A 143,005-nucleotide genomic window follows, 5' to 3' on the forward strand; every position below is an offset into this window, starting at 1 on the left:
CTTAAAAAGAAATTTAAAAAATGGATGTCTTTGAAAAAGTTTGACTAGATGTTTGCCAATGAAATTTGCATGAAGAAGACACTTGTTGCTGAATAAAATACTGTGAAGACAAGACATTTGTCAGCTTTATTCACCCTGGAGAATTCTGAAGAAAAGTTTGTGACAGAAGCAACAAGACTTTTAAGTTTGAAAAGGTTGTTACTGTAAAAAGAAAGGAGAGAAGAGGAGAAGAGGGAGGAAATGGCTGGGCTGCCATTTACAACTCAACAGGCACATGGAAACCTCTCAGATCTGGGATGTTCAGGCACATTATGACAAGGAGAAAACACAGGCAATGGAGGATGTTTTTATCACTGTAGCCAGGAGTGCCAGCATTGATGTCTTCTCATGAAACAGCAGCTCAGCTTCTGCAATGGTTAGTTAAAGCCAAGGATGTACCAGGTTTCTGGGAAGCAGGCTTGGGAAAACAGATTATGCTGGCACCTGGAGCAGTAGCAAAAGATGACTGGAACAGCCTTTTCAAATGTCATTCCAGCCTTTCTCTTGCCAGGCTTTTATTCTGGACTTCAGGAATGAATGCACTGAAAGAGCAAAGTTACTGCAGAACCATGCCCACCTCCTTTGGTTGCCTGGACCAAGACCACAACCAACATAAAGTTGTCTGCAAAGCCTGTGGAAGGATGAAAAGCTTTTCTGGTGATGAACCAGCCATCATCTTAAGGAGTTGCTGGGTCATGATAACCATGAACCTTCTTAGCCATCCCAGGTATCACTGCAGGGTTCATCTGTTGGTGCATTAATGAGTGTGAAAAAATTATTTGTGGGGCATATTTCCATATTCCTACATCCCTATCCATGGAAAAACATTTGTTACCTTTACACATGATGAAATATGTTCTGCTCTGTCCATAGGCCCTTTGTCACACCATTGTTGCTATTTAGTCATGTCAGACCAGGGCCTCATTTTGTCATGTCAAATTATCATCAGGCTTCACCTTTGGCCACAATCTGGGCACAACACTATGATGGTTTAAAAAGCATCAGGTGAGATACCCTCACTAGGCACTTGTGATGTGTGGAATGGTATAAAAGGTGCATTTGTTGAAAACCTACAGCTTGTCTGAAGAGGGGCTGGCATAGAGAAAATGCTATTAAAGAGGATATTTGTTTCTCACTCACCTGGTGCAGAAGTCACCTTCAGAGCCCATGATGAATGGCACCGATCACCCCTGGCATTCTCCTTTTGCCAGGAGACCACAAGTGATGTTGGAAGGTGTTGGAAGGTGTTTTCTCTCAGGACACCCTTGGTTCAGAAGCTGGTGGTGGGTTTGAGGAATTACCCTGGGGTCAATGTTCTTTCATAACGTGAATCCCCAAAAAACTTAGGTAACTGGCAGTGTGACACAGAAGTGACACTTTTGCCACCCATGTTCAATACGCTTCTCAAAGGGACTCACCTTGGAGGGGCAGATCTGTGACTGTGGGAGCAAAGCTCCTATGACAACCTGGAGCAGAAGCAGGCAGTCACTGGTGAACCTCTTTCTCCAAGAGAAATGACCTTTTGAATGCAAAAGCTCAACTGTATAATGGGAAAGGTATCTGCCATTTCCCAACCCTACAGAGGCACCTCACATGAGCCTCTCTTGGTGCACTGCTCAGCCAGGACTGTGCCTCCCTTGGACCATGCAGGGATGGACCTTTTTAACATCCTCACCAGCAGCCAGGCCAGCTCTTAGGAGAGCTTGTTTTTGGGACAGCCACCTGCAGCGTCAGCAGTAATTACAGTAACACCCCCTCCCCTTGCACATGCCCTTTTCCAGGCTGTTGGTGGAAGACAAGCCCTGCTAATCCCCTCCTGTGCAAATGGCATTTGTGTGCAACTGGTGCAGGTAAACAAGCACAAGCTCAGGCTCCTCCTTGCTGCGGGAACACGCTGGCCCTGGGAGACGCCCTGCCTTTGCCCTCTTTCCTGTGGGGAATTCACTAGCCACAATGCCCTGCTTGAAGTGGGGATCACAGCAGCAGGAATACACCGCATCAGGGCTTTGCCAGCCACTATTAATGCATACCATATTTACAGCAATAAGCCAAAGCAGATACCTTATTCATGTAGAGTTTAAATGTACCATGCCCACAGCCCTCTATCAAGAGGTGTGGAGGAAAACGAGATGCTCCTGGACATGTTGCACTATGGTTTTCTTCCTCATGGCCCACAGTTGCAGGGACCTCTGAGCACAGGGATGGAAATACCTGCTGCCACAACACGCCCGGCGTATGCGAGCTGTCAGCATTCAGTCAAGGGAAGTTTTTGCCTCCCAAGGCCATACTTCTCCCCTCCACATACACACCAAACAAAATTTGTTTTCCTAGAAGCACTACAAAGTGTTTCTAGGCAGGATTCTTGGAGGGCTGTGTGTGGGACTAGGGACAAGCCATGGCCAGGCACCACAGTGTGGGCTTTCGCTATAAACTGTGGCAAAGGGTCATCTCTGAGCACGTTTTCAAAGTGCAAGGCAGCCAGATGGGGTTGCAAGTTGTGAAAGACCAACATAAAGTTTCAGACATTCCTGGACCATTTCAAAACGTGTTTTGACGAGCCCAGTTGCATGGGGTTTTCTGCAAGGCCTTTTATGATTATATCTCTCAGTAGAAGACTCAGGACTGCTTTAAAGAAAGAAAAACAAACAAAAAGATGCAATTTAACTCCAAATACCTGAAGAGACCAAGTAGGGAACCCAACTTTGGAAAACACACTGCAGTGTTTATTTGAAGATAAAAACCACTGCAAACCACTCGGGTCTGATTTAGCTTATAAAGGGTGTTTGGTTATATAAATGCAAGGGATGTTTTAAAAAGTCTTCCAGCAAGCCCCTTTCAGCAGTGCTACTCACAACAGAAACAAAGTGCTGGGTTCAGCCACTGCTTTCACCAGGCCCCCTGTGCCTGTGGGGAGGTTTTATGAGCAGGGGTTGAGTTCAGGGCCCTGTGAGGGAGAGCAGGGCAATACACACGGAAACAAAGCACTGTCCCAAGTAGCCCAGGGGAATCCTCTGCCAAGGAAGTACAAGAAGTTAATCTGATGCAAAAGATGTCCCCAAAAGGACACGTTTACCCCAGCCTTCAAAAAACACCCCCATGTTTGGACATGCACGTCTGCATGTTTGAAGCAGAGGGTTATTGTTAAGGGAAATGAAAGGTCCCTTATTTCTAGCATCTGGGTCCCCATCCATACTCCTCCCCATTCCCATGAAATGCCAGTTTGGTCAAGGTTTGTTCAGTGTTACCCTGCTCGCAAGGAGAATCCGTCAGGTCACCTACACCCACCACGTGGCTGTTCCTGAGGCACCACAGGCTGCCCTCCCAAGTCAACAAACAGCGTTTGCAAAGCAAGGCTTTAGAGCAGCCACGTAACACTAGCTGGCACAAAGGACATGGCTTGCTCAATATTGCACATTTGTTACACACTAACTTTTACTAGGGATGCCAGGAACACCAGGAATTACTGAAAAGTATTTTTCCACAATGGCATTCTCCTATCCATTTTCAAAGCCCTAAGGCTGAAATTTACTCTTTCAGGGACAACCCTCAGAACCAAAAAAAATGCTGTGCCTTTTATACATGTCCTTTCACCAGCAGTAAATGTCTGTGTCCTTGCAGATGTAAAGGGTGATGTGCTGACCTGCTGGGCTCACTCTGTGACCCCCTGTCCCCAGCTAAGCTATCACCCCGATGAAGGGTTCGTTTGCCCTCCCAACTCACCTGTTCATCAGTGCCCAAGTCAAGCTCAGGCAAGGATCCTGTAACACTTTGGTATGTCACGTTCCCTTGCACGAGGAACGACAGAGCTTGATGAAATCATTTATTTGCCAACACAACGATCTTCAGAGATGTGTAAATGGCAGCCAGCCTTGTGACACTCTGATGAAAGGGTAATATTTAGGATAAATATACAACTCACTTATCAGTACTGACTTTGGGTCCTGCTTTTTCCATGGAGTCAAGGAGGGGTTACAGACAGGGCACTTGGACAACACTCTGAAGATACATTAATCCTTTACCACTCTGCGAGTAGCTCTGAGCTGCTACCAGTAGGTCCTAAGCCAGGACACAGAGATGGTCCTGCCTTTCTTTGATGCAGCACTTGGACTTCCTCCTAAAATTTCTTTTTTAAAAGGTTGGCAACTGCAACTCACAGCCTTAGTGCAGAGAAAAAGGTGCATACATTCAGCTCTAGCTGTCTTGATCACCTAAGGCAGCACATCTGAGTAGGAGAAGTACAGCTCTACTTTATGATGACACACTTCCAGTGAATGCATCAACGTAACGCTTCCCTTTGGATCTGTGCAATTGCGTGAGCCTCAAATGTCAATCTGACATTCTGAGCATCTGGTTCAGCCCTCTACGTCACTCACGTTTCCTCTGCACCCTTTCCACTGCTTTTGCACTGAAGTCAGAGGAGAGTCTGAGAGCCAAGATTTGCTCCCAGAGACTAAAACATAGGCAACTCATGTCAGGAATCAGCACTTCTGGATTTTGTTTCCAAATATAAGGTAGGCATTAAGAAGGCACAGAAAAGGGTATCCTTAAATTAGTTAACAAAAAGAAGTAAGAATGTTCTCAGCCTGGCTATTACTGCAAGGTCACTGCACTCCTCTGTACTTTATGTTACTCGAAATGGAGCTGCTGCATAATTTGAGAGGTTTTTCATTACATATGCAGTTGAACTATCTCTGAAATAGTTCCTGCTGAAGTTACTGTCAAGTCAGTATCAAGTCATTCTTGCTTCCCACTGTCCCATTTTCCGATACACCACATTTCTTCACTGACAACTGGTAATTGCACAGCAGGATCTGAAACATTTTGGCAATAGATCACAAAACTCTTCAGGATGTAGGAGGAAATATGGGGTTACTCAAGAAATGGGAACACATTAGCCAGTTAACATGATCAGAAAATTAGCATTCAAAAAGTCATTTAGAGGTTTCAAGGTTAGCATATTAAGAGGGAAACAATTCACAAAGTTTAGAACTGTTGTTTCATATTGCTGGAAAACTCCACCATGACACCACCTTCTCTTGTTTGGGTATTTATCCAGTCTGTGAGTTACTTCTGTCTTTAAACTGTGCAGCAAACCTCTGCAACACTATACCAGAAGTAAAACAGGGTCTAGTTCTGTAACACACACTGGTCTGTCACAAGTGGGCCCCAAGAGCCAGGAGTTTCAGCAATCCCTTTGGAAGTCTCACCCACTCTTGGTTTTACACAGCACAGGTCAAATCCCATCCACTCCCTGACCACATACAGCCCCATTTTAATGCTTCCAATCCTACAAAAGTTCTGTCTGCAGAAACACCAGAACTGAGATGTCGGAAAATAATGGACAGACAACAGTAGAGTAACATTTTTGTAGGTTTAGTGTTTGCAATTTGTTTTACAGCTTATAATGAAATACTGTTAGAGATAGTTTACATTCATATGTTTCAGGCAAAATACAATTTTAAAATCGTAAGGCACTTTAAGATGTCCTAAAACAAATGCTTATTTAAAAATTCAACAAGAGGGCTGGATGAGAACCCTTTCTACCCTTAGTGTTCTGGTCAGTAAATTATCAATTCTCTAGTCAGGCAGGCAAGTGAAATAATCAATAGAAAGGTTTCCAAGACAGAGTTACTGCTGTATTAGTGTGCACTCTGGAGCAGTCTATTTCAAAGTGTCTTCAGCTGGGGAGGGAGAGCATGGTGTGAATAAGATGCATTAAAATAGTTCTTTGAACTGGGCAACAAAGATGCATTGCAAGGATTAAGTTTCATTACTTTCATTGGATTAAATTCCTTCCATTCATTATTGCCAACAAGAGTAAGGAACAAAAAGGAGCTGGTTCTCCCCTACCCTCCCCCCCAGTCCCATTATAATTCAACACAAGATTTCAAAGACTTAAAATGACCAGGAGAAGCCCATGAAAAACTGCATCTGGCCACTTCAGAGTATGTTTAAATATTCATTACTGACTTCCTCAGGTCTCACCTCTTATTAAAGAAAGAGAAACATAAAAGAATTGGCAACTGTCTAAGTTGCTTCCCATCAAATTGATATTTTGCTTCTTTTTAACATGACCCCACTGTTCCCATCAAGTACCTACATTCAGAAACACACCAGCAGCTTCCTTGGCAGAGGCATGGTGGGGCAGGGGATGAATGCAGGCAGGGCCCCAGGCCCAACGGGGAAGAAGCAATGAGCAACTTTGCTTAACACACTTGTGTCTCAGCTTAAAAACAGCTCAAAAGCTGGCCATGCTGGGCTGCTGTAGCTACAAGGGGACTGATACCAAAACACTGACTAAGACTTCACTTGAAGATGCATCTGTAGGAGTTGAAATGTGCTAAAAACTGACAGAAAACAAACAGACAGACAGTGGCAAAAACACTGCCTACTTCTCAGGGCCCCTGAGAAGGGAATGATAGAAACTAGTGCCTATCATTAATCTGAATATTTTCAAGTTGTGTCTTACCTATTTTATTGCCCAGTACATTTTCAAGTCTTTGGGGGCTAACAATTGCTGAAAAACAACTCATGGGGACTCAATGTGTTAGGCACTACAATATACACCTGCATCCCTAGTCCTCTCAAAACTACGTTGGAGGGAAAAAACCTCAAACCCAACCAACCAGTAATTTGTTTTTCCTACAAGTTCTTGATTGTTTTAAATTCTGACTTGAATTGCACTTTAAAGCCCAGCAGCAAAAAGAAAACTTGGTAGCTATATTCAGGAATATATATATATAAATTTTTAAGAGTCAAGACATTTTATCAAGTCTAAAAATGCATAGATAGCAACTGCATAAGACGTCAAGTTTTGACCTGGCTACAGAGAAGAATCTGTGAAAAAAAAGATTACCCTAATAGACCATGTAATATTTGGGCAGAAGTGGGATGCCTATTCAGTTAGGAAAGAAACTGCAGTTAAGGATCAAGCTAAATTAGAAACAGCCACCACTGGTCTCATCACACACAGAGGTGCTACTGTGCAAGCAGGAACTCTGATGAAATCTAGCTTTGTGAAGTGAAAAAATGCATGACTTCAAGGCAGCTGCTGCTAAAGACAAGAAAGGAAGGTGGTACCTCATGGCCCTGAGCTCAAAAGATCGTGAGATCTCAACTTGTGTGGCTCACTTTTGCTGGCAGGAGAGTCAAGCTCTAGATCACTCAGTTGACTGCTATGGTTATACCAGCAGGCAAGTTAAAATTGTGGCTCTGGAATCATCTTACTGTCATTCAGCATTGGCGTGACTATGTTCACTTGGGACAGCAAGAGGCATCTGAAAGATGAGGCAAACGAAACAGGCCACTGGCTGGTTATAATTTCACTAACAGCATACAGTTGGTTTCTCACAAAATCTGTAGGTTCTTCTTCCAAAGCAAACCTCACAGAATTTGTTAAATGACATCCAGTTGCTTGGCACATACACCTTATTGTGTCTTAAAAATACACTTAAAAGTAATTACTTGGAAAGGCATAGAGCACATGCAAGTAATTCCCTGCAGATCTATGCACACAGGGAATCACATGTGCATGTAGGAACTAAGTTGCAATGATTAACAATGGACAGAGTACTATTTTACAACCAGGTAATGTCTTTCAAATTCCAGTTCTTTCCAAGGGAACCTGGGGAAATAGTGCTGTCAAGGAAATGCAAGGCAAGAAATTTAACCTGCACACCGAGACAGACCTTGTTCTTCAGGTCACATAAAAGGAAAAACTGTAGTCTCATTAAAAAAAAAAATCACTAAAGCTAGTTATAAAGAGCAGAATTATCAAAGTGCTTTAATACATAAAGTGTCACACATAATTAAACAGGACCATTAATGCAGAGCTGCCATAAGATGTTCAAATGGGTACATGTGTTTTCTGAATGCAGGAGAGAAGCACACGTTTTTAAATTACCCTGTAGGGCTGGAGTGGGTTAAGAAAGTTTTTCTTGTTCATTTCAGCTTCTTAACATGATGGTTTTGCTCTGCTCATGCATTCAAAGGCACAGTTGGATTTACTCTATCAGGAACTGCATCAAAAGGACTGTCTACCATGAAATATTAATAAAGGGGCAGCTCTCACTGAGTGAAACACACAATAGCCTCATAAAGTTGATTTATAGATACCTGTCAATTTGTAGTATTGATTTTATAAGGTATTTCTTGATGCTTAAAAATTCTGAGCTACCTTCTGCAGCTTGCCTTTAAACATAGTTTTAAGATAACTCAGTGTATTATTTGAACCATCAACAGAGTGCCAAAGCTATTGCAACAAGAGCAAATGCAAACAAATAAATAAGGAAGACGTTTCAAAAGCACCTCGTGCAAGAAGCTCAGAAAACATGCCTTTGCCTCCCTACCAGCTTTTCCTCTCCTGTTAGGAATCAGGAAAAAAGACATTCGATCTCCACAGGACTTCTCTGCATACTTTCAATTCACTGAGCTGCTGTGTACCTTAGGCAGGTGACCTTAAAGATGGAAAGTTTAAAGATGGAAAGTAACTCTACCAAGCACAGCAGAGCAAACTGCAGTGGGGAAATGTGGCTGTTTATAAACAAAAAATGTCAATCAAGACCTTTCCCGCAATTCACAGCTGTAAAAGCAGATTTGCTCCAAATCTGTGAGCTGAGACTCAAAAGCATAACACAGAGCATCACATCTGGTCCCTTGCATAGGCCACAAGTCTGAAGTAATACCGAGTATAACAGAACAACTTGTCTGTTTTCTGAAGGCACCACAAAGGCAGCAACACTTCAGGAGTAATGGGAAGAAGGAGGAGGCGGAAAAATAACAAATACTGTTAGGAGACACTAAGAGCAGCTTAGTATAACAAGGGAGAAAAAAAGGTGGCTCAGTTCTGTGATGGCTATAACATCTGTAACAGTACAGAGACCCTACACATTTAGGCAAAGGAAGAGTAACCAGAGTCTGGAAAAACCTAGTCCTGAAAAAAAAAAAAATTCAACTTTCATTTTCAGGGGATGGGTGTAAAATCTGTAACTGAGATCAAAGGAGACAGAAAGGAATCAAACTGCTATATAAAACACTGGGGTCCATACATACTCACATGGCATCATTAGCCTGTTTCTAATTTACCACAGTGTTAAAGGATCTGGACAGTCTCCTTTGCTCTGCAGGATGACTGAAGTCCAATCAAGTTTCATATATTAAAATCCTTCTGAATCCGCCAGTGAGAACAAATCCCTCTCCCAGCCCGTCTGAGGGAGGGGGGTGTCTCCCAGCCAGGAGACATTTCTAACAACCCCAGGCAACCTACAGGCCGCACGCTACCGAGTTAGATCTCTTAAGCAGCACTGCACCAAGCAAGTCTAGGCTTGCTAAGATGTTCTGTCCCTGCATGGACTTGAGGACAATTTCTCATGAGCCTTTCAGGCCAGTGGCTCATGCTTCACCATTCCATTATTGCTTTTCAAATCCACTTTCCTTCCCGTCTTCCCCTCTGGCTCCCCGTTATCCCAGAAGGACTTTCTGCATCCTGTGCGCAGCAACGCTGGCCTCATCCTCAGAGTCAGACTCGCTCTGGGAAGTGGAGCTCTGGGAGGCAGAGCTGAAGGGAGAGGAGCACTCTGGGGAGCACAGGTAGTGCATCAGCGGGAGCCGATACTTCCCACAGAAGTCAACGAACTTGATCTGTCTGACGCAGCTGTCAAAGTACACACCTGTGAGGGAGAGGGAACAGGAAAAACATGAGACCCTGTGCCCAGAGACCTGCAAACTCTGCAGAGCTCTTATGGCTGGAGCACATGCCTTGAATTAGGATTTAACTGGCACTGCACTGGATGCAGGAGCAAAGGGGTACTGGTGGAAGGGACCAGGATACCTATGAAAATGTGTAATTTCTTTTCTTAGTAAAGAACTCCTGTAAAACTGTATTTTTCTTTTTTTAGCAGTTATTTGGTAGGTGATTCAGAACAGCACACTTTTCACGTAAAGACACAGGGCAGTTACTTCCAAATAATGTGGAAATTTCTTCTAACCATTAGGGAGAAAACTTGCTGGGAATTTGCAAACTTCTTAAATGTCAAATGAATTAATGCACTGTATTTTCAAACTGGTAGAACCTCTTCTACCAGCTAGTAAAAATGCATTCACAAATAGACCTTCACAGCTCTACTTTTCTTCTGCTTGAGTGAAGTCACCATGCTGAGCTTGGATGCTACTTTCCATGGCAACAGTCTTGCTGTAACACACAATTATGTTCTCTTCCTGTCACAGCAAGTGATTTTAGACGCTGACATTTTCAGAAGTTTCCAGCAGTGTTTTAAGTCCTAGCTGGTCAGGACTAAGCTTTTCTCCTGCAGTGCTAGAGCAATGCTGCTGTACTGTGCAAGTTCATAAGGCAGAGTAAAAAAGCACAGAACCAATCCACTGTTATCCAAGCTGTGCAGAACTCTTAAAAAAAGAAACTTTTCTTTTCCTCCCAACGTAAGTCCCAGCCCTTCCATCTTTGCTTATGGAGCGTGCTTTGATACTGTCCTGTAAGAAGATAACATTATGACTGCAGGGTAGATACTAATTAATGATTTTTTTCCCCTTAATCTTCTAAAGGCTAAATGTGCAGATCATTTACTCTGGATAAAGATTAAGCATTGAGCCAAATTAAACCCAAGCATTCCAGGCTGTTTTATGAAGTCCTCTCCTTCCAAGAACTACATGCTAGTGGTCCCAAGCTAGAACTAAACAAGTTTCTGTTGGTAACTGCTAAGCAATAGAGCCACTCTCCTCTCTTCCATCCAGAAATGATGCTCACCATTCAGCAAGAGTGTCTGCAAAAGTTCTCCTGTCCATTACTTGCTCTGAGCTATTTCAGTGCAAATGGATCGGAAACTTCAGACCATAAAACCATACTGGAGTGCTGGGATGAGCCACAAAGACTCTGACAGGAGTGCTGTCTTACATTCCCATGCAAATACAGTAAACCAGCACTACAACTCTGAATACTGTTCCTAAGGGAACACGGCTCCTTAAAGACAAGTTTGCAGGAGACCTGGAGCCAGGGAAATACAGCCAGAATGTGGATGCAGTAAGTAACACGTTGAACCTGAGTGAGCTTATAAAGTCATGGCAAGTCAGAGGGAAAGGAAACCATCAGGCAAGAGCAGGAAGCAGAGGTGCAGAGGTGAACTTACCCCCGCATTTAGGATTGGGACAGTTGCTGGCCAGGCTCAGGTAGCGGACAAGACTCTCTGGGAGATCGCTGGGAGTGTAGGGAACGTTGCGAGTTTTAACTGTGCGTCCAGCCAGTTCCTGCAGGCTCGGGGGATTGTAGGTCAGGTCACGCACAAACCGCACCACCAGAGGGTTCCCACGCAAGCTCAGCTCTTCGAGGTGGACCAGGTTAAGAATCTCTCGAGGAAGGTAAGTCAGCAGGTTATTGTGCAGGCTAAGGGAACGCAGGGAATGCAGCCTAAGGATGGAGATGGATACCTTGTCAAGATGTGCAAGCAAAATTGCCACACAACTGCATTATGCAGACCTAATTACTCTCCCCTCCTCCCACCATCTTCTTTTTCTTTGGCTTTTCTCCCTTTTAAAACATAAATTCATGCTAAAAGAGCTGCTCTTACTCTAGCACACACAGTGCATTAGAAAACTTGGCTCAGCACCGGAATACCTGCTAAAGAAACACAGTCTTAAACATGCTGCTGTCCCTCTCAGTATTCTCCACACACACCCCCAAAAAAGGTAGAACAAAAGTGTACAAACTGAGTGCTTTCAGGGGACATAACGTTTCCTTGTACCCAGTGCATGCATCAAGAGCAGTCCCATGCAGTGCTCTGAATAAGTCACCTGCTCTGTCTCATGCATTAAAGATGATTGCTGGGAGGCAGCCAGCCCTGGAAAGCCCCATGTTTTCACTGCTTGCGGCTGCACCACCTCGCACTGTGACACCACCAGATCTGAGCAAGGTCAGGCCAGCTACGGCACAGGGGACAAGCAATTTTTTTGCTTTTGGACGAGGCTCTCCTCTCTCAGGAAGCACAAAGCAATGCTCCAGCATGGCATCCAGGGCTGCTCCCAAACTTGTAAAAGTTACAAGACATTGTATATCAAGAATAATCCCACTACATCACCAAATTCCAACTCAGAGAACTCCATGCTGCCATTCAGTTGTTTTTAGTTTACAGCTACACCTCCCATCTTCATTTCCCATCTTAGGCTACACATACAGAGCTGCCGTGTCCTCTTCCCCCCTTATGACCAGATAAAGCAGTAATCTAGCCCCTAGAACTATGCCATAGGATTAAATGAAGATTCAGAGATCCTAAAGTAAGGAATGCCAAGGGAGCACAGGGGATGGTACAACATAAAAGTACAGAAGGGTTTTGGGTGAAGAGCAAAACAGATCAAGCATTCATTACTAATAAAACAGTACCATTCTTACTTCTTAAGGTAGCAATTTATCTTTTCTGAGTTGCCCAGGTTCTTTTCAGGACCCTCTATACAAATCTATTAATTCACTGTAAGTTGCAATTAAACCCTCTGAAAGAGTTTTTCGACCCCTTGATAGAGTTTACCAGATCATATATTCATGGTTTGCCTGCAGTGCACCATGCCAGGGATGTTCTTTTTCAAGTCTAGTCACATTAACAAACTGAAGGACAAATAGGTCCTCCCAGGTGCTTTCATCCACGCACAGAGAAGGAAAAGTTCAAAGAGTTAATTACAGCTGGTGGCCAATGACAGCAAATACTCACTGTGCCAGCTGAGGTGGAATGCTCTGGATCTTGTTGTCACACAGAACTAGATACCTCAGAGAAGGCAGTTTTGCTAATTCAGGTGGAATTGCTGTAATGAAATTCCCTCCAAGGTATAGAAACTCTAAACTGAAAAACAGAAGAGAAAACAGTGCATTATTTCATTAATTTCAAGTTTCCTTTAACACCTAGGTTTTCACATCTCCTGCACTTCTTAAAGGAAGCTGACAGATGACTACCTATGAGATAATTTGCTGAGAGAAAGAAAAAAAAAGCTGAGTTGCACATCAAAATTACAACAGAGCTGCTGTTTCACAACAGATAATGTTGAGATTTTACCTCCAGACTCCTGCAGTCACCCTTACACCTGCAGGTAGGGACCAGACAACTGTGTATTCCTACACCAACCCCTTATGCAAAGCTTGTGCTCCTACTTCCAAGGAAGAGCAGCCTGCACACACAGGGTCTGCAGCCCCGACACAGACCCTGCTGCAGCCAGTGGGAGCTCTCTGTTTCGGTAGGAGCAAAGCACGAGTGCAGTGTCTCTCCCTGGAAATCCTGGCCCTGCCCCAGCACTAGTTGCTCTTTGTGGAATCATTTGACTCCTCGGTGACTAACTGGAACCTTTCAGCATTACTCAGAGGCAGCCAGTCCCACTTTGATACAATTCACATACCAATACCACAGCGTCAATAGCACAGAGTCAGACAAGAACATGCATGCAATTTCTCAGAGATTGATTTCACTACACTGAAGTCATGAAGCTCAAAGCTACCAGAAACCATAGCTGGGCTTCACTGCAGTTTGGGCCTGTGATGCAGATGTCCTGTGAAAACGCAGTGGATGGGAGACATGAATGGAGAGAGGCACTAGACCCCTTCTGCCAGGTGGAGTAGCCAGTACTTGCTGTGCATCTCTGCCCTTCTAGGAAGAAAAATTGGCAAGCATTTCTCTTTGACATAATAGCCTCAAATCCCCATTCCATGGACTCAAGTAGCTTTCTTTCCCTGTTCTCAGATGTTGTCTGAAAGAGGAGCAAAGGCAGGCTCAGTTTGGGTACTTCTTGCTAATCACAGTCCAGCCAAGATTTCTTCCGTGTTTGAAAAAGGTGGATCCCATAGTCCTGGTTCAGTATCTCCAGTACACACTCAGGTTGCCTAACTACAGTGCACCTTGGCCTTCTCTGATCCAAGCATTGCCCATGGGCCAGGGAAAGTGAACACATCCAGGCTCCATCTTTAAGTAGAGGTTATAACTTCCCTGGAGTAGGAGACACCTTCACCTCACCCCAGCAAGTGAGAAATGCTATGGATACAACTGGCACAGAAACACAGGAACAGAGCACCCAAGGGACACTGTGGTCGACCCAGACAAGGTCTGAGCTCTGAAACTCTGTGCCACAGCATATGTGGAGCGCAGAGGAGCTCCTCCCTGAGACTTCCCCTGGGATGGAGCAGGAGAACAGGAGAGAGAGTCTGTTTCGCTCAGTTCTTGCAAGAAACTTGAACCCCAGAGATCCAATGACAGCATCTGCTTGGGCTACAGAGGCCACTACTGCAGCACAAAGGTGCACGTGCCCAACAGTGAAGGACAGAATGACAGACCTTTGCAACACACGAGGAGATGCTTGCAGGGCTCAGCTTCCCCTGGATTCCCTTATATTTCTGGAGTATGTCAAAGGCAAGCTAAATAACTGACATTTGATAAAGTGGATACAAAATTAAGCCTTAAACTGAATTTCATTCTATGGAAGGCAGTAACTACAGACCAAGTGGGACAGCACAGTTGGAGATTACTCTGAATGTGAAAGAAAGTACACAGGGAAAAACCATCACCAATCGCCCCTGCTCCAAAGTAACCTCTCTTCTACTCAGACAACCTGTAGGTGAGGAGTAGGGGTAGGAGGAAGAATGCTGTGCAGAGACCATGTCAAGGAGAGATTATTTTTAATTAACTTTTGATCCCCTAACAAAGCCCTGAGTTTTAACCAAAATTCCTCCTTCAAACCTCCATTGTTTCCCAATGTGGATTTAGGCTGCTTGGCTCTCACTAGGGACTTAACTGCTGAGTATACAATTCCTAGGCATATTTTAACTCCATACCATTGCTGGAGCCCACACCAAAAACTGTTGGGCAAGAGAATTCTAGCAATGTGGGTTTCAATATTTAAACAAGGTTTACATGCATACAAGTTTGCACTTCCTAGGAAAAGTGAATAATTAACTCCTCATCCTTTGTGTTTGAGGACACTAATGCCTGTAAAGTGACACAGCATAAAACCACATCCTACCAGGGAAAGAGAGGAGGGCACAAATTATATAGTAAAAATGTTTAGGAAATTCATTTCAAGGCATAAAACGCATATGTTTCAAGAGTAGCCTACTGTACAAACTAAGTGTGCAAAACCACTGCCTACAAACTTCTTACAGCTTCAAATCCGTTCTTTGTAAAGTCTGTAATGAGAACACTCAGTCATACCACACAGGATACAAAGATCTAACATCAGAATACAAACTGTCTCTAACTAAAAACCCACTAAATAAAGTAACTTCTTCATTGGCAACAAAATACTTCTTAAAAATGTTTTCTTTTCACTCATCTTCTGAATCACTGTTTTGGGGTCAGTAGACTAAAAACTCATGGGGCCCAGTCTGCTACAGCAAATTCAGAATTTCCACATCAACTTATGGTATTAATTAGATGATTAATTTATTAAAAAACCACAGGGAGGAGGTTTTGAAATGACAGAGAAACTTATTTAAAACATAGAAAAGATACAGTTTCCATTGAAACACTGCTCAGCAGGAAAACAAAATCCATAACTCCCATCCCTCAAAGTAGAATTTGCTAGGAAGAAGGATCTAGCCTAGTCTTGGCTAAGCAAGGTGAAGGAATCAACAACAGCCATTTCTGCATCAAATTAAAATGTCAAGAATTGTCTGAGCAAAGCTAGTAATGACACAGGAAAGGATTTTCAAGAGACACAACCCTTTTATCAAGAGCACTGACCAGAGAACTGGGAATGCAGTTTGCTCCCAGCTCACCTGCTCCGGGCCTGATTTTCATGTCACACTAAGCCTGTACTAGAGGCCAAGGTGACGCTGGCTCTTGAGTTGCACTACTCAGGGCAGGGCAGTTTGCTGCTTGGTAAGACAAGCAAAAGCACTGCTCAGCTCTGCCCTCTTCACACAAGAGCCTGCACTAAGTTAATCCACAACATTCACCACAAGTTTTTGCAGGAAGACCACAGCAGAGATGGCACTGAGCTTAGTGAATGCTTCTAACTAACCTTTCACACTTAGACTTAGTTCTTCTGACAATCATTAATCTGTACAGTCATTTTGATAGATCAGCTAAGGTCTTGTGAGCTGCTGTGTACACAGACGTAGAACTGGATTTTTTTCTGCACTTTCAGAAGTCCAGAATCTTCAAAAAGCCAGAGATCAACTACCATCAAGCAAACATAAGATGAGTTCCAATTTTTGAAGCTAGAATGAATGATGTACTTCCAACCTGCCACACAGACTCTGGGCTGAATGAGTTTCAAGAAGGGACAAACACTAACAAAATCAACCTCAACAGAATCTGAAAAAAGACCCAACAACCATGTGACAGAGTAACTAATGAGGGTTGACACTTTCTCTCCTGCCTTTAAGCAATGTTGACAAATACGCTAATAAAAGGCCAGAGTCCCTTTCAGCCTCACACCCAGCAGCCCCCTGCTCAGCACAGCCAGTCCTAATTGCTGCCAAGCACAAGCCAGCACGCTGAGCCCATCATGCGGTGCTCCTCTCTAGCAGCGTATTTCACACCACTGGGCTGTAGGGTGGCAATGAAAATACTTTTACCTACTAGGAAAGGAGTGGAGAAATGCTAAAAAACTATGATCAATTCGGGGAGTGGCAGCAAAGTTTAACATGCAAAGAGACTGTACCTTCTTGCTTATGTCCTTGATGTTTTCAGGTCATCATATACCACAAATCAAATCCAAAAGCCCCCAAACACTCAGTAAATAAGAAGAGCCACTCTGAGCACTAGAGGTATTTTTTATACCCTATCAATTACTACAGCACTCTCACAGTCATGTTTCAAGGGGATAATGTCTTCGGGCATAGGAGATACTCAAATTTTCAATCCACCCTGTTTCCCCACAGATGCTTCTTCAGATAAAATTTAACAGCTGACATCAAACAGATGCATCTAAATAGGTAATCTAAAAAAACCCCAGCCAACAATGGTGCCTGAAATAGCTCCGGGTCTTTTTAAGATAAACTTTTTAGCAAGAAATTTCCAGGGCAGTTTTGAGGCTCATGCAAGGGAGGAATTTCATAGCAGCCCACAATACACTCCTGTTAACCCTGTTCTACGATTTGCTAATTCCTGAGAGAACTGCATAGCCTTTGCTGACACGCAAATTTAAGATCAAACGGTCGTCTGAACACTATTTGCAAAACGTTTGAAGAGGGGAAGAAGAAGGGAGACAGCAAGCAGATTTCCTAATGCTGTATCTTTATCAAAGCTCTGCTTGCCCTTTTTCCCACACTAACAGCCGTTCTGTAAGCGTATGCTTGTCTAACATGCTTAATACTACCCACGAATGAAAGCAAACGCTCTGGGTTTCAATGCATCTAAGCCTTTACACAAACCTTGGATGAATCCAGTTAGGCGTCTGAGGTCTTTGATCCCAGCCCTCGCACAACCGGGCTTTATGAGAGGAACAGCAGCAAGAAGGAAAGGAGCATGCACGGGTCTTTTCCAAGCTCTGCCTGCTCCCCAGTGCTTGACGGAGCATCTGAGTATTCACTAGGAGAGTATGACTAAACCCAAAATTCCCATGGGAGATTCAAAGTATCGGCTGTGTTTCATTAAGCCCTTGAGAATTATTCATTTTACAGGACACTTGCAGGACATTTCCCCAGGCCTGCACACTGATCAGGGCAATCCTTGCACTCTTAAGCCAAAAGCCACGGCTGCACCATGAAGATCAGAGCTATGTTTTACCAGATTTGCCACACAAATTTTGTGCCAGGATGGGCACAAGTAGATGGCCACGTTTCTAGCTCACCAGCTGTAACACACATTGCCCCACAGTGCATCCCCAGTTGGATCAGCAGCGGAAGGACATGCAGAACCGAGGCAGCAGTGGGATCTCTATGCAGATCACAGTTCAGGAGCTGCTGAGGGCTGTGAATTGAGCCTGAGAGAGAGTGACTGACCGTAACATCTCCCACTGAAAACACAGCAAGGTCAGCAGGGAGAACAACAGAGAAGATAACACTTGGGTGGGCCTATGCTGAGTTCGTATTTTATCTGGCAACAAACAGGAAAGCAATGCAAGGAAGGCTGCTCTCACACGTCTGGTGCATTCACCACTCTAAATTCACAGCAAGAGCCACTGCTCAGGTCTTGCACTGTACTGACACACCAACTGTCAGGAACTGGGGATACTGGGCATACAGAAGGACCTGGCACAGCTTCAACATGATCAAGAAAAAGCCCTCAGCAGGGGCAACACCTACATTTCTCAGAAACACATGAGGCTATTGCTGGGGACCCTCGATGCCTACACTGAAACATGGAGGAAAGAGCACTGAATTTTCCTAATGGAAAACATGAAGCATGAAAGGCTATTCATCCCTGGTGCCAGCTTGCTATGATCAGCATCATCCTACTGCCATCACCAGAGCAATTATGATCATACATTTACGAAGCCACGCAAAGGAAGCTTCAAGCATCTAGGCAGGCCTTCCACAACAGCCTAGGAGATAACCAACAATCAGGAACACGGCACTCACTGTCCACGCAGGATCTTGCACTGCACATGAAACATTTGTGTGGGCAAGGATGGCGCAGATGGCTGAAGCCGGAATGAGTAAGACACGACAGCAGCAGGACTGGCTGTGGCTCTTATCACCGGGTTCATTAACTTGCCGAGTCACCATGAACATGCCAGGGAAAAGTTTCTGCACAATACGCCTAACCCAAATACAGCTGCAAAGGGGTGCATTTATTATCTTCCTGTGAGTAACAACACATGGCACACACCTTCCATTCCAGGACCTTTGCATTCATAGTCACCAGCACATTCCCTCTCCTTTGGTAGGTCAGACCCATCAGCTTTTTATACTTTCAACTTTATCACATACACAGACTCCTTATCTGCCGTATTCCTGGCCTTCAGTAAAACTGACACGCTGCCCCTTCAAAAACTAAGAGTGCAGAGGAAAGACACAAAGCTTAGTTATCAAGAGTATTTTAAAAAAACATCTCATCACAGCTCAGCCATTCCTTGGAAATCTAAGAAGCATTTCTAGATTTCTGCAGCTCCAGTCTGCTCTATCATCAGTGACTGGAGCAAATGGGAAGCCACCAGGGTCACGGGAAGAAAAGAACTGCTGGCCTCAGGAACTCTAATAGCAGCAGGAGGAACTTGATCAGTAAGAGTGCTGCCTGCATTCCCCCTGTGGTCTCATAGCCCCTAAGATAAAAGAAAAAACTATTTTTATGAGAAGTTGCACATGGAAAAAGGCTCAAGGTCTTGGCTTGTCAGCAAGACTGGCATTTGCAGATTGAGCTGGGAGGTTAACAGAAGCCACAGCACCAGGTGCCACCTCCAACTTCCAGAGCTCAGAAACAAACAGAGGTCTCCATGCTGCTGTGCTGTAACAGCTGGCTCTGCTCTGTCCTTGCTCAGGCTCATTTGACCCCTTCCACAACAAGCACGCTCACACTGAGGACACTCTTGTCAGCAGGTAGGAGCAGAGTTTGGCAGCAGTTTCTCTCCAGAATGTACTTTCTATGTTTTTGGCAAGGGTCATTGGTTATCTGGGTCCCAATGAAAAGATTCAGGATTCCCTCTGGAGGAACAACACATTATAAAGTGTTGTTTTCTCCAAGTGCTGGCAAAGCCGTGTGCGGCTCCCTTTTGTTACCCAAGCAGTCCCAGATACAGAAGTCACTGATGGCAGAGTGGTAAAGAAGCTGACAATCCTGGTGGGGCACAGATTTGCTATCTTGAGCTAAAGTTCAATTATATTATGTTGACATGTTAGCAGAAGTTCAACGAGGTAGCAGTGGTGACGTGGGCAGCAGACAGAAACCATGTCCAAGTGTAACTCTTCCATCTGACATGTCACTTTGCAATGATAAATGGACAGTTCAATAGCTTTGTCTGCATTTGCTCTCTCTGAATTCTCGTTCTGGGGGGTTGAGCATGACCAGCCCAAGAAGAGCTGCAGGACAGGACAACAAGGAGCCCTGCTTCAGGGCAGGTCAGAGGAACAAAGAGTGGCAGAGGTGCAGCGTGGAGCACAGGTCACAGCCTGCTGGGGCAGCACGCGTGGTGCTACACAGCCCAGTACCTTCCTGGGGACATCAGGGCTGAGCTTTGCTTTCTTGGGGGAAAAAAAAGAAAAGAGAGAGAAAAAATCACAGCCACAGACTGAGACTATGTAAACAGCAGCAGGGAGCCTCTGACTCAGAGGTGGGAGCAACAATCAGATCCCAACTACATCCTGGATGCTACCAGACATGCTACGGAGACAATGTGGATCATCTTCCTCACACAGCTGCCCTCCTCCATTGGCCTCCTCTCCCATGCCTCATTTCCTTTTTCATGCCTGAAGCATCTGTTTCCGGACAGAGAAAAAGCTGAGCTTTCTCTTCCTCACGACAGCCCCAACCCAGGATGTATCACAACTCTGTCAAGAAGAATATGGGCATTGTCCATCACTCAAAATGTCTCATAGCATCTCTCAGTCCAGAGAGCGTAACCTAGAATTGCTCCAAATCCTTAACAGGTGCATGCTATGCTACCTGGACAAAAGCCACAAACCCAATTGTATTATACTGCAGCAGACAAAAGCATTTCCCAAAGCACCCAAGCAGTTCTGGCACCTCCCACCAACGCCCATGGGAGACGTCACTCCACACAGAACATCCTATGCTTCCACTGGATGCAGCTCTGCTGAGCGATCAGAGTGAGTCCAGGTATTTAGGGTCAAGGGTGCTGGAATTTGCATAAGAGAAGCTGCCTCTGGCAAGTCACTTGGCAAAGAGCCGGAGCAAACAAAGTTCAGATCCAAAGTCTTAGCAGAGAGCTGCACAGAGGCCAGTCTGAGGCTTGGGGATCCAGCAGAACACACTGAGCTGCCTGTGTCACTTAAGTCACGACAAGCATCCAGCTTGCCCAGGAGGACAGCAGGCTTCAGGAGTACCCAGCCCAGGCCAGTGCAGGCAGCCAATACCCAGTGCTGTCTAAAGCCTGTTCCCACCCCACCACTGTTCCTAATTGCTGTGATTCAGCCATAAGTTTCTGTATGGCCGGCCTGCAGTGGTTGATACAGCCCCAGAGCCAGATGTACCACTGCACCCAAGCACAGCATGGGGCTCCGTGCTCCAGGTCTGTCAGTATCTGTCAGATCTACAGAGTCCATGGGCTGAGAGAAACACCACAAAACCCCATCCATGACAGCAAGACCCCAGCGAGACTGCAGCTGTATCGGGAGAAAGGCCCTGTTGTTTGTGCAAGCCACAAACACATCTTTATTCTCCTGAGCAACCCATCGTGCAGCCACGAACTGCATGACACATGGGGTTTATCTCGCTGTCACCCAGAGAGGTGCATGAAAGCCACGGAGAGCCTTCCACATGCCAACACTCACACCAACCACTCCATCACCAGGAGAGTTCCCTGCAGCGCAGGGACTGGGCAGTCCCAAGAGTCACCCAGTTTGTGAGCACAGAAGGCCCATCATCGCCTGAAGAATACACAGGATCGGTTGGGTTGGAAAGGACCACAGCAGGTCTTCTGTTCCAACCTCCCTGCTCACACAGGGTCATCCTAAAGCACATGGCACAGGATTGTGTCCACTGGAATATCACCAGTGAGGGAGAATCCACAATCTCTCTGTTCCGGTGCTTGGTCACCCCCACAGTAAAGAACTTATTCCTCACGTTCAGGAGGAACTTCCTGTGCATCATTTTCTGCATCTTGTCCTATTGCTTGGCACCACCAAGAAGAGCCTGCCTCCATCCTCAACACCTACCCTTTAGATACTTATACATATATATATGTTGATGAGGTAAAGAACGTCCTGGAGTTTTGGTAACTCAGCGTGATGAAGAGGAAGAGCCACGTTAGCGGCAGCAGTGCTTGGAGACACCTGACGCTGGAGAGAACTGACCCCCCGGAGGGGGAGCGTGGCAGAAAACGCGGCCGGGCTTGCCGAGGCTGTCCCTGTTCCCGCGGGGCCCGTCCCTCACCTTTGGAGCTCCTGGATGTCGGGCGGGATGCCGTGGAGCCGGTTGCCGCCGAGGCTGAGGCTGCGCAGCCCGCGGAGCTGCAGCAGCGCGGGCGGCACCTCGGCGAAGCGGTTCCCGCTGAGGTTGAGGACGCGGAGGGAGCGGGCGAGCGGCGCCTGCCCCAGCCCCTTGGGCAGCGAGCCGGGCCCGCCAAGCCGGTTGTTCTTGGCCAGCAACGTGTGGAGGCACGGCAAGGACAGCAGCTCCGTGCCCATCTCCGCCAGCCCCGTCCCGCTCACGTCCAGCACCTCCAGCGCCGGGAACCACTGCGACAGCCCGGTAGGCAGCGGGCCCAACAGCCGCCGCGGCGACAGCACCAGCCGCCGCGCCTCCGCGCTGCGCCGCGCCGACAGCTCCGCCGCCAGCGCCTGCTCGGGCTCCGGCTCGGGCTCTGGCTCGGGCTCGGGCTCCGACTCCGGCTCCATCTCCAGAGCTAGCTCCGGTCCCGGCTCCAGCTCAGGGCCCTCCCCGCCCGCCGCCGCCATCCCGCCCGCACCGACCGACGGCCCCGCGCGTCACCCCGGGGCTTCCGCGCCTCACCCCGCCCCGGCCCGCCCCGGAACCTGCATATCCCCACCGCCCCCCGCGGCCCCCCCGCGTCATGCTCGATCCCGGGCGCGCCGCAGCGGCCCCAGCGGGGCGAGCGCTCCTCATGCAGGTTGCGGGGCGCCCGGGGGTGGGCGGCGGAGGGAGAGGGAGCGTTCGGCGGCCCCGGAACGAGCACGGGAGGGCGATGCGCAGGAGGTGCGGGACGCGGCCCCGTGGCGGGGGCTGCCCTGAGGCGCGGCTGCCCCGGCCCCGCTACTCGCCCCCGGGTACCGCCACAGCCCGCAGCGGCCTGCCGGGCTGATGCGGAACCGCCGGCTGGAAATGCCACCTGCTCCCTGCCAAGTGTTTTACACCGAGCTCGGGACACCGGAACTGCTAACTGGAAACTTAAACCATACCCTTCCCTCTGCCCCTTTTGGTCATCCTCGGAGCCCGAAGGAGAGGTGCTGCCTGAACCCGTGTGCCCCATGGCCTCTCCGCTGTGGCTGCTGGCGGCGGAGCCTGGCCCAGTATCCCTGGGCAGCGGGTGTTTTGTCCAAGGGTTGATCTGCTTTGGTCCCTGCAGAACAGGGAGGTTGGAACTGAGTGATCTTTGAGGTCCCTTCCAACCCAAAACGTTCTATGGTTCTGTGAGCTGCCGTGGAGCAGCAAAACGGAGATACTCCCAGAAGTACCTCAGTGTGTGAAAAGATGTGAAAAGACAGCTTTGGTCTTGAGCCGGGGCATTGGCAGGAGTTAATCCATAACACACATCTGTCAGGCGAAACTGTCTGATGCTGGTCACAGATCGATGTGGAGCTGAGCCCTGTTGTACCATACGTATACAAACAGGCAAGGCAGGATCCGTGATTTCAATTCACTGCTCTTTAAACACAAGTTAACATCAGTGTAGTCAGTAATCATGGGAAGAAGCAGCAGCTATGTGTGATGACAACGAGAAGATTCACAACCCAAGGGGATATTGCCTGAACTAAGTCCAGGCTTAAGAAGCAGACTTGCTTCCTTGTGATGCATAGATGAGCCAAAAAGAAGGGAGTAACAACCTCCCACCTCCTCAAAACACTTCATGTACACAAAAGTCTGTCATCTTAGACTGGAAGAAACAGAAACAAATCACAGTTTGCTTGTACAAACCTTGGTTTAAAGCAACGCATGAAATAGCAACAGTGCTGAGTTCAAAGGTGTCCAGAATACTGTGGATGAAGTCCACGGTCCACTTGTCCTTCCTTTGGTGCTCTTATGAACTCTGGACTTCACCACGCCAAATATTTTGATGTGACAGCTCCCATTGCTGAGAGGAGGAACTTGTCAGGGCTATGCTCAGCCTTCAAGAAAGAATGTGCCATAGTGGGTAGGAATGAACAGGTCACTTTCCATTGAACTTGTTTCATTTGTTTTCCAAGACTGTGGATTCAGAAATGTAAGCCGTGCTGCGAACCCAGAGATAGCTGCAGAACAGACACTTCACCAATATTGTTAACTTATCAACATACATAATTTTTCCCACTCTACAAAGATTGTGCTGTTCCAGGAGAGTTTTAGGAGAGTTTATGTAAGCACAAGAGCAAGGTCATCTGGATTTTGCTATTGTCTTCTGTAGTGCTTTAAGCCTGGTTCTTCTCAAGGTGTGTCCTGTGGCCTGGTTCAGGAATTGAGTCTTATTATAGATCAGTTTGCTCCTGTCTTCAGAACTCAAGTTAATAAATACCTCACAAATGCAGTTCAGAGTCTTGATCAACCACTTAAATAGCCTATTTCTCAACTTGAAACTTAACAGCACTGGAGAATTGGGATTAAGGGTATGTAGCTATAGTGCAGCAATTTAATACTCAGATGTGCTTAACTCTGTGAACAGGTCAGGGCTTTTCCCAGGCTTCTACAAGCAGCAGGCAACAGAATTTTTGCTTTTCCTCTTTCCCACCTCAAAATCACTTTGCTTCAGTAAGTATGCATGGTGCACATGGCAAAGTATTTATAGTGCCACCTAGCTAAATTTGTGGCTGCCACTTCCATTCATTCCTTCTTAAAATCCTGGGAAATTCTTGCAGTAGAAATTGCAGTAATGAAGCAGCCTCACTTTGCAGTTGGGCAGTGAATGGGCAGGGAAAGCCACAGAAAAGACTGCATGTGCAGCAGCTGGTACCTGCCAAAGAGGCCATTTGGTGTGAACAATACATGGAAGAGGCAATGTTTGTGAGCTGTTTGGGGGTATTTTTGAACAGCTTTGGAAGCAGCCCACCAAGTGGAACAAAGCAAGGGAGCTTTCTCTTCTCTCAGACCATTATCTGCACAGAAGCACTCACAGCAGTGGCATTACAGTTACAGGGGAGATAAATGACAGGACACTTCCTCCTGCCATACAACACCATTAAAGACTATTTCACCCTTCAGTCATATTTTCAAGGCCTTTAGTTATTGTTTTTTCCTTCCCTATGGGTTCTTTCCACCTGATGCTCCAGCTATGAAACAGAGCCAGTCACGTCTCACATTTGTCCAACACACTGAGATCTGTGTATGAACGTGCAAAGACAGATGATTTTTTCTGAAAACAAGTTGTGTGGCTTGTGAAAAATAAACCAAACAAGTGTTATTTTTAAAATTTTGTTTCATTTATTTGGCAGTAATATCCAAACCCCCCTGCTTCAAAAAAATTACAAAATCAAGTAAAATAAGTGCACTAAGGAAACCTACAGAATACTGATAAATTTCACACACGTACAGGAGGGAATATAGAAGGAGGAGTGGGATTTCTTTGTTTGTTGTTTAAATTTGGTTTTTTGGAAAAAAACAAAACAAAACAAAACAAAACAAAACAAAACACCTTCCCTGCCCCTTGTAGTCTGTACAGCAATCGTCCTAGAGGGCAATGGCTGAAATTCAGCACTTCCTTCCCCAGCAGCCAGGTTACCCTGCAGGAGTTAAGTGACTGACCAGCCTGCAGCAGCCTGAGCATTGCTCAGTCTGGGCTGCCCTTCCCCTCTGTGCAGGGAGCGGAGATGTTTGAGAACTGCTGCCCTTAGAACGGCCCCACTCTCCACCGCATCCCTTTGGGGGGGGCACAAGGAGGAAGAGGCTCCACAGGCCGCAGCCCCTTCCAGAGGCACTGTTGCTGCACTCCCAGCCTGCTGCCCCAGGTTACCCTGGGATCTGTTGTATGGCTTCTCAGAGAGCTCAGCTTGCCGGAGACCGCAGCCCATCCCTCAGCCTTCAGTGCAAGAGCAAGCTCTGTAAACCTCAGCTGCCAGCACACGTCTCTGGCTGCCCCAGCAGCCACCCCCATCCACATGGCTGCACAGCCCCAGCAGACAGGAGGGCACAGAGAACATGTCACACAGTGCAGCCTACAGAACCCCTGAAGCTGTGTATTCACCTCCCCTTCCTGCATGTGCTCTGGTTTTCACAGTTGGAGATACTCCTGACTGAACAAGATGTTATCCCCATCCAGGGAAAGCCTTTAAGGCAAGCTGTTGTGTTTTCTCTAAGGCACTTTAACAATCCAAGCTGGAAGGAAGTGATCTGGGAGGCACTAACTACCTTTTAGAGCAGGGTTGGAATAAAGCAAAACATTTATTAACAATGTTCCTGTGACTCCAGATCCAGCACATGAAGCCCTTTCACTTATACTCTTGTGAAGGAGCAAGGCTATGTCTAATGGGTGCTCCTATTTTACCAACCACTTCTTCCAGTGTCACCAGAATACAATGACTCTGTCCCAGTGTAGCACTGTCCACATTACCCTCAGCTCATATGGACTCATTCCTCTCACCTTCACAGGTCAAAGCTGCTCAAATCCACACCCTCGTGAGAAAAAAACCCAGCCTCCTTGTGTATTTATGATGCCAAAACCTCCATGGCAGGGTACATTATGGTTTTCACTGGAAAAGTAGCACTCTGAAAAAGTCAATGGAAGTCCTCTAGCTTCACATCAGGAAAACAACTCAAAGACCAGACAGCCTTTAACACATCTGGCTCACGGGAAAGAGCACAGGAGGGACCAAGCTTTCTTCTTTTCCTATACTTCGAGGTACCAGCTCATTCCTCCTCTCCAAGGAAAGCACTGTGCAAAAAGGGGAAGGTTAGGACAAAAGTCCTGCTGATCTTCACTCAAACCAGACATGCTTTTGCAGATGCAAGTGGAATTTTGCTTGAGTAAGCAATAGGGACTGCAAGACACCCAGCAACAATTGCTGAAGTTGCTCACAAACAGAAAGAGGGAAGTCACAAGCAGTTGTCTCAGGGCACATGCAACTGCTTGGGAGGCACAGACAGCACAGGCACAAAGGGAACATGGGTGTTCAGGTGTGTATGAAGTACATTTGACAACTGCATAAGAAAATCAGCCAGGCTTCAGGCTACAGAGGTGACTATGAACGAAACAGCATTTCATTCACATCTAGGACCAATGCTCTGAGAAACGTGTAGGATGAAACTGACCCATGAAGGAATGTGAGAGTGGTCAAAGGTGGTCTATCAATGACACTGAGAAATGCGCCAGTAATGAGGCTTCCAGCCCTGACTCCAAACTCATACCTGGAATCGAAGAATAATGCTGCTGCCTCAGCCCAGAGGAAGACGAAAAGCCCAAGACGATACCAACAGCACAACTAAACAGTTTTCTACATAGTTAAGCTTTTTAAGATACTGTACTAATGGGATTGCCTGGTCCCTCTGTCTCTAGACTACTTTGGGCAATTAAGAGAGGCACGAGCACAGACTTTGAGCACATGGCCAATGCTAGCTAAGGGAGCGAGAGCTAGAGAGCTGCAGTGGCAGTCTGTGTCTGGTGAAACTAATTACATCCAGCCCTGTCTCTTCTTCCCACGAGGGACACTGCTATCCCCAGCTGGGAAATACCCTGTAGTGCAAGGCTCACAATTTGCCTGTGGTGTTTGTGGTGGCTGAGCGCGGTGCGATACAAACTGTGCATGGGCATTACAGCACTGTCAACAACAAAAACCCACACGCTGGGTTTTCTTGAAAGATCTAGAGCTACAAAACATACAAAAGCTGGATCACTACCATAGGACATAAAATAATAAAAAACCCAAAACAAAAACTAAAAGGGGGAGTCAGCATGTGAATGTGGTAAGAAAAAAATACGATAGCACCTCTAAGGAGGGGGCAGGGAGAGTAAGAGTGAGATGAGGTCAAAAGGAACCATGTTGTGTTGGAGCCCACAATGTACTGGAGGAGCTGCGGGGACAGTCTAGTGGAAAGCAAGGAGGAATGTGCTGGACTCATGCCAGCAGCATGGCACCATGACTCCCAGGTGTCACACCAGGCTGACCAGCTTTGAGGAGCTGAAACCAAAGGGTAAGGTCCTTGGATAATGATGCCCTGCAGCACACGTGTTCAGCCACAAAACTGCCAGGCCTGTATTTCTGCAACCAAAGCTGGTGCTGACAATTGTATTGATTGAATTTCTATCCAGCAGTGACCTCCATCCTTTCCCCAGATCCAGGGGAACAAGAAATCCCTGTTAGTTCTTGGAGGGAACAGCTGTCTGCTCTGGGAAAGGGTCCCAGAGGCTGCTGTAAGTCCCTCCCAGCCTTCCAAGGTCCCAGCAATGAAGCTCCCTGAACAGGTGGGCTCTGCTCCCCTTTCCTGGCCCCATTCTCTGTGTATTACAAAACAAATAACCCATTGCTATACATGTAAATATCTGTGACTGGGCAACTGTAGCAGACACTTGTGCATACTGAGATCAGCACTGGAGGACAGGGTGGCAGGTTGGGCCCATCCTCCTGGGCTCCTCCGCTGTGGAGGCCCCTTACATCTCCTTGGTGCTCATTCTCTTGGTCTTCTCAGCCGTCTCCTAGAGAAAGAGAGCACAGAAGTGAAGCTCTGCACTGACACGGGAATTGGTGGTGCTCTGAAGCCTTTGGTCCATTCACAAGCAGTGCCAACACTGGCTTATATCTTAAAGCCCCACACCTGTATTTGTCCCCACAGGCAAGAGATCCCCCTTTTATTGTGCTCCCCCTTCTACCAGAAGTCTCCAAGTAACAGAAGCAGAGGGAACTCCTCTGGCAAGGGGACACTTAGTGCAAGCAGACCTTTCCAGCCTCACGCTAACCTGATGCTTCTGCAGTTCCTGAATGTATCTGGCCATTTCCTCCTCAGTCAAATCTTGATCAGGTCGGTGTCTCTGAGCAGGCACCTTCTCATTCCTCCCTGCAAACAGAAATGGAGTTTCGTGTTTCACAAACAGGGGGTACACATTTCAGATGCTGAACCATGAAGAACAAAGAGAGGCAGGTCAGCCACAGCATCCCTCAAGCTTAAGAAGCCTTTCCAGGAGGAAGGTATGGGTTGGCTTCCTAGAAAGAGAACGAGCCTTGTGGCTGCCTGGGACTTCACAAATTGGGTGTCCAGTCTGTCCCTGTCTCTCCTTCCCACGTGACTGATAATAAAACCACATGGAAGAGGCTGCATATTATTCAAAAGAAACACCTATAATTAGTTCAAACATCTTTGCCTCTTGTAAGGAGTAAACGGAAGCTCAGTGCTACCCAAGTACATGAACTGATACCTAATGAAGAGGTAATTTCACTCAATGAAGATGCAACTTGCTGATGTGTTTGATCTGATTCTTCAGTTTCATTATTCCTCTAACCCCTCTGCTGCTCTGACATGGGCAGAAAGTCAAGGAATTGTTCTCCCATTGCATGGATGCAGGGAACAAAGTAGGCAGCAAGAACAGGTATTGCATAGCAACTTTGAAGGTTGTTTCTGGGGAGGCAACAAAAAGAGTCTCTCATCCTGCTGCTTAATCTATGACACCTACACACAGCTCCTCTGGCAGCTCTATTAATACTACAGTTGTCTTTTCTCAGGTGAGTTCCTGCTGCTACAGCTAAGTCTGGGCTGAGGTGATCCTGAAGGCTCTGCTGCAGAAAGTCAGATAAACATGAAAAACTCTGTATGCACTGCTGTCGTTCCCCTCTCTCCTACTCTGCCCAAGCTACTGACTATAAATCTGAACCAGTGTACTGCTGGCAGGTCCCACACAGCACTGAAACAAAGCTCATGTAAGGGCCTGGTTTCTAGGGAAGAAGGCCAGAAAAATGCAGCAAGGGCTGAGTTGCTAGGGGAGAAGGCCAGAAAAATGCAGCACCATGCTGGCAGGATGGATGCGACTCCTTAGGAAGGACCCACACATTTGCCAACACAGGGAAAAGGTGGCGTTCCACTGGCCCTGGACTATCTGTGAGAAGGTGAAACAGAGAGCTGCTGTTCACAACTGCATCATGACTTCTCACAATTGTACCATGGCTGTGCAAGTTTAAGGGCCTTCCAAAGGGGGAACAAACAACCCTGGCATTACTATGAGCACCACCTTCTTTCCTCACCATCATTCTACAGTTTTTGGGGCAAGAAGCTAAAGTGCTTCCTTTTCATTGGATGAAGTTTCCTATATTCCCTCTGGATCAAGACAGGATCCTAGATCCTCTTTTACAAATTCCATAAACACAGATACAGTGAGGATACAGACACATGTACAGGAAAGCTGACTTGCTCACACCTACACATACAGTTGCAGCCAGTGATCTATTTGGTCTGCACCAGCTGGATGCAGAGTAGCTCTGGTCTGGAAGATTTAGTGCTGAATTTTTGTGACACCAAATCCAAACTACAAACCCCAGCAGCATTTCCCCCAGCTCAGTTACACACTTTCTGACCTCTGGAACAGTACCAGCTTGGGTTTGACTAACATGGAACATGTCAGGGTTATGCAGAAACCACCCATGGAGAAGCTGAGGAGAAGCTGTAGAGAGAAGAAACCTGGATAGCTGGTGCCTTTGGAAAGACAGAGAGTGAGAACTCCTTTTGTCCAAACCCAAACACAGTAATTATGTGGAGAGCATACGGACCCTCGCACGTCATTGCGGTGCACACCCAGTTCCCACAGGCACAGACGCAGCGGTTGCACTCCACCTGGGTCTCTGCTCCATCCTCATAGGTCTCATCTTCCAGGGCACACTCTGAAGAGGCACAAAACAAGGGCAGTGATTGTGGGATAGTGAGCAGGCTAAAGACAACATACTTTGGAGATGTTTTAAGAGAGAGAACATGAGGTTTAAGGCAAAGCCTTCCTTCCCCCAACCACCAGAAGTTTCCTAATGACTAAAATATTCATTCTGAATTTGGTGAGTGAAATCAACCAAAACATAATTTTGGGAAAGTCAAACACTTTGTTCTTCTTCCTCAGAAGAACACATTTCAACTTCTCAATTCCAAATGAAATCTCAACGTTGGATTTGTTTGAATTTCCTTATCTGTTATACAAAGAAAAGAACCCCTGAAATGAAAGCTTGGGTTATTCTGATCCAGGTAGGGATAAATTGGGGAAATGATTTGTATATTTTCTGTTGCCTTGGGAAAGGAAGGAAAAAAAAAAAAGATTTCTTATTTCAGCTCACATTTCTTCTTCCAGCTACATTACATCTTTAAGTCAACGCCCCCCCAAGCACTCAAAGGTGTTAAGTGATAACGAGCTGATGAAGTTTTCCAGGGAAGGTGCAGCATCCCTAGTTTCTCACTGAAACAGGCAACAGCAAGTTCAACTTAATATTCCCAAGAAAGCATGGCCTCTGCCTGCTGCTCAGTGCCACTGCAGGGGGATGTAAGTCTGGCCCCTTTGGACTCTCAGCCCCCCGGGAGACAATGAGATGACTGGCTATGTGCACCTGGTCAGTAGAACACTAAGCTGCTTTCACACCAACTGGATCACTAAGCAGGATTTGGAAGGATAGTGAACTTTGAGATGGTCATCAGGGAGGCTCTCTGTGTGAAAGCTAGAGCATAGCAGGACTTTGGTCTGATTTTCCTAAGTTATCTGGCCGTGAACTCCTCACGTGATTGACCTCTGCACTGTTAAATACATGCCTTGACCTTACAAGCATACCATACCCATTCAAGCTACGTCCTTGCTTCTAAAATCCAAACCTTTCTCATTACAAGGGCTGCAGAAGCTCTGGGACAGAAAAAGCAGTACTTTCAACAAAGCAGGGACAATGGTGCTGTTGGATGAGAGGCAAGCATATATTAAAATTATCTCTGGCAGTGGAGTTACAGCACCCGATGTCTGGCCTGAAGCTGATCTCTTTTCTTTCCTCCCTTCCCAGGACCCCTCTTGTTCCCCAAGATAAGTGAGGAGCTCCTACTTTTCTCTGGTGGGTTGAAGGATGGGCTGAGGCACTTGAGAAATTCATTGAAGCTGAGCTTCCAGTCAGCATTTTCATCTGACAGCTCGATGAGGGCATCTACGCAGAGTCCCCTGAAAGGAAACACAGAGGCTTGTTCTGCACAGGGCTGTGCTAGGCTGGTCCCTGCTCTACTGTCTTCAGAGTGCAGGTGAGTAAAAACAGTAATAACTAGGGAGACTCCATTAAGATGTCTGGCAGAAGTGGCTTCTCTAAGGAAACCTCATGGGATACAGAGAAAATAAAAACAGTCACAAAATACTCTGGCAAGGGGCTGAGCGGGGGGGGGATATTCAGAACAGCAGGAATAGGACATACACATTTGTTGACACCTACATGCTGTGACACAGGTAGAGGTGCAAGCACAGCATAACCACAAGCAGCCTTTTCTCACAGAGTGGCACACTTAAGAGAAAGGGAACCTCTCAAACTATACGCTGCATATGAGCGATGTTTTCCCACCATCTTCCTTGTGCTGGATCTAGCTGTAAGCAAAAGGTGAGGGAAGTCCTCTGGAAAGCTAATTTATTAGGAAATTGAAAGAAGATGACAAATCTTCTGTCACCCAGCTCCCTTCTGGCTGCCTTAAGGCAAAAGAGGGTTGGAATACATGCCTAACATGAAAGGTAGAGATAGGACTGCTCCTCTTGTGGTGTTCACACCTATTTAAGTGAGGAGCCACTTCATACAAAGTTATCTTTGTCAGTGCAAACCCTAACTGATATTTGGTCTGCACCAGCTGGATACAGAGTAGCTCTGGTCTGGAAGATTTAGTGCTGAATTTTCATGACACCAAATCCAAACTACAAACCCCAGCAGCATGAGTGAATTTCCATGTTCCATTCTACCACATCTGCCCTCCCTCTGGTACCCTGTCCACTGCCCACCTGAGCAACTTGTTGGTCTCCTGGTCCATGTAGGTGGTGATGTTGATGGCAGTCTCATTCTGCTCCACAAATTTCAGGAATTCAGTGGAGTCCAAGCGAGAATCACCATCATCAAAGCTCTGCAGGGGAAGATGGGAAGATGTGAGAGGCTCTCATTTATCATTTCAAGGTACACCTCTTCCTTCTTCCTCTTCCATATGTACTTAGCATTTTGAAGCTTTAGTGAGACAAGTTCCATTATCCCTGTTTTTCACAAAGAAAGAGGCTCAGAGAAAAGCAGCAACATATCCATATTAGCCTCAGAATGAGAGAGAGATGATCCTAGCCTTGTTCTCACAGATAAGCTACACTGCCTTTCATTCACCTCCTGCTGCTTGATTTATGGCTCTAACCCTATTTCTCCCCTTTGTTCCAGCCAGCTCTTAGTTTTCTTACATACGTCCTGCCTTAAAGCAGACCAGTTGCATTCAAGGAGGTGTCAGCTTTCCAATATGTGTAAATCCAAAGCTGTGCCTGGACTCTGACAGTGACAAAAGGGAAAATCACAGGAAGCAATTTTCTGCTGATACCAGGGAAAAATTTAATGCAATAGCACAACATCTCACCATCAACTTCTTAAGGTCCTGACAAGGCTCCTGGCACTGAAGAGCAGCGTTTTTAGCCCCAAAATCCTGGCTGTACTCCCACAGAAGTAATTGCATTTTGCCTTCCTGTTTGGAGATGTGACACCACAGTGCTGGGCACGCAGCAGGAACTGCTGTGCCCCCTCAGAGACAGCTGCATTCCTGTGAGTGGAAAATTAATCTTGCACACAGACTGCTGCCACCTAATTTTTGCTGCATGATTGGGGTAGGTCACTGTGGCTCCTTGTGTAGTGCTCTCAGGAATGCTGGAAGAGACACTGTTGTTACCTCAGTGTGTTTCAGGAGAAACATCTAGGGCTAGGGAAATTACTCTGTGTGCTTATCCTCCATAACTGCTCCACAGGTCAACTTCCACTAGAGTTTGAAGCCTCTTGTCCTGCTTTTTTTGTGAAAATAACTGCAGTTCTCTTAATGACCCAGACTGTTAAGTGAGTTTTCTTGCCTTTCAAAGCTATGGTCTGCATTAAGGCATTCCCACAGAGACCCTCCAAAATGGAGCAGCTTCCCACTACTGGCCTTGCTCCTCTTGAAATAATGTCCTTCAAGGTCATGGCCTGCCTGACGAACAAAGCACATCCCAGTGAGCCCCACAAGTCAGGTTTCCAGGAGGGAAATAGCTTAATGCTACATCTACAAACCTCCCCATCAAGGAGAAAAGGGAAAAGCTTCATGTCAGCTATCTCTCCAGTGTTTCTACATGCAGGGCAGGAATCAGGCCATTTGCTGGGCAGGCATGCAGAGCCCCACAGCTTGGCATGACAAAATTCCTCCAGTGACTGCAGACACTCATTGCTGACACAAATTACTGTGCATTTGAAGCCATTTAGTTTGTTTTGCCTTGATTTGTCTCAAGTTTTTCCAAACTCTGAATTCTGCTTTAAAAATGTTTCAAAGCTTTAAGAATAAGATGGCTGATAAGGTGGATTACACCTGACCAAGAATCACAAGATCACAGAATCATTAAGGTTGGAAAAGACCTCCAAGACCATTGAGTCCAACCTCTGATCGAACACCACCTTATCAACTAAACCACAGCACCAACTGCCACATCCAGTTGTTTTCTCAAACCCTTCCAGTGGTGGTGACTCCACCACCTCCCTTGGCAGCCCCTCTTTCCCCAGCCTGTAGCACTGCCTGGGGTTGTTGTGACGCAAAGGCAGGACCCAGCACTTGGCCTTGCTGAACCTCATATTGCTGACCTTGGCTGCAGAAATTCACCCTTTGGTACAAGTAGAGGCATTGTTTTGCCATAGGAACTTCCACCCAGTGGCTGGGATCAGTGCTCCAGAAAAAGTGGGACAGTCAAGAGAGCTTGAGGCTGCCTGCCTCTGAGCTGCAGCCATGGGATGTCACCAGCACACTGACAGGCGTGGGGACAGCAGGTGTGAACGGGTTATGCAGTGACAGTGCAACAACCCTGTGGCTGGCTCATGCATTTCAGCAAAGCCCATGACCTGGGGAGACCCTGCAAAAGTGGCTGGGGACAACACATTTGCAGGGAGAGGGACCGACACAGGACACTGCTGCTTTTGGGTGCTGGCAGGCACTGACAGGAGTGCCCAGGGCAGTGGGTTTTCACACACAGAGCAGCATTAATGGGTGCAAATGTGAGGATGCTCTGTGGAGCGAGGGGACCAGCTCCTCTGTCTCACCAGGGGGTGCCATTGCCATGGCAAATTTGCTGGCAGTGCTAACTCCTGTCAGGCACCATTAATCTCTCGCTGTCAACAGCTCATGATTTAAATGCTCTCCCCTCTTCCCCACCTGCTCCTCCAGCTCCATCCTGAATGCTTTGAAGTCTCTATCAGGAGCCAGGCAAGAGGGGGAGGGACACAGCAGTGCATGTGGCAGGAGCATGGGAGAAGCTTGGGATCTGCTGGTTACAGAAGGGGGTGGGGATGGGCTGAGGACAGACTGATGGGGAGGAGGGAAGAACAGGATTATTGCAAAGCCCAAGACCCAAGTGGCTCCTTTCACTCTGCAGAGTACTAGGGAACTGCCAGCTCTTGGCCACAACTGGGACATATTCCTTTAAGCCCCCAAGTGTCCCCTATATCCATCTCAATATGGCCTTGGGACTATCTGGAACAAAGGATCAGCTGCCACAGCTTCCTGCATTTCCAGCACTTTCACCTTTTTTCCTCTGGCTTTTTACCCCTGAGATTAGTAGTTCTCTACTCTGCCACAGGGACATGTGGCTTGCCCTCCTCCTTTTCCCCAGGGCAGGTCAGACACCAGGAGCCGGAGATGCTCCACATCTGGTTGTCACAAGCTGCGTCAGTGGCTCAGTCAGTGGCTGCTGCAGGCAGCCCATAACACATCAGGCTGTGGGATTTATCAGATCCCTATGGTCCCCAGTTCAACAGGCACATCACACACTGGAGCCTCTCAGCTGTGGGCATAGCAGCTGTTTTACAGTGACAAGGCAAGAAGTGTTGTTTGGGCTCTGAGGCAGGTGCTGCTCTACTTGCCTTGAAATATTTGTCCAGGACTTCACTGTAGTTACTGCCCTTGGAGAACCACCCATCTGGGATAATCTCAGCTTCCAGCCACTGAATGACCCGGCGACGAAGCTCATCCCTGTCCGACTGGTAGCAGACAACTGTAACGGGAGACAGTGCAGCAGAAGGAAATACAAGGGTGAGAGAAATGAAGCTGGCAGGGAGACCACAGAGAGAGGCCTGGAAATAAAAGCCAGCCAGCCCACCCTGATGGCAGTTTGCAGCCCTCTTGGTCTAGTCCTTGGAGTTACATCACTGCCAGATCAAGCAGATGTGTCATGTGCTGAATAGCGGACAGGCTGTTGGTGACACCATGTGGCAAGGCCGGAAAACAACACTCCTGCCAAAGCTCTTCCTTCCCATCCCTGAAGCTTGGGGAAGAACAACCCAGAGCTGACTCATCTTGGTGTGAAGAGTCCCAGACTGAGGGAGGAAGGTAACTGACAGTCCCCAGGCTTTCCGACACTGTGCAGAATTGGCATTCAGCTGTCAACCCTAAAATACCAAAACCTCTATCCTCTGCAAGGGTGAAGACTAGACTGAGCAAGCCTTTCTACCACTCTTCTCCAAGATTTGAATTTTAGGGCCTACTATCTCAGGAAATTTTGTTTCTTCAAAGCCCTGATTTGTCCACTCTGACTGGAAACAAGAGGGGTCAAGTTGGGCTCGTTCACTCACAGTGCTTGCCAGTGTCACAGGTTTCTCCAGGTGGTTATCACTTCGTGTGCTAGTACAAACCATGCCTTTGGAAACAAAACTGAAAGCCTGGCTGTGAATTGTCACACCTGCCCAGTGGTCAGTGAAGCCAGAAAAGGAATCAGCATGCATTCACATCACTTACACACACTACGGATCTTCTGAATACAGTGACTACTATCACAACGAGATGGAGAGATGAAAAAACCCAGCTCTGTAGGGATTCTGCATGTTTAATTTTGAACTTCTTTAAAACTGCTCTACAGTGGTGGCCATGCTCTGACATGGTCCTTCCTCTTTAGTTTGTATGAGACTTTGCTCTCATCTGTCCTAGGAAATTAAAGTTGATGATTATACAGCTCCAGTACTTAAGAGGTCATGACTGAGAAAAGGAATTCCCCTGATGAAGCATGAGCCATGGTCCTAAAATCCAGAGTCTTAAGTACGCATGGCAATACGTAAGGGGAGAAACCAAGCACAGGGAATCAAAGAAGCTTATAATTTAGGTGATCATAGAATCATTTAGGTTGGAAGAGACCCTTAAGATCATCTTGTTGGATGACGGTAGAGGCATTTCAGCTGTACCTCCTGACTCTCTGCCTCTGCACCCATTGGTTCATCCCTCCTAAAGCAAAGTTTCCTTTTAAAAGAGTGCTCTTGGAGTTGGGGACAACAGCTCCACAGTTGTTCTGTCTCAGATCCCCAGTGAAGGAGGTCAAAGAGTGCTCCATTCCTCAGTCTGGGTGATAAGCACAGTTTGTGTCCCTGGGGGAAAACTGGGTTTCACTGCACCTTGACTATGCTGAGTCCCTGAGACATCCCAGCATAAGTGAAAAGCCCAGGAAACGTATGAGTTCTGAAAGGTTACCCAAGAGTAAAGAGCTGGGCAATCACATTTCAGCTGATTTATCAACTCAGACTCTGTTACAGGCCGTGCAGGGTATGACTTTTACACAGAGCTCTGCAAGTCCCCCAGAACACCCTCCTGCCCATCTCCCAGAGCATACAAATGCATACAGAGGCCTCAGCCAAACAGGAGACAGCTTCTTACCTGGACTTGCAGCTGGATTCTCAGACTTCTTCTCTGTTAATGGAAAGACAGAAGAGGACATTTCTGATGCAGTGTGTAGCAATACAAATCTCTTCCCACCATGGGTAAAAGCAGAGGAACCTGGGACTCTTTGGAAATATGGGGACCACATATGTGATTGAGGGGCTGGAATCCCCTGGATGCAGAGGAGATACCGAGGACAGTTTAGATTGAAGAATTGAAGGCTCAGGGACAGTGTCATCAATGTTTATAAATCTGATGGAAGGAAATGAGGAAGACTGCAGCAGACTTTTATCCATGGTATCCAGTGACAGGGCAAGAGACAGTGGGCACATATTTAAACACATGAAACTCTGCCTAAACACAAGAAAACATTGCAGCTGGCATGGGGGATGTTAAACAGCCTCATTGATGAGGAAAAATCCTTGCTCCTAAAGTTACTGAGGTCAGTTATGAACATGGATGATAGTATTGGTTTTAGGAGTTTATCCTGAGAGCATAACCCTTCCTCAGCAGTTAAACTGAGACATTTACCTGGCTGAATCCAAAAGCTCAGAGAGGAGCAGCAGGAGCAAAAAGTTGCTCTGCTCCCCTGAGCGCTGCACTCCCAGCAGCTTAGGGAGACAATAGCTCCAAGATTCCACCACAGCCAAGGTGTCAGGATTTTGAGTGCACTAATGAGGGCCTTAACGATCCTGCTGGCCTCAACTAAAGCCTCCATCCATACTCTCTAACTGTGAGCCATGAGGCTCCATTTCATATCTGATGTCTCAACCCCTAATCCTTGCCTGTGACCATTATGTTGCAGCCATGCCTGTCTCCAGCTCTGTTGCAACCACTCTCTTCCATAGATTGTTGATCCAGGCCCTTACTTGGTGACTCTGTTTCCACTTTGATCTCAGCCTTGCTACAGACTGCATTACTGTGAGCTTTTCTGGCTGTTGTCTGATTCTAGTCACCCAAATCACTAGCCCTGACTTTATGACTTGATTTCAGGCCTACTTCATCACCAGCAGCTTGCCTGGTCATCTGGACTCTTGCTTGAATCTGGCTACTGTTCAGAGGCTTGCCTTGTTTACCCCACTCAGCAACTGTGGGACAAGATCTGGGCTGATGAGGCCTCTGCCTTTCCTTGTTACCATGTTTCCCCTTCCAACTCTTTGTCTCTGAGAGTGCAGCCAGCCCTCCTGGCCAGGGTTACCTTTGCAGTGGCCATCGTAATCCACCTGGATCTTGGAGCCAGTGAGGCAGGCGTCACGGTGCAGCTCACAGTGGTTCAGATACGTCTTGCCATTGCTCCCACACACAGGCCTCTTGTGAGGTTTGCATTTCTGTGGGAGAGCCAGAGAACACAGCGTTTTACCTGCCTCCTTGGGACAGCTAGAGGGAGGCAGGTGAGTCCCCACCATCAGCCCAGCTCAGAAGTCCTTGGCATAGTCCCCTTGGCCCTGTGTTTGGAACAGGCTAACTCACACATCATTACCCCAGAAAAGCCCACACAGGGAAGTCTGCGGGTGTGAGTACAAAGGCCTCCCTCATCCCAGTTTCTATCACCACCAGCATGACAGGAGTCTTTCTGAAAGCAGACCCTGCAGAGAAATCAGTGCTCAGCATAAATACAGAGCATAATCCTGCAACTGCTGCTCCATGTGCCATGGACATGTCACAGGTGTTTCTGTGCCTCTGGTCTATGCACTTGTCCTTGCTTGGCTCCATTGCATCTCCCTGTAGACTCTGCTCCACTCTTCTGCAACCAAATGGCAGAATAAGCCATCAGCCATGAACAAACAGCACAGCCTACAGCAAAAGAGTTCACCAGTGCCACTGTTCAGGCTATGAGCTTCTTTCTTCGGTCCCTTTTGGGCTGGCCAAGCCTACCCAGAGTGACAGACTCTCTTCCTACTAACGGGGCACTTCATTCTCCAGTGCCCAGGCTGGTCACATCAGAGCTGCAGGCTCTGAGGGAAGGGGGAATGAAGAACCACATGGCCATTCCCAAGAGCCAGGCAGAAATGTTTTGAAGGAATGGGGCAGAGCAGAGTAGGGAGACACTGTGTCTCTACAGCTGGGAAAGACTCTTCTAATCATCCCTGACTCCCTGCTGGATAAAGCTATTCATCCTCACAGCACTCTACCACAATTATTTCCATTATACAAAAGCTGATTTTTAGTAGGGTGCTTGTAACCTCCTCAAACAAGATGCCAGTGAGGGCAGGCTGTCTTGGAGCTCACACACCACTCTCTAGAGTGCCCTTCAAAGCCAGCTGCATATCCATACCCCACTGGGCTTTCCCAACAAAAGACCTCCAGTCAAGTCTCCTGTGCTTGTAAAGACCCTAGGCAGTCCTGCAAGCAGCACAGCTGCGAGTCCCAGACTATATCTACCCTACAGGGCTCTTCTCCCACACAACACTGCAAACAATCCTGTTGTTTGAAGAGCCACTGTGAATTTGCAGCTGCTTCAAAACAGCCATAGCTTTATTCCATCATGGGATCCTTCCAGTGAAAGAAACCTGTCTGGGGGGTAACAGTGGTGACACCTGTCCCAGACACAGAAGCTGTGCTGCTCCCGTACCTCAATGCAGAGGCAGGTTGGCTCTCCCTTCTCTGTCACTGCACACTCACGCCCAGCTCCACAGAAAACATTGGCACAGATCTTAGATTTGCTCCTTGGCTCCTCCTGCAAGATACAAAGTCAGAGACACAAAATACATTATTTCCCAGAAGAGTAGCAACACAGTTAAAAAAAAATAACACATTTAACTGGTATCAAGACCAAAAGGTACCACGGTGGTGAGGTGGGGATGACAGAACAAGAGAGATATGACTGCAGTAGATGGACAGCTCAGACAATAAGAAAGAGCAGACATAAGAATGAGGGCTACAGTCCCAACAATACAGGGTTTCCTTGAGGTCATTCCTGGAAAATCACCAGAGAGAACTGGAGCAAACATGAGCAAGAGAAGTCTAGCATGAATAATTTGCTCATGTCAAGGAGGGCTGTCTTTAAAATTTCTTCTCATGGAGGGTAGGGAGCAGAAATGTCTTTGCTTAAGACATTGAGGAGGAAGGTCAACATATCCCTAGAGGAAGGTGCAATAGCAAACAGGCAAAAGAAATTGCCACCAGGCACCAGATAATGTCCCTGTCACAAAAAAGTCACAAAACTACATGACCCATTATCTTGCTTTCACTGGTCAAGATTAAACACTTTAAAGGAAGCAGCGCTGTCGTGGATAAGATAATTATACAGTAACCCTCCCATAATGAAAATTCCTTCCTGGTTCCTGACAGCCTGCAGTTGACTTATGCCCTGCAGCACAATTTACAAGCTTTACAGTTTTCTCCTAGCCAAAGCCATCACAAGTATTGTTGTTCACATAACTGTCAAATTTTTTTTTTTTTGAGTCCCACTGCATTCCTAAACTGGTGACACCTAGCATGGAGTATTTCCATAGTTTAATCATGTTTTTGATACAACCACCACTTACTTTTATCCATTTAATGCTTTTTAAAAATACACTTCTAAAAGAAAAGGTAGTTCCAGGGGTTCAGACTTTGGCTTAATTCCCTGCTTTGCCATTAATTTCATTTGGGACTCTCATTTCATCTACTATTTTCCACCTGTATGTTGAGTATATGCCAGCCAACTGGCTTCTGCAACAGTTTTGTATCAGAAATAAGACTGAGGAACGAAAAATAATCAGTGAGATAAGTCAATCACATCTGCTGTGTTTCTTCCTTCTAATACAAAAATATTTTTTCACCTTCTCATCTATTATTCTTAAAATCTCCTCATTTGTGGCATCTTTGTACCTCCATCACATACTTTTGAAAATAGGTGATGAAATAGAAACATAATTTGTCAGAAGAACAAGTGTTATTGACAAATGCTGAACACATTTTTTTCTCCTGTTTATTCTTTATCCTAATTTTTTGTTTGTTTTGCTTTTAAACCACAATTTCAGAGAGCTGCTGTCTTTACAGCCCACAGAGACAGCCAGATCATTTTCTGAATAACCTTGCCCTGGTCTTCAGAATGGTTTGTTTGCTGGCCTACTGCACAATTCATCAAACCCGAGAAGGTCTTTTCAAAGCACTGCAGGAATCCCTCCAGGTTCACATAGTGACAAACATCTTTCATACTCTCTATAGGTGTTCCTATTTTGCTGCTTATCCTGTCAAATACAGTATTTGGACATGCCAGTCTTAGCTGAGAAATGTATCCCATGTCCCAGGCCTGTTCTCCCTATGAAGATAGTGTTATCCTCCCTCTGCCTTTTAACCTCCTTTCACATATTGTTTCTGAGCTACAAGCAACACACTATCCCTTCTACTGCATCCACCACTCTCTATTCACCTTCCAGTGGAGAGCTGGGGTAAATGACCTGGGCACTTCTGGGGTGGGATGGCACAACAGGAGTACTTCACTGCACAAAGCAATCTCATGCAACTGGGGGCAGTGAAGGAAGAATAGCTCATTTTGCAAAATGCTCAAAGAAAAACCCAAATTGTCTAAGGCCAGAGTCTGACTAAGGGCACTCACACACCTAAAATGCACCGTAGCTACCAAAGTGCTGATCCATTTAAGGGGTTTTGAATAATGTGTCAATCCCTTCAAGCAGTCAAAGACCAGAAAAAAACAGCTGGGCACGGCTTTGAACCACCACCCGGCGAGGTCTGGCAATAGATGGCAGTACTCTGCCTCTCCCATGGACAGGCAGGACTGCCAGCAGCCACCTCCCAGTCCATGCTCACCGATGCCAAACCTGGCTTTTGATTCCTGTCTGGGACTTAAGGCACTGCTACAACGCAACCGGCCTCAACAAGCATCCGCAGTGCCCAGGATCAGGTTGCACGACTCCTCTTCCCACAGGAGCTCACTTGGAAAGCTGGTCTCCAGTGTGCCCAACCATAGCTCCCTCCCTGGGAGTGCTAAAGCCCAGGAACCATCCCACAGCTCTTCCATTGGAACCCGGGCTGGAGATGCTGGCCAGGGTGACACTGCCAGAACAGCTTCTGAAGACACCCTGCCACCTGCCAGGCTACAAGCCCACACTACTCTGATTTTTCTTATTAATCTAAGCAATACAATTTGCTGGTTTGTTTCTTCTTGTTGCCTTAAGTCTTCCTAGGCTGGCAGTGGGTTGGAGCTGGTTGCCACTTTACAGCATGGCTTTCTCCACTCAGGGTTCAGCCAGAAGAAGAAAAGAAGCCAGCTGCTCTGGCTGCCCTCTTACTGTGGCACAGGGTTTCTAAAAGCCAGCTGTGGAATACCACAGGGTGGGAGCTCTTTCTAGCAGCTCCTGGCTGCCTTCCCAGCAAGCGTGGGAGTCTCCTGTGCACAACTGAGTGTAACAGGGACAGAGGTAGATGACTGGATGAGTACAGTGGGGGATCTGTGAATGAAGCTTTATAATCTCCCGATTCTCTGGTGATCTCCCAGAAGCTACCAGCCAAACTGGTTTCTTGTGACAGATATTCTGATCTTACCTTGGATCTTGACATGTTTGCTTTTTATAAAGCTTCACCTTCTGGAGTCATGTGAGGATGGCAGCTGCCACTTTAATATTAAATACTCATCCTTGCACCTGCCTCATAAAAGCTTGAAAATATGAACTGCAAATTTTAAAACTTTTAAATTTTAAATTTAAAAAAAGGACTCCACAGCATTTCAACATCATTGCCCTTATATCAAGATTTGGGGGCTGGAATCACAGCTTTTACACTGTTTTGTCCCTGAGAGCTGCCACTGCCTTTTCTGTCACCCTGTGCTTGGGAAGTGTCACCCGTTCCAGTCCACAGCGCGCTCGGGCAGGCGGAAGAGAAAGGGCACAGAGTCGTTATTAATTGCTGCATGGTGGCATTTCCATTGCAAGCCTTGGCAAGGCAGCTCCTCTCTTCTGCCTCGAGTGAGGTACCCAAGCTCACTCTCTGTTTGGGCAATGCTTTTACGTACTCTCTGCTGTCCAGAGAGCAAGAGGGAAGGTATAAAAGCAGCGAGGATGAAGCCAGGGCACGAGCACCTGGGACTTTGGAATGTCTACCACAGCACAGGGGCTCTCTGACTCTTCACCCTGCAGGGGCATGACCTTCCCCGACATCTCTGGCAAAGACCATGGAGAAAGCTGTTCCCAACAACTCCTGGGCCAAAAGTTCAGGGCAGCTGGGCAGTTCATGTATGCACAGCCCAGCTTGTCTACTGAATGAGAATGGGAATGCACAATGCTTTTGGAGGGCTGGGAAGCGTAATCCCATGGATGAAGATTCTGGCATCTTAACAGGCAAACACTAAACAGAAGACCTGAGCTGACAGTGCAGAGAGTCACATGCAATGCCTCTGCCTCAGCTGTTGCCTCCTGAGGAGCAAGGAGAAAAAAGACATTTCCAAAGCAGCCGAAGGCGAGAAAGCCAGAGGCAATGCCGGTGGTGAAGGATCACCATGGCAACCAGCAATGCAGGGCCTCAAGGTGGAGAGCTAAAATTAGGAAACTAGGCAGTGGAAAGGGCTGTTTCTGATCGCTGGCAGCATCCGGTGCTGAGGAGTTGGACCCCCAACACAGTAAGCACAGATGTCCAGAGCTTTCCTGAGTCCCTGTCTGCGCCCCAATGTCCAGGACTGAGCGTGACTCGACGCACCAACACAGTGCCATGTGCAGGTCGGCTCAGGATCCCAAGGTCCTGCAAGGTGCTGTGCCTGCCCTGCACTGCACCGGACTGCCCTGTAGGACTGCATGGAAACAGTGTGGTGTCTGCAGTGAGATGTGAGTGATTGTACACATGACAGAGAAGAGGTATTGTGACTCCTCGCCTTTGCAAGGGAACTGCTCACTGCAGCTCTCCCTTGGCTGCTCCCTCCCCTGGCCTCTGTTGAGCCATGACTGTCTAGTGTCACTGAGTGGGAATTGGGACTTTCCCAACCAGCCTGTGAAAGCTGAAACCATGAACAATTCAGTGACAAAACACCTCTGTAAGCTCTTCCACCTGCAGAGAAGAGCTGTGTATGCAGCTCCATGTCCACAGTGCCCCACTGCCCAAAGGGAGCAGCAGGGATTACTGCCATTACACATGTTCTGAGAAACAAGCAGAAAGATTGCCCTGCTACTAGGTGGGGAGTTCATGTACTTCACAGCAACCTGTCATACTGGCTTTTGTTTTCTGCATACCTTTCCATAGAAAATCTCCTCTTTGAGATCTCAAAAGTCTTTTTCTCAGCAGCCCACACTGCACTGGAGAAATATTACCTACTGTCCTGCTCCTGTTGATACAAGTAACAACCTTTTCTGCTATCAGCAGTGAGGGCAGGTCTTTTCTTCTTTTGGCATCACTTTCTGGAAATCCATAAAATGACTTGACCCTCACATAATGCTCTGTGCTGTTTGCTGTAAAATCGAGGCTTTGTGTTTTTGCCTTGCGTGATGTGCAAGGAAATCACAGTGCTCTAAAGCTGCAGCACTGAAAGCTCCTATGGGAGGCAATCCCATGTATTATACAAACTTGAGTTTGTATAATAATACAAATAAGGCAAAACTAAAGGGCACCAAAATGATGTCTGGGATTGCAAGACATGCACAGATTCTCATGCCTCAGGGAAGGCAGTAGCAAAAGCTGTTAGGGTAAGTTTTCAGATATAATCAGTACAATTTGCAATAGACTCTCCATGCAGTCGGACAGAAATAAGCTGTGCAGCTATGTATTTCAGCCATCTTCCTATCCACATCTTCCCATCCTCATCCCTTTTGCCTGTTCCCTGCCATGACTACCAAGGGAGTAGGGATGTAAGGGATCTCTGAACATGCCGAAGTGCCACCTATAAACTGCATAACCTGCACAATTTCTAAAACAACTCAACAACCAGCCATGAAATCTAGCGCCTCGTATAATGTTGTCTTGGCAATGTTTGCTTCTGAATGCAGAAAGATTTGGAAACACAAGGCAGTAAGTCAACAATGCAGAAAGCTGAGATAAGCTATGTCTCCTGACTCCCAAACCTCCCTCCTCCCTCTCCTGTTGTGGAGCTGGGAGGGAGAAGCACTATGTTGTGCTGCAACATTCAAAAACAGAGGGCTGGGCAGCAGAGCAGCTCAGGAGGGTGTCAGGAAAATTTAGCAACTCCTGTACAGTGATGGCACTGAGAAGGCATTTGACTCGTGCATTTCATCCCATTACCCAAGTGTGCCTCCAGGCAGAACAGCTCTTTTGGCTGATGTCCTCCTGCAGAGCTCCAGGGAGACCAGATCCCACGTTCACTGCAGGGCACAAATGGGCAGCCAGCTTGTCACCTCCGGTCATTTGTGCAGCTGGCTCTGGCAGCACGTTTGTCTCGTTGTTCTGGTTTGCAACTAACAAGCAAAGCACTCGTTCCTCCCTGCAAACCTGACCCAATTCCTGTGGCAGCTCCCTGGATCCACTAACACTCTGGTGTGATGGGGCGGAAATTTGGCAGCAGCATAAACTGAGCAGATTAGCGTGAAACAAGCAGGCACCCCTGACGCTGGGTTACCCATAAATAGATAGGTAAGGTGAACATTGCAGTTTCTCTTCCTTGGGGCTACTGCCTCAGGTTGGAAGAAAATCCACACAAATTATCTTCAATTCTTACTTGGAAGCTTGAGTTTCACTTAGCAAAGATGAGATGGAGATAAGCCAGTGATTCCCAGTTCAGCTCTCCAATAAAACCTACTTCCCAGGACATTATCACTATTGGGATGGTACAGTAGGCTGTGGAATGATACATACTCTACTTGGAAGGAAATCTGCTGCCAGAGGTTGCTGTACACACTGCTGCAGGGTCATCTTTTGCACACTTCCTTTGGTCTGGTGTTATCTGGACTGAAAGTAGTACCCTCTGGAGCTACTCCCTCCCCTGCCCCAGGAGTTTCCCACCCCTGTCTCCACGAGGCACATGGTACATGTCCTGCCATTCACACCAGCAAAGGTGTTGTTGGGCAGCTGGGAAGGCTCAAAACCAGACTATCCCCAAGCTAATTAGTTAAAAAAGAAGAGATGTTTGTCAGGTGAAGTCTGGACCAGGGCTGGACTCCCCAAGGGACTGTGACCAGCCGCATTTGACAATGTTCCCAATGCAAACAATATCCTATTTGAAGGGTGTCAGCATGGGGTCTGTCCTGGATGCAGAGGGGTCCAGTGCCGTTTTAACTGCAGGAGTCCTCCACCCCCAAATCCTAAAGCCATCCTGCAAGTGGCAGAACTAATGAAGCCCAGTTTCCAACAGCTCTCTCTGCACGGCCTGTCTGTCAGCTAGTTACAGGGCAGCTCATGGACTCCTTCCTCAGGGGAGGTCTTCGCAGGCCCCTCTCATTAAGGCAGTCACCTAGAGTCACAAAACCAGCTGGATCCCATTATCTCTGAGGCCTCCACTGCTTTATCAGCTGTGCCGGAAACAGGCTGATAGATTCAAGACTCGCTGGAGGCCAGAGACAGGCAGACATAGCTTTGCTTCCTCAGGGAACCAGGCAGTAATTCCTTTGCAGAGCCCCACTAAACACTTCTCTGGCTCAGCCTCTCCTCTTGACAGACTCAATGTCACTGCTGCTTGCAGTCCTGAGGACAGGTCCTCACTCCAGCCCCCTGCCATGAATCCAGGCCCCCTGCAGCCTCCCTGCCACCGACCCTTGTGCTTCCCTGACAGCATTTTCTTTGTGTTGGAGGACAGACCCCATCTCATTTCTGCCCCCTCAGAGCTTCCATTACTAGGGTATTTCAGCCAGCTTCAATCAAGGGCTGTGAACAGCCATCTGGACACAGTGCCAGGAGCTACTGCACTCCCTGTGGGATGCCTGCCATGGAGGAACATGCGCCCCAACCCACCAATCCACGCACCTAGACATCAGCCAACCCCTCTTCCCAATACTTTGCCTGTATCTCTTTCTATTCTCAGCTGTCATCTAGGACTGGCTCTCTTAAAACATCACCAAGTGCAACCCCTTAAAGGCTTTTGAATGCTTGCTAGATGAATATTCAATGGCAGCTGACTTTCGCTAATGGGAAACAAGCCAGACCATACATCTCTGCACATGCTGGGAATCGGGGTGTGTTCCCAGAAAATCTGGATGCAGAGACAAGAAGGCAATAGAAGAAAGGAAGTGCAGCTCCCAGAGCTCAGAGGAGGTTCCCTCTCTCCAAACCCAGACCTCACCCATTTGTGCGAGACCCTCCCTGACTTGCTGGCTGCTCAGTCCATGATCCATGGATCAGATGTGTCCATCATATCAGAACATTGAACAGGGGAGTGACTGAGGCTCTGACTGACCTCTGCGATAAACGAGGCCCATCAGGTCACTGACCCTGCATGAGGCCATGGAAAAACAGCATTGCTCATGGAAGCCTGCTCGTAGGAATTCATCCATGACTCTGTCAGGGAGATGGAGATGAAGATGTCTGAAGCTCGTACTGCTACAAAAAAAGACTGCCTGGGCAGCACTGCCTTGCAGACATTGGCAGGATGGATACAGAGCTCCACCTCCCCACTGACCCCTGTGGAAACATGGCCTGGACCACTGGCAGGGTCTGCAGCCCTCACACACCAGTCATGGCTTTCTCATGTCCCACAGTGACCAGGCAGAAGTTGGTGCCTGCATAGAAAGGGAAGCAGGAACTGGGAAGAAGGAGGCTTTTCTCTCCACAAGCTAATCAAGAACAGAAAGGTATCGGCCAAACAGCTGATGTCTCTTACAGGGTGATGCTGCTAGAACAGTTACAGAGCCAGGCACACCTCTCGGGGACTCCGCTGCGCGAGGACTCTGTTTTCCCTTTTAAGCTGGAAGGAATGTCTGTGCTCTGGCCCCCACAACCTCATATTTTCCACCACAAGGCAATGACCGGTGAGGCCCCATTAGGGGAACAATGACATGAGAGTCTAGGGAAGAGGAAATCTCTACTGCAAAAAAGTCTGGAAAATGGCTGCTAGAAGGAAGGGAGCTTGCATTTGGCAGCACTCGCTCCTGCAGCCTCACTCTGCTGCTCAGGCAAAAACACTCCTTATCATCACAGCTTTCAAAATGTCATGGCCCAAAGCTACACTGTCTCTCAGCACTCATCCCTCCACCTATCCCTACAGCACTTCTGGAAGAAGGAGCTTGATTCCCTCCTGCTGCATCATGCGGTGAAATTGCCAGCTTTTCCACAACCGCCAGGATCTTTCTTGGTAGTGCTGGCTCCCAGCAGGGCACAGAGGCAGGAGTTCAGAGACTGACTGATCTATGCATACCAAACCAGCTGAAAAGGCTTCAGCTGTGTGCAGGGCAGAATCAGTCCAACAGGAGGAGAGGACGTGATGTTCTGCTACACCATGGTTCTTACAGGGAGCAATCAAGTTAATCACTTTGTATTTGGATAGAAAAATAACCCTCATGCACTGGGAAATATCTCGGTGCACATGAAAGGTCCTAACTGAAGTTAGTCCCACAGGGCCTTAGGGATGAGATTGGTATCATCCTCTCATGTGACAGACTGGAAAAGAAAGGCCCAAGGGAGAAGATTTTCTCTAGAATGACCAGAAGACAGCAGCTCAGCTCCCTCTGCTCTCTGGTCTGGAGCCTGGACCACTTCACAGTGTGACACACAAGTCATACTCTTCATTGGGTCATGATTGTTCTTTCCAGATCCTGAATGCCCTGGGTTAGGCTCTATTTTGCCATGGCTGAGCTTCTGGGAATGACAATTCTCCATCCTATTTTGTTTAGAACAAAAATAAAAACAAGACCAGCACTGACTCCTGAATTCCAACAGGAGGGTGATGTTCTGTATGTCCGTAGCACATGAGACAAGTCACAGCACTTAAGAGTGGTCAGAGGGAGCCCTTGACAACAGGAGGGTGTGAAGGAGGAGGATGAAGAGTTCACCCTCAGGGCCTCCACAGAGAAGAGCTGTGCACCACAGACTACTGCTAGCAATTAAACATAGATGCCATCACCTCTCTCTCTAAGCACACCCAGGCTCAGCTGTAAAAGGGAGGTTTCTCTGTCGGCATTTCCCCAAAGGTATGCTTGTTCCCCCAGGACATGAGAAGCCCAGCACTAGAGTCCTGAGATCATCTGCCCCATTCACACAGCCCCCACACCCATTACCCAATTTGAGGCAGTTTGTGCCATATACAACCTCAAATGTTCCCTTTTCAGCCCCTAAATCTGTGTTGACCCACAGCTCCCTCTGTATCATGACAGTCCCTCTTTTTTCATTCTTCATTCCCCTAATTTCCCACACTCAGTCCTGCAGATTTTACTGGTCCAGCTAGTAAGTTTTGTTGCCTCTTTTTTCTCACCAGCTGGGATGATTTATTTCTGAATGGAATCCAAATCTGGCACATTTCTGAGCCATCACCTGGCTCCAACAGAGAGAAGGAAAGAGTGAGCGAAGCAGTGGGAGGCAAGTTAGAATTTACAACCCTATGGCACATCCACACCCCTTCCAGTAACTGGATACACAGGAGGAATGTAGATTGCAGGAAATGCTGAGGTTTACCAGCAGCCTCCAGCTTCTTGTGCAAGAGTCCTCAGTGGTTTTGTTCCCATCGCTAGGATGGGAATCCAGTTTCAATGGATTTGATGATCCCTCTTCCCAGCTCTGCCCCTTAGTCCTTCTTTACTTGCCTTCTACCACAGCACATTGCAAAAAAAAGCAATGGAAATTGCTATGTGATTGGGGAAACACTGAGTCAGACTCCCTGTGGGAGAATGAGAACAGAACTGGACATAAGCCAGTTCTGAACTTCCCATTTTCTAGCCTTGCTGAAGGATTTGCTCTGCTCCTTGTTAATGCAGAGCAGCTTTGGGTCTGCTCCACCCAATGGCTCTGCTGGAGAGAGTTCTGCAAGAGTGAATCCTCAGGGGACAGTGCCCTGTCACAGTCATCCCTCTCCTTTGAAGCTTCTCTACTTCATGCAGTCATGAAATCCCCTTTACATAGTGAGAACAGTGAAGAAGGCTCAGAAAAGCCCTCATTATTTTGTCTGGACAACTTTTCTTGGTCTGTGGTATTGTGGGAGCATCCATCCCCTTCCTATAGCTGGGAATGGTTATCAGACTAACAGGAACACCTGAAAATAGAAGTGAAGTAAGCCAAACCTGCAAGAGGGGAGAAGAAGTTTGAGTAGGGTGCAGAAGTACCCTGGAGTCTGCTCATCAGTGATACATCTGCCGAAAAGGCACAGCTCCATCCAAGGTTAAAATGTGTCCCTGTAGCCAGAGGAAGCTGAAGGCAAGTCTACCAAAGCTCTGTCCTACTGCAGCCTACAAAATGCAAACTAGGATTTCAGGAGATGACCTGACAACTGGCAGGTGTGTGTGCCTACTGATTTGTATTGGAAAGAGGAGAGAAAAAATTTTGCTGCAAAAACTAAGTGAAAATCCTTGCTGCAACAAGGCCATTGGGAAGGCCACGGAGGTACACAGGGAGAGACAAGCCTGTGTTCTCCACTCTCAGAAACATCACATCAGCAACAAGCAAATCCTATTAAACTGCAAGGGCAGTCACTCCACAGCCCCACACTGAGATCAGGGAGTAGCAGTGTTGGGCCATCTGGGACCCAGCACAAGGGGAACTGTGACCCAAGTTACAATCAGCACGTTCTTTTCAACTCCTGCTATCCCTGTCATCCTTCAGAAAGCTTCCAGTCAAGTCACCAGCACCTGAAACCATCCCTGTGCTGTGCTAACACCATTTCATGCCTATCCTCAAGAGACTTCCCTCTGTGGTAGGAAAAGCTCTGTAAGTCTCTCTGACTTGCACTTAATAGCTGACCTCTTCACTGAGACAGCCAGGAGGAAGCTCTGATAAGGCAAGAAGGCCATGAGAAAGCTGGCAGCATCACTATGAAATAGGCTATAAAATACAGTCACTATGGCAACTGCCACAGCTGGAAGGAAAGAAGAAAACTTCTAAAGTCCATGGGTTCCCAGCCTTCCTATGGATGCCCCAAGGATGGATGTTTCTCCAGGCTATCAGCACCACAGCCAACGATGGCCTCTTAGTCCCTGCACTGCTCCCTGCAGCTTGCACTGGACCCGATGTCATTTGAGATGCTTGGTCAAATACAGAGGCTTTTTCTTAGGCAAGCTGCTTGTGCTCACACTGGTGTGTCCTTGTAGGTTCCCTGCCTCACTTCTGATTTAACACAGCCTAAACAGAAGGGGAACAAGAGGTAACTATGTTGTGTGGACTATCGGTGAGGAAGTTGGATGGTGTTTCCTGAACATCCCCCTGACCTGTTAGCTTATGATCTGTTGCTTGGAAGATACACCTGCCACAACCACCATCCCCTCACAGCAATGGAGCAGTATATAAAATGAAGGGGAAAATGAAGCAAATAACCTCTGCTGAGCTCATTAGAAGTGGCACACCCCATACCTACACGTGTAGTCTCAGGGAAGCAGACTCAATCACCAACACTCCTCCCAGAGCAGAGCTTCCCTTCTGTCCCCATGGCCCCTGTGCCAGGCTGACAGCACAGACTTGCCAGCATTTGCAGCCCAAAGGCAATTCTGAGATTAAGAAATGAGAAAAGTGACCATTGATTTCCTATAACTCCTAAGTAAGGCTGGGTAACATTTTTCACAGAGATCTAATTCACTAGAAAATGCAACTTGAGGTAGACCAAAACTATTTGGAAATTTGTGCCTAGTTCAGGGAACAGCTTTGATTCCAAAATGATTTCTAAGATGAAGTGAACTATTTTCCCTTTCTTATTTTAAAATATATTTTATGAGGTTATGAGGTGTAAGCTTAAAGGTCAAAGAAAGCAAAATAAAAACATGTTTTGGTAAGCTTAGCAACTTTGTTTGCCCAGTTATATTTTTCTGTTGAGAATAAAACATGAATTTCAGCTGACCTAAAACAAAATTTTTGGGTTGACTCTCTGATTCAGCTAGGAAATTAAAAAAACCAAAACCAATAAGTTATTCCAATGGCTTTGTTCCTATAACATTGTTATTTGGTGTCTAAAGCAACCTATTCTTCTCATTCTTTCATCTCCTTCCATCTGGCTCGTTGTGACTGTGTCTGGAAATAACGAAGAACTGTTGCAGACATCTCTCTCCCCCTCTCTCTGAAAGCATGGAATTTTTTCCTGTCTAGTTGGGAAGACCTTTGATGCTGACTCCCATGGCTTGACTTTCAAAAACAAACAAACAGAAAAATAAAGCCACATCTCCATTTGGCTATGAGAACCCAGATAGATGCTGCTTCAGGGAAAGCATGCCCTCCTCTGAGTGACTCCAGCAAAGCAGTGATTTAATGAGGCAGCTCCCAGTCCAAATTGTTCCAGGGCTGCAAATACCCTTCCTGCTCTGCTCTGGTCCCCTCTCAAACACTCAGTCCTGCTCCATTGCTTCCCATCCTTCAGGCCCCCATGCCTGCCTCCTGGCTAAGATGCACAGTGAGTGCTGCAGCTGTCAGCAGAGGATATCGTTTCCCCTGCTGGCACCATCCAAACCCAGCTGGCAAGCTAATCGGCATCAGAAGGTTTGCATGCAGAAGCTCAGATGGGAGGCTATGTGCACTAGAGAGATACTCAGGCTTGCCTGGAGAAGCAGAGTGCACCCAGGACTCATGCAGAGACAACACAGCACTGCCTCCAGCACTGCCACCAGGAGAGCAGGTGCCTGGGTCTTCCCAGGTCTCCTTCCCTGATGGGCAATTTCAAGAGACACTGCCACACCCCTACATGCCCCCAGAGGTGGTTCAACTTGCAGAGGCATAAAGGACCTTAGTGCATCACTGCAGTCACTTAAACACAGGGCTTTAGAACTGCAGTAGCCTATCTGGCCCCAAACCAGTAAGGGCAGGCAATCATGCAATGATGACAACCTGAGCGCTTGCTCATGTCACCTTTCTCCCCACCCTGGAGACAGCAACAAGGCATTAGGGACTTGCTGTGAGCTTCAGTAATGCCCTGGGCTAGAAGAAGAGGGCTCCAAGCCCTGCTAGTGACCCTGAGGCTCTCCACACCTCCTGCAGCCTGCATTCCTAGAAGAGAGATCACTGCTTGAATCACCTCCAACAGCATGAACTATTCTCTAATACTTCCTGAGCCCTTCCCAGGACGTTTTGCTTTCTGCCCTGTGGCCTGGCTGGGCCGCATTTCAGAGATGAAAGGCTGTGAGCACACACAGATGCCGGCATCCTTACGCATTCCTGGCTCGAAAGCTTTCCTCGAAGCAGCTGCAGCTGCATTGCCAGGGAGGAGCAGCTACGTCTCAGCCCAGAGACATGGCTGCAAACCCCAGCTTGCCAGGTATGCTGCAAGATCCAGCACAAACCCCTCTGGCTTTGGGACCAGCTGTAACCCCCTCTGGCCCCCAACTAGCCCAGTGGAAAGCAAGGCAGCTCTCCTGCTTTCCCTGAGAGTTATGACTGCCTTAAGGAGATTTGGTGCAAAATGTAGAGACCACGATGCTATCAGCACGCAAACTTGCTCAATAAAAACATGTGTTTCTCATCTATTTTGTCCCCATGGCTCCCAGAGCACGTCACAGATCAAGCATGTGAAGCACCACTGCCTACAGCTGGGAAACGTGTGCTATAGGGAGGGAACCCAAAGAGCACTTGAGGTCTTGGGCAGAAAATCCAGGATTTGAACAACACCAAAGCAGTCAGCAGGGCAGGCACTTGGAGGCTGCAATACCAACATCTGCGTGCATCCCATCTCCCCTGCCTACCACTAGCACAAGCCAAACCAAGTTCCCAACCCCAAACGCTGAAGAGAAGCTGGCTCAGTCTCAGCATGCAGCTCAGCCCCATCACAATGTTACAGGGAGACTCTGCCAGTGGCCTGGCAGAATTTCAGCCCAGCATGCTGCCCCCCCAGTGGTTCCCTCTTAAATTTGGCATTGGTGCAAGAGCTCAGCCTTGACCTCCACAACCAGCAAGAAAAGGGGTCTCCCTGGATGACCTCCCCTGTGCCCCTCCAAATGCAGCCCTTCCTTCTGACAGGATGAAGCTGGCACAGCTAAGGAGATCCGAAGGCAGCTCTCAAGGATCACACCGGCCTGTGGCATCGGCTACTGGCAGAGATAAGCTCAGAGCCTGGATGGAAGCTGCAGCCCTCTCTCTCTCACACACCAAGACAGGGAATTATAAACACAACCCTGTTAAAAAAACCCAACAACACAATCCCACCACAATCTGTCGAAGAGTAACCAGTAAACCAACTGGATCCAAAGGGAAAAATCCTGGCCTTATTGAAATGAGAAATGAAACTCCCTCTGTCCTGGGGAGATCTTGATGCCCTTGTGCTTTGTGCATGCAAACCAGAGGCACACCAACAGACTTAGGGCAGGCAGCTCTAAGAAAATCCATGGCTACCAGGAGTGGCCCTTAGCTGGCCACTCTGCACATTTCTTTGTGCAAGGGAGTCCCTGTCACTGGGGCTGGCCTTCCCTGTCGTGAATGCTCTGAAAAGCAATGTCCTTGCAGTTTCTGTGTATCACACAATTTGAGGCAAGTGCTCCCCTATTTCCCTCCCCTGTCATGTCTCAGAGATGGGCTGAATTAATTACATGTGCTTTTTCTGTGAGTGTATAAACTGCACCACTGCCATATGCACACAAGACAGAATATAGCCAGAGTAATGAAGTGGCTCTTTTTGTGTGTGGTCTTTACATGGGTCCTTTCTCCTAATACTTCCCAAGACAATTATTCTTTCTTCACACCACACACGCAGTCAAACGGCCCCATTCCCACACCACCTTACTGAAATCACAAGGCAAGAAAAGGTGGCTTTGTGACACCCAACTGATCACTGAAACAACTCATGGCTGCTGTAGGAGCTGTGGCTGGCACAGCTCTGTCCCTGCATCCCAGTGCTGCTGAGCCTCAGGCCCCCTGGCATTGTCCTTTCCACTCTCAGCCTTGCCCTGAACAAGGGAACCCCAGGCAGGAACAGCAAAAGTACCATTCCAGAGGAGAAATTAGTTGTTTTCTTCACACCACCACTGTAGTGTGGGGTTTTCAGCAAGGATGCTCCTGGTAATAACTCAGTCACCTGGAGTGTCTCTCTGCTACACAATCCTTTCTGTCCACGGGCTGTTTAATTTCTCTCGAGTGCCAGACCTTCTGTTCATTAGCACTGAAACTTTCTCCAGTTGCCAGCAGCTCTCATTGCTCTGTGTTGTCAAACTGAAGACTGCTTCCTGTCCTGTGTTGTCCCCTCTCATGATTGATTTTTACTCCTGTAACTTTGTCCTTGTGGAAACTTTATTTCCTCAAGGTGTTTGGGCAGTCACGGTCTTTGATTCCTTTCTAATGCTTTGGAGTAAGATGAACTCCAGCTCCCCACTCCCTGCCTGTCCAGATGACTTTCATTGCCCACTTTTCCAGCACACTGGTCCTACTGCCCTCCAGCATTAGTACATATCCCCAACTCTTGCCTTTAATGGGGTAACACACTTGGGAAGGACACAGGACTGGGAGGCACCTTGTGAGTCACCAAGTCCATCTCCATGTTACCGGTGCTCCCTCTTTGTGCAACTCCATTTACATGATACTGATTAGAGGCTGTTATTTTCGGCTGTCTCACACCCACAGAAAGCCTGGTCTCAAAACTGTCTTACAGTTATAAGCCTTCCCCTAATGTCAAGGCTGACTGCATTCATGGCTGATTCATACATATTTATTCAAACTGGCATAGGAATAAATTCTGTGCTTTAGCTACTCTAAGCATGTGACTCCTATACTTTAACTGAAACAACGTATTTCCCTCCCTGGCATTTCATTCCCTTGTCTTGCTCAGCATAAGAGAGGAAAAGAGAAAGCAAAAACAGATGTCTGACTTAATAAATAATGCTCTTTTATAAAAGTAATCTCTGTTTTGATTGTTATCAACAATACTTTTAAAGAAGCATGAGATCCAAAAATCTTCTACTGCAGTGGAAATCTGGGACAGGCCAAATCAGAGGTGAAAATATGCAGTTTAATGCCATTTTATGGCCAGAAAAGGACAAAGAAAAGTTTCAAAACTGAATTTAATATTTTCACTACACTGCAAGTGTAGCCAAGGTTCTAATCAGGACAGTAAGTCATGATCATCAAATTCCTGTTCCTTCTAGGGAAACAGAATCCTCTGTATAAGATGTGACATGCAAGATTAGGGATGGAGACAAATACAATAGCCTGGGAACAAACAGAACGACATGAGGCAGCTCTAGTTTTGTTTCAGAGAGGGAACAGCCACCTCCAGAACTAAATCTCCTACTGTTTTGGAGCTGATATCCATTATTGGCCATGCTGTTATCTCAATGGGCAGCTGAAAGACAAAAGACAACATTTTCCCCACATTGTAAACCTTCTCCAATAAACCAGGGCTATGTTTTAAATTATTTGTAATTGCCTCTAAACCTGCAATTAAAAATGCCATGGTACAGGCAACAATTGCCATGGACACTTGGGATCTCTGCAGGTATCTAAGTGCCCATGCACCACAGATAGAGCATGCAGAGGGCCCAGGAACAATTCCTGGCACAGAAGGAGAAGGAGGAGGGTAGAGATGCTGCCACAGACCAGCTCATATCTGGCTCTTCCACTTTTTTCCCCCAGCTTTAATTCCCATGGAAACAAACAATTCTTATGTGCAGGCTTTTGCAAAATCTCTTCAGCAGGACCACACGTTCATCCTCCTTGTTCCCCAAACAGCCCCTGTGATCCTGCTTCCCAGAAGGCTAGTTAAGCACAGATGGATTCAGACACCCTTGCCAGCCCTTTGCCTCCCACAGTCCAGGCAGGCATCCCATGCTTCTCCCCAGCACGGGGACCTGACCCTGAGGAGCTGGAGACCTCCAGCAAATCCTCTGCTGGCATCTCCAACAGAAGGCAGCAGACCACACAGACTTAGTTGTCCTCTCTTCGATGAAGAATGCTCCCTTCTGGGCAAATTTGAGGCTTGTTTTGGGAATGCAGGAGGGATGCAGAGGCTAGAGAAAAAGGGAGGGAGGAAGGCTGCATTGTTGTCTCTCCACTCTTGGCTGCTCTTTGGGTAAATAATGAACTTCTGTCTCCAGGGCTGCTAATCAGCTCTAAATGCCCTCAAAGAAAGCAAACAACAGCACAATAGGAAAGCCCAGAAATAAATCCATTTCATTATAAATTCATTTTGTTTTCATTCCATTTTTCTTGCTAGCAAGAAATTTAGGTTAAGCTAAGCACTTTCTTTTCCCAGCAATCTCGGCTGGCTGTCGGCTAATGCAACAGAAAATTAAGCTTTTGACAGTATAATGGCTTTGTTATGAAAAAAATGCAATTATATTATTTCCCAAGACAAATTCTACAGCATTAAGTGTCTGAGAAATACAGTATTGTCCTTGAAGCTGTTGGTGAAGGAATTTTACATGAAGAAACAGCAGGATGAGCAGCCTTCATGGGAGATGCATTTTACTGCATAGCTCTCCACTGCTCAGAAATGCAGACAAGATTTCATAGCAGGGACACAACCCATGTGCCAGATAACTGCGTTACACAAGCTTTTGCCTCTACGCTACTTGCAGCTGTGTCACCAGAACTGGAGATTGTAACCATCTGAAGATTCCTCCACGGCGCACAATAAACTATGGCAATTCATCAGCATCAGCTTATCTCCATGCTGGTGTTTCTAACAAACTCATTTGCAATAGCTAAGGCTGATAATCCAGGAGTGAGGAGAAAGAGTTTAGAACACTAAATGGAGTGAATTCGTAACAGATATCACAGATATTTCAGTAATTCTCCATGTCTAGGCTAATCCCAGCAAAGCTGCTTGAAGTTCAGCTGTGGACAGGAATACCCTGAGGCAGCAGGAGAAGCCACCAAGGGCTTGACAGAGTGCAATCCACTCCTGAACACCACACAGAAAGGGAAAAATTGAGGAACCGTATGGTTTTGGGATGGGAGCAGAACACCAAGGCTCAGAAGCTGTGCTTACCCTGGGAAATTCAAGGGAGCCAGGCACTAGCAGGAAAATGGGAGAAGGCACCCAAGCTCAAAGAGAGGATAGGGACAATGGTGTGCAAGTTCTCAGACATGATTTAGGGGTTAGCACAGACCTCTGGTAACCAAGAAGTAATTCACACACAGCATCTCTAAGTAAGAGCTAAGGCACTCTAACAGCACCATAGATGTTGGCCATTTGGTCTCCCTTGGCCCCACAGTTGGCAAACAATCCCATGCATGTTTAATTTAATAATGCAGACATTGCCAAAGCCATGGCAGAATCTCAGCCACAGCCTCTAAGGAGTCAAGTACCATGATGGGAAATGCAGTAAAGGCCAAGGTAAAGGCATAATTTTCCACACATCTGGTATTTGCAAGACATCCTTGTGACTGGAAAATACAAAGACGTGCCAAGCTGTGTGTATGAAACGGCAGCTCTGATCCCGCTCCAACTTTGCTTGGGTTTGTACTTCGCAGCCTGACCTCCTCTAAAGGTCCTCTGAGGAATGGAGAGCAGCTGAGCCAGCAGATTCACAGAATTCAAGGTGTCACTTACTCTTAAGGGTGTAATAGGTAGCACCCCAATGCTTAAAAGCAGTCTGACACGTTCTCTTATGAAAACATCTTTTCCGCTGTTGAGAACTTTGCCAGCTCAGGTTGAAATGTTTCCATGTCAGAAGTTTGCCTCAGGGTGACTTTTCCTTTTAAAGTGTCAACAGAAAAAGGTCAGTGGTTTCTAAGAACACGATTAAGTTGTTTTGTCCATGTTCGAGGAATTATTAAAGTTAAGCTCAGAATACAGAGCAGACCTCAGCACCTCTGCAAGAGCCTGAATTTGGTGGGAGAGTCACCCTGGTGCCTCTTGCTTATGGAGAGATGGCCACATATCTCAGGGACTGTAGCAATTTAGTGTGTATTTGTGGAAATCACCAGTTTACACACTAGTGGCTTTTTACTTCTGAAACTTCAGTCTCCTGAGAACAATCTTTCCCCTTACACCTCACGGATCCAAATTCTGTTGCTCAAACACGAGCTAAACAGGAATGCCAAACACGCTCTCTTCTGGGATTGCAGGATTTCATAGGCATCTGCTGCTTGGGGTATAGCATGGAGCAATGAAATGAAAAGCTACCATCTCCTTTTCAGGTCATCCGTCATTACAGCCAACAAGGCTGATGCCAGAAGAAAACAGGACAAATAGTACAAGAGTGAAGAACTGAATCAGCAGATGGTTTGCATAGAAGGGGTGGGCTCAGGACATGACTGACAGCACAGAGGAGAGGCAGGGCAGGTAGGACATGGCCATCATCCCCTGGAGCTAGAGTCCCGTGTGGGGCCTGGATCGTGTGGCAGCAGGTCCCAGTGTGTGTTTTATATTCCCTCATCAAGCAACCACATGGTGGGATGCAGCTCAGAGCCTGAATGAGTACAGCAGCAGTCTGAGTTCACAGGTACTGTAAACCCTACGCCTGTGAAGGTGGCTGAGCTACTGCTGCTCAACCCATGAAAATTCCCTCTTAGTTACTGGGTAAGCAAGCACTGTGGAGCCAAGCACATAGGCAGCTTACACCCTCATGTCCAACCTTCAACTTTTCCTATTTATATTTGCTCAAAAGAAAAGCACAGCCCTGTGCTCTTAACAGTACAGAGCCAGTGGTTGCCACCACCTCTCTAGACAGAGGATGAAAACCACCTGGATGTGGTGGTGTGACTTTATTTTCTTGTCTTTGGTTAAAGCAAGAAAGATGTAGTAACAGCTTACCTTACAGAGGTTTGACAGCTGTTCAAGTAACTAAGCAGCAAATTAAGCAGCAAAAACTCTGGTTACTAGTGATAGGACCTAAGGGAATGGCATGAAGATGTGTCAGGGGAGGTTAAGGTTAGATATTTGGAAAAGGTTCTTCACCCAGATAATGGTCAGGCACCGGAACAGGGTAAGTGGTCACAGCACCAAGCCTGACAGAGCTCAAGAAACATTTGGACAATACTCTCAGGCTCACGTGTGATTCTTGGGGTGTTCTGTGCAGGGCCAGGAGTTGGACTCGATGATCCTTGTGGGTCCCTTCCAACTCAGGGTATTCTATGATTTTAAATGCTCTAATGGGCTGAGATAGATGATGCTGCAGACAGCAAAATAAAATTACAGATGCTCTGTACCACAGAAGAAAAAAAGATTGAGAATGACAAACCAACTGCAGCCAGAGCTCAGCACTACAGGTCCCAGGTGTCTTCCTCCCCAACAGCAGAACAGCACTCATCTACAGTAATTCACTCCTAGAAGGGCCAGGGTCCTTCTGGGCAGCCAGGTCTTGCCAACACAAGGCACCACCTTCAAGTGCCATTTGCCCTGATTACACAAACAGCAGCCACACAAGCACACTCCCCCCACAAAAAATTAATTTTTCACAGCAGCTGGAGCTGAAGCTCAGCAGATTTACACCTTGGAGCTCAGGAACATGAGATAGGGGGGTATTCAAGGCAAAACAAAGGTAGAAAAAGATACATGACAAGGCAATGGCCCCCACAGATGTGAAGGGTACCTGCACAGCAGCAATTCCTCCCTGAGCAATGAAGGTGATTGTGCCATACTTTGGGGAATGTCCCAGAAACCTAGAAGTATACAACAGCAGCGGAAGCCAAGATCTCTGCACAGACAGTAGATCTCCAATTACCAAAGCCAGGTCAGTTGGCTCAGAGGCAGATTATTTCCATGGGGTTTTTTTGCTTGCTCATCTAATGATTACATTTTTTATGTGTCTCTGTTTTCCCATACAACAGCAAGAAGCCAGACATTGTGAATTTTTGGTAGCCTCCCTAATCAGAGGGGGTGTCTGTGATGCAACTTGCAAACACAACCCTACCCATGCTTTCAATCACTGGGGCTGCCAACTGCTACTGCTTGAATCAGAGGTGACACCACTGATGATCTGAGCTTGGCTTCCCATCCTCCTGGGAACCATACTACAGAAGATTGATGTTCCCCTTTTTACCTTTTGTATGCAGCCCTGCATGCCTCCCTCCAACCTCCTCCATCAAAGAGAAAATCTGATCTGCTTCAGTTCTTCTGCCAGGGGAGAAGATTCCTCCAAACAGCCTGACATTCACAGATGTTGGAAATGCTTACTGATACAGAAAGGAAACAAAAGTCTTCAGCCTCACTGGAAACCCAGCCCACAGCACCAGCCTAACACTGCCTGAAAATATCCCCTCTGATCTGAAGAGCTCAGCTCCACAAAGAGAGGGCAGTGGCCATGCTCTCCCTTTGCAACAATGCAGAAATGGCTGAGTTCATGTTTCTCCACAAACCTCCTTGTTTGTGGAACTATATAGACACTAGAGAGACACGTGTGGCAGGCTGAAACTTGGTGTTTTTCATGCTTTATGTCAAAATCAAATTAAAGGCAGGGAGCACACTTAGTTTGGACATATTTAAGCTAAACAAGCATAAAATATTTGGCAAACTTCCCTTGCTTAATGCTGTATAAACAATTTTGGTATTCTACAGAAAATGTCCCATTTAATGAATGCAGCGAGCAACTAAAGAGAAGGTCACACTATTCTTGCAGTCTTCATTAAGTACGGGACAGCCCCCGCTTCTGCCACAACTTTAGCAAAGTCCATGTGCGACATTAAGTGGCTCATTCGCAGCCAGGCTGCACTGGGAGGTGAGAGGAAATATCCCAATAGGATGGTAGGTTCTCCTGCAGAACCCAAGGGAAGCCAAGCCAATTTTTGCCATTACTTTCTGAGGGGGAAAAATAAACTCTGATAGACGCAAAACAGAGGCAGACTAAAGGTTTCAGAAGGCAGCCTCTGGCAAATCCAACTGCAGCAGTTTAAGACATTAGCTTGCACAGATGTCTGCCAGCCTTGGCTGTCCACCTTGTTGGCCAGCCAGAATTTATTGCTCCTCTAATAAAGTCAGCAGAAAGAAATACATGCTTGTGCCTCAGCCACTATAGCTTGCAGCCCAGTGTATTAGACTGGATTGCTGACGATTGGTGAGATCCCAGACTCATGGCTGTATATTGAAGGAGGGAAAGAACAGATAAGAACAGAACAAAATGTCTTCCTTGCCATGAAAGGCTTAGAAGAGACTTGAAAGAAAAGAGGCAAATAAAGGGGCTAAAGAACTAATGAAAGATGTTTATTCCACAGAAATTGATGTAGCATCCTTTGCTGTTGGAAAGGCTGGTTTGGCTATCTACTGCTTCCCACGGGGGAAGGGAGCTGTAGGTGCAAAAGATAAAGCCATTAATGCCAGGCCTGCCAGAGTTATCAGCACTGCTCACGCCCACACTAGCCCAGAGCCCGCTGTAAAAGTAGGAGCATCTTCCACTGCCTGACTGGGTATAAGGAAGCCCTCCTGACCCTAATGCCTGCACTGTTGACACCACCCTCCCCTTCCCAGGGCTCCCCTCCAGGAATGACATCACCTGAATGTATAAGCAGTCCATTTTTACAATTCCCAATGCAGTCAGACCCTGTTCTCCTGTGCAGAGCAGATTTCAGACATAAAATGCAATGTGTTGAAGGAAATTAAGATAGGAAATTTAGAAGGGACAATGGGTTTTCTTTTTTGACAAAGATTTAAGAAAATCCAGGAAATTCACACACCCAAAGCTTTTATTAAAATACACCCCTAGAGCTGGCTTTGACTTTAGCACACCAGGAAATCACTGGTAGCCTTCTGAATACTGAGAAAAAACTTTAAAAGTACATATCGCTGTGTATTGTAGATGTAAATCTTGTGTACTGGATGTCCCACTTGCTTTGTGAAACAAAGCTACCCTAGGCAGTAACTGCACTAATGTGCAGGCTGTAGGAAATCTATTAAGGTAACATGATCTGTTTGACCCCAAACGATTTTAGAAGTAGCATGTGATACTGTAACAAGGTATTGAGCCACAATTAACCAATGTAAGGTGCTGCAAGCCATCTGGAAGTTTTGCAATTACTGGAAGTCTAATACTGTGCAATAAAAGGTTCACGAACACAACACTGAACTTTTTGAGTTCCTGGTTTGTTTTGCAAAGAAAGCAAATCATACTTTTCAGCTCCCCAATAACTTGTGTTAGCTCAGCTTGACATAACCTAAAAACAAGTGAACAAAGTCAAAAATACCCACTCAAAAAACCCCACAAGCCAAAGAAGCCACAGAAGTTCCTTACTGAAGGTCTAACAGCCCTCCTAGAATAAAACTTGCAAAGCTTGCCCCAGTCCTTCCCTGCCAAACACCCAGACCCTCCGAGGGTGTAGGCACTTCAGGTCAGACACAGGTAAGATACCAGCCCTAGAAAGTTACCTCACCAAGCTGAAGGGATTGGATTGTGTGTGTGCATGCTCCTTTAGCCTATGGCAAAAGCAAGATACAGTAAATAATCTTAGCCTGTAATGAAAGATTTACTGCAATCACAACACCCAATAACTTCATCACAGCCTAGGCAAATCCAGCTGCTGGCTTTATGTTCCTCCTTGTGTTCTAAGTGTTCCAGCACTTCTAATTCCTGAGCCACTTCAATGAAGAAACTCAAAAGGGAACAGCCCTGACCAAAGAGAGGGCAAGTATCTTACTGTGAACATGAATGTCTACCACATTTGTGCTGATCTTTAAGAGCCTGTCACTCATGAGGCCTTGACACCAATTCTCACTTACTGTGTGAACCACAAACCCCTTATCCATGCACATATTACTTGCTCTTGCACTTGGCAACCCTGACACTGTGAAACCCGTACACAAACACAGTCTAATCCCAGCACTGAACCTTTATACAAGAAGCCTTTAATGTTCCAGTCAGCAACATCAAGTCCAGGGTCTAGATGAAAATCCGGTCTCTAAAAGGGACACTGTTTGAGGCTGCTTCCTTTTCCCCTTTAGCAATGAATACTCCCTCTACAGCAAAGGTGTCCCAACTGGTTGTGGAGCAGGTCCTGTTGAGGTGTTGCAGCTCACTCCCATGGTAAAGCTGCCCCACGTTCAGTCACCAGTGCACACTGTGCCATAAGCACTGCAGGACATGCTCCACGACCTGTCCAGTCATCCCTGCTGTGGGATGGCAATCTCAGCCAAAGGCTGCTGCAGGCAGCAATGGTCCCATTGCACTTCAGCTGCCCAGGCCTAATCCTCCAAGTCCTTTATTACAGCAAAACGCAGTTGAATTTCATGAGCCCTGTATCCTCCAAAATGCCAGGATGCCAGCACAGCCCTGCTACAGGGATGCTGTTCTTCCAATCACATCAATGTCCCATTAAATCTTGTTCCTTCGCCTTCTTGTATGTCATAAAACACCCCAAGCAATAGTTTGTCAAACACATACTTTACACCTCTGCATGCTCCAAGCATGGACTTCACCATGTTTCTTCATCTCACCTGAGTTTTGTATCTTCATCTGAGCCAAGAAATTTTAATTCCTCCCCTCCCCACTTCCTTGTCGGAAACCATTCAACTGCAGAGAGATCAGACTATACTAACACTGGGACAGCAGCCAGCAGTACGCAGTGTGCCTGGCTTTTAACAGCTAAATCCTATAAAAAGTAATGATGCAAATATGGGCACTCCTCCCCGAGACATCCTAATGCTTTCAACAACCTCTTAGGAACACATAATGCTGTTGGATGGGACAGAGGCTGAAAGGAACTAATTTGGGACTTCTGGTACTTACTGTGTGAACACCTGCTGGCTAAACAAACAGGCCTAGGCAGAAAGCTGAGATAGCTGTATGAACACTCTCCACTGCTGTATCAGATAGCTGCTTCCTGAGAGCAGGCATGAACTGCACTGCATTATCACCTAAATGTGGTCACAGGGTAGAAAGCTCTCCGTTAGGAATCTTACGCACTGATACAGGACCAGGAAAATTCTTGGGTTCCACCAAAACACCCACCTTGAAGTACTTAGGCTCAGACCACTACCATCATTTAGGAGTCTAACTCCATTCTCCAGGAATGTTAGATACATCATCTGTCTTCAGTGCCTTGGGTTTCAGTGCTTATCCAATACCACATGGGAAGTCTGTGGGAAGCCTTGCAAGTCCTGCCAGGTAAGCCCATGCTCACATTCCGCCAACAACTGCAGTTGTTCCATTATACTATCCTGCCATGCCCTGCATGTGTATGAGCAAGGACACAAAGCCCTTCTCACACAGAATTAAGCTGATGGATGCTTCTGCATCCACCCTTCAATCATGGCACCTTGTGTCCTTGAGTACATCACCTAGTGTCCTCTGGAATTTGCCTCTGCAATATATGAACACTAGACAAGTTTCCCATTCCAGCAGGGGACCATGGGCAAATGTCCTGTGGGGAGTTGGAAACCTCCCCCCCTCACCTGTATGCTGCTGGAGGCTCCGAAGGAGAGGTTTTATGTAAGAGGAACAATGGGGACAGACCACAGCTTCTCCGAAAAAGCATTAATGCTCTCCTGCATCCAAAAGACAGAGCAGCCAGCAAAGGGCTTCTATCACAGGGGCTGTAGAGGATGTGACGGGGCAGAGAGGGAGGGCACCTCTTTTGTGCTCCCTATGCGCTGCTCTCCAATGTTTTCTCTCACGTCTGTAAAGATAAAAAATTTCAAACTATGTTCGTCCTCATCCCCAACACCCAGAGTTATTCTGGGGGCAGAGTTCAGTTTTCAGCTGCCTAAGGGCAGAGGAAAAAGAAGAGGGAGCACAAAGACAAAGCAGCACAGGAGATGCTCACCTTTCTTCAGGGCAGCTCACAGGCAGAGCAAGTCACACTCTGTAACCACTCCTTTAGATGCATGTCTGAAGGAAGTTTGGCTACAAATCTAAAAATCACAGCCCTGAGAAACAGGGCTTTGTTGCCTCTTGCCAGACTTTCATTAAAAATGGGTTTCAAGCTCACAGCAGAGCACAGGGTGAAAGCATCACCTCCGAAGAGGGAACTACCTCCTTTCACCTCTCATCACTGACAAAAAACAGCTTTCCACTAGCCTGCCCACAGAAAAAGTGCACGAGATTTTTTTATCCAAATGCCTCTGCTGCCCAGTAAAGGCTGTTGTGCAGGAAGATGCCTTAAAGCTATGAAAGCACAAACCTTCAGCCTCACCCATTCTGTCTTTCCAAAACGTACACTGGAAGGGACCTGAGGCCAAGAAATACAGACAGCCTTCTACTTTCTCTCAGAGGAGAAAAAAATCCAACATCCCTACTTAAAGACAAAGGTTATTAAAGACAAAGGGACACCGTGCTCAGGGCACTGGCTGGGGAGCACAGGAGCCCTAGCAGGCTTCAGCTGAGGCTGCCTGAGGACAGGCTCCAGCTGGCTGAAGTGCTGCAGTTCGGCCGCTTGCCTACTACAGGACACAAGCTGTGCTGAACACACATCCTGGCCCCCAGTCCAGTCAAATCTCACCTGTGAAGTCAAGAGGGTCAAAAAGCCTCCAAATATTGACCTTTTACTTAAGCACGTATTTTAGGAAACTCACAACCAAGGCTTTAGCCGGTAACAACAGCACATTTGTGTACTGGGGAGGACCCCCCATTGTGAAAACTTCACCAGCTGTGCTTCCTGATGGTGTGTGTGTTAATGTGTATAAACTCCCTAGTATTAAATTAGGGTTCATAGTGGTTTTTTTCTTCTTCTTACAATTTATATTGCCCAGTATTTATGGATTCCTAGTAAACGAGCACATGGAGATGCCCTGTCACCACAGAGTGAGGAAGCACTAACACACTGGCAAAGGGGATGCACTGCGTGGAGACCCAGTACTGAGCAAGAGATTAGGAAACTCACCTTGCCAGGGGATGGCCTAAGGAGCTTAGACTGTTCAGTTTGCCAAACACAAGACTGGGAGCAGTCCTTGTGCAGACCACAGTTACAGCAGCAGGGAACAGACAAACTGGACTAAAGGTTTTCTTCTGTTTAGTGGATTAAACAGAAGATTCGGCATCTGCAGATCACGACTAGACAAATGCAAGCCAGAAATGAGGTGTAACAGCATGTGGGTAATTAACCACTGCAGCAACATACCAAACACAGTGGTATTTTCCATTTGTGGTAATTACTTAATCAAGACTAGACGTTTTTAAGACACATTGTAAAGTCCAGAGCAAATGGAATTAATAAAAAAAGGTAGATATATGGGCTGAATTATGCAAGAGGGCAAAACTAAAGCAAAATAGCTTCTTCTGGCCTTACCATCTACTAATCTATGGGGAAAGTTGCCCCTTTTTGTCAGTGAAGTTGGTAGACAGCCATATTTTTAGCAACAAGACATACTGATGTTTACATGAAATTGTAATAATAATATGTTGTGTTATACCCACACTTCTAATCTGAAATTCTCTAAGCTCTTTACCATCACTATGTCAGCAAGCCTGACAACTCCCTGGCTGATAAATTGGCATTATCATGCCCCTTTCATCCAGTTTGTGCTTTTGCAGAGTAGCTAATCATCTGCTTGCCATTTACATGGGAAACAGAATACTCAGGCTACCTGCCATCGTACTTTTAAGCCTCTTGGTGAGAAAATGGTCACATGGGTACCCTGCAGAAGCTCTCAGGGTGGAAAGCAGCTCAGCACATAGAACTGCCCAGCAGCTGCCCTACTTCAGATGCTCATCTCCAACACATACTTTACAGCATTCAAAACCAGTATACAAACTTCTGCCAGCAAAGTACTTTTGAAGAGCAGAAGTCAGCAATTAAAGTGTTAAAAACAAAAGAGAGAGAGAGAAAAAAATAAAGAATTCTTCCTACTTGTTTTAACAAAATCTTCATATAAGACAGACAGACAAAAAAAAAAAAAAAAAAAGGAGAGTAATTTCCATTAGTTTCCATGACAACCAATAGAAATTGCTAACCCATCTTCTCTCCCTTGTCAACCTCTGACAGACCTGTCAGGGAAAGCAAGGGACTATGCCCTGTGTAAGGCTCTCTACTTAACCAGAACACAGGGAAATCTACATTGCCATACTGTCAAGTGCTCCCCTTACAGCACAGCTCTAGTTTTTTTCTTCTGAGATACAAAGGGATGGAGAGGTCCTTACTGCTCCCCTGTGAGATCAAACACACCCCAGAAGTGCAATCCCCTCTGAGACACCCCAGCTCTCCCACTTGATGACCTGCTTCTTTCTCTCTCTGGCTTCATCGAAACACTCAACCATGTCTTTTCCATCTGTGAGCTATTGGCTCACACCTTAAAGGTGGCCCATATACGCCCTTTTTGCACCTCTTTACTGCCTGGAAAGAAATTGCTGTATCACACAGCAACTCTGGTCTACATTTTGTCTCCATTTTTCTTACTATTGTTATCATTGCTGACAAGGAAAATGATCCTCTGCAATGCCTGCTGCACCTTCTACATGAGAGCTTTTAAACTTTTCTTAACAGGAATGCATTCAGCTTAACAAACCCTGCTGTGAGCCACAGCACCATCATTATCCTTGTTTTACAGATGTGAGCACCACAGCTTCGAGGAATAAGGTGCCTTGCCCAAAGCCTACATACAAATCATGGCATCATGCTAGGAGTGAGGACAAATTGGTCAGCAGAGAAGAGTATGTTTGCATTTTCTTGATGCCCACAGGCTCTGAAAATGTTTGAACCACAGATGATCAGAGTCTGCTGTAGTCCCTCCACCCTGCCAAAACCCCACAGCAAATAAATATTATTAACCCAAAGTAAAAACAAAATCAAAAAACCCAAGCCCCAAATAAATGTCTCTGTTTAATGCTGGTTTACTATTGACCTTGCATCTGCAGCCAGGATGGCCTAACTCATGCCAGCATCTGGATGTGTGCTGCTGTACTGCAGAAGAGCTTGGCAGAGATTTGTGAGGAGGTGTTAACATCCAGCTGCTCTCCCATCTCTCTCCGTCCGTTTTCACGTGCAGGAAGGCAGGAGCAGCCCAGGCACTGAGCAGGCACTGTGTGGTTTCAGGCTGTTCACATACCACAGTGAGATTTAACACTCACCCATCAAGATAGGAAATCCACAAATAATCCACATTGACTGCAAATTTTGCTGCATCCTCCATTCTCCCATCCCAGGTCTGGGTTGCAGGAGTTACTGGCAAGTAACAGGACTGAGTACAGCGGCTCTGTGTGCATGGGTGTAGGTGCACATGAGGTAACAAACCACATTTGGTGCCCCCTGATTAGCTATGCTTTGGCTCAGTTTCCTCCACGACACCCTCCTGGGGGACTGCACACAGCTCTGAGCACCAAAGAGGAGAGGACAAAGCACTGAGTACAAAGTTGAGCAACAATAAGTTGTTCTGCAAACTGCTTCCAGGAGATTCTTGTCTTGAGGTTGATGGCATTTAGTGTCTATGAAGGTATGAACTACAATCACTGGGGAATGCTCATAAATTGCTTCTCTAGCCTGCAGTAGAAGCTGATCTCACACTCAAGCTTTTCCCTCTGGTAAGGCAGTAAGTACTGTACCACTGCACCTACTTCTACAAAACTTAGAGCAACATAGTATCCTGTAGGAAATGAAAACACTTTGCTAAACACGGCTGAAATGGGCAGCTGTTTGGTTTAAAAGTTATTTGAGAAGGTTCAAAGGTAACACCAAACAGAAAATAAGACCACATACATCTCTGTTTCCTTTCCTGCACTGACAGAAGGAAGGGAGCTACAAGGAGATTAAAAGAGGTGTGCTAAGCACTGAGCTGAGGGGTGCCATAAACTGGCTACATGTACAAGGTGGAGATAATGGCATGGGGGAGACGCTGATTATCATTGAACAGGGGGGTGTAATTAGGACCATTGGGACAGAAGAAGAAGATTAATGGTCTACTTACTCACAGGAGAGGACTGTGAAGATAAACTTACTAACTGAGATATTCCAGAGCATGGTATCATTTTTCACAGAACAGGAAGGGGGCATCACTTATGAAGGATGTGTAAAACTGGATTTGACAAGACACTAATGGCTACGGTTTGTACAAGCAGCTACTAATCCCAGGGCACGCAGTGATACCTTGTAGAAAACAGTCTGTTTTTCTGAACAAGTAAAGAATAAAAAAGTACTCCCTTCTTAACCTGCTCCTCCTTACCCTTACACATCACCCTCTACAACCAGGTCCAAGCCCCAGTCCTGGGAATGTGAGAAAAAGAGCTTTGTGAGAAACTGAGCCTCTGCTGCAACCTGACTTCCCCATCATCCATCCACAAGGCAATTGGAGAGGGAGAGCACCGCCTGAAGATTAGGCTGACACTACTCATGTGGCATTCATTGTCTTAGGACTGGAATACCCCAGAGCTTGCATCATGTGGAGAAAACATGCTGTCCTCAGACAGGAATACTGCAGCTTTTCTGCCAAGCTGAAGGCGATGCCTCCGACATGAATGCTTGGTCCCTTGCCACCTTAATCTTCCAGAACCCTGGGTCTGAATGCACGAGCTGCAGACCAGAGCTCGGTCACAACCTTTACAGTTATCCCTGAGGAATTTTACTCACCCAGACAACTAAATGATCCAGACATTGCAAAAATTCCCCAATGAAATCGCTTCCTCCTACATATAGGAAACGAGACAACAATTCCAATCCCTCATACTTAAGCTTCCTTGAACATAAACATGAAAAAGCGGCCAAAACCAGGAGGGGAACACAGTCCCAGAGCAGCAAGAAGTACATATGCAAGGAGTTACATCATGCAGAAGGAAAGCTCTTGGCTTCAGGCTAAAATTACCAGTGCTTAAGTGGCAGGGGCTGCTCTAGCGTGCAGAGGCACCTTCCCAGGAACAGTCCTCCAGATCGATTCATTGTCAGGAGAACAGCAACAGGCTCTGCTGTCAAAACCATCCCTGGACAACACAGCACTGCAGGCCAACTTATCAGCCGACCAGCACCTGCCAAAGCCCATCCTGCTGGATGGACAGAAATTCTTTGTTCTGCCTCTGACACTCAACGCCCAAAATATCTCACCATGGCAGCAGGCTGACAAGGAAAAGGCAGACAAGGATAGTGTTTCTGATGGCAGGAAGTATACCCAAGCCAGGGGCTCCTGCATTAAGGACAAGGCTCACCAGTACATCTCTCCATCAAAGGCAGGTACCTTTGGCAGCCCACTCCTGTCACCCCACTCTTGCTTCCCTCTTATCCAAGACTTTAACAACCTCTTCTCCCCTCCCGTGACTTGGAAGACATAACAGGCTTGAGTCATACTCCTACCATGGGTACCTCCACAGCAAGTCTTTCCATGACCTCTCTAGGTCTCCTCACAGATCCAGAAATAAAGAATTTGTTTCTGGCTATAAAAAAAGAAAAAAATCTTCACATCACTGTTTCTTGAAAACTTTCATTGTTGGGAAAAAGCTGATTAAGCACTGGAAGCTCCACCGGCATTCATATTCCCAAGGTCTCTTGATCCTGCCTCAGGACTCTAAGCAAGAAGCAGGGATGGGATCAGAAGGAACACGTACTGGCTAGGGACAACCAGCAGTGGATAACAAATAGCTGTCCAACCAGTCCTTCTATGCTTGGAGCATAAGGTGTGCAAACCCTCTGCTCCTGCAAGTGAAACGCAGCTGCTTTGCCTTGGTTTTTATCTGCTTTCTCCATTGCTCCTTCAAGCTGGTTTGCTGCTCTTTGCAGTGCAAAAGGGAAGGGAAGGAGAAGGAGGACAAGAAAAGCTGGATTCTATGGGGTCCATTACACAGCGTTAAGGTATTTTGTGAAAGTGGTTAGAGGTCCATCTCTGGGACAGCAGGTGACAGTACAGCCAAAGGAAATGCTGTTTAGCTGTCAAACAGTGGAAATATGGGCTTCACTTCCAGCTGAATCTTAACGAGATACCAAACCCCTCCCCAACCATCCACCCCAAATCCTTTGCTCTTTCCAATGTGTTGGTCCAAGAGGAGCTTCCAATTTGTTTCTAGCTTACAAGCCTCCTGATGCCCTCCAAACAAGGTGCAGATGTCTGCAAGAAATTCCACATTTTCAGACTGGAGCATGAATTTGCTTTTCTTCGACTCTCAGAGGCAGCCTACATCTAAACCACTTCCACAAAACCACAGGGTCAGTCCATGCCAAAACCAAGAGGTACAATGTAATAAGCGACAAAACTACACAGAGCAGATAGTAAAATTTCACAGCAACTTATATGAACTTCACTTGTGGGTAGCTAGTTTGCAAGGCAGAGAAGGGACAGTCATTCATTACTGCTGGCTGGTGTCTTCAGTCCAGATCAGAACTGAAGCACGCTTGAGAAAAAGTAGCAAGAAAACGCCACACAGTCACTGCTTGTACTACAGTTATCTGTGCTTTAATGGAGCTTTGAAGCCTCCAGACCTGCTTATCTGCCATTTGTTTATTTACTGCTGAGGAGTTGCAATCAGAATCCCACAGCTGAGAGCAAATACTCCCCCTGCTCTAACCAGCTCACACCTAATTCTGTACACAGTTGTGGCAAAACCTACAGCCCCTGCTAAAGTCCAGATGTATATAACCCCCTTGTCTGCCACCCAGATGCAGCTGTAGAAGGAAGTACGTTTCACAGCACAACAGCAGGCTGCTCTGTTCCCTTGCTAAACTCAGAGACAACGCTGTGAGAGATAAATCTCTCCAAGGAAATGCTGGTTATTCACAGATTAGCACAGCTATCATAGTAGAGCAGAAGCCAAGCTCCCTGCAAAGATAGATGCAACCCAGGTAAACAAGGCATTTCTGGGAACCAATCTCATCTGGCTCACAGGATATGTGGCGGAAACACAGCCTGGTTAATGGGAGTCTCATCAGTCCGGGAAGATACATCTGGCTGAGATTTGTGACAAACTCTCTTCTGTACAAAGAGAAACACTCCCCAGCTCATGTAACACCACACAAGAAAGATCAAAGGTGCCCCGAAGCCTCCCGATGGGTAAGCAGCTGTACCAATAACAGCAGCTGGAAAATGCAACAGGAGACTCAGCCAGTCCCTTCCTCCTGTGCTGGGAGCAGAGCCGCCTCCTTGGCAGCCCCCAGCTGCAGCCCCCTGTTAATTACCGGCAAGGAATTTGCACTCTGGCAGATAAAGTCATTCACTCAGCCACTGGTGCGTTTGCACAAAGCAGCTTGGCTCTGACAGCAGCTCCATCTGAGACGCAGCATTTGGGTGCCATGCACATGTAAGCGCTACACGACATCGCGTCTGCTGCAGAGCTTGTGCCACACAGGCTGCTGCTCAGAGGTTACAGCCCCTTCAGAACAGCCAGGGAGGTTGTTTAAACACTCCTACACGGGGCATTTGGCCAGTGACTTCAGCACTATATGAGGTGCCTCAGACAGAACCACTTGATCCACCTCCCAGACTCTGATTCCTGGGACATCTGCAGCACAGCAGCTCCCTGGTGGCACAGCACACATCTTAAAAAATAGGCTTTGCGCAGATGAGCCTTTGCTGTGCTTCCAAGGTAGAATCACTTATTCCCTGCCTCCCCATTTAAAAGGTGCTTATTGTCTTGAGATGCAACTCCAGCAATCCTTGGTCTGGCATTCAAGGGAAGGATTTCAAGAAGGAAGACACCTATCACTCTAAAACCAGCTCAGGGAGAAAAAATGTATGCAATCTTTCCTTCCACTTCCAAGATGTGCTTGCTAGACTAGATGGGGGAAGTCACTTTTAATAAATTATTTTACGAATGTGTTACTGCTGGATTTTATTGCACAAAGCCAATGCATATTAAAAACAGCCTGAGTTACTCACGATTGTTGCCTTTTCTGTCCCCTGTCCTGGCTAAATTATCAGCAAAAGCAGGACTGAACTATTCATAAAGTCTCCATCATTTAATTTCAAAAGGCAAATTTCTCAAAATGATGGCTTCAGGGCCAAATACAGCTATGCAGCTACATAAGGATCTCAAATTTAACCAGTTTCATTTACTAAGTTTTTAGGTTCTGTCCATTGCAAAAACATGGGAAAAGTTTGACCACAGCAAGCTCATGATGTTGACCAGACTGTGTGAACAGTCCAGTGGGAGGAAGTACACCAAGTCCTGTGAAGACCATTGGAATTCCCAGCTCCAAATCCCCTGGTGCACACATGTACTCTGCTGGCAAAGGGCACAAGTCTTGGAAAGGCTGAAGTGTTGCTCCCCTTACATGAAAAAGTAGCCAAGTCAGATCAAGAGGAAGCACTTAGGTGAGTTAAGCAAACAGAAACCTTTGCCTTTTCTCTCCCCATTTACATCCCTTTTCAGCTTTTCCTATAGAAAAATTACACTGAGGGAAACAGAGGTCAGGTAAAAAAAAATCATCCCAAGGTTACAACAGATGTAGACACTGCAAACACCATGCTTTTAGGAAAGGTTATAAATCTGCCTCCAGATATTTGTCACCACGCTCTTGCTCAGGAGTTACAGCTCCTCAGATCTGTCTGTACATCTCCTCACAAGAGGGGAGTTGCTGGCCTTCCTCTGCTTGCCCTTTTTAGCCAAAATGAGACTAATGAGATTAAACCATTTATACATAACTCTTTCCAAAGGCTGGCTCATTTGGCCAGAAATGGGTTAAGGATAGTTCACTTCGAAGAACAGCTACAGGCCCCAGAGATTCATCTGAATGGCCAGAAAACTGGCAAGGAGCAGAAGGTAGGCCAGGTCAGTGACCTCTTCTCTTAGCAAGGCTGGATTCAAGAAAGGACTTGTATCCACAGCTCACACAAATATACTCATGCTGGTGTAAACCTCTTTGCTAACATCTAAAATTCATGGTGAAAATAACTTTCTTCAAGATTCTGAATCAGGTTTAAGCAAAAAATAAGAACAAGAAAACCCCTCTTATTGTGAAACAAGTATCCTGGTGGGACACAGAATGATGCTGGTACGGAAGTGGTCCCACACGCCACCCTTCAGACCTCATGGATACAGTCAAACAGCAACTGGACTCCTCTCTAGTGTTAACTAGGTAACTTAGTCCAGCAGGATGTGAACAACTGATTGACTATTAATACATTCAACAGACATTTCAAGCCTCTCCCTTTTCCTCTATCGTAATGGATGCTTCCCAAAAATCATTCCACATGCTTTGGGAGCCCCAGCTGAGAATATGAGCAACTTCATGTCTGTAGTACCCCTGTTAATATGAGTGAACAGCCACCTCATTGAGTCTGACCCAGGAAGAGAGAGATAAAAAGGGCTGTCTGAAGCTGGTGGCTGGCCTCCATCCGAGGAGTACAGTTCACCGTCTATTGCTCTTGTGACTATTACTGAACCAGGCCAAAAAAAGCTCCCGAGTTCTGGCATGCCTCAGATTTTCCAGTCTGCATGAAGTTATGCCAGGAACATTTACTGAAGCAATTTCTTTCTTTCTTTCAAGACTCTAATTATGCACCTAACAATGTTGTAGAAATGAGTGTTGTACAAAAACTCCAGCACAACTCAGATACAGTTTTGCTAACAAAAGGATTAGAAGCTTAGGGCTCAGGGTTAATATTCTGAATGTACTGAAAGACACAAAGTGCAAGCTGCAGCAGTAACAGAAGGCATAGAGAGGGTTATCACTTCCAAAATCTGGAAAGGGAAAACCACAGAGGAAAATGCCACACTAATCTTACTGAATGCCAGTGATGCAGGAGAGCAGTAACAAGAAACATTTAGAAGTGGGCAACCATCAAAGCTGTCTCTGAATTACAAGCAGCTCACCTTCAAGCACAGCCCACTCCCTAGAAAATGAGAAGGTCTAAATATCCCAGAGGGTGGGATGCTACCCGTGACTGAACTGATGTTCACCATTTGGAAACTACTAGCAAAAAGGAATCAAACTGAACCCCAAAACAAAAATTGCCTGAAGTGTCAATTTTCCCTGAAACCAGACCCAGACCTCAGTCATCAGTCTCAATTTTTGTTGAAATTAGACTGGAATCAAACCAAAACGTTCACTGGTTTGCCACTTGGACCATTATCTCTGGAGCCAGTCATAATAATATTTCATTTATTCACTCAAGCATGAACTGGCCTTTAAAAACCAAGTTTTGAACATGATGGCTGTACATTTTTCTTACTTTCACTTTGCAGGTGAGACACAGAGACATGACAGTACTTACAGCTGGGAAGCTATCCAGGTACTACAAATTAGAGAACATTAGGCAAAAAGCAGGATTTAGCACTTTGACAATGTTAGTGACATGACTGAAATCACAAATCCAGGGCCAAATATATTTTGGCTATGTTTCTCTGGGCTATTGATCCCAGAAGGCTTTACTCAGACCAGTGCCATCATTATTTAGCTGTTATTATAATTTTTCTTATGGATGCTCTGTGCCTTCTTCCTACAGAGGTGTTGGTGTATACTGACCAGAACTGGTTAAGGTTTATTTAGGGTTCCTAAGAAAATGAATAAACATGATTTGGCTTTTTCAGGACAGTGTTGGACAGCATGCATGGAAATGCTCACTACATAAGTATGTCACACTTCAGGAAGAAAGTGTATTACAGTATTATCATGTACAGGCAGATGTGAAATGCTAGTCCATACTACAGCTCAGTCCCACTCTCCTTGGTTTTCATGACAGCAGCGACCAAAGCTTGACAGTGTTGGCTCACAACCACCCTGTCTCACCTCTGCTCCTCACGTGGCGGTTGTGGGGAGTTCACAAAAAACTCTGCTCAGGGAGAGACCAACAGCGATGGGCTCCATCCTAAACCCCACTCCTTACCATAACCCGGGCAGCACAGTCCACGGGTGGAAGGCAGAAAAAGAGGACCCAGACGTGTTTATGCTGCCTTTTTTTTTTTTTTTTTTTTCCACGGAGCGAAACTGCGATGCTTTAGGGTGGGTCTCGCCATCTGGGAGAAATGTGTAGGGAGAAAAAATGCAGAGAGGGAGGACGAGCTGCCCCCCGAGCGGAACCGCTTTCCTCCGAAGACAGGCTCAGCCTCCCTTCCCAGCCCAGCTTGAGTTCATTTTCCTCAAATCACTTCCACATTTCCCCTGCCGTAATTATCAAATATTTTGTTTCTGACTTCACTTTTGAGGGAGGCCGCCGCAACCGGGAATGCAGGCACAGTTTGTTTTCTGTCAACAGAGCTGGGGGGGTTGCAGCTGGGGGGTTTCAAAGGTTTTCAATGTCATTGCAGTGAAAGAAAGGAAAAAAAGAGCGAGGGAAAAGAGCGCGCGGGAGAGAGGGAGGCAGAGATGGAGGAAAGGAGGGAGGGAGGAAAGGGGGCTGCCCCGGGGAGCCCGTCCCGGTGGCGGGATGCAGGGGTCCGGCCCCGGCGGGGACACAGCCCCTCGCCCCCACCGAGGCGCCCGTCGGCCCCGCAACTTCCCCCTCCGCCCCGGCTGCGACTTTCCCCCGGTCCCGGCTGCTCCCCCGCTGGCGCCGCGACGCCCCCGCTGCCCCCACCCCGTCCCGTCCCGTTCCCCGTCCCGCCGCCGGGGCCCCGCGCCTACCTCGGCTCGCAGGCGGGCGGCGGCCAGCAGGGCACAGAGCAGCGGGAGAGTTTTCCAGATCTGCAAGAGAGGGAGCGGGGAGGCGGTGAGCGCGGGCCGGGCAGGGGACGGCGGGGCGGCCGCCGCCGCCAAACTTCCCGCCCGGCGACCCCTCTCACCATGCTGCGGGCGGCGGGCGGCACCGGCGGGGCAGGAGGAGTTGCGGAGGCGCCTTCCCCGGCTCCGGCTCGCTCGTGAAGGGAAGGGGAGGGCTCCCCCTCGCCCCGACCCGCCAGCCCGCGGCTCCACCCCCGGCCCGGCCCGACCCCACCCCCGCCCCGGGGCCGACTCCTCCCCGGCCCCCGCCCGCTCCCCGCCGCCCCTCGGCGGTGCCCCCGTCCCTCCCGCCGCCGGCCCCTCGGCGCCCCATGGCGACCTCGGCGGCCTTTGAAGGCAGCAGGAGGCTGAGGGGCGTCCAGGGGATTCGGTTGCCGCCCCACACCGCCCGGCTTCACACCCCGGCCGAGTAGAACACGGGTCCGGGGAGGCTCCCCAAGCCCTGCACCGGTGGGGGTTCAGGAGGAGTGGAGACAGCCATGCCGGGGCGCGGATGCCCGCCAGTCAGGCCAAGAGCATCCTGCCGAGGGGTCGCAGCCGCCCCCCACATTGTCACAAAAATGGGGAAACTGAGGCACGAGGTGGTTTCTCCAGAGGCGGGAGTCACTCACCGACTCAACCCACTGTCCGTCCCCTCCCCCCCCCCCCCGCCCCCGCTCCAGCCCTGAGGCCACTGAAGTGCTGGCCACAGCTACAGGTGTCACTCATGTTGGGATGCAGGCAGGTTTAAAAATAAGGGTTTAGACGCATATGTGTTGGGATCCAAACATTCGCTGAGCAAAACAGGCAGCCAGGGCTTCACGCCAGGTACAGGGGCTCAAAATCCCACCTGAAATGCCTGGTGGTGCTCATTTGTTTATAAATACTTGTGATGCTCTTGTTTTATCTCTTCATCTCTGAATTTCAGTAGCCTCCAGTAGCTAGAAGGAAGGATCTGACAATGCAAAGAGACTCATTGCCCCAAGCACATACAGAAATCTCTGTCACAGCAAGCAACACTATGACACCAATTGTCAAGGGCATTTTCTCGAGTTTTGAGGTTTGTCGTAACCAAAAATGACACCCTGGCTTTAAAATACCATCTCGCTCTGACCAAGCATGCCCATAAACCGTCTTCTTTTCCTCCTTTATTCTGTGCCCTCAATGCAGGCAGGCACCAAGGGAGATGCTGGCGTGTGCACCCTCCTCATTCACAAAGACCAGAGTATTCCAGCATCGTGCTGGAAGGAGAAAATTCTGGGAAGAGTTACCCTAGATTAGACCACATCTGGTCTGTTCATGGCAGCTGTGCCATTTTTCTGTGCTTCCTCAGGGTCTGCTTCCTTATTCAGTTTTGTTTTTAGGACTACTGTAACCAATTTTGCATTTATAAAGCATCCTCCCCAGCAAGTTCTGCTTCTGTTTGTGAATGGTACTAGTCTATAAATCCATCCTGAAGAGATGTCTAATTATTTCACTGCTGATGCTGAGCAATGGGGTTTTCACTGTTTGGTTTTGGTTTTTTTAAACTCACCTTCCATGATGTACCTCTTTGTTTTGGAGTCGTTGACTGCCCTGCCTCATGATACAGCACAGGCACAGTTATGGCTGAAATCAGCTGGCCTCGAGTTTGCAGCAGCTCACCCTGAGTCACCCTGAAGTGAGTGCCACAATAAGAAAAAAAAAACAAATGGCAAATGATAAATACATTTTAAAAGATTCATCAATTTCTCTCTGCTTAACACTCAGCTCTGTGGAACTTGTGCTACATGAAGAGGATCTCTATTTCCAGAGAGTAAAAGTGACTCATATCACTCTTCAGAACAGAGCACTAGCAGGGGTCTCCCAGTGCCTGTGTTCCCTCCCTGATACCACAGGCAGCCACCTCATGTAAGTGTGATTAGGCAGTGCGCTGCATTATGTAGGTCACCATGAGCATGGGTTTTTCTTCTGTGTACTCAAAGGACTAAATATGGAACAGAAGGTAAAGGATTAAATCTTCCATTCTGTGTTGACATTCAGGTACATGTAAATGTATTTCTACATTTCTGTATTTCTATCATGGAAATGGGTAGAAGTAAAAACCAAAAAGCGTCTCTCGTGCAAGCATCAGAAAGGGTGACCACAAGACAGGCACCCACAAGTGGAGAGAGGCATTGGTACAGCTGCCCCTTTAAATCAAGTAAAACTTTTGTGTGCAGAGAGATCTATCTCTGGTAGACTGGGCAGGAACAGTCCTTAGCCCTTTACTGGAAAGGTGAGAGCGGTGATGGAGCCAGAGTTGTTTGTGAGAGTGTGGGTGTCTGCCATGTCAGGAGCCTTACTGCAGCAGGGAAAGGTGTGTTCTCTTCCATCACACACAGCACAAAACAATCTCAGTGCAGACACCAGAGCCTTATTGCTGTGTACAAAGGCACACATTTTATAACCAATTACATGGTATCTGACAAACTTTTCACTTTTATTCCAAACTTTCACCATTTAAAACTGTAAACTGCAAAGGAACAGTCTGAACAACTTGAGTGCATGACAAATAAATCTGATGGGAATCTTTGCTCTTTCGTGATGGACCCAAAATACGCAGCTTGAATCAGAAGCACTAGAATAAGGGGAAAGCAAATGCATTTACAGTTCTGTTTTCAAGCTGTGGCCATAATGGATAAGGTAATTCATCATTGCTGGCTACACAACCAAAGTAGTATCATAAAAATGCTTTCAGCTAAAAGCTTCATTATAAGGGTGAACGATGTTTGCCTGAAATTTTGAAGGTTGCAATGCTCTGGTGGGCCAAAGAAATTGGGAATCATTGGTCTACAGAGAAGATGTTGTTCTATTACATATACCAGTATTTCATTTCTGCTGATGCTTACTTTCCAGTCACTGGTATTTCTAAAACAAGCATTTTGTTACACATATGGGATTGCAAATTTTGAGATGTACACTTATGCCCAAGTGGCTGCGCAATTGAATTCAGTAACAAGTTGTTGCCTGAGAAGCAGAGCAAGGGAAGCCTGGACTCATGCAAGTGTACATCTCATGGGAGGATACATTCTCCTGTGTTTAATAAAATGCAGGCTTCAGCTGAGGCTTTCTCCATTCTTGGGGCACTGTCAGGATCACTCCCCTGGATCTCTGGTGCCTCATGAGGGTTCCTCTGAAGCCTCAGCCTCTCCCTTATTACAGCATGTGCACACATATACACCCAAAGTGGTACTGTAAGCCTCTGTTTCCCGGGAAATGAGGCTAAACATGCCAAAAATTACTTCTTAAGCCTTCACTCACCCAGCCCTTGTGGCTATACCATGACATCACTCTCTCCCCATTACCTCACTCCTATTCACCACCCACATCCTTTATGTCTCCCCATTTCCCCTGCCATAAGAAACATCTGCCCTAAGGGATGGGGTTGTGCTCAGAGTGCTGTGATGAAGTCAGTGATTGCCCTGTCTGCACTGTGTTTTAGGTTACAATTCAAGAAACCAAGTTGCTTGGCAAGAGGCCTTCGTGATAGGACCATAGTCTGTCCCACTGAAGATTAGGAAATTTGCAGCAACATCATTTGGTGGAATTAAGAGGCAGGGTATTATTTTTGAGTAGCAAACCTATTAAGGTTGTAGCAGAGAAGGCTCAGCTCATGTGGCACCAGAGACATCTGTGTTGTCTTGAGCTATGTGAGCAGTGACTGCTCATGGACCAGACTGCCAGCACCTGAGGAAGGGCCAAGGGATACCTGGGTTTTCACAGCAGACATAGGCCAGGACTGCAAGACATGAGGGGAAAGCCTGGAGCAGGGTTATACCCTCAAAGATGTGGGCATCAGACCCAAATGAACTCTAGGATGACTGCAAGGCCAGTGTGAGGGTCCCCAGAGCTGTAACACAGGGATCACACGGATACCTCAACACATTCTTTGAGAACTCAGGCCTGCAGCAGCTGTCTCCAGGTGTCCCCCTGACCTGGTAGTGCTGACTCAAGTCTGTAACTACTTTTCTGGAGTTTGGGTACTTTGCAGACTGCACTTTGTTAAATACAGATTTTTTTTTTTTCTCTTCTTCTGGTTTTGTTTTTTGCTTCATTTCCTTGCTCTTGTAATTTTCTTTCTCATTGTGGTTTCCTCATTTCTTACTCCTGCTCCAGCTCAGCATTTGTACTAATAATTATCCCTTAAATCTCTATTTCAGACCTGATGTAATAAAGTGCTATACCTTCCCTTCTTTTCTCCCCTAGCAGACGTCTTTATTTTCCAGGCTGTGCTGGGGACATTGCTGACCGAAGGGCACACAAGTCTGGCACTAGCAGGCTATGTCGTTTGTATAAAATGCATTCTCTCATGGTTAATGCATTTGACGGGCTTTTGAATATTCCATTTGCTAGAGCAGTAAAATGCCTAAATACTTTGACAACTTGGCCCTTAAACTTTATCCTTGGTATCCCTAATTCAAGGTGAGCTTTTCTAATCTAAGGCAAGCTCCCAAAGGCATACTTTCCTCACAGAATTCATCCAACCCCAGCACCCAGGTGCGATAACCCAGGTAAGCCATGCCCATCAGGAGTGGGCACAGAACTGCACCCATGTCCAATCAGTGTAACCATGTCCACTCTGCATTTGCCACAGGTTGGCCAAGGCTACCTTGATGTTCACAGTACCTCAGAGGCTTGAACTACACTTGGATCCAAGTCATGGTGCAAGAAGAAGAAATCTGTGTCAAAGCCTCAGTGTGGAAACAGTCAATCTATCCTCAGCAGCGTGGCATGCTTCTGTCTCAGCATGTTCCTCGTGCCAGTTCACTCCACTGCTGCCAGGCCAGGATGCAGCACAGGTAAGTGAAATACTCTTATTTTTGACTCCGCTCCTGCATGTGCCCTTTGTAAAGAGGCTGAGGGCACAAGGCTTTTTAAGCTTGGAGAAGAGACCCTGTTTGGAGCAGGAGGATAGACTGAGGTCTCTTCCAACCTGAATTATTCAATGAACTTGTTTGGTCCTTTAAGTTTGGCACAACCTTCAAACTAAAAGCACTCTCACAAAAAAAGTCCTACCTATCCAGAAGCAGTTTGCTACAATTCCCTGAAAGTGCTCCCTAGGATGCTCTTGTCCATGGCCAAACAGCTCAGAACTGACAAGTCCAGTAGCTGTGTTCTGGAGATATGGAATGAGAATTACTCATTCCATGAGAATTACTCATTCCAAGTGAGAATTACCGTGATCCTTACATATAAAGAACACATCTCATGCATCTGGATCCATAGCTGGCATGAAGGAGACAGTGTTCCCAGGCAGTCCAATTCCCCAGCCTGATGGGGAGTAAGAGTTATCCCAGCTGCCAGATGTGTGCTTCCACCATTGTGCCCATGACAACTGGTCACAGAGACTGGTTCATAGAGACGGCCTGGCACATCTATCCCGGTGCAGAGGAGATGTGGCTTATCACTTAGATGAGCAAAACCCTTATTCCATCCAAATGAGGCAATCACTTGCAAGGTATCTGTACCCACAGTTATTTTGTGGGGTCCTAGCCTATGTGCTACTGTCCCAGTTTGTTGGATTTGACTCTGACCCCAAAAGCTCCTCAGAAAGAGTTTGATAATGCAACAGGCAATTGCAGAAGCCTAGCAAATTAAGTCTTGGGACTGGTATCAAGATAAGGTGAGTTGTCCATTGTACAGGCAGTTGAATGGCCCCATCCGATTCATGATATGGATTTCCTCTTGTGTAATGCTACATCACAAAGCAGGATGCAGGTATGCATTGCCATGGAGAAACACTGCAGGGCAGAGTCCTGGCTTGACTCCACAACTGCTACTGTCACATGCACTTCACAGAACAGACTGCTACATATGACACTACTCTCCAAAAGTGAGGAAATAATCATCACTGCCTTCCTCTTCCTTCCCCATTATCTCCCTCATTTTGCAGACACATTCAGTGAGGAGTTTTTAAGGTCATTTCTGGCAGAGCATAGAGTCAAACCTAGAACTCTTCTGTGGCTGGATGAAATTTTGGCTACTTTGTCTTTCTGCATAATTGAGCTACAAAGATGTACTTGGCCCTGCCCTATTCCATAAAATAACCCAGGCACCCTATCCCAAACAGACTACTGCTGGGGAGCAAGCAGTTATCTGCCACCAGCAAATCCTGATTCACACAATTAAGAGCACTTTCTCCATTAGCTGAAACAGTAGGGGGTTTGTGCTCATGAATGTAGCAGGAAATCAACCCAGGATGTCTTGAGCTCAGGCACAGGCCGTTATAATCTATCAATTATATCACAACAAAACACAAGTGTTCTACATGCCACTCATTTGTGTCACCTCTCAACTGCTGCTGTCACACAGGGGCAAGCTTAACATTTGAATGAAAACTCCAGAAAAAATTCCAGGAGGTGTGCTAGCACCTGCCATTCTGCTGTAAAGAAGCAGGCACTCTCTCTTCAGCTGCCAAAGGTCATCACTTGTGGCTTGGCTGTGGGGCCTATGCATCTTGACTACCAAGTCAGAGCGCCAAGTGCCAGAAGAGCCAGTGGGCATTTTAAGGATTAACATGAACATCACAGGAGGTGCTGGGGTGTGTGCAGCCAGCCCGTTCTTGGGGAGGGCAAGGACACAAAGCTAATGAGCCTACTGAGGTGTGGGAAGATTTTGTGTAGAGTCTTTTGTGTGCCTTAACACCACACAATCCATCTATGAGATGTGGGAGCTCAGAGACAGCTGAGGTGACCATGCACTGAGCAGCTCTGCCTAGGGATGTCTGCTAATCTGCATAATCTGTGCACAGCTGTGTGATATTAGAACTTGAGTACACCCCAAGATGCCACCAATCCATTCAAACAATTGCCACAGCAGCAGATCCTGTCTCAGCAAAGCCACAGGACTAACAGAGTACATCTCAAACTCAGGTCTTGTAGCTACCTTCTCCTTACCCTTAAATTATACATATGGGAAAACCGCACAGACTGTGCCAGTCATTTCTATGGTTCAGAGGACAGAGGTTCTCAGGTTGTCCCACCCACTCTGAATAATTTTGCTAGCCATTTCTCATCCTCTAAGGATGGGCAACCTGCTAGCACAGAACATGATCACACACACAGCTATTTGTCCCAGCCCATGGCAGAGCCTGGGATACTTGCTAGAAGGCGTTCAGGAATTTGCTGCCCAAAATGTGTTTGAGCTTTGTAAGTCGTGCCTGGGTCAGTGGGGACTGGGTGTGGAACAGCAGCTCTGTGAGTCACCAGGGGTCTGTGAGACCTGAAGGAAAGGTCGACACAGCCTTTTTTAACTACAGACTGCTGCAAAGTTCTGTACACAGATTCAGGATGTCTGTTCTGGTGGTGTACATGAGAAAGCTTGGGAATTGGCCATGTAAGTTTGGACAGCTGACCTAAAACATAAACATGAGTTCAGGAACTCCTATAAAATGAGAAATTATGCTGCTAAGCAAGAAAATGTGCAATGTGTTAGTAAACACAGCTCACCCTAGAGATTAGCTCTTGTCATTGCTTAGCAATGCTATGAAATCATATATTCCTCTCCCAGCCCTGGGCTAGACAGTGGAAAACCAGGGGTTTTAGTTTTCCTTCCTACAGAGATGAAATGCCTGTCTTTAACCAGAGCTATCATTCCCTAGGAGATGCTAAGCACCCTCAGCCCCACTACAGGGGCTAACAAGTGCAGTTGCTGAGTGCCTAAAAATATGGTTGTTGCATTAGGTGGTAAGTATGGAGAAAGTTTCTGACCTTAGACATCCATATTTGAACATGTTGGCCTTTAACTGCTGCAGCCAAGCTGACCCAGTGGGTCAGGATTTGTGCGAGACCTTTTACGTGTAAGAAGAGGATAAATTGCTGTAAACAAAGTCAATCCAAAGCAAAAGGTCACTGTTTTCAACCTGTATGAGAGAAAGCTTTTGAATTGGAAATGTTAGTGATAGGAGGCAAAGTGGATAAGAACTTGTGATTACAAGCCAAATGAGTTGTTCCAGGAGAATGGAAACTGGGAGAGCTGGATGGGCAAGCTCGAATGACATACTCACTCCTCTGGGCCAGTGCAGCACTGCAGGGACCACTGAATTCTGTTGGAATGCAAGGCAAAGGAGGTGAGAGACACCCTTCTGGCAGAACAACAGTGGAGGTGATGAGCAAAGCAAGCCATAAGCAAAAAAAAGGAAGAATGAAAGCCCCATCACAGGGCTTGGAAAGGGGGACAGGTTCCAACTGAATGGCACAGATTTGGAGGGGCCTGCCTGGCTCTGAAAGGATGAGGAAGGGGATAAATTCGTGGTGGAAGTGTGACATCTTCCCAAATCCCATCTGGACAACCAACACTCACAAGGTCATTGACTTTATCACTAGCACAGTTCCACCTTTAGAAAAGGAGTGTGTTCCCTGGGTCTGAGCTTTTGACTCTTTTTACATGCCTGTATCCATGACTTCCCACAGCAAGAGGTACAGTCATTTAACATAGCATTGGTAGAGGCCAAAATGCTGAATAAAATCTGTCCATTGAACCCAGACCTCCAGTATCTTTTCCAAGCTTGCCTCTCTCTTCCTTCAGCAAGGTATGAGGTCATCTGCTCCAGACAAAACATCTGGCTTGGCAGTTTTGGCTCCTGTGGATACCTATCCCTGTTTGGTGGGAGAAACGTAATGGCCAGGTGATGCAGACAGATCTGGATGGAGCCGTGCTTTGTAACTCTGTGTCCATGCAAATTTGTACGTGATGCACATGACATCTGTCCAGAGGCTCTGGGGCAGGGCTTTTAGAGGCCTCTTCTACCATCCCACTCCCCAGGAAATGCAAACCTGGGAATGGCATGGCTCTGAGTTATCGCAGAGCCTGGAAATGACAAATTAACATAAGCTGTGAGTTTACATAATTTTCACAGCCATTTATGGCCTTGTCTGAGCTTAAATAAAAGCCATGGTCCCTGGAAAATTTGGGCCTGTCTGTAAGTGAGGCATTCCAGAGAAAACATCACGTGCTCATTTCATGAAGTGAAATAAGATCTTTGTTCTGCATGCTTTCCCCTCCCCCCCCTCCCCTTTTTCTGAATGAGGCAGTTCTGTCCAAGGATTACAAGCCAATGTTCCAATCCCTCACAGACGTTTTCCATTATCAGAGCTGCCTCTTGTCCTTCAAATCATTTTCCACAGGACTCCTGTAACTGGGGCTGGGAAACGAAGCCAAAAACTCAGAAGAAAGGACCCTATTCCAGGCTGCTGACAGGACTGAAAAATGCTGCAGGGTGTTGCTGGGACCACCCAACCTGAAGCATGCTCATCAGGGGAGCAGCTGAAAAGATGCTAGTGGTGGGAGGAGGCTCACTGTACTGTACAGGCATTTAAACAGCTTGGTAAATTGACTTTGATGAGGTATAATCACATTGTGTGGAACTGACTGTAAGACTGGTGGTAGACAACAGTGACTGATGATTAACTCCACAGCGTACAGCACAAAGGGCCTTTGTGTTGCCCCCCTGAGACTTACTCATATTTTGTAAGCTGCCTCTGTCTAGGAGTCAAATTGCCCCTGCTATAGAAAACTACCAAACAGGGTCAGAGGAAGGGAGGGGAAACTCAAGGGAGGTTTTCTGTTTGCATTCTTCAACCCCCCTGCCCAAAGCATCATCCTTTGTTGAGGGGACCACATGTATCGAGCAGGGCCACCTACTTACTGCACAGAGCCAAGCAGCTTCCTTCCTGCAAACAGAAACCAGCTACTGGAATGGCATCAGGCTCTGCTCTGCAGATCCCTCGTTCCATTGAGCTCAGCTGCAGAGGAGGTCACCAAGCTGGAAGGACCCATCTGAAGTACCCACAAATCCCCTTTCTGCATCCTTGCATAACTTTCCCATTCTGGCCCTTGGAGACTTCTGCTGAAGTTCCTCCAACCATCATGATCTCATCTGCTTTGAGAAGGAAAATCTCCAATTTGTTATTTCATGTTTGCAAGAAAGTTAAGGTGCCACTTGATGAAAACCATCCAGAAATGATATTAGGTTCCCTACATGTCCCCTTCCCTCCAACTCACCTCTAGGGAGTGAAAGAAAGCTACAGCAGAGATGTGAAACAGGTACTCAGAACCACATCTTACATTGCTGCAGAAAGATTTGCCAGGACTCCTCTGTCAGCAACCTAATCAGAAGGAATTCTGCTGCTTCAGGAGCAAGGACTGCCCTAGGACAAGGGAGGTCTGAGCAGCGGTATTGTAGTACCAATGGCTATATTCTGCATTTTATCAGGATGTTCTGGGAAGCAAAACACATAGGCAGGCCTGGCTTTCAGGATCAGAGCTCATGACCCCTACCTTCTGGACCAGACCTTGTTTCAACTGGCTTGATGAGTTTGACTTATTCTCACTTGCAAGCCCCAAGATTTCAGCAAAAGTGTTGGATAATTCCTGGTGTCTCCCTTTTTGCCATCCTAAGCCTAGATGCATGTCTCACCAACTCCATATAAGCTTCAAACACCTGGGTAGATGGTGGAAGATGGAAAGAAAGTGTTTCCTTGGCAGCTGTTTGCAGAGTTGAACTGACTATCAAAGGGAAGGGGATATGACCTGAGCACCTCTCCCAGGCTGGGACCATGTGTGGGCTTGAGCAGTCCTGCAGAATCACAGAAATGCCAGCCTACAGGGGATCTTGGTGGCTGTGTAGCTCAGCCTCCTACATGAAACAGGGCTATGGCCAACTCTCATCTGGTTGGCCGTGCCTCTATCTCACCAAATTCCTGCAGATGAGGACTCCACCACCTCCCTGGGGACTTGTTACAGTGACACACCGCTGTACCAGGAACCTGTAAGTGTTCATCCTCCCTAAACTTACCCTCACCTCCTCTCATGTCCCCAGACATGGGGTTCCTCAACATCTGTATGGGTCTCCATATGTAGGAGATCAGTGGTCTGAAATGGAGCTGTTGACTGCTCTGAGAAATCTCCTGGACCTGGAAAGGTCTTGGCCATAGACATCCTGAGTCACTGATGAAGTCACTCTGGCACTACACTCTACTTGACATCGGGAATTAGTTTGAATTCAGGCTATGGCTACAAATTAGGAATTATGATCATTATATAATTTTTATTAATTCAAATACTATTATGTCATAATAATATATATTAATACACATTAATAGTATAAACTTGCTACAAAACTAAAAATAATATAAAATGCTGCCTGAAAATGCACAACTCCTTTAATTATTTTCCTCAAATTCTTCCACTTGCATTTCCTTTGTTAGTAGTGGGTAAACGGGCATTCAACTGCACACAGCCACCTTCTGCTCCTGTTCTCCTGCTCTGATCAGGCATAAGGTTGGTAAAAGGCCTTTTTGTTTTGAGCACAGATACAGCAACAGTAGGAAAACCTGGCAAATTTAGCTGAGATTAATGGTCTACTGCTTCACCTAGCTAAATTCTCTCTCCCCTTTGGGGGTCATACCTCCTTCATTCTTTTCTTGCATATGTTATACTCCAATGGTAAGATAAACAAAATTAAAAACAACTTGGTTACATTGTTCGGTCAGAGCAAAGATCAGATATTTCCCCCAAAGCAATGCTGACTTCTTCTTGTCTGCCAAGAAATGCTGCAGCTCTCTCAGCTGAGGCGGTACAAGGGCAGGGGGGTCACAGATGATTTTGCTTCTGGGCAGAGACTGAGCTTCTGTAATTCTCAGGCACTCTGGACTACTTGCAGATAGCAAGACAGCAGAGGGCACACTGCAATCACTGCAGGTACGAGGCCTGGGGAGCAGCCTGTGCTTACACCACACAGTAAGCACACACAGATGTCTCTGGTGTACCCGTGCAAGGAAAAAGGATAGTGTGTCATCCAGAGGAGACAGAGCCCAGAAAAAGGGTAGGGATGAGAAAGGGAAGTGGGAAACAGTGGTGCCCCAGCTGAGGTGAGAGCACACAGGCTGGCAGAGGCCATGTATGGAGCTCCTGAAGAGCAGCTGGTGTAAGGAGGTCACTTGGGGTTTCACTGCAATGCAAGGCACAATATGAAAGTACTTTTCATGTCCTGCAGGTTCAAAGCATTTCGACTTGGCAAGATTCTCATCTGTCTCATCTTCCAAAACAATAACGTAAAAAAAAAAACCAAAAATCAACAGCAACAACACCAAACCCCCACGCTGTGATGTAAGATGGATCACTGCCCAAAACAATAGTGGGGTTCAAACCATTTCTAAGAGGGAGCCTCTGTAAACAAATCACCTGAAGGAGATGCTGCTGCCTATATGCTGACAGCACATCCCACTGAGGTTGGTGGGCAGCAGATAAGTGGCTGCTGTCCAGCCACTCCCGGTGACATTGTGACCCAGCCATAGCTTCCCAGTCTGATTCCTTCATTCCTACCTTGTCCCAGTCCTTCCTGTACCTGGAGCTGTTTTCTCATCCCAGTCCTCTTTGCTCTCCAGTCACTGCCTCCCCATCTCATAACTGCTCCCACTTGCTTTCTCTGCTTGCCCCACAAAGTACCTATCTGCCTTCATCTTTGAGGCTCAGCCTCCTTCTACTCCTCACTACCATTCCCCCAAACATCCATCACCTAATCCTAGGCTCTTTTCTCCAGCTCTTTGTCCAGTCACCCACCCTTCCCAGTCTCCTTCCTCAGGCTGTCCACAGCCCCTCCACCTTGGCTGCTTCTGGCTGTGTCTCCCCACTCTCTGTCTGATCTCCCTCAGTGCTCCAGATCCTACAGTTCCTGTACTACATATTCCTGGTCATCCTTTGCTATGCGCAGTCACTGCCTTCTCCCTGTTTCAGGTCCTGGAGGCTTGTCCCATGTGGGACAACCCATTTCCTTCCCATCTGGGCCTCCCCACTCTGCATTGCAGGTAAATGTCTTTCCTTCCCCAAGCTGCTTGGGCAACTGGCAAAGGCATCAGAATAGCACAGAAATAACAGACTTCCTGCCTCCTGTTGGGAAACAAACGGGCAAACACGTCCATCCTGCGAATAAACTTGTGCTGCTGCCCTCACTCAAACCTAGGAAGGTCAAAGCAGGTACCCACACACCCATCCAGCATGTGAGAAGTGTGGGGGCCATAGCAGTGGCTTTCAGCTGATGTGATGACATGGAGATACGGACATCATGCTCCTCCTCAGACACAGTTCCATTTTACCTTCTCATGGTTGATTACCTTTCAAACAAAAGTACTGCTCTGTAGTGGAAATGCCTCCTTTTAGTGTTTGTGTGTGGAAACACACTAAAGCAAAGCCCTCTTAAGACAGCCAGATTTGTATCCTTGGGAAAAGCAATAGATGATCTGTGGAGAAATGTACAACCTTGGGTCATTTCCTGGTGGGAGATGAGAGAGATCATGAAACCTGGTGGCTGCAGTCCTGCATTCCTGATAATGGTAATTAACTTCAACTTGACCTTCCTGATGGACACAGAAGATTGTACCAAATCTTTCCATCATTTCACAGAGTGAAGAAAACATAAGACAAAGCCATTTGTTTCCCTTTCCATGCTGCTGGCATGGCTGATCTCAGTAAAATAAAGGCAGGAGGAAATAGGCTGGAGCGGAGAAGGCTGAGTACAGCAGGAGGAAAAAAAAGTTGTGGCTAAAATGTTTGGCCAAGGCTGGGACAAGGTAAAGGAAGAGAAAGAGAGGAGAGAAAGTTTTTTGGGAACATACTGGACTCCATCTGAAAAAATACCTGCTATTTCTCCACCATAGTAGCCTTTTGGAGCATTTTCTGCAAAAGAAAAAACATTCCAACAGGCACATTCTTTTCTTTCCTTAGAAATCTGACCACTGGTAGAGCCAACAAGACAACCTCTTTCTTACAGTGTATTACAAAACTTTGTCCTGGCTGCCAAACATTCACCGTTTATTTGTACTGAAATTTTCCATTCTTGCTTTCCGTCTCAGACATGTATTTCCTTTTAAATTCTTACAGAAATAGCATCCTTGTGTTCTGAAAGGGGCTTGGGAAAAGAATAGTTTTAACAGTGCAGATTTGTTTTTTCAACCATTCCAGAAAGGGGTAGAAATTCAAGGAGCTGAAGCAAGAACTTTAGATGAGAGAGAGGACCCAAACCCTTTTTTTTCCCCAGATCCTTGGCTGACCTTATCAGACCTCTCAGGAAACTGTTTGAATTTATCAGCACAAATACCAGTCTTTCTGGGCTACAGCTAACTGATTCCTGTGGCCAACTGGTAGAAATAACCAGCAGACCTTGGCTGAAATCTGGATCCTGATTTCTTTGATTTTACAGAGGAGTTCACACTCCTAAAACTTGGCAGCCTGGTACATTCCTTAAGATAAAAAAGAAATAATAAAGCTCTCCTCCCACCCTTTCATGACTTTCCTTTTTCTTGCAATATTTGCAGTGTTGTAGCAAGACTATGAAATGTGGTAGGGTATATAATTCAGGAAAATATAACTTTTTGTAATATGGTCTCATGAAAATCTGTTCAGATTTTGGGTTGAAGTACAAAATGTCACAAATTTCCATTTCCCATCTGTGACTAGCATAGCACAGCTTGTGGTTCTGGCCCCTTGCCACAACTCCATGACAGTTTTATTGCCATGTGTAAGTTCTGGCCTTGTGTCCTGCCACTTTGCAGAGAACTTTGGTCCAGCTGATCTATTGCCAGCTGAGAAGATGTGGCCAAATGTGATACAGGAAAACTCTTTGGTTACTGATGTCTAGGTGCATGCATATTTCTCCCTCAAATGAAGTGTTGGATCTCTACAACACTGGCCCATAGTACTGTAGCCAGAACAAAGTGGTATGGGCTGGATGAGTGGACTACAAAGTGAGTAAAAAACAGGCTGGACAGGGCAACTCAAAGTGTAGAGGTCTACATTCCAAAGTCTAATGGGAAAATGGGAAGCCACTTAGGAGTAGCATTCCTCAAGGGATCAATACCATTTAACATCCTCATCTACAGGAAGAAAAGGAGGCAGAGAACACCTGGCAGTGTTCACAGATGATACAAACCTGGAGTAGTGGTGGGTGTTCTGGAGGTCAGCTCTGCCATTCAGAAGGACCTAAATAAGCTGGGAAAAGGGCTGGCAGAAACTTCACAAAGTTCAGCAGTGACAAGGGCAGAGTTTTGCAGTGCTTGCCAGTGAAGGCTGGCTGCTGACTGCCCAGAAAACACCTCTGCAGAAAAAGGCTTTAGGCTCCCAGATGACTACTGATTGAAGTCAGAAGTGCACTCAGCAGTCATGTAGGCCAAGGGCATGCTGGACTGCAGAAACAAGAGAGCAAGTCAAGGGAAAGGATTATATCCCTTTATTCAACACTCACAAGGCTGCATCTGGAGCATTCTTTCCTGTCCTTTTCTTCCCAGGGTATGAATGATATTCATATACTAAGTGGGGTACACCAAGAAAATCAGGAATCTGAAGAACTTAGTGCATAAGGAAAGGTTGAGGAACCTGTGTTTGTTCATGCTGGAGTAAAGATAGTTGTTGGGGACTTACTTGCTGTCTTTGACTAAAGGGAGGGTTATGAGAGAGTCAGACTCTTCACAGAGGTCCAACCTGAAAGGATGAGAAGCAATTGGACACAGTTGAAGCAAAGGAAATTTCACAGTTTATAATCTGGAGTGGTAAGTGTACATTCCCAGACTCATTCCCCTTGTGTGACATCCATTCTAGGGAATGTAGACTCTTTTCCACCAAATATGTCCCCTAAAACCAGAGGCTGAGGCATCTGAGCCCTCCCCGTTAAGTAACCCCACTCTCTCTGTGAGCTCAGCCTGCTGATACCTTTTGGCTCAACCCTCCAAAGACAGCACAGCAGGACTGAAAGCAGCACAAGTTTCAAGGAAGAATTTATTGATCTCACTGAACAGTTTGCATTCCTCGATGTCCTAAAATGTTCAAATTACAGACCTTTGAAAACAACAAAACCCCCACGAGATGCTGGTATTTTTGGTGAGCCTGGAACTTTTGGATGAGCCTGGACTGACTTGTCTTTTGCAAACGCATATTGGATGTGATGTTAGATCACCTTCAAAATAAACTCTCTTTTCTCCTTCCTGTCAGCTCTGGTTAGAGTACCCAGTTGCACAGTCCTGCTGTCCATCTTCCTGGCACTGCAAAACTGTTGCATTTTTGTTATGATGGGCCAAAAATCAGGTGACAGCTGGGACCAATGCAAAATATCATTTGGTGTTCAAAAGGGGGATAAAAACATTATTTCTTCTGACACCTGTTGTAGATGATGAGCTATTCTTGCTTCAGTGTTTGTTTGTCCCTTCATGAGAGTGGGGGAAATTCAGGGGCTTCATGCTGGGTTTTCAGAGAAACAGAGGGACTGGCCAAGTTTTTGTTTTATCTTTTAGTCTTTGGTTCTAGCTGGGTCACATTTTCCATTTTCTCGCCTGAAACTGCAAGTTTCTTCTTTAAATTAATGAATGTCAAAATTCATGGAATCATTTAGGTTGGGAAAGACATTTAAGATCACGGAGTCCAACTATAAACCTCCCACTGCCAAGTCCCACTAAACCATGTCCCTAAACTGCACTAGTGGCTAGTCTGTCTCTGACACTTGATATCATATCAAACACCCAAAGTCTTGCACAGACTTGTACACAAACAAGAGGAAATGGGATCCCAGAATCTCTTGCTGAGTGTCTCTTAAAATTAACCTCCCCATTTTACATGCCACCTACAAATGGGAAAAGCTCAGAGCATGACATATGTTGTTGCCATTTGATTCAAGTAAGGGGCAGCTGGAGTGTACAGAAGAGGAAGAGATTGACATTGCATTTGAATTCCACTGTGTCGTTCAGTGAGGACAGCCCTTGTGGTGTGAATGGCCTCCCTGCTGGTGACAATGTTTCTAAGGCCAGCTCAGAAATTGTAGATGGTAACAATTAATGTACAACTCTGTGTGTCTCCACCGATAGCTGCCTCCCAGCTCCTCACAGTGTCTCCCTTCCCTCCGGACACATTAATCACACAGACAGCACTTGATATCCTAAGGACTTCTCCTGGACCCTCTCACCCCACTGTCTTGACCTGATGAACTGCAGGCATGACTGTATGCTGAGTGAATGCTGCTTTTGTGGGATTCGACACAGTGCCATAAAATTTGTTAGGTAATGGTGTAGCTAAACAAAACCTACCTTTTGACAATAATTCACAATGAGTGTGGTATCTCTTCTAGAGAATAAATCAATTGTCAGTTTCTGCCAATAACACAAACTCTGATTCATCTCTTGCAGTACTCTTTCTGTCTGAGCAGCAATGCCCATATTTCCTTCTAGCCGTGGTTTCATATCATGTTAAAAATTTATCCTTCCTTTTCTATATTTTTTTTATAAACCATTATAGCAAAAACCCCCTTTACCTATTTTTTTTCAGATCAATTTTTCTAGGAATCACTGTTCTCCTTATGTTCCATCCTTAGTCTTTTCTCTGCAGACAATGTTTTGCTCATTCCACAAGCCTGCAATAGCCAAGGGAGCTTGTTATTCTTGTGCAGGTCACTCTGCTCTCTTTGCTTCCTTTTAAAACACAGCACATCCCACACTCTGCTTTTCTTGCTATTTCTAATAACTTAAATGTAGGCACTGTTACGTATTGGACTATCAGTATGGTTTCCTTCCTCAAACTCTTATTTTTTTCCTTTTCTGTACGAAATTTCAAGGAAGATATACCAGAAGAACTTGTCTTTCCCTGATTATATTTTCCCTTTCAATTTGAATCTTTCTAGTTTTAGAGTTACATGTGAATTACTTGGTTGTACAGGAGCATGAGGCTTGTGAAGAACATCTCCTAAGAGACTGTGAATTTCTTGCAATGTTAGCCTGTGCTCCAGCATTGTGCCAGAGAAAACTGACATCTAGACAATGGCAAACAAGGACTTTTCCAGGAATATAATTTTGAAGCATTGGCTCCACTTCATCCATAAGCTACCAGAGGTCCTTCCTACTACTTTAACTGTCTGATGTGGTCTTTTCCTTGCTTTTGCTGATTTAGCCTGATTTCAAAGCAACTGCTTTGGAGGTCTTGTTCAAGGTTTTCTTTCCACTATCCCTTCTTAGTCTTCCTCATTTATACCGTTCCCCAGTTCATGAGCCATGCATTTATGCTGCTCCTGGTATAAATCTTGATAGGTATGTCAATATTCCTTATGCAGTTGCTGACTTTGAGAGGGAAGTTGCTGTTCATTAGCTGCTTTCTTTACTTTGAATCAAATCTGATGTCTCCTCTTTCTGCAGCATAGACAAAACAATTCAGTTCCTTTGCATGGATTTGCATTTTGTTGTGATTCAATTTTAGGCTGCACTCTCTGCTTCTTATAGGTAATGCTGTTAGACTTGGGGAGTTTTGTCATGTTTTTCTCTGGGTCTGTCATTCATAAGAATGTCAACAAAAGTGACTCCTGCCCTTCATCAGTTTTGTGTTATTTCAGGAGTATTTTGGGAAATATCTCAAGCACAGGCAGCATTTTAAGAGGTACAAAATTGAAATACTGTCTTCTTAAAGTCATTAAGATTCTGCTTTCTTGGTCCAGCTTGAACTGCCTGTGCCTAGATGGAACATTTAGTACATCTAGTATATTTTGCGTAGAAAGCAGATAGGTGATCTCATGTTGGGTGTGTAAAGTGCAATTTTTTATTGCTTTCCTTCTGTCTCAATAGCCTTTGCAGCTACAGATTATAATTGTATTTCTCTCTTTCCCTGTGATTATTGTGAAAAATCATTCCAGTGCTTTCTCCATCTGCTCAATTGTCTTTAGCTGCAGCACAGGCTCTGCTCCCCAGCCCTTTCTGAGTCTTGCTGCTGGTGGATGCCATGGTGTGTGTTCATAATTTTAGGCAGTAGCTGCTCTCTTGCAGGGAGGGGTTGAGTTTGAATCCCAAGGGAGCTTGGGATGTCATCCTCAATGATTCCTGCCGATTCAATTCTCCTGCAGCAGAAGAGAAATCATCCATCATTCTCTGCTGCAGCACAGCTCCATTGCTGGACAAGTGCCCCAGCCCATCCTGGCAGGCACAATGAAACCACAGCAGGGAGCAGCAACGCCCAAAGTGAAGAGGCAAGCCTGAGCTTCAGACGGGAAATTGAGAGCCCGTGGCAGGGTCAGGGCTCCCATCAGCAGGATACCAGCCTGGCAGGGACACGGCCATAGTGCAGCTCAGGCAGCAGCCAAGTACGAGAGAGCTGTGACCTCAAGCAGTTCCCAGGATAAGGAGGGGGGGTCTCCCATGAAAATGTCTCAGCAGAGCTTCACAGGGAATACCCCCCAAAAGCTTCTCCCAGCTCTTCTTTCCTCACCAGCTCTGACCAGCCAGCTGGTCTGAAGCTGCCAACCAAAATCCTAGGAGAGGGAGACTGCACTCAGGGTCCTGATAAACTCTCTATCCCACGTCTCCAAATTCCAGGAAAGCATTTGGTTTTCTCTTCTGCTAGGCAGACTTTGAAATTTTTTATCAAATTTCAGGGACTTAAGGTTTTTTTTGTCCCAGGGCAAGTTTTCCTGGCATTTTTATATCACAGCACTGGAGATATTTGACACTTTGATGTATATGTGTCTGAAACACTGCATTTCCCTGCTGTGTCAAATGCAGGTCTCTGCATCCTGCCAGCCTCACAATGGTGTTCATGGGACAGCTCAGGGTGTGCTTCTCCTTCACTCTGTGATAGGTTGGTGACTGGCCTCTAGACCCACGAGACAATGCAATGTCACTAGTGTGTCTCCTAGGCTTCTAGTTATCAGAATTAGAGATGCCTCAGCACTTTTTTCATACAATCATGGAATATGCTAAGTTGGAAGGGACCCACCAGGATCATCAAGTCTAACTCCTGGCCCTACAGGAAGAGTGCAATGTCACTGCTGCTGAATTGCTGTCCTTGGAGGTACTCTGCAGTCACACCTGTGGGTGTGGACAGGTACCTTTCCCTCTGCTCAAATTACAAGCTCTCAGCTGGACTGTGGAGAGCGAGGTCAGCTTGTTGCTTTGCACAGTGCAATGCATCACCCCAGTGTCCTGCTGATGTACCTCTGCTGCTTGCTCCACTTTAACTGCTGGGTGTGGCTCAGGCTCTCTGCTACCTCCCTCCCCTCTCAGCACTGCCTGTGGCACTCTGTTGTCCTTGTCTCTCCATTTTATGAGGTACCACCACCCCAACTTCTTCTTCTAGATGATGCCTATGCTCTCTGAGCCCCCTCTGTTCAATTGCTAAATGGGTCTTCATTGCTAATTTTCCTTGTGCCCTTTTCTGGTTTGACCCTGTTAAAACTTTCTCCTTCAGTACACCATTCATCTCTGTCAAAGCAGAGATGATTTTCCTTATAGCCTCAGATCTCCACTCACCACTGGGCTCTTCCTGCCTAGGTTTGGTTTTTTTCCTTGATAATTAGTGTCTGTGCAGAAATGTTTTCCTTTGTTGAGCTTTTTCTCTTTGTTCTTTTGCCCTGAGTTCGTCACCAGTCACCACAAAGCATTCAGCTCCAGCTCACCTCTTTTGCCATCTTTACAGAAGCCCCCCATGCCCCTGCTCTGGTCCCTTCTGCTCCTTCCCTCACGTCCTGCTCTCCTCATGTGCTTACATTTCTGCCCACATCAAGAAGGGAACCAATATCTTACAAGCTACTAGTCAGAGGACATTTAAGTGTGGGTTGCCAGCAACAGAAACCATCCTGTTCCTGCACCTCCCCATCAATGCATGGCTGGGCAGTCATTCAGGGCAGCACACTCATCCCACAGACATTTTCCTGGGGTAATTTCCAGCCAAATAACTCAGCTCATCTGATTCAGATCACAGAATCTCATGCCAGGTCCAAGGTGATAAGAGGTAGCCAGAAGCCCTCAGGGGAGCAGAAAAAACGTGGGACAGCCCCTCTTGTCAGCACTGCAGCATCAGGGTAGCTAAACAGAACCATGCATCATGCCCTGGGACAAATCAGTGACAAGGAGATACTGTTTGGCTTCTTTGAGCAGCCTGATGACTATCACAAGTCTTTTGCCTTGCAGGAAGAGGTTTAGATATTTTTCTTTCTAAGTAGCACTATCAGGGGACCAGAAAATGATGCCATATAGAGGTAATTATGCTCAAAAGCACAATCAGAAGAAAAAATGTGCCCGCTGGCTCTGCAGGCATGAAGTCCAGTGTCAGCAGCAGTAACACAGACCCTGAGCCATAATAAAAGTAATAAATACCAGCAGCAATGAGGACTGCTTTTCTTTTGTTAATCTGGGGGAACTCTGATGGGACACTGCCTTGGTAGGGGTATAAAATGGGTGTAAAATCAGAGTGAAACAAAGAATATGGCTCTTACTCCATACAGGACAGGCTGTTCAAGAAGTCCCTAAAATCAGAGGAAAGTCATTGTATTGCTTGGCACTCACCCAAAGTGATTTCATCTTCTGTTCAGGATTAAGATGCATTAATAGCCTGAGGGCAGCAGTTTCCTTGCCAAAAAATGCCTTTCTTCCCCACTCCCCCCACCTCCTGGCTTGTTTTAAATATGAGGGCTTGCAGGTCAGGAGTGAACACTCAGCAAGCATTACTTGAATTATCAAATGAAAGTGCAGCAGTATCATTTTCTTTCAAGCAAACACTGACTTAATTAAAATGTGCACTCTGAACTTGGCAAATTTCACATTATTCATGAGAAAGGCATGGGTCTGTCTATTGCAAAGGCAAACTAAAAATAATCAGAGATACAGAACCAGAAGGGCAGCTGCTAAGACTAAGGCACTGGAACTTTTTCTGGCAAAGCTCTATCTCCAAGAGTGTCATTTACCCTCAGACCACTCTCTGGTCCCAACCAATATAGCAAAGCTGGCAAAAGCCTTCATGTAAATGTGGTTATGCTGGCCACAAAATCCTTTTGTCCAGAAAGCTGTGCTCTCTTTGGGGAAACAGCATAACCTGTATGGCCCAAAGCACTGCTGCTGACAAAATTGTGCCCCAGGAGGGACACAATTATCAGAATTAGAGATGCCTCAGGAGGCATCCCCAGGAGGGCTGGTAAAGCTAGGTGAAAGCAGCATTCAAAGGCTGCAATGAGAAAAGTTTCCAGCTCTCAGAGGCCCAGTCCAGCAAATGAGGGCTACCATGCTTCTGCCACCAGCTTGTAGACTCCTGTTCTTCCACTGAGTGGCTTTTTCCGTATCAGGGCTATGATAGCAGGAGGCACATCTGCCATTGCCTACATCTCTGTACCACTGTGGGTAGCTGTGCAGGTCTCCCTTGGGGTTTTGACAGGGAATCAAGGACCCAGACAGCCAGAATGTGCAGTGGGACTGGACAGACGTGAGGCAAAAAAACTGGAGTGCCCAGCACCACCAGTGCTGATGCAGAACAAAAGTGGCAGCAATTTCCATGTTAACAGAACCAAAGCATTTTTACCTTAAGGTTTCATTCAAAGGACACTGAAAAGGGGGGGAGGAGAATTAGAACTTGTCTTGAATATCACATGAATAAAAGCCTGTACACAACCAAAGAGATGACTTACCCTTTCTCCTCCTTCAAAATACCTTTCTATGGCTTTGCTCTTAGACTGGAGATCAATTGATCACTGAAGTGACATCCCAGTATAAAATGTGCCTTCTCTCCACTGCACCTGTCATTCTCTGGCAGGTTGATCTGAAACCAAAAAGTCACATTAGTCATCTGAAAATCCTAAGCAACATGTTTTCTTTCTTACCTATGTACATTTGGGTCAATCTCATCTGCTTCAACACACTCATGTGATAGCTGATGGAAGCTGAATCGCTGTCTGAAAAGTATGTGGGCAGTGAAGGTTGGGCAGTGAAGGTTGGGCAGTTTGCAGTACATCCAAGCCAGTTCAAGAGCAAGGGCTTTCTTGCGAGATGACATGGTCTGCAATCCTCCATGCAGGTAAAGTAGAAGGATAGAAATCTCCTGGCAGCAGATGAAAACTGATCTGCTTGCTTAAATTATGCCTTCATCCCTAGCTTGGAAGAACAGGAGGAATTCTTAAAAAAGATGCTTAGAGATGATCTGGTCAGTGGAGTCAGGATGGCCAGCAGCACACTGCATCCATCCCAGAAGCACTGCCAAAAGACACTGGAGCTGTAGCAGCCCCGGGGCGACAGGGGAGCTGTTGCTGCGCAGATACTGCACTGCAGAGACTGGCTGGGACAGCAGAAAGAATCTCTGACCTAGGGCTGAATATAAGAGCGTGGCCAGTGGTTGACATCAGGTCTGTACCAGAAGACAGGCAGGGATCCCTTCCACATCTTTCAGAAGAGGAGCTCCAGGAACTGACTTCTGCAATATGGGCTGAGTGGCAGCCTTGACACACCATCCTGCTCTGCTGGGAAGCATCTGTTCATCCCCAGAGAGATGTTCTCTTTCAACTGCCTGCCCCTCCACAAAAGAAATGGGAGTGTGTGAGGAATTTGGTACATTTACTCTGTGTTGAGATGAATAACAGAGGAGCATTTGTCTCTCCTCTGAAATTACCATCTGTAATCGATGTCACCCTCGAAGACACTGTAAGACTTTAGGCGGTATTTTGGAAGAAGTGTGGGCATTAAGCAGAATGAAATATTTTCACTGTAAGGAAGATTTCAACAAAAAGGAAGGTAACCAACCTCCAACTACAAAATCAAAACAAGGTAAAACATGACTAAGAAAAGAGACAAATCTTATCTCTAAGGGTATCCAGAAGGAGATGAATTCAGATTGTGCATTGAAATCCCTGAAGGCTCATACCAGGAGAAGATTAGTATAGGTACTCTTGTAGAATGAAAATAAAATAGCTCTTCAAGTGCTTGCTGAAATAACATGTAGATAATAGCTCTCTTGGGGCACCCAGGTTTCAAGATAATGCTTATCTTGATTGAGGAAGAATCTGAAGGTATGAATGGGCAGAGTGCCATGCTTCTATGGAGGATTCCACATCTGATCCTGACAGCCTGGAACAGCTGGAGGCAAGGGAGATAACATTGTGGTTGTAGCTACAACCTTGAAACTCAAAAAACTGAGTGGCACAGGTGAAGATCAGACCAGTGGATTATGCCATGGCAGGATGAGAGAGAAGAAGCCAGTAAGAAACCAACTCTGAGTCTTTCAAACATCTCATTTCATAGAAGACAGAGATAAAGAAAGCTCTGGTTATGTGTCACCAGTATCTCAGAAATGCAGCTGAGAACCAAGATCCTGTTGGGCTGGATGCTGCCCAGAGGACAGAACCCTTGCTATGGGTTTCTGCAGGGAGCTGAGAGCTGACTGCATCCACTCTGTGTCAAGGAAGCCTATGGCAAATTTGTTCATACATTGTGGATGTGTAGCAATTCCATCTCATTTATTGGCAGCTTTGTACCACTCTTTGAGGTGTGACTCTCCCTTCAGCAGCTATCCCAAAGACTTTTGAGGGTCAATTTTGTGAAGCAGTATCAGGCTGCCATAGTTGGATTCACTACTAAAAGCTCTGCAAAGAGCAGATGGGGCCAGAGCAAACATTAGCTCTGCTCAAACAACAGCAAGTCCAAAAAAGAGAGGGGCAGGAGAAAGAGAAGGCCTTCTTACAGCAGCAGCTCTCCCCTGGCTCTCCTCCTGCCTGCCTTCCTACCACAGCCAGAGACATCCAACTTTGGCTCTAGGGCTGGTAGATCACTGACTATAGCACCTGACTCCTCCTTGTCACCAGCCTCTTCTCCAGCCAGCGCTACTTGTTACGGTTTTAAGAGAGCTGGGACCAGTCAACAGCAAGAACATTTGCTATGCTTGAATGCCCTGCCATCCTTGCAGGTTTGCCTGGCTTGATTTTTCTAGCTGGGTGAAGCAGAGCTGGTTTACATAATCTGATCTCCATTTTCCCTTTTTTCCCATTTTTCTCACCAAAAAGCTCGTCAGCCCCTGTTGCCTTCAGGGAGAATGCTGATCTTATAATCTGCTTCAGATCCTGTTTGTGTTGAAATGTCACCTGTGTAAACTTATCCTGCTCAGCCCATGCAGAGTTTGGTTCATGGAGACTTGCATCTGTACTGAGGAGGCCAAATGGGTATTGAAAAAGAAGTATCTTTCAAAAACCACCACAAAAGATGCCAGTCAGTGGCACTACAGAGTGAAATGAGACTTGGTGAAAGCTGCTGCATGGCAGGCAGATGAGTCTCCTGCCTCGACCACAGCACTGCCTCTGTGATGGTGAACAAAGGCCATCACCATCACTGTCCCTCCTTGCAGGGAGGGTTGTGCCTCTCTCAGTAGCAGGACTGCCTGGGAGCTGTTGTCCTCACCAATGCTTTAGCCAAGTGGTGGCCCACTCCAGGTCAGGTTGCATCTCTGTTATTAAATAAAACAGATGAAAGATTCAAGGGCTGTGAGGCATGGCATGAGTCATGTCAGGCCAACTAAATTCTCCACCAGAACAGGGTGGCTGTGTTCAAACCCCTCTTGCCTGTTGGTACACCCGTAGATCTAGAGATGCTGTCAAGTACTAGGAAAGGTACTGCCTATATTCATGCAATAAGTTCTTCAGAGCTTTAAAAGTGAGTCATGGGCTTGATCCCAGACCTGTCCAGGGGGCTCTGATGTGAACAGAAACTGACACCAGACTCAGGGTTAATAAGTTCATAAGGAAATAAATGGGAACTGCTCCTCTACAAGTTCTCATTTAAATGGTACCCAGGCCTTTTCTAGGCTGGAGCTCAGGCCAAAAAGGTGGCCAGGGAGTATAACCATTAGGTCATACAGAAGGTGAGCTTTGCCAGTATAGACAAAGCCTCTGCTAACACAGCTGGCCAAACCTGGGGCACTTCGGCAGGGGTGCTGAGTGACTGGTAGCCCAGTTCAATCAGCCACAGGCAAACCATGCCTCTGGAAGCAAGCCATAGCAATGAACAGAAAACATCTTTAAGAGAAAACTAACTCAATTTAAAACTTATAATGGAGGGCTGTGTGTGTGTCAACCAGGCTCACTCAGCACAGGGAAGGCATAACAAATATCCCTGGCTGAGGTGCCATGAGATCTCCTGGAAGCCCAAAGCTCATTTCATTCCTTCCTCTGCGTGCAGCAGCAAAACCATATGCCAAGTGCTAGCTGCAAATTGAAGCATCTAAGCTCCCTGCTGGGCAAGGGAAATGTCCTAGCTTTGAGAACAAAGGCATTGTTTAAGACTGGAAGCAGGGTGGAACATTTGAAATAAGGAACAACTCCAAAAATATGTCTTTTTCCTTCAAATTTTATCTTTCCCCTCACAGTCAGTGCAGGCTGTTGAAACAAAAGAAGTTCTACTGCCATACGGAGGAGCACCACCCTTCTGAGGGAGGTGAAGAGCTGCCCACGCAGATCCATAGGAGCGGTGGACCTTTTGCAGACTCCTTCACCAACCTCTGCTGATGCATTTCATCCCACAGCTCTGCTAAGCCCACTCCTCCAATACAGAGCCAGATGCAAGGTGGGAGCACACTGGTATTGCTGAGACTCACACCAGTGAAGCAGTCACATCTTTTATCTTTTCTCCAGCCAAGCAGTCTGGGAGATGGAGGCACTTGCAGGTGGGGCCCTTTAGGCACTGCACACCTCTCCTCACCATCCTAGGGTTACATTAGAGAAGAGAGTTCTTGAAGAAGAGCTACTTCACCCTAAGAATCACGGTATCATAGAATGTTTAAGGTTGGAAGGGACCTTAAAGACCATCCAATTCCAATCCCTCTGCTATGGGAGGGGCACTTTCCACTAGACCAGGGTTCCTAAATCCAACATGGCCTTGAACACTTCCAGGGATGGGGCATCCACAACTTCTCTGGGCAACCTGTTCCAGTGCCTCACCACCCTCATAGTAAAGAATTTCTTCCTAATATATAATGTAAACCTACCATCACTCAGTTTAAAGCCATTAGACACAAGTCTGCCTGCTTGCATGGACATGACAGTCAAGCCAAATGACTGCCAGCTCCCCTGAAGCCCCTGTGCCAGAGCCAGCACAAGGAGGAGAAGGGAAATATTCCGGATGCAAGTGGCAGAGGAACTGAGACACTTCACCTCCCTGGTGTGTGTGCATGTAATAATAAACTCATGTTCAAGCCTGGTGGGGAATTTATTCTGCAAGACCCTTTGCAGAAGCCTGGGGTGTCCCCAATGCAGCATGGGTTACATTGAGAATCAACACCTGGGTGTGTAGGGTGGCCTGACTTTGCTTTTAAAAATAAACCTTCTTTAGCACGTTTCTTTTTTACCTTTGTCTCCTCTGACCTCCTTCAGTTCTTCCTCTTTTTAGCTTTTTGCTAAAAACCTACAGATCAAAGTAATTCCCCACCATAACCTCTCCCCTGTCCCATCCTGCTCTGCATGTACGAGGCAGCCAGAGCTTGTCCGGACCCTGTCTACGTTGTCCCCCATCCAGGACATGGTGTGCTTCAAGCGTAGCTGGCTGCAGTGCACACACACCTGCCGGGAGAGCGGGGTGAGGTGAGGCCAGGGGAGATGTGAAAGTCTGCAGCAGAGGCTCTGCAGGGCTTTACAGACCACCAAGGACTGCTCCGGATGTCTAGCATTGTGCCCATGAAAATATGCACCCAAATTTCAGACCTCATTGCTATAATAAGTGAGCCATGTAGTTTTGCTCCCAACACACCAGGAGATTGGTTAGTAATGTGCTGTACTGCAGATCAGCAACCAGGTCACAGCAAGAGCAAACAATTTCCCGAGGACCATGAAGGGAATTTACAGCAGTGCAAAGGACTGAAGCTGATGTTTCCATTGTAATCTTTGCCTTTTTGCAGCTAAAGAAGCTGAAAACGGCCAGACTGTTGTGTGAAGTTTCCTTCATAAGTTGAGGGTGTTTTTTGAGAATGAGAACATGACATAACATCGCAACATTCACTAAATAACATGGATTTAAAGCTGCTTGAGATGAGCAATTTTGCATTTTGTTCTCATCTAATGAGGACATAATATACTATAGAAGTTTATAGGACCCTGTAAGTCTATCAGACACTATAGGAAATAAAGGAATCGCTCCTGAAGGGCGGATATTGTTTACTAAGCCACTTCTGATATACAACAGACTGCCCATGAGTGACTAGTCTGGCACCAAAAGGGGAGTTTTAGTGTGGCTGAAGTGGATGCTACAAGTAAATGAATTCTAAGATATTAAAATCCTCAGCCATGTCACCTCTGAGACAGAAAAACCTCCCAGCATCAGGCTGCTGCTTGTGGTCCTCCACTGCATAGAAAAGAAGCATCTTCTACAGTATCATCTTTGCCCATCAGCTCCAGGGAGAGACAGACTTTCCCTGTCTTTTGCTACTGCATTGTTGCTATGATCATACAGGGACCAATGAACTGAGACAGTATTTTAATATGTAGTTATAAAAAATCCCTTTGCAAGTTGAATTTGCATAGGCCAGATGTGTATTTGGGTGGAAAAGGCTGGCTTTAAATATATTATGAAATAGGTAAATAATTGAAGGGATTAACATATGGAGTGCATGTCACAAAAGTACAGTCTCCAAACAAGAAACATCTATGCAAAGCAGAAGGACAGACTAGAAACTGAGAGAAGTCTTTCCTAGTAATTCAGAAACCCCAAAATTTGCTTCCAAATGGCAGGAATAGCTTTTGCTTCTTGTGCAAAAAGAAAAGCTGAAAGTACTCCTCCAAACAGCATTTTTTTTTTGTCCTGCTAGTGCTTACATGGTTCTGAATTTCCTAGTTTTTGATTTCTTGACATTTCTGTGACCAACAGAAAAATTAGCAGTATTATCATAAAGGTAATATACCAGTGAGTACAAATTTCAACTGCAAAGTAATTTCTGTTGCTATCAATTTGTTTAAATTATTTTTATTTTCTCTTTTAAAAGTTTTGTTTAAATGGCAAACAATTAGGAGAAAATAAGTTTTCTAGTCTTTCAGTTTGGATCTGATGACATACCCATTTCACTGCTGGAACTTGGGCAAATCCTTTACAAAGCTGATGAAACTTCAGGCTTTCCATTCCCACTTGAAAGCAAAAATAAAGCAGAAAGAACCCCATTAAGACAAGCCAACAGTTTTAGGCTCTTAACATATTTGTGAAGAAATAAAATGCCCATGATTGTGCACTCTGCTACTATTTCTGGCACACCTATAAAATAAATCTCAATCTATTATTTTATCATTTGAAATCAATATTCCCAGGTCCACTGGGTTTAGTGAACTGAGCATCCTGCTATGCACAGAGCTAAAGAAATGATTTCTTAGCCAACAGACTGTTGCACCAGCCTTCCTTGGTAATTCATTTTAGGTGTGACTAACCATAGTGTCTCCTCACACAAGATGTTTTAATTGTTTCAAAGATTGCTATACACATATCAAAGCTCTCCTGAGCTCTCCACAACACAAAATCCTAATTAGCACCTATATATAATATCTAAACACAGACAGGTCCATTTGGTGAGATATCTTTGTGACCACAGTCACATGAAAGCTTTTTCAGCTATCTATGGACATGTTCCATGTTCCTCCAGCATCAGTAACAAGAGTTATGCCAAGTATTGAGCTCTGGGCTTGCTTTGGTAGAAAATGGAAGCCAAGGCAGAGAGATTCCTTGTGATGAAAGCATCCTGGCTCTAATGCTCCATTCTGCTGAAAGGCTAAAGGTGAGGCAGAAAGGGGGAGACTGTGTGAAGTTTTTACTTGGAAAGTCCTTTTAAAGTTGGCAGGTCTAAGGTATTGAGCTACAGCTAATGGTAACTTACCACTGTACTGATAAAGAAACAGGTCTGGGGACCTAATGCTCAGGAATGACTTTCCTCTCTCTATCTCTTCCTAACTCCACACACTGATTCCTGGCATGATCCTGTGTGGCCGGCACCCAACCGCGTGCACATAAAGACGGAGGGCAGAGTTCAGCAGCAGAGGTTTTGCATCAGAAAGAGTGTTGCTGACCTCCTCTAGTGGCAAAGTTCATTAGGAATGAGAAGTTAGCAGGATTTTTGTGGAGGCTGTGTGTGCCTAGGAGCAGCAACATCATTTTATTCAAGATTGAAGAAGTCTGCAAACTAAGGATCCCCTAACTTTGGTTGCAAGATCACTTCAGCGGGGGTGGATGCCCCTGGGCTGTGCTGCATCTGTAGCATGATGGAAAGGGATGGTCAGCTGCTCAAGCATTGTACAGGTGCTGTGCTGAGGTAGCTCATATAAAGTGCTTTTGCCACACTCCTCTAAGTTAAAAGCAACTGTAAGAAACTCATTCTTCAAGGACAAAAGCTTCACAGTTTGACAAACAGCTCACTCATGCTAATCACAGGTGTTGTTGCCAAAATGTATTTGGACTGTGCTCTCCCTGTAAGCAGGAAGACTCTTCTGCTTGCTTTTCTTCCACATTTGAATCTGAGTCAACCTAATCTTTCATCCTGAACTATTAGAAGGTTCCTAACTCTGCCATATGATGGACTCGTTATAAAGCTCTGAGAGACAGAGTGGCTATTGAAGCACTCAAGTACTGACAGCCCTGGCTGCATAGTTGGAGCTGCAATAACTGTGCTGGGCAGGGAACATACTTGCATTGAGTAGCTGGAGGACTCCTCCAAAATCTGCCATCCCACCTGGACAATGGCATTCCCAGCACAGGCGAGTCTCTGACTGCAGCATGAAAATCCTGACTGCAACGAGGGACCCCACCTCAAACGGGAGCTGCTTGAACTTCAAGGGCAGTACAACCCTAATCAGAGGTCAAATATTTTGGCAAGAGTCAGAGTGCACAGACTCTGCTTCGGCGTCCTTTGACTGGGTATTTGGAAAGGTTTTAAACTTCTTCTTCCCCTGTTCTGCCACCAGAGGGCACGGCTCCCCGCTCTGCCAGGAGACGCATCAGCCTGCAAGGACAAGGGGATTGCCTGCTGGAGAAGTTTGATGTTCTTTTTTCCCCACCTTCCCTATACCTGCATTTCAGTCTCTTGGCTGGACCTGAAGCCCCGTCTAGGAAGAAAATACCCAGAGAACTTTAGCCGAGGCGCAAGGGAAGGCACCCGGCTGTCACTTTGCATGGCTTGAGTAAGCATCTGACATGTCTCGATCCTACGTTAAGCTCATTTGGAAGCAGCTCTGCCAACACGCCCTGTTTCCTATTTCAGCTCTGTCTCGTTTGCACTGTGCTACAGGTTTGTGCAGCAGCCACAGCCCGGCCTCAGAGCCGCTGAGGCATCAGGCAGAGCCTGAGCACAGGAGGGTGAGGCTTCCTGCAGCTCTTGACTTTGGGAAGCAAGCTGGGTACTGAACCAGATACTCACTCACTCCTCCTTCACAGCCATTTCAGAACTACAAGATGCAGGGCAGAGAGTAATAGGACAGTGACCTTTTCTGCAATGACCATTCAGTAAACAGCACATTCTGTTTTATTTCTTCTGCAATAGTCACTGCCAGCACAGTGTGACAACCAGAATATCCTCTCCTTTGATGTGACAATAGAAATCTAACCAGAGCAGCCACAGATCTGAACCCTTTTTGTCTTATTCTCTTTTTTTAACCATAAATAAATTATGGCTAAAATACAGAATGTTAGTGAGACTAACACTAACCTTCGGGAAGTGAGACTAAGGCGAGTTCAGGAACACTGACAGTAAAAAAAAAGAAGAAACAATGAATTCATGGTAATATGCACTAGGCTGAGGTAAACTGAGTCCTACTCAGTTTACAGTGAGGCTTTCCAACAGCCATTGGGAAGCAAAACATTTTAGCTTGCAGCAAAGCTGTCAACCTTTTCTCTAAGAAAAGCACTTCCAAACCAGCACGGCCTTTTTGATGCCGTATGACGACTCAGGACTAATTTCACAGAGGTATTTCTCACTGATGAGTGTTCATTCAGGAATTTATGCAAATGTATTTTAGGTTGTGAGGTGCTGGAAAATTGCTTGCGCTTCCTCATAAGACACATATGCCTGGTCTCCAACAGTGATATCTTAAGTTTTCTGGCTTGGTGATTGGAAAAACCAAATTTTAATTTTAGACATTAAAAGTCAGAAGAAACAAAAAATGAGTTTGTGAAACTTTTGGTTTAGTTTAATGAAAAGATTTTGTTTCTCCTCAGTTAATACTAGAAGTACAAGATGCATACAGTTGTTCAGATGCAAATATGTATGGAGTTATAAATAACTGTAATTTTCCATTCCTATGAACCAAAGCCCATGCAAAATAGGCAAACCTGCTTACCAAAGCAGCCACATATTATTAAGGAAGAAATATAGTAAAGATTATTTTTATTTTTTGAAGATACAATGGATATGAATTGGAGTTTAGCAATTCAGTGGTAAAAGCCAAAACAAAAGACAGCCTAAGATATTGCTGTGTCTAAATGTCAGGTATCAGAGCCTGTTGTTCTCGAAAAGGTTTAGGAGTTTGAACACTGTGATATAGGACATACAATTTTCCCAAGCAACCAAGATTGTATTCTTATGCAAATGATTAGGCTACTAAAAATACCAGGCAATTGAAAGGACCAGCTTTATATACACAGAAATACATACAAATCAGCATTCCATCAGGCTCACCAGCAGGCACCAGCAGGTCTTTTATGGGTGTTTCAAACATCGGCTTTCACCCTCTCTCCCTGACAAGTTGTCTCTCTACATGCACGAGATGCCTCCAAGGCTGTGGAGCTGCCAGGGAGCTGGCCCAGGAGATTCAGAAAGGGAAAGTCAGTTATCATCAGTGAAGCAGAACACAATATGGATGAGGTGTGCCTTCCCAGGAGACTGGTGGAGTTCCTCCCAAAGGACACACAAAATTTGGGAACTAAAACTGGGGCCTCAAAAGCCCAGTGCAAGGTCTCCAAGGAAATGGTGGGCAGGTGCCCATGGTGCAGTACAGCCACTACTCCTCCTCCCAGCTTGATCTCCAGCCGGGCAGCAGCAGTCCCACCACAAGAAGCAGGAGCAATGAGAACACATCATCATCATGGTAAAACCCCTGTGATGTGATCTATGATTTCTTTTGATATCTCCTGCCCAGCATAAAGCAACTAAAAAAGTTTGCTCTGTCCCCTCTTAAACCTATGTCCTTCAGTTGTCAAATGGCTCTTAGTCTTCTCTGCCAGTGGCACAATATTGTGGTACTGAGGAACTCTGATCTGGCAGCACTGCAGCACCACTGCATTGATCTTGGGTGAAAATGTGCTATAAATAGTTCGATATGTATTTCCAAATAATAGGTAATGTGAGCAATCTGTAGCATCCCTAGGCAAAACTTCTGAATTAGGTACTCAGAAAAAGCTGGACTGACTCCTGGCCTTGTGCACTAAGGTCCTAGATAAGTCAGATGTCAAATTCTTTTTTTACCCTCAATTTTAGCCTGTGAGAATCTGCTCTAGCAGTCCTTTTGGAGTGACCAGAGGGAAAACTTAACTGAGCTTCCCATGATAAATTTTTGCTTCAGCCCAGAGCTCTCACTCACCCTTTTGTAGCATGACACGTTGTGCATGAACCTCTTGAAGCAGCTAAAAGAACAAGTTTTGATCCCGTCATCAGATGGCAAAGTGTTTTGAGTTTTAATAATCCACCAGGACTTGGGCCTGGCAGTGTATTTTCTTCTCTTTCCCTACCACACATTGTATCTTTTTAACAGGTGTTGGCTACCAGACCAAGCAGGGGAAGATTGCTTTTGTCCTTCCTTTGTGCCTTTGTGCAGGGCCAACACACCAGCTTGTCCTTTCTGGGGAAGAGTCCTTCATTTCACTCCCAATGAGACATCTGACAGCCCTCTGACATGGATCCCTCTGGACAGATCCTTGAAGCTCTCTCTCATCTGTGCTTGAAATCCTAGGTATTCAGTGTTGCTACACTGGGCTCCGTGTAAATAAGGCTCGTGTGTTTTCAGTTTCCCCCTATGTAGTTTTCTTTGCCAAAGTTAACGACATCTGGAAGGGTTCTACTGCAACCCCAATATTATTTTCTGAACCAGATCCTTATTTTAACACTGTACACAGAAACAATAGGAAGTTCGTCTAGAAGTAATGGCACTGCAGGTTCTTTAAAGTAATTAGTAATTTTTGGCAGCAGCTATTTGTACCCACAGAATGCAGCTCAGGGTTATGAATGAAGGTGTAGAAGAAGCATTACTGATCACAGCTCCAGTTTGGTCAGTGTTTCTGTTCTTTCATAAACTTAATTTTTCCCTTTAGAAATTTTTCTTTGGGCTGAACCCCACATAATGGTCAGAACTACTTCTGATCCTTACTACTTTACTGCTGCAGCCGAGATATATCTTGAAAACATATATCAAGTTTTGCATTAGATTAGAGATCCTTTTCTTTTTGAACCCTTCACTATTTTACTAGTTTGGAACTGCATTGCTCAAACCTCCTTCCCCATTCTGCTGTGCATAATTGTTGGCTACCTAGTAGAAAAGTATTCTAGAACTCAATAAAGAGCATCATTTTTTTCCCAAAATATGTTTGATACTGCCTAAAAGTGTACAGAGCTTGTTTTGACTCTTGGTCTCTGCAGAGCAGTGTGAGCCCCTGTAGAAAAGATTTTTTCTAGGAAAAAACCATCCAAACTAGGAAACAGTTTTGCTGCATCACTGCTATTTACCTCCTGCTTTCTGCAGAGCTTCACTTATTTCAGCTCAAGAACGGCAGCTGAAGTTTCTCATCAATAATAATAATAATAATAATAATAATAATAATAATAATAATAATAATAATAATAATATCCTCTCTGAGCAGGACTCCAGCACACCTGCAGCACACCTCCCAGACCAGCATGTGCAGAGTCTCTGATCACTGGTGCAGAAAGGAGCAACCTAAAGTTACTTTCTAAAGTGAAGCAGCAGATATAGATAATTATTAAGAAAACACGTAAGATTTGCTGTTTACCATTGCATTTCTGCAGTTCTAAAACCAAACCAGCCATGTTGTCAGGAGCCAGCATTTTCCGGATACCTCATGCTAGCCTTTGCTACACTCAGGGGGACACAATGCAGCAGGAATTGATTTGAGAAAGCACAGAGAACCGGCAGCTTTTGCTGAAAGGAGTTTTCTTGTATTTTTTCATGATGACATATCTGGGTTTGGTTGAAAAAATTTATTCAAAATACCAAAACCTGAATTGTTTTCTTTTTCTTTATCCCTCTCACTTTTCTCCTCGTTTACTCCTCTGTTTCTCTTAGCAACTGGTATAAAGGGAGAAAAGGAGGTGAAAAATAAACAAACAACAATTTTTTTTAATGGAAGGATGAGAAAATGCTTCTGCTTCTGTCAAAAAACCCCAAAAATGTTGCATCAAAACTGAAAATATGTGAAAATAGTTGTTGAGGGAAATTTTGTCAGACTATTTTTACTGGTATTTTTATCACCATCATCATTAACCCACTATGCTTTCAGCACTACCTCTTACTACTAGGAAAGACTGATGACTTCTCCAGAAATCCTGAGACAGGGTCAAGCCATAAGAACAGGACGGTGCCAAGCAATGTCACAAATGCAGTTCCAGCTGTGGGGTTGTTGATTCACTTCTCCTAAACTAAAGACCACCTTTTCCTCATCACATACTCGCCTTTCACTGCCACAGAGCACAAACAACAACCAACTCTTAAGCAAGAAAGTAATCCTTTACCAAAAAAAATCACCTCGAAATATCTATGCTCTGATCAACTAATGTTCTGTCCAAGGGACACCCAATCCTGACTTTTCCTTTCTTCCAAGAATAAGGTATTAGGCAAGGACAAGCCAATGCTAACATCATCACCAGCACTAAACTCCTAGGGACATCCCTCTGCATGCTGTGCTCCAAGGTCTCCCTAGGGCCATGAGCAGGGCAGTTCCCTCTGGAGGAAACTGTTTAAATTCAGTCCTGATCAAACCTCTGACTGTCTAGACTCTGGCACCAAGAAATACTTTTGCACCTTTGCTTCTGAACAAGGTCCAGATAATGCAGTGAGTGTCAGCTTCTCCCTCCAAGAGGTCCCAGGGAAGAGATCTCTCACCACAGTGTCACATCTTGCGGTTGTGTTCCTGTGCACCATGCACAGCACATCTAAAAAGTCTGCATGAGCAGTATGCTACATGATAGGCAAGTCAGAAGAATTTGTCCCAAATAGAATCAAAAATCAAGATAAAGCTGGTGCCAGATAAAATATAGGTCCATTCAGACAAGAGAGAGATGCTGGTATTTGGGAGAGGTTGTGCTGCAGGAAAATAGAATAAAAGTCCATAAGCTGTCAATTGAAGTTGTCAACTGCCTGACAACTGTCAGAGGTGGGAGGGTACAGCTAGAGGTGACTCTGCTCTGAGATTGCTCTGCAGGTCAGAAGGACCTTTTCTATCATTGCCTGAAAAAAAGGCAGCATTGCTGTCAGGAGCAGATCTCACCCCTGTGATCCCTCTGCAAAAACTATGTTAAGAACCAGGAAAACAAAGCTTCATAATTTCACTGATCTTAAAAAATATGCAGGAGATTTTTAAGATTAGGAACGCAGTTTTCCTGCTTTGTTCAAGCTCTTTCTACAGTGAAGTAAAACAAGAAAGGGTCAAGGAAAAAAAGGGTCAAGGAAAGCCCCACAAGGCAAAGCAAAGGGATGGGAAATGGGGTCTTACTCTGTGCTAGGGGGAAGTTATATAATTGTAAAGAAAAAGCACTTTAACTTTGGTGACTGTTGTGCAGCGAGTGTTTTATCATATTTCAAATTTTCATTTGGATTTGAGTCAGATTTTAGCATATTAGCTTCTCCCATGAGTATATCCCAGACATTCTCAATTCTTCATGAGAAGGACTATCCTGGAAAGAATTAAACAGGTCAAGGGGTGAGTCACCACCCTTTTTCCTTCAGATGATGAGATGTGTTCAGTCCTTGGGGAAATTATGGAGAAATGCAACCTCCCTATTATTGGGTCCAGCAGAAGAGGCATCTCAGCCAGCTGCAAAAGACTGATACAGACATAACAGCACCAGGCTTTGCAGTTTTGCTTGGAGTCATTCTGTTTGTGACTGTGTGCTGTGGGCAGCTCTGGTCACTGCAGGGGCTGGTGGACTATGTCATAAACAAGAGAGAGCTGCCTCCCTGGAGCTTGCAGCAAGACCAACACAGCAGCAGAAGGTGGGGATACCATGCCTGTGCCTGAGTCACGACAAACTCTCTCCTGACACTATGGTGCACACAAAGAAAGGAAGGATTCACCATGAAAAGCATTAGGACAGAGATGGATGGGCCCTTCTCCAAAGCCTTCACCATGATACTGGTCTGTAAAACTAAAAGGCTGGTTGTAGAAACTAAGTTTGATCAGCTCCCATGTGCCAAGGAGAATGGCAAGCAATATGATGGCTTTGCACTTCCCTTAGCTTCAGGCCACAGAAGATTCTGAAATAATTCAAAGAAAAGGAGGAAGAACTTTGAATGCTGCTGCTCCCAATGTGCTGTGTACACATTGTTTGAATCAAAGAAGATAAGAAGAATCAGGGAGCAGAGTACCACAAAGTCGTCAGTTGTCATCTATTAAGCATTTTGCAAGTGGCTGCCACCACAACTGGATCTACTTTTAAAGATGCTGGGATGAAATTGAGTGATATATATATACAATAGAGAGCAGGGAGAAGACTGAGCAGCAAGTGAAGGAGGCAGAGGAAGTTGAAGTAGGTTGAGGGAATAAAAAAACCCTCCAGCAGTGCTGAGAGTGTGGGAGAAGAGGATTGGGTTGGGCTAAAACACTTGCAGGTGAGTAGGAAGGAAGCAGATGCATGTAAGGGGATGGAGTGAGGGGCAGTAGGTGAGCAGAAAAAGCACTGTGTCTAAAGAGTCCTGCAAGGATCACACCACAGGTAGAAATCTTCCCTTTAAGGATTGAAATCACTATTATACTGGTTGAATTAGGGGGATAGGGCACTGTAAATAGAAGTGGTTTACAGAAGGAGCAAGCCCCTCTGATAAGAGGTTATCTAGAGAAGTATGGAAACATTAATTTAGGAGGCAATTTTTAACCTTGGCAGCTGCCTTACCCAGTCTCACCAAAAAGGCAGATAAAACCTGATATATACAGGGTTCTGCAATGCTAAGGTATATTTCCTGTTTAGTGAATGTTCCTAATTTATACAATGATAACAAGAATCCAGGGACACCACTGCTCTGCCTTTCTATCTCTATGGGTCAGAAGTTTAAAGTTTTAGTATTTAGTATTATATCCATAATTTTTTTTTAAAGCACTGAAATACCCAGTCTGGACATGGTGTATCTTTCCCACTAGCTGGCATTCTGCAGCAACAGCCTCATTTGTATTCTGTCTTTCACTTGAGCAAAGAAAAAAACCACTCTGCATTGCCACAACTAAGTCCTTCCCCACTGCAATACAGAGATTGCCAAACAGTCACACTAAATTCAACATGTTCCTACCAACATATTTTATTCATACTGATGGTCTGCTTCACAGCGTGTTCCCAAAGACTTGATTTAAAATTTAAGCTCCAGACTTCTAACAAAATATATAAAGCAAAACAAAATGAGTATCTTTTTCTATGTAGCAGTACAACAGAGCTGCTTCTCCTTCAAGGCTCACCTATCACAGATTTCAGGCTGAAGGGTTTTTTTCCCCACACAGAGTGGGAGAGTCTTCCTGTACAAAGGTGAAATTTGTGACTTCTAAGAATCATTGTCTATAAAGTCCTACTTCTTTTTCAAGTTAAAAATTAATGTCAGGCTGTGGATGAGCTTTGGACTTCATGATCCCACAAAGTGAGGCTTCCTCCAAGTTCTTCTTAAGTGGACTCTACCTTGACAGGCAAAGTTCCTAACACCAAACCAACTGTTGGGGCACTGCATTTCTGTCTTGATAAGCAGGAGTGGCCATGTCTGTTGGGGATTAAAGTTTCCCTGGCCCCTCCTGGTTGGATCTTCACACAGCAGGCTTCCCCCCATACTCTGATTCTGTTTGTCAAAGAAAATCCACCTAAACCCATCAGGTAACTTCAAGTAAGACATTGCAGGGAAAGCTTTCTGGACCAGAGCCATTTTTCATAGGGCTCTCCTTTGCTGTCAGCAAGTCCAGCATTTCACCCATGGGTCTGGGAAGAGCTTAGAAGAGCATCCTCCAGGTGCCATAAAGGCTGTGTAACATTTTGCTCCAAGCTGCACAAGCCATGGCATTCTGTCACACAGTGGATACTCAGGGAGCTAGAAAGTATCTGGGCTACACTAAACTCTTTCCACAACCCATGGAAAAAAAATGAATCTCCAAGGGATGGTTCACAGTCTATCAGATGTGTTTTGGGATAGGAGGACTCACCATCTGAAACTCCCCCCATCATGTCAGAGAGAAGCAGGCAGAGTTCACAGCAGGCACTGCTACTTTTCTGATACCCAAACTGAATGAGGCAGACCTATTCCTTTCTTTTGTGGGCAGAACAAAACACCTGCAGAGAAATGGGGAAAAAAGAAACATCTGCTGCTGGTTATGATCTGCATCAGGAGCAGCAGGCCAGAAAAGATGCCTCCCCTTATGCTGTGTGAGCCATTTCCAGCAACACTTGAGTTTCTTCTCACTGACTCCTGTTAGCAACTGCTTTGAGAATTTTTACTGGCAGCAGTGTGAGTTCACCCTTGGCACCACATACAATCCCCACAGCCGTGAGGTTGAGCACCTCCATGAGTGACAGTGCAGTCCAGGAACAGCAAGACTGGGCTGAGCTGGGAGCCAGACAAGGTGATGAGGGCAGGTCCAGTGGCAATAATCATAACCAGCTGCAGTCCAGTGTTGTCCAGGCAAGGCCAAAGTAATAAGGAAGGCCTGAGGTCAAGCTAGGAATTCAAGCCAAACCTAAATACAACACACATTCCACACAGTTCAGGCCAGCTCTAAGGCAAGGATCTCAGCTTCAATGCTGCACCTGGGCCAGGTGGAGGGTGGCTGGAGCAATGACAGCTTGCTGGAGGTACTCCAGCTCCTGACAGCCATTGTGAGGGGAAGTCTAGGAACAGTGTTAGCCCTTGACTGGCTAAGCACTTCTAACACTTAACAGGACTTACCCTCAGACATGCAGGGTATGTTTCAAATTCCCACCCTACTCTAAGACCTCTTTGTCTCCCACTCTTCATTGTTATGTAGCTAGTAATAGTTTCCCCTCTGAGGAGTTGGAAGCAGAGGGAGAGCTAAGAATATAACACTACAAAATGCTACAATCGATGACCTGCAAAGGAGTGGAGGAGAGATGCTGGCTGCCAGCTTATCCTTCTCCCACCAGGGCAGCCAAGGCGGCACCAGCTCCCTGGCTGAGGCAGCTCAGCCACAACTATAATTCAGTGTGAGTCAAAAGTTTTATTTTGACAGGAAAAGCTGAACCAGCAGAGGGCTTCTTGCCATCATCTCTGGACAAGCCAAGGAGAGGCAGAAATGGTTTGTTTAATGCCATGTCTCATTATTCCTGGCTCTTCATGACTCATTAAGTGTCCTAGTTTTGTAACTAACTCCTGCTGAGCTCAACATTTGATACACATTTATGGGTGGCCTATTGGCTGTACTAACAATTCATAATCCCCTAACCATCTTAACTCCTTCCTTTGCATGCCAGACTTCCTTTAAACAACTATAAGATAAAGATACTGTGGACTTCAGGTCTTAACACAGAATGAATTACATGTATCTGTACAATTTATTAATACAACTATATGCTGCAGTTAGATACACTCATTCTGAGCTCAAATAAACTATGCCAGATCCTACTGCTTCTTACACTGCTCCCTTCTGTATCCATTTGGCTTTTACCATGGATATATCCATGCAGATGGATGCTTGATATTGATGCCCCTTCAGAAGAAGGCCAGCAGCACACTCAGCAGTATTTATTCACTTGTATAGAATGGGAGCAGGAGCCTTCTTGGCCATTACATGTGGAATTAGAAGTAAGAGGCCCCTGTTCAGGAACCTTCTTGTGATATGAGTGATTTTGTCAGCCTCCCCCCCTGTTTTCTAGCTTGCTTTCTTTGCAAAAGGTCACTGAGAATTCACAACAGAGCCCAGCAACGTGTTGACCCAGCCTGACAACTGATTCAAACAGGGCAACTGCAAGCATTCAGCACAAGTTTGACAGGCACCAGTATTTTTCGAGTTGACAGCATATTTAACACATCTCTTCTGAAAACATCAGGCATGGTCACCTTGGAGGTAGGTAGACAGGTCTGTGATTTAGGTTAATTTTTCTCTCATTCACTTGAAGCACAGAGTCACTTAGTCTGGTCACACTGAAAAGATGTGACTTTGTGTATACAGTCAAAAAAATCCAGTCTGTGTATTTCAGGGCATGACTGAAAAGCCATCAGCAAAATCACACAGTTCTAAACTGAACGTATCCTGGGTTACTTTAAACTCCAGGTGGAAGTTATTTGCAACTTCAATCAAAGAGTTCATAGAAGTGTGTCTGATTTCAGGCTAACTTGTATGAGAATGTTCTCTGAAATTCAGTGGTTTGTCAGACAGTATTCAAACTGGCTTTGTACTGGGTTTGGTTGGGGTGGACTTAATTTCCTTCACAGCAACCTACAGGGTCTGTGCCTTTCATCTGTGGTTAAAATAGCACTGGTAGCACACGGGTTTGGGTACTGCTGAGCAGTGCTAGCACAGTGTCAGGGCTTTCTCTCCAACAACCCACCAACAACTTTGAAGGTCTGTAGGCTGGAGATGGGCAAGAGGTTGAGAGGGAATAACTGGACCAGCTGACCCAAATAACCAAAGGGATAACCCATGCCATATGATGTCTGCCTTAGAAAGAAAAGATGAAGGAAAGGAGGATGCAGGGAGAATATTTGTGGTGATGCCATCTGTCTTCCCAAGAAACTGCTATGCCTATTCAGGCCTTGCTTCCCAAAACCTAGCTGGACATCTGCCTGCTGATGAGTTGTAGTGAATGAATTCCTCTTTTTACTTTGTTTCCATGTGCAGCTTTTGCTTTTCTTAACAACTGCACTTTTATCAAACCATGAGATTTTCTATGTCATTTTCTCCCCCAGCCCTTTCAAGGAGAGGAGTGAGAAAGCAGCTGGGTGGACATCTGGTAGTCAGTCAAGGTCAACCCTCCACAACCTTTTGTCCAGGGTTCTGGACAAAAATTAGTTTTCTTGACTGTTCTTCCCATTTTGGTTACTGCTGATGGCAAAGAAAACAGACGATGTAAACTTCAAAGGCATTTTCATAGGAGAATTGTCCATTTCATTTAATATGCCAACCTTGAACATTCAATAAACATCAGTCCTGATTAAAAATAAGAAAAAACCACTTGGAGTCTTACCTGTTAAGCCTTGGTGTGTGAGCCCACACGGATGTGGTTTTATGGCCAGCATGTTCTAGTTCAAGCCTGTGCTGCCCTACTGAGACTGGCTCCACCTTCACTAGAGCCTGCTTTATATTCCTGCTGCTTGCCTTAGGTCAACACTAGCAGTCAGGAGAAGAGTCAAACGAGCTTCAAGATCTGGCTGACAAAAACAGGGGCAAGAAGGGTCTTGTTCATTCTTGCAAAATCTTTTGTTTCAAAGGTGGTTTGCAGTAGCAGCAAGACTGTGCAGTCTGCCATAGGATGGTCCAGGAGGAGCACAGGAGTACAGTTCGTCATCGCAGCATTTCTCACTGTGTGCAGCAGTTCCTGTCAGCAGGAGAAAAAACAACGGCTGATTTCAGTCAAGTGCTTTGACTGCAGTATTTCTGGTTTTATCCTGCATTGCTTTATGCAAGGTTTAGACTCTTACTATTGGTGACCTGGGCTTTTGCTGAAGGATATGTTTTAAAGTTAGAGACATGGCTGTTACAAAACAAAGAAAGTGCACAAATTCACCCCTGGAGGAGAGAAAACAACAGGCTTCAGTGTCAGAGTATGTTTCTCTGTAAGGGATTTAGTTATTTTCTTACCCCATGAAACAAGTGCCATCTCTCAGAAAAGACTCCCTGTGAGGATTTTGATCCTTTGGGAAGGAGGATGAGTTAGCGATTAGAGGTGGAATGCAAAGGTGTGCATAGCATAGCAGCTGGCTGCTCAGTTTTCTAATACAGTACATTACATTGTTAATGGAAATGTTACTTTGTACCTTCTGTTTTTCTCCCAGTAGAATTAATTTCAGCACTGTCTGCATGCCAAGCATGCACACTCACAGCTATGAGCTCTGGGGAGAGGGAGAAGGCACAGCTTGGACCTGCACTGATAAGATCACGAAGATTCTGCATCAGGGCTGGGAGCTGAACCCGCTGCCTTTGCCAAGCGACTTCACCACAAGACCATCTTTGCTCCTGCCCACAGGAACTGTCGCACAACACTACAGACAGACCTCGGGAGTCAGCAGATTGGGGGAAAGGCATCTGGCTGCTTTGAAGTCCTTTGGGAGGTCTGCAGGAACAGGAGTCTTCTGTTCCACTCTGTGATGCAGCAAAGAGGGAAAAAACCCCACCATTTCCCACAGAGCAGCTAACCCTTCCCAGTTTGCTAATCCAATCTGCACTCCTGCTCCTGCCAGGAATCAATCTGTTTCAAGGCTGCACGTGTCATTTATTAAGAAATAAGAGAGAGCAGGGAGAAGCAGTTCTTAAAGCAGCAAGCCATGCAGGGGCTGGGAAACACAGGCTGCCAAGTCTTTGGGAACACTCAGAGATGAAAGTACCACAGGAGTGCCACATGGCAGTGCTGCTGGTGTAGGTACTGTGCTGCTAAAATAGCTCTCTACATGGTGGTTATGAAGAGACACAGATTGTGGAGCTTGAGACACAGAGCTCACTAAATTCAATGGTCACAATATGGGACATAAAGGGAGTATATTTTTCCATGCAATGGGAGCCACTGACCCAAGCTAAAAGCCCTGGAAGAAAAAGCAACAGGGCATATAAGTACTTCTCTGGGAGCTGACTGTGAATGAAGCAGCTTGGTTTTCACTTGGATTTGCAGACACATGTTTGTGAAGAGAATGAGGATGGAGAAGCTGGACAGATTTCTGAGAGGACTATAGGCTTGTTAAGAGAGGGAAAAGTACCTAATGCTATGTGTTGTGGTGGGGCTGCTCAAGGTACACAAACTCAGATCCAACTTGCATTTCATCCTGCTGAAAGCAAGTCACAACTCCTAATTAGCTGTTCAGACTAAAAGGAGGTCATTTATTTTCCAAGTGCTTAGGAAAAAGAGTGAAATTGTAGGATGTGAGGAAGAGCTTTTGCTCTATTATTGCAAAGCCAAAGCACAGCATCTTAAATAAAGCCAGCAATATTATTTTGTGTATTCTTAGGAGGAAACTGTAATCCCTCATCCAGCATTACCTTAGTTTGCAGTTATCACAGTGTAAATCCATGTATATATGCACAGGCATTAACTTATTGGGTCCCAATCAGCATAACTACTATAACTGTTTTGTATATTGGAAGAAGAAAACACAAGAGTAAACTTGTTTACTGGCTACTTTGTTTCCAGAAAGACAACTTGCATATATTTCTTTACATCACTGGAGAACAAAGTTCTTAATACTGACAAGATAAAAACTTCCTAAAGCCAAAGTCTTAGAATCATTAAGGTTGCAAAATAACTCTAAGATCATCAGGTCCAATAATTAACCCAGCACTGCCAAGTCCATCACTAAAGTGTCCCTACATGCCATGTCTTTTAAATATCTCCAGAGAAAGTGACTGCACCACTTCCTCAAGCAGCCTGTTCCAGTGCTGGACAATCCTTTCGGTGAAAAAAATGTTCTTAATACCTAATCTAAATGTCCCCTGGCACAACCTGAGGCCATTTTCTCTTGTCCAACCACTTGTTATATAGGAGCAGAGACCAACTCCACATCTTCACAAAGCTGTTGGGAGCGATAAGGTCTGCCCCGAGCGTCCTTTTCTCCAGGCTAAACAACCCCAGCTGCTCCTCATAGGACCTGTGCTCCAGACCCTTCACCAGCCCCATTGCCCTTCTCTGGACTCACTTCAGCACCTCAATGTCTTTGTTGTAGAGAGGGGTGCACGACTGTTCACAGTTATCAAGGTGTGGCCTCACCAGTGCCGAGTACAGGGGGGCAATCCCTGCCCTAATCCTGCTGGCCACACTATTGCTGATCCAGGCCAGGATGCCATTGGCCTTCTTGGCCACCTGGGCACACGCTGGCCAAAAGCAGTGCAAGGTCAAACAACTGCTTTTTGTGCCCAGTGTTCACCAAGCAGAGGGTGATTCCTGAACCTGTCAATAATGTCAGGGTGAGTCACCTCATGAGAATCCTGGAGGTTACCTGGCAGCTTGTGCAGTCAGCTCAGCCTGAATCAAATTTGAAGCTGAAAGTCAATAACTGTGGGATTTTGCAAATACCAGTCTGCCTGCAACATGTATCTTGTGTAACATGGAATACTGTACAGACTTAGGGATTTTTTATTCAGTTCAAAAAGGAATTAATGCTCAAGCATAGCTATAACAAAGCTCTCTGTAGCACTGACAATGTAAATTAATTGCAGTCTAAAACTTCCTTGTGAGGGGATGTGGAGGGACAGGTACTGATCTCTTCTCTCTGGTGAACAGTGACAGGACCGGAGGGAATGGCCTAAAGTTGAGTCAGGGGAGGTTTAGGTTGAAAGTTAGGAAAAGGTTCTTCCCCCAGAGGGTGGTTGAGCACTGGAACAGGCTCCCCAGGGAAGTGGTCACAGCACCAAGCCTGACAGAGTTCAAAAAGCGTTTGGACAATGCTCTCAGGCACAGAGTGTGATTCTTGGGGATGCTCCTGTGCACAGCTAAGTTGGACTTGATGATCCTTGTGGGTCACTTCCAACACAGAATATTCTGTGATTCCGTGATCCTGTAATTTTAAGAGACTTTTATTTTCAGTAATTTGACATACATTTAGTACACTTTCTAAAACACAGAAATACTGTTCAAAAGGCCAGTAAACATCCCCACAGCAATGGCACCCCCTTGTCCAGCAGACTCAAACAGGTCAACAGTCCTGACCTGTGGCTCATCCTGAAGGCCATTTTAATTGCAGGGGACAGGAAAAATTCACTGGCTGGGACTGTTGTTATTGTGACACCAAAACCTTCCCCTGACATGCCCTGAGCCAGCCTAAGCCACAGCAGGTGAGGCCGGGTAAGGCCAAAACAGGCTGGAAAAGTGGGCACATGGGACTCTCATGAGGTTTAACAAGACAAGGTGCCGCACCTGGGCTGGGGCAGCTGTGGTGCCAACACAGACTGGGGGATGAACAGGTCGAGAGCAGCTGTGACGAGAAGGACTTGGGGATGCTGGTGGCTGAGAGGCTGGACATGACGGGGCCACGTGCACTCACAGCCCAGAAAGTCAAAGGTGTCCCGAGCTGCATCCAAAGCAGGTCAAGGGAGGGGATTCCGTCCCTCTGCTCTGTGAGACCGCACGTGCGGTGCTGCCTCCAGCTCTGAGGTCTCCAGCACAGGAAGGACATCGACCTGTTGGAGCGAGTCCAGAGGAGGCCAACAAGATGATCAGAGGAATGGAGCACCTCTCCTACGAGGAAAGGCTGATAGCTCAGCCTGAGAAAAGAGAAGGCTTTGAGGTGACTTAATTGTGGTCTTCCAGTAGTTGAAGGGAACTCACAGGAAAGATGGGGAAAAGTTATTTACAAGAGCATGTAGTGACAGGAGGAGGGGAAATGCATTCAAATCGAACGAGTATCTTTAGGTTAGATATTAAGAAAAAAATCCTTTACCCTATGTATGGTGAGGCACTGGCACATGTTGCCCAGAGAAGTTGTGGATGCCCCATCCCTCGGAGATATTCAAGGCCAGGCTGGATGGGGCTCTAATAAACCTGGTCTAGTGGAAGGTGTCCCTGCCCGTGCCAGCGTGGTTGGAACGGGATGAACTTTAATATTCCTCCAATATCCCTTCAGCCCAAACCACGCCATGGCTCCGGTTCTGTGAGCGGAGGTCGCTGCTCCTGCAGAGGGCGCGGGGGGGGCGGGGCCGGCACCGCCTCCCGCCAGCGGCACGGCCGGCTCTCCAAAATGGCGTCGGCGCCGCCTCCCTCGGCGGCCAAGGTGTACTCGGCGAACAGCTTCGTCTCGCTGCCCGCCGAGCTCAAGTCCGACACCTACGATACATCGCGGGAGAAGCGCCGCGCCGAGGCCGAGCGCCTGGCCATCCGCTGCCGGCTCAAGCGGCAGTACCAGCTGCAGCTTAACGACCCCAGCCCGCCCGCCATCATCGTGAGTGGGGAGGGAGGGGGCTGAGGGGGCGGCGGGGGAAGCGCGGGGCTTGCCCGCCTCACCCGGCGGCGTCCCGGAGCGGGGCCCGCGCCTGCGGCCGGGGCCGTGCCTGGGCCGGGGCCGTGCCGGCGGGACGCTGCCCGCCCTCCCCGTGACCTTGGTGCCCTTCCCGATGTGCCCTGGCCTCAGTCCCCGGGTGGAGGGTGGAGGGGCCACTGCAGAGCCCCGCGGGCCTCACCGCCGTTCTCTTTGCACCCCAGGACAATCCCTCTTTGGTCCGCTGGGCCTTGGCGAAGTCGCAGAACGTCTACCCTACTTTCCGCCCAACATCCAAGACGTCCTTTCTAGGAGCTGCTTATGGGTTAGGTCCCATCCTCTTCTGGATTTTTGTCTTAAAAGCTAACAGGGTAAGTGGGCCGACAACGCTGAGCATCAGCGAACACCAGAAACATCAGCTTGTGAAATGTAGATCTGCTTGGAGTCTCAATTTGTGGGATCCTCATGCGCCCAAGAATGATTAATACCATTAAAGGAATGAGGGAAGGAAGGCTGATAGCGAGCCTGCTGTCTCAAAGCCTGTTACTGGTTGCAGAGTCCTGTTTTCCTGAGAGCCCTTTATTGTACCCTTGGTATGGCCAGTCACAGTTTGCCTGATCAGGCTGTTTTGCAATCACGAAGCTCTTTGTAGCACTGACAGTGAAAATTAATCATAAGTTACTCTTATTTTCAGCAGTTGACATGCATTAACTATGCTTTTTTGCACTTAAAATACACAGGAAGCTTATGGATGACCGACCTAGCAATGTTTCTGTGCAATTGCTTGACCATTTCTCTTCATTTCATGAAGCAAATGGGGAGGAGCAGTTATGCTAATTGCAGTGTCTGATCTCAGCTGGATGTTTTAATATTTTGGAAGGTTTCTCTTGTTTCTGTTCTAACTCCTAAACTATGAATCTGAGCAATGGTAGATCATTATGAAAAACTCAACTATATACATAGATAAAAAATGCTAACAGGCAGACAGTGGCTGGTTTTAGTAGAGAATTTTGTGGCTGTTGTAAAACACTTTTATTTCCCTCTTTTGCACAGAAGTAGCATTTTAGATCAAGTCGTAGACCACAAAGCACTAACATAAATTAATAGAAATCTGTAGGGAATGTTGTTTGCTAGCGTGAATCAAAAATTCAGGTTTTAGGAAACATGCTGAGCATGTTGATATAAATGTTCTTGAGACTTCAGTACCTCTGCAGTATTTCGTCATGCTGAAGTCTTTAATTAGTGTCCAGGGTAACTTGCTTTCCTTTATTCCAGTTCCTTTCGTGATGTTTGGGGATTTTTCTTGTTTTCTTGGTAGTACATAAAGCACAACAGTCATGGTCTTTTCTCTGAGGAGTGTTTGCTGTGTGTCTGGGAAAGCAAGAGATAAATTGCCAGGTCTTAAGCAAATCTTCTGGTTTTATCCAGCAGAAGGAATCTGGGCACTATCCGCAGTGCCTGTGTACTGTAATGGTACCTGTCAGAAAGGTACATGACTGCAGAGTGAGGTACAAATGGGTAGAAAGTGAGCACAGGCACTTTTAGGCAAGTTATTAAAAAGTTTCTCCATAATTAGATCTCTAAGCTGGATTATTCAGCCAGAAGGAGGTGGTAGAAACTAAGGTATAAATTATCCGAGACACAACTAGTTTGGTGAAAAATGCCTCACAGGAATTGGTCTCTGCTGGCCTGTGAGAGTACCTAGATGTGAGGTCAAACTGAGCAGGTTTTTAGTAGATGAAGCTAAGTGCCTTGTTGTCTTTTACTTTTAAACAGTCTGTGCTCATGGACTCATTTAGGGTGGAAAAGACCCTTAAAAGAAGCACCTATATGGTGCTATCTTCATGTAGTCCATGCTGAAACACTAGAAGTGCTGTTCTCTTACCCCAGGCTGATTGAAAGTCCTTCTCTAGTAGGATAATGATAAATGTTCTCTTTCTTCCACAGGATCGTAAAGAGAAGCGAATCCAGGAAGGTAAATACAAGCGACCATTCAGCGTATTCTTCTAAGGTCCTGGAATTGCAGTGATGTTCATGGGATATAAATAAAATAAGATGTACTATGTGATGACATTTCTCTGTCATAAGAACAAATCTTAATTGCTTGTTGGTTGTCTTGCATCTTTAAAAATCATGGAAAGTGCAAAAATGTAGAATCTTTGTATCTAAACCAGATGGATACAGAAAGGGTGTCTGGAACTCAGCCATTGTACTCTTTTGGTGTACATACAGAGGATTTTTTTTAAACCATGGAAGTTGCTGCTGTCCAAGAAGGCTGAAGTTTAAAATTACTAGCAGGCTAAAATGATAAGCAAGACCAGTTTCCTAAAGGAAGATGCAAAAGCAGTTTCCTAAAGGAACTACTGCTTGCCTTCTAGACATTTCTTCTTGGTGTCACTTTGGCTGTGGCTGTCAGTTTGGCTGTGTGGTTTGCCCTAACAGGATAATAGGCAAGGACTATGATTTTTAAGAACTTAGGAGTCTGCCTGACTGCTCTCAATAAGCTGAGTAATTTTCTTTTCCCTAATGAACTACAAGCCTAAACCATGTGTTTGTTTATTGCAATAACCTTCTGGATAAAATTAGCAGATTTGGAAATAGTGAGCTGAATGTTGTCATGCTATATGTAACTAGAATTTCCGCTTACTCTGTGGTTCCTGTGAGTGAGAGACAAGAAGTGTAAGATAAGGATTTTTAATTTGACACTGATTCTCTTGTAGTATAGGAGAATTCCACTTCATCCCTGTAAGGGGGCTGTGTTCCAAAGAAAAAAAATGCACCAGAAAGCATAACTGAATCTTACGCCTGCAAAGATGCCTTTTCTGTTTATTCTTATAAGAACCCAAGCCTTTTCTGCCCAGGTCAGCTGGTATAGGGGACTCTGGAATTGTTGCTGCCAATGTACTGAGATGTGAGTGCAAAGAAAAGATTTTTTGATGTATACCTGAATTTTTACTGGCCTGTAGGTGCCCTCATTCTTCAGAGACTATAGGGGCAGTTTCTTCCCAAGCTTTGAGGTTCATACCAGAAGCTCAGTCTGATACAAAAGTTGAAAACTTCCCTCTGCCTGCTGGGAAGGCAGCCAATGTGAAGTCAGCAAAAACAGCTATACTGCGTCCTTTCCCTGCATGATGAAGATGTAAATATGGGCCATTTGCAGTCCCTGTCCAGCAAAGTTGATGAGCTTTTCCACATAATCACAAAATGGCTGAGGTTGGAAGGGACCTCTATAGGTCATCTGGGTCCAGCCCTCTTCTCAAGTATGGCCATCTAAAGTGGACTGTGTATGTACAAGTGGCTTTTGAGTCTCTCAGGAGGTGAAGACTCCACAACCTCCCTGGGCAACCTGTGCGTGTGCTCAGTCACCCTCACAATAAAATCACCCTCACTGATTTTTTTTTTTTTTTTAATTTTTTTTAAGTGTTTCCTATTGTAGCTCTTTCCTGTGTGGGCCATGAAACATTCAGGTTGTATGGAGTTTGGCAATAATGCGGTGTACAGAAGCTGGGCTAGTCAGTGCCCTGATTTTGCAATCCCATATGTGCTCCCAGCAACCCTTTTGCACCAGTTTTTGCAGCTTGTTCTGCTAGTTTAACTAAAGCAAACCCGGATTATTCTCTGCAGAATAGCTCCTAAAAGACTGTCACAAATGATATTACAAGATAGGGCTATGGATCAGTGCAGAGAGGCATCAATGCATGGAGAGAGTGGTATATAGGGAAAGAAATAATTGCTTGTCTGAGCATGCTAAATTAACTATTCTTGCTGCCACAAACTAATTTGATCTCCCAGGACCCATTTCCTCAGCTAATTGGAACTTGAGCTGCCACACATGTAAATTCTCCCTTGCAGCTGTATTTGTTTCAGGCCAGCTGAGCAAATGCTTCGGGATGGGTTGTGGATGAGCACAGTGCCTCTGGTCTTTTAGGCTAACCTTGGATTGATGCTTGCAGTGCCTGCCACAGCCCTTTCTTTTCCAGCCCAGAGTCTCTGATGCTACATCCCTGCCGCTTTGAGCATGGTGCTTGGGGAAAAGGTTGCCCTACTTTTCTCTCTTGTTATTTCCAGAACTCTCCAAGCTGTTTTCTTGTTAGGAATAAGCGTGCCATGCTGCTGGAGGTGGGGTTGGTGTTTGAGGCAGTGGTTCTGGGTGCAGTGAGGAAGGAAAGAGAAGTTTCCAATCACGTACTTAGAGTGAAGGTTGGAGGGTGAATGTGCCTTGTGGAATTTTACCCTTGACTAATGTGTTACCACACATATATGCTTTGGTGATGTGTCTGTACAAGAGAAATTCAAGCCTTCAGGTCACTGGATGATAATTTAGGTCCCAAACAGAAAACAAGCTTTTCCCCTCTGCCTGTGAAACATTTAGACCTCATTTATCCCTGGATCACTGATTAAATCAGCTTCTGTGGCAAATTGATTCTCCCAAACGTCCTTGTCTGAATTGGCTGTTTTAGAGTAAACATCTCCATGTAGATTTTATAATACTTTGCTCAAAGCTGATGCTTTTTTTTCCCCCAAGGACCTGGTGCAGATTAAAACTGATGATGGATGTAACTGACTGATACTGTGTCTGGTGGCACTGAGTTTAGAAACTTCCACGTGGGTATGTGCTAAAGTCTGTACTTCAGTGCTTTAGCCTGAAGTGTGGGGTGCCTGGCTGTGCTCCTGGTTCCCACTCTACTTGGGGCTTTGTTTGCTGCCTCCACCCTGTGGAATTCACCAGCTGGGGGTGAGGTTTGCATACTCCAATCAATGTTGAGGTCCTCCATGATGTCTGCAGCTGAGCTTTTTTCCAGGTACCTTCCCAGGAACAAATGCTTGGACTGGCTATAGAAGCCCTCCACATTTGCTATGCTGCAGATTAGCACAGAGCTAGGGAGAGAATTTGTCAAGTGCTGACAAACAAGTCAGTATTGCAGGATGGCCATAGCATGGAATAGAAACTTTCTCTTACTTAGCAGTGAAGTGCTTTGGATTCTCCAACCTTTTTTCATTTGTGGTCTACCTTTCTGACAACCAAGTCTTTCTTTGGCAATGCTCCATGGATGAGCAGGTTGAAGTGGCTTGCTCTGATAGTGAGCTTAGGCCTGGTAGAGCCTTCAGCTCTGTTTATAAAGCTCTTCCCATACAGACAGCATACAGTGCTTTGTCAATCCTTAGCTCCTCCCTGGGAAATACACATTAGGTTGTATTTTCAGGAGGCCCTGTGAATGGGAGCTGGCTGTCACCTTGTGCCCACACAAGGTGCAGCTTTCACACCAGCTACATGCGAGAGCCACACAAGTACTTCAGCTTCAACATGTCACCAGGAAAGCTTTAATTGGATACTTGAAAGTTAAGAATAATGATGGGTTTTACTGCATTCCCACGTTACTTAGGGATGATCATTTTTGTGGCTCGGTGGCTGGTGGAAGTGCCGTTCTGTGCTAGAGCATCCTGCACTGCTCGAGTCAACTGCCATCACACATAGGTATGCTGGACTTCCCTGCCTTCTCTCACGTGTTACAAGCAGCAAGCACTTCTCTTTACTTGCATTTAGGGTTAAAGTGGCTTTTCAGAGGTTCCCAGCACTTGTAGTAGTTTTTATCTAGGCGATTGGAGGTCTGGAGGCCCCATTTGGTGACAGCAAGGCTGAGGGATGATTCAAACATGAAGGCCTGTTGGGAAGAGAAAAGGTAGGTTAGGGTAAAAGAGGGAAAATTTAAATCCAGGCAAGGTGTCTGCTCTACCACAAACAGCATTTGTATACATGGTCCAGTACTTCCAGGTTCTCTCTTCAGCCTGACCAACTCAGGGAGAATGCTATTCAGATCTGGCAATGCAATGCTGGTATTAGTCCAGTCTCAGGAATGACGCTGGACTCCCTGCATGCCCAGGAAAGCCAGGTTGTGCCAAAAGCTCTAGTTAAAGGTCTGTTGATGATCATCATTAGATTTTAGGGGGTAGAGACAGGAGGACAGTCAAGGTGTTTGCTTCTTTGCCCACAGGCTAAGACAAAATGAAATTCTCAGCTTCCTGAGAGGCAGCAGTTTATGTTGGGAGATGATCAAAGCTGCCTGGCATCAAATGTCTCCAGGGGAGCTCCTGGGAACTGAACAGTGCTCGTTGGTGAGGGAGGTGAATGCTGCAGCCATTGGGTCCAAGTACTTTTCCAACTTGCCAGCAAGAAGCTACAGTACTAGGCTGTAGTTTAAAAGTGGGCACTATGCCATGCTGTACTCCAGCCCCCCTTTGGCTCCTTACCATGGTCCCGTCTGCAACCCGCTCCGGCTCCAGCTTGGCTTTGCTCGCCTTCTCAAAGCAGTCAGCATCCGGCCCATGAGGGGTCATCATGCTGTGCAAGCTGCCGCCTCCTGGCTGGAAACCTTCCTCCTTTGCTTCATAGTGGCCTTTGATGAGCCCCATGAACTCGCTCATACAGTTCCCTGCAGGAGGCAAAGAGAAGGTGTTTGGGAGGGATCACAGACAGGCTGTGAGCTCCTCGAAACCCATGTGCTAAGCTGGGCCAGGAGGGTGGAGTGGAAGTTTCTGAACAGGGTGTCATGCAAGGAGACATCAGGGATCCTACAGGCAATGCTTGTAAAGTTGTACACGATTTTATTATCTGGATTCAGAAACAAAGCTCCCTAATGAAGGACGTTGATTAGAAATCACCCTAGTGAAGGTGGTTCCATCAATCCCTAAATGACCCGTGCTTTTCCTACCATCTCAAGCTGTGTAAGTAATACGCCTCAATATGGACTGCATGGTGTAACCTGATTTTACAGACTTGGATTAGGGATCGTGAAGTGCTAGAAAGGAAGTTCTGTATAATCATCCCTGTGTTACAGACACAAAATGCCTGATCAACAGCCTTATGAGAGAGCTTGCTCTGCTGTCTCAGGTTATAAGCATGATTATTTTGATACTCTTCTACCACCGCCAGTGTAGTTAGGCACTTCATTACCTTATGCTTTTAATTCATGCATTATCTGCCTATTTGTCTACAGCCACTGTATGCCCAAAGACAAGGAGCCAAATTCTGTCCTTCCCTAGGGAAGAATACTTTCAGTAGACCCTCTGAAACCACTAGAGTAGCATACCACTAACTTAGACAAGGATGGTTATATCTAATCATTCAGTACATACTCAGTTATGCTCCCTGTAAGGAAGGTATTTTAACAGCTGCCATCCAAGCTTTCACCTTTACTATTCCTGATGTGACTGAACAATATGGCAACTTTCTGCCAGCAGTTAGTTTTTGCAAAACTGGGACATGCTTCCGTAGCTATTTTATATATAGCCTTTTTAACCACTAGTTCAGCCTTTGTTTAGTACAATCCAGAGTCTGAAATGTTTAGCAGCAAAACTAATTTAGGTCAAAGCAGGGTTGGCCTATATATGTATGCAAACATTCATTAATTTTCATCCCAAGTTGTCAGAGTCTCATGTAAGACTGGATTGTTACAAGCTTTTCATTGAACCTGCTCATGTACTGCACTTGGCACATTTAAACTGCAGTACAGGCCCTGAGAGCTGGACAGCCAGATTGTCTGCAACAGGAATTTTAACATCTCTTAGGAAGACGGGGCAGGAAAGTAGGAAACCAGCTTGAAATTTAAGAGATGAGCAGAGTCCAGTTTCTTTTTGCTTGCAAATTTCATATGTGAACCCAAACAATTTAGGTGTGCCTCCCTTCCCTGTTAGTTAAATAGTGTTGTCTCTACAAACAGGATGTTGTGAAGTTAAAATCTCTTAGTGGCCAGTAGAGAATCACATAAGCACCATCATGATAATCACATAAGCGCTCTCTCAGACAGAATAAATATATGCCCATGGTATAAAAACTGCATTAGACATTTTCAGTCTGAGTTCAGAAGTACTTAGGAGTAATTCACAACCTCTGAGGATGTAAATGTGGCCAGGAGAACTCAGTATTTACAAGCTGCACAGCCCCCTTTGTATGTGAATTTTTTATGGTGTCTAAGAGGAATATTTTTGAAACACCCTTGCTATGCTTGGGTCAAAGTTTACACAATATGAAAACTGTAACTCTTGAGTGCATCAAAATTCTCTGAACACAGGCTTTCCACAGCACCTGAGAAGAGGAGGCAACTAAGGATTCTGGCAAGCAAAATAGGCCTCTTGTGAAATACTTGGAGAGAAGGGAGTTCAGCAGAACTGAACTTGTTGAAATCAATACGGTACTTCTACCCCAGAGCTGCTCAGTCCTGCTATACCTCTCTTAATGCAACAAGATTTTCATCACAGCACTCATTTCAGAGGGAACTAACATGTGCAGTGTCCCAACAGCTGACTACCACAATGTCTGCCTTACCCACTCAAGCTCTTCCCCTCCATGGCTGGGGTAGAGCAGACGACCAAACTTCTTATCATGAATTTAGTGCTCAAGCTTATGGCTGAGGTGCTGTGGTCAAGTGAGTAGCTGTGGCAGCCACAGCCATCTTCATGGGTACTGAGATCATCACAACACAGACAAGAGAAGGAGAGTCCTTTCTGTCTTTTAGCCCACACAAAGCAAGGTTGAACAACTTCGTATTTGCTATGGCTCACAATGCATTGATGTAAAATTAGCACAGCTCTGCTGATGAGCAACAACTTCATTGTGGTTAAGCAGCAGTGTGTCTCACCTCTTATGGTCTAGAAAAAGTCTTGGCACTATTCCAGGCAGTCAGGAGATGTGTTTTCATGTCACCCTCATTATTGCAAATGAAAGCCAAATGACAGGGCAGAACTTTGCCTGTGGGATTTACTCAGATGGCTGCACAGCTGCCTACTATGCTTGCAAGTGCCACTGATTCTGCTGGCCTCCAAGATGCTTGGAAATAATCTGAGTAGCAGAAGGAACTGGCTGTTAAATTGTGGTTAGTAAGTGTGCAGAAAGCCTCTCAGCACTTCGAAGTGACCATAGCATTGTCACTTGGTAGCTTCTGAGATGAGGCCTCTTAGTTGTTGACATAAGGGGTGCAGGATGGCCAAGCTTTCCCCCTCAGTCTCATGGAGCAGGGTATCTCATCGTCTCCCTGAAAGGGCAGTCCCATGTGGGGAACTGGATTTCTAGCATCCATTCAATGCAACACAATGCCACGCTCTGCCAAGATGAAGCCAAAAAACTGCCAAAAAGAAACCAGCTCTGGGGATGGCAACCAAATCCAAAACACATCAATCAACTCCCTGCCTGAGAAGGAGCCCAGTTCCTCATGACTGGCTTCTTAAATGCCAGCAGTACCTCCATCACTGTGCAGGTGGTGAAGAAGGGCTCAGGAGAGCCAATTCCCTCCTTTGCTGTAACTCCGATTTCACCATACAAGTGCCAGCTCTACACCCCCTTGTGCTTCTCACCACTTGTAATATGATATTTCTCTTTCTCCTGTTCTTTATCTATGTACTCTAATGAGATATTAAGTGATTCATGGCTGGACAGGACAGTATCTGACTCATTTGTACAGTGCCAGGTTCAATATGCACCCAGTCTCTGTGGGAGGCCCTTGAGTACAGACACATCCATCTATGAAGACTCAATGAGCCCCATAACCTCTGAGTTTTCATGAGATGCTTTAAATAGGAACATCTTTGGATTTGTTCATTTTCCAGGGAGGACTGACTGACTCCAAGACGCTGACTAACTGAGCCAAGGACAACGAACCAGACTGCTGCTTCCCTGCGCACGCTCTCAAATAAACGGAGACTTGTTTCTTTTCTGCAGTGCTGGGCTCAAGCACAACCAAGAAAGACCAGACGTACGGTGGTAGTAAGGTGGACGGAAGGTGTTGTTAGCTACCCCCCATCGCGGGGGGAATATGACAAAGTCAGCAAGTGCCACTCCAGCACGGCTCGTCTTGGCTGTCAGGACAGTGAAGATGGAAGGATCCTGGAAAAAAGCAAAGCGAAAGAAGCATGAAACAGAGCAGGGCTTAGAGCTGTCTGCTCAGGTCACACAGCTGGTTAACCTGACTGATACAGCCTCTCCCGTGCCTAAACACTTTTGTCACCTGCATCTGATAGTGTGGATGAGATTTGGGACCCTGTGGGACAGCACTCAGCATCACAATGGAATGGGACTGGATGGTTCTTCCTTTGAGCAGCTTTGATGATCCTTCCCCATCCTGGCGTTATAGCTGGCAGCACAAATGCAGAGGGTGGACAGCACTGCAAGATGAGGTACTGCAATTCCAGGAGCAGTCTCCAACACTCCTGCCACAAAACCACACCTTTTCCTTAGCCAGTTACAGAGGACAGGAACATCCTGCTAGAGGCATTTAGCCTCATGGCCCTGTTAGTTTACAAACGGAGAAGAAATTGCAGTGAAATTGTGACTTGTTGAAGTCTTAAGTCCAGATTTTCTGGGCTTTGATCCCAAACCCATCCTTCTCCTGGCAGATTTGTCTGGAGTTTTAAACAAAACTTTCTGTTGGTTTTCTCACTAGAAGTGCTCCAGTCTCCTTGCACACTCACTTGCATTGCTGTGGGCACCTCTCCCACTGGACTGGTTTCCTTTATAGATGAGCTGCTCACATTAGTTTTGGCTTTAGTTATTTTCCATAAGATTAGAAATTATTACAATGAAAGCTGCCAGCTCTTCAAAATTAATTTCAGTGCTGGACTCAGAGGAACCAGACACATCCACAACTTAGAGAAAGGAATCTGTCCAATAGCAAGAAATAAATCAAGGCAAGAATTTGAAGCAACAGTCTTTTTGCTGAGTTGCACAGTGTATGTTGGCATCAGTATTCCTTCTTCCTCCAGGGTACAGAAGTTCTATGTGAAGCTGCACAGAGCTGTTTAAGAAGCTGATCAACCTCCAGTTACGTCTTTGTACCACAAGGGAGGATGTCTTCCTCTATGAAATCTTGGTTTGGGCCCAGGGAAAGAAGCACAAGAGATTTCACACTGTTTCTTAGAGCATAACATATTTTTTAAGAGGCACAGAGCCCCTGGAGCTCAGGGTGGGTTTGGATGGTACGGTAGCCACAAAGTTTTGCTCTGCCTTGCCCAGTTCCAGAACTTACCGCATGGTCAAAAGCAACAGCATTAATGACCATGAATTTTTCCAGATGGTATTTGTACGGTGTGTAGTTCCCATGCCAAGCTACAACATTGAAGGGGGAGTAATCCTAGCAAAGCAAAGAGACAGAGGATTACCACAAACAGCCTTCCAACATGCTGCACATGTGCAGGATGCTGCTCTTTCCCAAATGAAAAGTGGGTTAAGTACTGGTTAGAGGTACACTGGCAGCCCTTTAAGCACAGCCCAGCGTTGTGAGGATGAGGTTTTCCTCAGTGTTTCTGCTTGGTGAGCCTCAGCCTTCCCTCTGGGGTTTGGTCTCTAAGAGCTTTTAAATGCTCAGGCAGTGCTTGCCCAAGACCAGCTGTAACACCAGCTCTCTGGTAAGGAAACTCTGGATTTTCAGAGTAGCCCCAGCTCCTCATTTCTACTTTGTTGCTATAAACATATCGAGGCAAAGATCACTGTTGAGTTTTTTGACAACCAAGTTTTCACAAACACTTTTTTCCCAGACTGAGGATCCTCAGCTGGGAAAATGAATGACCCAAGAAGACAAGAGCTCAGTTCTGCTCCACCTAACTCAGCAGGACTTCCTAAGACTACATCCATGCTACTGATCTGCATATCCCAGGCCATTCACTGGCAGTCACTGCACTTCAGTATTACCTGTTCTCCCAGGGCATCCTCACCTGTTGGGCTGCAAACAGCTTGCCCTGGTACTTGCTGATCACTGTGTAGCCCCCTGGCACTTGGCGGTCCTCGTACCATGCCACAGGCACCAAGAAGTCACGTGGGTTGGCCAGGCCATTGGCTCCTGGGAAAGAAGGAGAGGTGACAAAGCTCTTTGGGCAATCTGCTAATGAAGTGAGAGGCTGGTGCAATTTCCTGGCTTTGTGGGTGTCCTTCTGTGCTGTGAATGACCCAACTCGGCCCACCAGGAAACCTGAAATAGTCATGTACTTCTCATGCTCCTATGAGTAGGTAATTGTAACTCATCCTAGTGTTCAAGTCCATGCTCCCTTTGTGACTGACATGTCTCCACTAGGTGCCTTCTGAACGAGATTAGTACGTCATCCTCAATTAAAGGTATGTAACAACCAGGAATTAAGTGAAAAATGGAGGATGAATTGCTCTCTGTTCCTGGACATCCTGCTGTTTGGATGCTTAGCCACTCAGAAGCTATGAGGCATGTCATGAGGGGCCAAATACATTCCTGAATGCTAACAAAGAGAGTAATAAAATAGTGATACCTACAGACTCTGGGCATACTGAGGGGTTGCTTAATGTGAGGAGTGAATTTCCAAAGTGCAAAGCACCATATGGGTGCTAGAGCATTCTTCTCCTCATTAGTAGTATTGTTACAAAGTGGTTTTGAATTTCTTGGATAAAAATGCAGACATTACTACCTGCTGCTAAGGTTTAACAGTCACTGCTTTTCTCCAGCTGTCACTTTTTTTCCAAGTTAAAAGTGAAGTTAAAATAAAGAAAGACTGAAATACAAAGGATCTTGGTCTCTGAGGGGAATGCGGGTAGGTGGTAAGAAGAGGAGCTCTTATAATTACCATCTCCTGAAAAGGTTTACAGGCAAGTGCATTCTTTTTCTTTTCTCCAGAAAGTAAGCCTTAGAATAGATTTCTGCCTTCTGGAGACAAAAAAGCCCCAAACCAAAATCTCAAAGAAAGTCTAACTGTTTCTGGAAAACTAGCTAATGGGAAAACTTATTGCAAGCAGGCTGGGCAACCATATCAATAATGAAGTGGAGCAGGCACAGGGTATGGTGGATGAAGGCAGAAAGCTGCAGCTGGCTAAAAGGCAAGCTGCTGAAAAATCACTGTAGGCTCCACGTGGAAAAAGATGTACCCAGCATGTCATACAGGAGAGATGTTCAAGTGGGGTCCCACTTAACAGCTGCAAATTGGGTTGGTTCTCCACTTGGAAGAATGACCAGCTTCAGTTTCACCACAGCCATGAGATGCAAATGCCCCTGAATGCAGATTAGCCTAGCCAAGCCAAGCTTGTTATTGATTGATAATACCAGTTAATTTACTTGAAGCATGGCCGGTCTTTTAGATCATGCTGAGAGCTAAAAATATCTAGTGGGGGAAAAAACCCCAATCCAACCTGAAACAAAAAACAACCAGCCTCAAAGCACCAGTCTGAATGTGGAGAACTATTGGCACTGGTTTTGTATTTATTTTAGCTGCTGTAAGAAGAGTTTCACTTCCCTTCCCTGACACAATCTTAGTAGCAGTAACCAGGAGGTGTTTTTCTCAGCAAGATAAATTTGGAGGCAAGTACTGAAGGGATAAGGAAGGTGACATAACCTGAGCTGAGCACTGCCAGAAAGCTGACTGGGAAATCACAATGTGGGCAGCAGGCCTTCAGATGCTGTGTCCCCTCACAATATCTTTGTCGTGGCAGCAAGAGGCTGTGCCTTCACGATCTGTGACTCTGCACAGAGCAGGAGGCATCCCACACAGAGGATCTGTGATTTATGAGAGCTAGACCTGCACTCAGTGAAAGCAGATCTGCCCTGGCAGCAGCACACAGAGATGTGAATGTGTTGCTGATCCGAGTCCTGTGCTGCTCATTTTATTGGTTTCTAATTTTCCAGAGGAAGCAGTTTCTGACAGTAAAGCACTCTAGAGCTCCAAGGTGTCTCTGTTAACAGAGGGAGGGGGAAAAAAACCACTTGATTAAATCTAAAGTGAGCCTTCAGGAATATGCGTTGCCTCTGAAATTTGCCCATTTTACCAGGAAAATTCTCTCCTATCACTCCAGTTTATGCCATATCTCTGAGGCATCAGTGGTGATGACCTTTTGGGTTTCTTTTGGTAAGAACAGGTTCAGAGCCAGCAGATAGGGACTCCAAGACCAGAACAGAAAAGAACATAGTAGAAAAGAGGGTGGGACATAAATGGTCCCTTCAGTGCCAGGGGAATCTCTGGACAACTGGTCTGTCACATTTTTTTGGGCAGATGCTTGTTCTTCTGCAGAATAACAGTGCTGGAATGGAAAGTATCTTTGTGAAAGAGCATATGCCTGGGAGGATGTGATGGGTTTGGGCTTGCAATTCATGCCTGTCCCTATGAAAGTCACTGCAGATCTAACAGGAGATCATTACCAATGGGTCCCAGGTCAGGCAGCTCAAAGTGTGCCCCATACACCTCCAGGATGTAGCCTCTGGTCTCTCCGAACACCTCCACACTGAAACGCATTCCTTGCTGGAAAATAAAGAAAGATACTAGGATCCTCCCAGGACTTTGCTGACAAACCACGAGCAGCTGAGGGCAGGAGTAGGCTTGCTCCAACATCTGGCTCTGAGCCACAGGCAAGGTGCATTCAGCCCTTACCTGGATGACACAGATTTCATTGGGCTCCACTAGCATCTTGCCAAACTCAGTTGTGATGAGCAGTTTTCCTTGCTGGGGCACTGTGGAAACAAAATGGAGGCAGAGGAGCTGAAGTAATGTGATGATTGCCACCTTCTCTGTCCTTGTCAGAGCACCCAGGCTCCAAGGAAGAGCAGTAGGCCCTTTCTGATACAGCTACACAGGGAGTCGGGGCTCCCATGCAGAGTCTTGAAGCAGAGACACCTGCATTGGAGTGAAGCTTCCTGATCAGCTCCATCATCCCCACAGCACAGAAGGTACTTGTATGAGCCAAAACTTCATGGCCCCTTGAGGTAATATTTGCACCACAGTCCAAATAAATAGGATTTGATGTATTTGGGTCCATACCTGTCTGTCTCACAATCTTCACATGAAATAGAGCATGTACCCATCTTTGTCATGACCGTGGCAGTGTGAGATGTCTGTGAATAACTGCTTCCTGAGGGTAGAAGCAATACTCTGCTAACATCTGCATTGTTTTCCATGATTGTGCTGGCACAGGAGAGCTCACATTTTGACTCGAAAAACTAGCAGATTTAAAAAACCTGTCCTGGCACTTTTACTTCACAGTAGTGAGGGAGGTGAGTGAGAACAATTTAATAGCTATTTGATGGGACAAATGTTCCTGTTGGTGTCCCGAAGGCATTGCTGTTCTTTACTCAAGAAAGATACAAGCAAATATCTGACTTCTGATACCACTCAGAATATTTTTCAGCATGGGTGGACTTTATCTATCAACCTCCACACTCACTGTGGCAGTCTGGTTGCCTGAGGGTGGCACAGCAGGGAAGCTAAGCTGCCGTGCCAAATAATCTTGGGCTAAAGCAACAAAGGCATCTAACTGTAAGCTGTTCAGAAATCCTGAGGTTTATGATTTCCAGAAAACCTCTGCCTGTGGCATGTCTAATTCCAGTCTGGGGAGCATTGGGAAATGATCCCTGAGCACCATGTCCAGGAACCTGGGTCACTGCTCAAAGAGTTGAGGTCTGGCACAAGAGCAGTGCAACTTGCCCAACAGCCCAGCTGGTGCCAGACCACCATATTTGCATGGCATGGGGGTGAAGCCAACCCTTTCCTCCAAATCTTGGCTGTAGGGCCCAAGGCTCTGGAAGAACAAAGAGGCGGGCAGGTGGTACCCCAGGCAGAACCACCTGGAGGAAAAAAGAAGCCAAAGCATCAACTCACCAATCAGGAAGTCACCATCCGAATTATAAAGGCATCTAAAGAAAAATGGAAACAATAACGTTAAGGTGCTACAAGCCCTGTGCATTTTGTATGCCACAGCTGGGAGTTTTGAGCTGGGAGACTGACATGGCAGAGTTTCACAGAATATTCTGAGTTGGAAGGGGGACCCACAAGGATCAAGTCCAACTCTTAAGTAAATGGCTCAGCCTGGAAGCAGGATGTTCTCTGACCTCTGCCAGGTCCCTGCCTTTGTATTCACACGCACATCAGTTGTTGTAAACTGGGGAGTGGGGCTGATTTCCCCCCGAGGCACTGCAGGGAGCAGCAATGCCTGCTGCATGTGTGTTGAATTCTGAGGAGCAGCTCCAGTCCCTAAGACAAGAGCACCTAAATCCAACACATCTCCTCTTGGTGCACCCCCATGTCCAGCTCCCTACTTCTCTTGGTGGTTCCCCACCCACTCCTCCGGTGTTTGACCACAGAGCACAACCTGCTGCACAAACACGGCTGTGGACACGGGGAACACGTTTGCCTGTGCACACAGGAACACAGCACGCACAGTGATGCTGGGAGCTGGACTCAAGCTGGTGGCACCAGACAGGAACATACAGCCAGCCAGCCTGGAGCAGCCTGAGCCACCAGCACAACAGATACTGACCTGTCGACCATGGAGGTGTTGCAGACAAAAATATGGACTGCGATGCCATTGCGTCCTCTGGGCTCACCAGCGCCACACAAGGTGTGCAGTCCCTGCAGGAAAACCGAAAGCACCGGGAGTGAGGGGCAGGCTGGGGAGCAGGGGCAGCCCTATTTCTCCCCCTCACCTCACCGCCTTGCTGGGACTCACTCCCTCTCCCACTTTCCACACTGCTACCAGCCTTTCTCTGTGTGGCCTTTTGTCAAATGTGTTGGTTTCTCTTTAACATACTTGGGGTTTCTTAAAATCCATGTAAGCTGGTGTTTTCCAGCCAAGGCTCTGGGGAAAACTGAGGGCTGGGGCTTTTTTTTTTTTTCTTTAAGAGTTCCTGAAAAGTCAATGAAGAAAATCAAGCCCACTGTCAGTTGCTTGAAATCTGCAATCCTCTCCCCTCCCACAGATGCTCTGCAAGCCCAGTGGTTTCAAAAACTGCCAATATTAGCCCAATTCTGAGCATTTTGTGTGCCCTGCCACCCCCTGAGGGGGAACAGACATGGAGGATGCCCAGATGCCCTGGTTCCCCAACTTACGCTCACAAAGTCCATCTTATTCTGAGAGGCTTTTGGAATCTCAAAAGGTTTCCATCGCAGCTAGATTGCAGCAAACAAAAAACAAGAAAGAGGTCAGAACACAAATGGTGGTAATTCAAAAGAAAGTAAACCCCTGTCCTCCCCCTGCTTCCCTGCCCTCTGCTAGCTGAGGTAGCTCTCTCTTTCCTTGTTCTCTTGATAATCTGGTTAGGGTTTGTGTTTTGTTTTGTTTTGTTTTTTATTTGGGGGGCTTTTAAAATTTTTAATCATAGTTTTGTAAAGTAATTGGCAAGCCTTTGCAGTGCCAAGGTTAAAAAAAATCCTATTTAAAATGTGTCTCTATTACTAACAACACTTTTGAGAGCAAAGAAATTCAGATGAGCCAGCTTTCCACAGTGAAATTGTCATGGTCCTGTGCTCCACTCCATGCTGAATGATTCAGTCCCCCTGTGACCCAAACAGGACAGTCCTGTTTGCTCCACTTGAATTTCCCCACATCCAACACTGAAATAGCTCTGCCTGCATGAGTAGGAGCCATGAGCAGCACTAATTACTTCTTGCAAAGTCTATCAAGGTCCTCAGGCAGAAGGTGCCAGAGGAGTCCAATATATTGGATTTGAATCCACCTGCATCCTCTGACAAGAAGTTCCAGAGTTTATGTTTGTCTGGGGATTTTTTGATCTGTTCTTTTTGGTTTGGTTGTTTTGTTTTTTTTTTTACTGTGACATTTGTTATTGGTTTTTATTTTCTCCCTGCCTCTCAATCATAGCTTCCCATGGTCATCTCTGTTCCAGTCTGGAGAGCTTTCTTCTGTTTCAGCATTTCTTGCTCAAATGCCTCCCCATATTTTTTCATCACATTTGACTCCTTTTCAGTTTTGTCATCTGTGTCTTTTATAATTCTGCCAGTGTCCTTGGGTAACTTTAAAGTGTAATTTTTCCCTTTGACTTCAATAGGCTTTGCATAAGGTGCCTCCATATGGCCATCTTTTTAGATGAATGAGGATTGGGAAAGCTCCTTTAAGTACCTAGGTGAAACACAAAGCATCACAAGGAAGAGTAGGTCTTGTCCAACAAACTGAACCCCGTCTATGGCTCTGCTTCAGAAAGGATAAGAAGGAAAGCAGGAAGGTGGCTCCCACTTACTGCAGGAAATAACTTCTCTGGGTTTGGTGGTTGCCATTGAAGGTGGAAGAGGGAGTGGGCAGGAGCTT

General features: G+C 46.2%; 4 protein-coding genes and 1 long non-coding RNA gene across 5 annotated transcripts in view; 2 read left to right on the forward strand and 3 right to left on the reverse strand.

Moving 5' to 3' along the window:
- Positions 1-5,396: 5,396 nt before the first annotated feature.
- On the reverse strand, positions 5,397-22,550 carry LRRC58 (leucine rich repeat containing 58). Its single transcript, XM_069021180.1, has 4 exons — positions 22,011-22,550; positions 12,747-12,875; positions 11,178-11,455; positions 5,397-9,707 (listed from the first exon to the last, which is right to left on the reverse strand). Exons 1-4 carry the CDS (start codon positions 22,532-22,534, stop codon positions 9,499-9,501), a joined length of 1,140 nt encoding a protein of 379 aa, XP_068877281.1. The 5' UTR covers positions 22,535-22,550; the 3' UTR covers positions 5,397-9,498.
- A 2,635-nt stretch (positions 22,551-25,185) lies between these two features.
- Positions 25,186-78,117, reverse strand: FSTL1 (follistatin like 1). Its single transcript, XM_069021189.1, has 11 exons — positions 77,999-78,117; positions 77,841-77,900; positions 40,159-40,263; positions 38,785-38,914; positions 37,584-37,616; positions 35,807-35,937; positions 32,692-32,810; positions 31,766-31,878; positions 30,473-30,583; positions 28,675-28,772; positions 25,186-28,413 (listed from the first exon to the last, which is right to left on the reverse strand). Exons 1-11 carry the CDS (start codon positions 77,999-78,001, stop codon positions 28,369-28,371), a joined length of 948 nt encoding a protein of 315 aa, XP_068877290.1. The 5' UTR covers positions 78,002-78,117; the 3' UTR covers positions 25,186-28,368.
- Positions 78,118-118,742: 40,625 nt separating this feature from the next.
- Positions 118,743-122,194, forward strand: LOC138119653 (uncharacterized). The gene is made up of 2 exons (XR_011155566.1): positions 118,743-118,927; positions 120,859-122,194. It is a non-coding gene; the product is annotated as an uncharacterized lncRNA (long non-coding RNA).
- Positions 122,195-124,200: 2,006 nt separating this feature from the next.
- NDUFB4 (NADH:ubiquinone oxidoreductase subunit B4) lies at positions 124,201-127,087 on the forward strand. Its single transcript, XM_069021210.1, has 4 exons — positions 124,201-124,290; positions 124,627-124,941; positions 125,202-125,348; positions 126,925-127,087. Exons 1-4 carry the CDS (start codon positions 124,216-124,218, stop codon positions 126,985-126,987), a joined length of 600 nt encoding a protein of 199 aa, XP_068877311.1. The 5' UTR covers positions 124,201-124,215; the 3' UTR covers positions 126,988-127,087.
- A 3,189-nt stretch (positions 127,088-130,276) lies between these two features.
- Positions 130,277-143,005, reverse strand: part of HGD (homogentisate 1,2-dioxygenase) — a 23,756-nt gene continuing 11,027 nt past the window's right edge. The window contains exons 5-14 of the mRNA XM_069021197.1: positions 141,793-141,852; positions 141,224-141,315; positions 140,566-140,600; positions 139,342-139,421; positions 139,113-139,212; positions 136,678-136,802; positions 135,993-136,097; positions 134,728-134,854; positions 131,227-131,408; positions 130,277-130,640 (exon numbers count right to left, since the gene is read on the reverse strand). Of these exons, the coding sequence (XP_068877298.1) occupies positions 130,509-130,640; positions 131,227-131,408; positions 134,728-134,854; positions 135,993-136,097; positions 136,678-136,802; positions 139,113-139,212; positions 139,342-139,421; positions 140,566-140,600; positions 141,224-141,315; positions 141,793-141,852 (1,038 nt within the window). The 3' untranslated portion in view covers positions 130,277-130,508. The remainder of the gene's footprint in view (positions 130,641-131,226; positions 131,409-134,727; positions 134,855-135,992; positions 136,098-136,677; positions 136,803-139,112; positions 139,213-139,341; positions 139,422-140,565; positions 140,601-141,223; positions 141,316-141,792; positions 141,853-143,005) is intronic.

This window comes from Aphelocoma coerulescens, chromosome 1 (assembly GCF_041296385.1).
Source record: "Aphelocoma coerulescens isolate FSJ_1873_10779 chromosome 1, UR_Acoe_1.0, whole genome shotgun sequence".
Taxonomy (NCBI): Eukaryota; Metazoa; Chordata; class Aves; order Passeriformes; family Corvidae; genus Aphelocoma; species Aphelocoma coerulescens.

Bases quoted from the DNA above. Each gene is read 5' to 3' on its own strand.
- NDUFB4 (XM_069021210.1), top strand. From the start codon at position 124,216: ATGATCAGAGGAATGGAGCACCTCTCCTACGAGGAAAGGCTGATAGCT. The intron at 124,291-124,626 runs GTGACTTAATTG...ATATCCCTTCAG, and splicing joins AGAAAAGAGAAGGCTTTGAG to CCCAAACCACGCCATGGCTC. The intron at 124,942-125,201 runs GTGAGTGGGGAG...TTTGCACCCCAG, and splicing joins CCAGCCCGCCCGCCATCATC to GACAATCCCTCTTTGGTCCG.
- LRRC58 (XM_069021180.1), bottom strand. From the start codon at position 22,534: ATGGCGGCGGCGGGCGGGGAGGGCCCTGAGCTGGAGCCGGGACCGGAG. The intron at 11,456-12,746 runs GTGAGTATTTGC...CTCCATCCTTAG, and splicing joins ATTCCACCTCAGCTGGCACA to GCTGCATTCCCTGCGTTCCC. The intron at 9,708-11,177 runs GTAAGTTCACCT...TCTCCCTCACAG, and splicing joins TCCCAATCCTAAATGCGGGG to GTGTGTACTTTGACAGCTGC.
- FSTL1 (XM_069021189.1), bottom strand. The intron at 37,617-38,784 runs GTAACCCTGGCC...TTCCATTAACAG, and splicing joins TTACGATGGCCACTGCAAAG to AGAAGAAGTCTGAGAATCCA. The intron at 31,879-32,691 runs GTGGGCAGTGGA...GTTTCCTTTCAG, and splicing joins GAGACCAACAAGTTGCTCAG to GGGACTCTGCGTAGATGCCC.